Source organism: Schistocerca gregaria, chromosome 4, assembly GCF_023897955.1.
Source record: "Schistocerca gregaria isolate iqSchGreg1 chromosome 4, iqSchGreg1.2, whole genome shotgun sequence".
Classification (NCBI taxonomy): domain Eukaryota; kingdom Metazoa; phylum Arthropoda; class Insecta; order Orthoptera; family Acrididae; genus Schistocerca; species Schistocerca gregaria.
In genome coordinates, this window is record NC_064923.1 from 131457976 (window position 1) to 131602154 (window position 144179).

A 144179-nucleotide genomic window follows, 5' to 3' on the forward strand; every position below is an offset into this window, starting at 1 on the left:
TACTTCGTCCACTTGTGATAAAAAGTTTAACCATCAAGAGGTCGGTAGTCCAATTTAAAATAGGACAGAATGCAGGGAACATCATCCCGACACGGGGAATCTAAGGTGTAGCATTGTCGTGACAAAATGTGGTCAGCAGCGACCGCCATGGAACAAATATGTATCTCTGTAGATATGGCTCCGACGCCACGAAACTAGTTGGACCATAGATAAAGATTTATCGTACAGCTCAAGCGGTCTTATTCATCACGGTACAATTCTACAGCTGTGAATGCCCACAATACAAAATTTGCTGCCAGGAACAGAGGTAATACACACAGGGCCAATTCTATTAAATTAGATTTGCCTACAGTATTAAAATAAATCGAGTTCTTCGTTGAAGCTACTGATTTCTTTTTCCAGTTGCATATTTAAGTGCACATGTGTGGCCGATTTGGAGTGAAACAGAATGAATGTTGCGTTAGAAATGACTGGTCACGAGCAGGTACATTAGAAAGTGAAGGAGGGAAGAACACTGCAGAACGTGGTGTCCTCACCTTTTTTTGTGTTTGTTATCGTCAAGGGACAAGATCTCAAAATTGCCTGTGATCGTGTCTAAGTGAAAATGCAATATATTACGTGTGTACCCGCTTTCTGGATCGCTTACCACCGAATTTCTCAGGAATTATCTTTTAAGACTGGATATGGGATAACGTCTCCCTAAGTATAATTCCTCCCACATTCCCGTTACGGCGGTCCTCCAGCACAAATCACTGGGCGATGTGTCCGTACGTTTCACCTGTTGGCTTCCACTGTCGATGTATTCAGAAGGTGAGAATGTGCACAAAGACTCCGTCATATGTTCCCATGCCGCGCTGCGTGATGCATTATGGATGTCAGGATTTTGTGGCGTAGGAGCGTGGAGAACCGTATTGGCGTTACCATGAATATTCCCTTTGATTCGGATCGTTCCATCTAAATGAGAGAGAACGCGTCCGCATATGTACAGCGCTGCTGACGAATTCACTTATGCAGCGAGTGTCTTTCGGTGATTTTTGTAATATGTGTAAATACACCAATAACTGAAACTTTGATAGTACGCCCCACCGCTTATGGCGTCAGACTAATTACGAACATACGTGATTCCTCTTTAACGAATGTGTCTAACGATGAAATAGGAAATTGTTTATTTTGATAGTTTCTGGGCACTAATCAGCCAAAAGCATTCTCAGTTGTGGGGACGTATGTTACTCGCAACGTATCGTATCACCGTCGGTCAAATCGATACACGGTTCTATTCATCCGCCTGGAGCAGATGTGCAGTAGCCGAGAAGTACCAAGACCGGATGACGGAGTTTTGGAACGGAGAAGCCACTAGCTTTCCACGAGCAGAGAAGAGCACACAGCAGGAGAGGAAATCACGACTAAGGACAGGTCTTTTATTAATCGAGTGGGTGCTGATAACTTCGAAGTTGAGCCGCCTAAAACCGAAAACAACAACAGTTTAGCGAGTATCAGAGTACCATTACATTCAGTTTATTTAGGTCCTCTTTTACTCTGCGGCTACAGCCTTAAATTAAAGAGAAAAAATAGCTTTCGGTTTGGACGACAAGTAGAGAAGATGATCGTCGAGGGCGGTCACACGTGGCGGTCCACCGCGGGTTCGGTGCTCAAGTACAACGTGCGCCTGCTGTCCCTGTGCGGGCTGTGGCCCCTGGGCCAGAGCCGGCTCTACGTAGTCGTCACGATGGGGGTGCTGGCCGCCGCCACGCTCCACGCCGCAGGTGCCTTCGTCGGTCTCAGCTCGGAGCCAGGGGGTCTCCAGGAGGTGACACTGTCGCTCGCCAACCTCTTCGTCGTGTGCTCCGCCATCGTTAAGTCGTGCTTCTTCCTGGCGGACCGCACCAGGTTCTGCACACTGGTCACCACCCTCGATCGGCTGGTGGTAGGGAAGGGCCAGCCCAATACACTCCAAACCAATACGATCAAAAAAACAAATATGTTATTTTACTTCTTGGGTACGAGAGTGGTTTGATGAAGTCTGCTAAAAAAGCAAGAAAAAATGTTCGTTTCATAAACAACTCATCTTACCTCTCGACATAGTCTCCTCTGAGGGATATACAGGGTGAAAAGTATTTAAACCGACAAATTCTGGGAGGTTCTCCCTAATGTCATTTTTTCCTATGAGGAGTATTTAAACCGGTAGAGGAAGATTGCTCTGGCGACAAATTAATTAAACCAACAAATAAGTCCAGAGGGGACATATATGGGGATCGACCAGGCCGTGGTACAGGACCACCTCTGCCAATCTACGTTTCTGGGAACCGTCGGTCCAGGAATCAACGCACGCGACGACTGAAATGTGCCTGCGCTACGTCACGTTGGAACCACATGCGCTGTCTTGCAGGGAGCGGGACGTTTTCCAGCAATTCTGGCAATCCTCTGGCGAGAAAATTGTAATAGTTCCTGCCATTTATTGGCCTAGGTAGCAGATACGGCCCAATTAAACAGTCCCCAACAACACCGACCCACACATTAACGAAGAACCGCACTTGATGAGCGCTAGTAACTGTGGCATGTGGGTTATCCTCACTCCAAACATGCGAATTGTGCATGTTGAAGACTCCTTCACGCCCGAACGTTGTTTCATCGGTAAACAACACACAGGATGGAAATATAGGATGGATTTCACAGTGTCCCATGAACCACTGCGAAAACTGTGCTCTGGGAGGATAATCAACTGGTTTCAGGAAGTGGACACGCTGTAAGTGAAATGGACGTAACAATTGCTCTCGAAGGACTGTTCTTACATTCGTCTGATTCGTCCCCATGTTACGTGCAGTTGCACGAGTGCTGATTGAAGGATCCCGCTCCACATGCTGCAAGACAGCTTCCTCAAATTGCAACGTTCTTACCGTGCGACGGCGTCCCTGTCCGGGTAATCTGCTAAATGATCCGATCTCACGCAGACGTTGGTACGCCAGCAGCAAAGGTCGCATGATGCGGGATACGGCGATTAGGATAAACCCGCTGTGCAGATCGACCGTTGTGGTGCGCTACGTCGTACGCACCAAGCATGTCAGTGTACTCACTCCAGGTGTATCGCTCCATTAGTAAACGGAGACAATGCACTCTACACTGGTGGACAGTAGTTGTCTACAACTGAAGAGCGTAATACGCCCTCTAACAACTGAAGATCGTAATACGGCCTCTAACAACTGAAGAGTTTAATACGGCCTCCACCGGTTCAAATAATCCTCATAGGAAAAAAATGACATTATGGAAAAATATTTGTTTTGATGTCCCCTACAACCTCCCAGAGTTTGTCGATTTAAATACTTTTCTCCCTGTATACTGAAGAGCCAAAGCAACTGGTACACCTGCCTAATATCGTGTAGGGTCCCCCGAAGCACGCAGAACTGCCGCAACACGACGTGGCATGGACTCGACTAATGTCTGAAGGAGTGCTGGAGGGAACTGACACCATGAATCCTGCAGGGCTGTCCATAAATCCGTAAGACTTCGATGGGATTGAGATCCCCTTTGAACAGTACCTTCCAAGGCATCCCAGATATTGGTCAATAATTTTCGTGTCTGGGTCAATAATTTTCGTGTCTGGGGAGTCTGGTGGCCAGCGGAAGTGTTTAAGCTCATAAGAGTGTTCCTGGAGCCACTCTGTAGCAATTGTTGACGTGTAGGATGTCACATTGTCCTGCCGGAATTTCCCAAGTTCATCGAAATGCAAAAAAATGGCTCTGAGCACTATGGGACTTAAGGGGGTAGGACATCAAACGGGCTGACTTGGAGCAGGAGAGGAAGCACAGGGCATTTTAATTTCTACGGTCTATACTTTTAAAAATAAATTCATTAAACTTCGTCAGCATGACTAAGAAGGATTGAGGACTCACACTCGTAGCAATGCAAGTTCAAAAACGTAGCAAAATACCTTTTTCTTACATGTGAAATTTCATCATTTTTTCACTTACTACTGGCTGCATTTGTTTTTGTAGGTACACGTTTCTTCCTAAGTAAGAGAGATTCTTCGATGAATTTTGCACAGCATACAAGCAGTACTTACAGGTGTATGAAACTCTAGAATTTCCTAATCTATTAAAAACTGTGGTAAAATTGAGATAATTTACTATAAAATTATAGTTTGTTCTAAACAAGAAGTTTAAAATATAACTGTTCATTCATTTTTTCATAAATTAAATAAACTCTAGAGTTTCATACACATGTAACTATAGTTTGTATGCTGTGCAAAATTCATCGAAGAATCTCTCTTTCTTAGGAAGAAAAGTGTATCTATAACAACAAATGCAGCCATTAGTAAGTGAAAAATGATGAAATTTCGCATGTAAAAAAATTATTTTGTTACGTTTTTGAGCTTCCATTGCTATGAGTATGAATCCTGAATCCTTCCTGATCATGCTTTCAAAGTTTTATGAATTTATTTGTAAAAGTATAGACAGTGGAAATTAAATTGTCCTGTGGTGCCTCTCCTGCTCCAAGTCGGCCCGTTTGACGTCCTACCCCCTTAACTTCTAGCCATCAGTCCCCTAGGACTTAGAACTACTTAAACCTAACTAACCTAAGGACATCACACACATCCATGCCCGAGGCAGGATTCCACCTCGGCCGGCGTCGAATGCACAATGGCCATGAATGGATGCAGGTGATCAGACAGAATGCTTACGCTCGTGTCGCCTGTCAGAGTTGTATCTAGACGTAGAAGTGGTCGGTCCCATATTACTACACACACTCCACACTATTACACCATTACAGAGCCCCCACTAGCTTGAACAGCTTCCTGGTGACATGCAGGAACCATGGAATTCATCCGCTCGATACAATTTGAAACGAGACTCGTCCGTCTACGCAATATGTTTCCAGTCATCAACAGTCTAGTATCGGTGTTGACGGGCCCAGGCGAGGCGTAAAGCTTTGTGTCGTGTAGCCATCAAGGGTATACGAGTGGGCCTTTGACTCCGAAAGCCCATATCGATGTTGTTTCGTTGAATGGTTCGTACGCTGACACTTGTTGATGCCCCACCACTGAAATCTACAACAATCTGCGGAGAGGCTACACTTCTGTCACGTCGAACGATTCTCTCCAGTCGTCGTTGGTCCCGTTCTTGCAGGATCTTTTTCCGGTCGCATAACCTGCCGTTGTAGTAACAGTGACCGATCTAACAACTGCGCCAGTCATTTGTTATTTTAAGTTTCCTTTAATTTACGTCTATGGTCACAAACTGTTTGATAACAGATTACCGGTTTCGGTCTTTAATGACCATCATCAGATCTGTTTCATAAAAACAAAGTCCTAACGTACTGCAGCCATAGTACAGTACATTAGGACTTTGTTTTTATGAAACGGATCTGACGATGGTCATTAAAGACCTAAACTGGTAATCTGTTATCAAACAGTTTGTGACCATAGACGTAAATTAAAGGAAACTTGTTACATATACGGGTCACTGTTTTTTACCGACGATGTCGCAGCTTGTGATTTGTTGTTGTATACAGGCGTTGCCGGCAGCAACGCCGTATTCATATGTCTGTATTTGGATACGCATGCCTATATAAGTTTCTTTGCTGCTTCACTGTATATGCTGACCAAAAAAAAAAAAAATATCGCGACTAAAAAAAATTTATGTAGAGTAATGAAATTTCTAGAATGGTTAATGAAAACACGAGATAAGTCATCACAAATATCAAATGCTGGTACATTAATAATCAGTGTAAGCACCAGAAAGTCGAATGCAAAAAAAAATGGCTCTGAGCACTATGGGACTTAAATTCTGAGGTCATCAGTCCCCTAGAACTTAGAACTACTTAAACCTAACTAAGCTAAGAACATCACACACATCCATATCCGAGGCAGGATTCGAGCCTGAGACCGTAGCGGTCACAAAAGTCGAATGCAAGAATGCATAACTGCATGCATTGTGTTGTACAGGTGCCGGATGTCAGTTTTTGGGATGGAGTTCCATGTCTGTCGCACCTAATCGGTCAATATAGGGGATGTTAATGCTGGTTGTGGATGACGCTGGAGCTGCCGTCCAATGTTGTCCTATATGAGCGCGATTGGAGATAGATCTGTTGAGGACGACGGTTCAATCCCGAGTCCGGCCATCCTGATTTAGGTTTTCCGTGATTTCCCTAAATCGGTCCAGGCAAATGCCGGGATGGTTCCTTTAAAAGGGCACGGCCGACTTCCTTCCCCATCCTTCCCTAATCTGATGAGACCGGTGACCTCGCTGTCTGGTCTCCTTCCCCAAACAACCCAACCCCATAGATCTGTTGATCGAGGAGTCCGACGCATTTCCACACACTGTACAGCAGTAGGAGTACAATAGCGGTAGGGAGGCGATTGTTATCCTGCTGACAAACACCGCTTGAAATGCGGTCCGTGAATGGCAGCACAACAGGTCGAATTACTGGATTGACCGACAAATTTGCAGTCAGTGTGCGTGAGACAATCACGGGAATGCTCCTGCTGTCACATGAAATCGCATCCGAGACCAAAACTCCAGGTGTGTATGCAGTGTATCTAGCACACAGACACGTTGGTTGCAGGCCCCCAACCGGGCTCCTTCTAACCAACACACGGCCATCAATGGCATTAAGGCAGAACCAGCTTTCATCAGAAAACTCGACATAGCTCCACCCTGCCCTCCAATGAGCTCTCATTTGACACCACTGAAGTCGCAAATGGTGGTGGTTTGCGTCAGTGGAGTGCATGCTACAGCGAGACAGTCTCAGGACTGTCCATGACATAATCGATTTGTAACACGTTTTGTGACTCTGGTGCCAACTGCTCCCAAAATTGTTGCTGTAGATGCAGTACGATGAGCCACAGCCATACTCCAAACGCGATGGTTTTCTCTCTCGGCAATGCCATGTGGCCGTCCGGAGTCTGGTCTTATTGTGACCATATATTCTCGTGACCACCACTACCAGCAATCATGTACAGTGATTACATTCATGCCAACCCTTTCTGCGTTATCACAAAAGGAACATAGAGCTTCTCGTAGCCCTATTTCAAGACCTTGTTCAGACTCAGTGGGGTACAGTGGCGTTTTTATCGCCTTCAATGCATTCTTGACCAACATCAACTCAGCACGTCCAATCTCAAAGGTAACCAACGCTCAAGAGCGTTACAGAATGTTTTTAAAACAAAGCTGATTTTGGCCTTCGTAGTGAGCCTCAAGTTCGACTATTATGCGACTGGAGCGAAATTTTAATAGAGATGATCTTTCAGCTGGGGAGACACGTCTCCCAACTTTCGTTTATGTTGCACAACTTCTTTTTGGGTACTTGGTCCATGAGAACCTCCTGCTTTTTGATCCCATCTGAAATATAGGTTCTTTCAAAATCCGCAAAATAATTGTTTACTGCTACTATCTCTTACACATTTGATCAAAATTTCTTCCCACAAAGCCAAAGTTTCAAGTCACACAACAGGAAGAAGTCACTTGGGGCTAAGTCTAGCGAATAGGATAGATAAGGACTAAATCAAAGCCCAACTGGTGCACTTTCGTCATTGTTATCATTGATGTGTGTGTTGGTGGTTTAACCTGGTGAAAGAGTACTTTCTTGAATGGAAACCTGTTTTTTTTTTTTTTTTTCAGCCAGCGGAAGGTTCAAACTGTCTAACGATGAAGTATAACAGGATCTTGTTGTGGTTCTCCCAATTTCCAAGTTAACTGATGGGGATTATTCCCTGGGAATCCCAAAACACAGTGGCCATCACTTTACCAGCTCACAAACTTGTCTATGCTTTGTTCAGAGCACTTTCAGCAGCCTTAATTAGAATTTTATATTAATACCTTCAGCTGCTGACGGGCGTTAAGAAAATGTGTGCCCCTACCGGCGTTCGAACCTGGGATGTCCTGCTTACATGGCAGTCGCTCTATTCATCTGAGCCACCGAGGGCACAGAACACAGTGCGACCTCAGGGACTATCTCTCACACGCCTCCCGCGAGACCGACATTCTCTTCTTATATGACCACACACTTTTGGAGATGTCCGAAAGAACAGACACCATATCCATATAAGTATACAGGGTACGGCCAAACTTTCAGGAAACATTCCTCACACACAAATAAAGAAAAGATGTTATGTGGACATGTGTCCGGAAACGCTTAATTTCCATGTTAGAGCTGATTTTAGTTTCGTCAGTATGTACTGTACTTCCTCGATTCACCGCCAGTTGGCCCAATTGAAGGAAGGTAATGTTGACTTCTGTGCTTGTGTTGACATGCGACTCATTGCCCTACAGTACTAGCATCAAGCACATCAGTACGTAGCATCAACAGGTTAGTGTTCATCACGAACGTGGTTTTGCAGTCAGTGCAATGTTTACAAATGCGGAGTTGGCAGATGCCCACTTGATGTGTGGATTAGCACGGGGCAATAGCCGTGGCGCGGTACGTTTGTATCGAGACAGATTTCTAGAACGAAGGTGTCCCGACAGGAAGACGTTCGAAGCAATTGATCGGCGTCTTAGGGAGCACGGAACATTCCAGCCTATGACTCGCGACTGGGGAAGACCTAGAACGACGAGGACACCTGCAATGGACGAGGCAATTCTTCGTGCAGTTGACGATAACCCTAATGTCAGCGTCAGAGAAGTTGCTGCTGTCCAAGGTAACGTTGACCACGTCACTGTATGGAGAGTGCTACTGGAGAACCAGTTGTTTCCGTACCATGTACAGCGTGTGCAGGCACTATCAGCAGCTGATCGGCCTCCACGGGTACACTTCTGCAAATGGTTCATCCAACAATTTGTCAATCCTCATTTCAGTGCAAATGTTCTCTTTACGGATGAGGCTTCATTCCAACGTGATCAAATTGTAAATTCTCATAATCAACATGTGTGGGCTGACGAGAATCCACACGCAATTGCGCAATCACGTCGTCAAGACAGATTTTCTGTGAACGTTTGGGCAGGCATTGTTGGTGATGTCTTGATTAGGCCCCATGTTCTTCCACCTATGCTCAATGGAGCACGTTATCATGATTTCATACGGGATACTCTACCTGTGCTGCTAGAACATGTGCCAGATTCAGTGACCGAGTGACCGATGGATTGGTAGAGGCGGACCAATTCCATGGCCTCCACGCTCTCCTGACCTCAACCCTCTTGACTTTCATTTATGGGGGCATTTTAAAGCTCTTGTCTACGCAACCCCGGTATCAAATGTACAGACTCTTCGTGCTCGTATTGTGAACGGCTGTGATACAATACGCCATTCTCCAGGGCTGCATCAGCGCATCAGGGATTCCATGTGACGGAGGGTGGATGCATGTATCCTCGCTAACGGAGGACATTTTGAACATTTCCTTTAACAAAGTGTTTGAAATCACGCTGGTACGTTCCGTTGCTGTGTGTTTCCATTCCATGATTAATGTGATTTGAAGAGAAGTAATAAAATGAGCTCTAACATGGAAAGTAAGCGTTTCCGGACCCATGTTCACATAACATATTTTCTTTCTTTGTGTGTGAGGAATGTTTCCTGAAAGTTTGGCCGTACCTTTTTTGTAACACCCTGTATAGTTCTGGCAATACCAGCCATGACCTTCTTCTTCTGTGCGGATGTACACATATTACCCGAACTCTTACGGGACTTGGTAGGAATGTCTTCCACGAGTAGTGCGTGTGTTGGGAGGGACACTACGAATGTAGTGTATAGTCATATAAGGTGAGAATGTGGGTCCCTGCAGTCGCACTGTCCTCTGTGCCCTCGGTGGCTCTGGTGGACAGAACTTCTGCCATGTAAGCAGGAGATCCCGGGTTCGAGCCCCGGTCGGGGCACACATTTTCACCTGTCCCCGTTGATAGATTCAATGCCCGTCAACACCTAAGTATTCAGCAGCCTTTCTCCATTTGTTTGACTGCTTTTTAACTCTGTTGCGTAGCCAAAACTAGGTTTAATCAACAGTCACAAAAGGGCGCAAAAAGTCTTGCGGATTACAATTAAATATCATCTGACATTAAGTTGGAGTATTGTGCCGGATGCGTTTTGGGTCGATTGTGAGCAATCATGGCACACATCTCGCACACACCTCCATTCTCTCCATTCTCCACTCAGGATATTATGCGCTCGCTAGGTTGAAGTACCTGCAGTCTCAGCACTCTCACTAATTTTTATTCGGTGGTCTTGCATTACCATATCATGGATTTTGTCAATAGATTCTTTGGTGGTGACGTCAACTGGACGGCCAGAATATTGTTCATATCCGCTGCTTGCCTGACCGCATCTCAATCCAATAATCCAAAAACAGTGGTGGTGCAGAGCCTGTGCGGACTTTCTCCAGTTCTGTTTTGGTATGTGCGGCAGTCCAGTCCTCCAAACGAAAATGTTCATTAACGGCACAAAAATCATTCTTATCCATTTTCATTCGCAGTCGACACACTGACCAATTCAGACGACTCTCAGCAATGAACTGTACTATGTACATTGTTGAAATTCTTTATACTATCCTGAACTTACCAAACATGAAAGCGCAATAAAAATGCTCCTTTCTTTCGCTGAAATTTACCAGACTTATCATACCATCCTCATATATGTATTATAACAGTAAGAGTACATGATTAAATGAGTAGGTGATTTGGAGTATAAATGGTACGAAATTTAGTACATGCAGCTGCCACCTCTGGCAGGACCCATCTGAGCACTGAGTCTACCTGAGCTTGGATGAAAGATCTCTATCATTACGTCCTGTTCAACTCTATGCTAGAGTTTATCAGTCGTAATGGCTGTCTAATGTTTTCGGTGCTGGTAGATCTGGAGAGTGTGATTACTTGGTACCAATATTTTGTCAAGCGAACATTGCCAACTGAGGAACATATTAACCCGCTTCAGTTGCCAGTAGTTTCTGACACGTTTCGAACCTAAAGCTTCATCTTCAGATGCTACCAAATAGCTATGGAAATATAAATGTCTGGCGGTCGGGCCAGGGGAGGGGGGGGGGGGGGGGAGGGAGGGTTACATTCACGTCAAACAAACGCATGGCATCATATGTTTGTTTAACATGGGCATGACCACCATGACTGACTGGCCCGACTGTTGGGGCAACAGTCGAACACACTCTGTATCGAGGTAAGCCAGAACAGCATATTCAACGTGCAGTCCTGCATTATCGAGTTCAAAGATAAGATCACACGGATGTCAAAGAGCCGACTTCCTTTCCTGTCCTTCCCGAAACCGATGAGACCGATGACCTAGCTGTTTGGTCTCTTCCCGCAAACAACCCAACCCTCTGTGCGGACTTCCTCCAGTTCTGTTTTGGTATGTGCGGCAATCCAATCCTCCAAACGAAAATGTCCATTAACGGCACGAAACTCATTCTGGCCGCGACACTTCATGAACGTAATGGCTCCTGTTCAAACTATTGACTATGCGAACCAGAGGATATGGTTTGCATACCCAATAGCACACTGTACTATCCCGCCTAGTGCTGGGTCTGTATGGCAATGAGGAAATAAATATTGTTACTTTCGTTCTCCTTGGAGTCTTCATACACGGATTCGTTCATCGTGATACTGAATGCAGAACCGCGACTCCCCTGAAAGTACGAGATGGTTCTATGCCTGTGTTTGCGCGTCTCTGTCTGTTACCGCGTCGAGAGAAGCCACAGTCAGGTGGCTTCAGATATCACACTGTTAGTGTGCATAATCGTACACCTTCACAAGAGTTAGGAAAACACATGTATGAACGCCCAGTATGTTAAATCTTATTTGATACAGGCAGTACCTATGGTCTTATTGCATGTTTGAGATCTTTGTTTCCAACGTAGGCAATAAGTAAAATCTTTTGGCTGTGTTATGCCTTACAGTGCCAGGTGATCCCTCAGAAAGAAGTGAGTACTGGTGTCCCAGTGTTTTCAAGTGAGGGACACAGATAGCGATATGTAAACATTGTACTCAACCAGCACATGCAATGCCACATCTTAATGCAGTGCAAGTTGCAAGGGCAATCTGTTTGATCCAGAAGTATGGAATTTCGGTTGTGTTGCTGCAAATGCCAATACCACCCCACGTGTCATCCGTAGGTTGTGGACACGGTACGAGAAGACAGGTCAATACACAAGGTGGGTTGGACAAGGTCGCCGACGAATTGCAATACCACGAGAAGCTCGATATCCGGCCATCTATGCGATGCGGCGTCCAACGAATACCCCCAGAGCACTGCAAGATCTCAGAAGAGCCGCTGGAGCCGCTACGTCCGATCAGACAGTAATGAATAGCTTATAAGAAAGGGCCTTATGATCCAGACGTCCCGTTTGAGTAACCCGCTTGGCACGACATCTTTCAGCTCGCCTTCAGTTCTGCCATTCCCATGTCACTGGCAACTTCGTCACTGGCAAAACTCGTTTTCCACAGATGAGTCCAGATATCTTCTCACGTAATGTGATGGCCATGATCGTGTGCGGAGAGCGCTGGTGAGCGGTACCTGTCAACGTCGTCCAGAAAATCGCCAGATTTCCAAGTTTCTGTGATGTTGTGGAGAGGCTTCAGTGTTGACAGCCATACAGTTCTTGTTGTAGTGCGTGGTCTCTTTACCGCAGGCAGGGCACTGAACAGATCCTGTTGGACCACATGGCGGTCGCTGCAAATGGTGGTGACCCTGGATGACTTCTTATGTCAGTCAGTAAGCCAGTTGCTGCCGGCTAAGATAAAGTAGCAACAGAGAAGTAGCCGATTTTGTGACATTTATCAGGTTCTTGACCAGGAGCGAATAATGTAGTTTCGTCTGTGTGCTTTGATAGCTTAGTTTTTGGGGTTCTGCGTGTTAATTTAATGTTTACTAGACACAACTCTAGTAGGAACTGTGATTGCTGTGTGCAGATGCGTGCCGAGTTGGTGAGACTTCGCCCTCAGCTCCAGGCCCTGTTGGCTTCAGTCACTCAGCTTGAGGCTGCAGTGGTTGGGCATTACTGTTGTGGACTGGCTGTGGGGATTCAGTGGACATACAGCACGACCCTCGAGTCCTCTGATCTGTCCACACCGGTAGCCAGCCCAGTTACTGCTCTCATTAAGGATGAACCCTCACTCTTTGGGCGGAGAGGTCGCCTTGGGGCGTAGCAGGTGGTTAAAGAGTTCTGGTTCTGAGGGTGCCAAACGTAAGGCCTCCACAGTTAGTCTGACAAACAATTTCCAGATGATGTCTATGGCTGACACTGCCCCTTAGCCACATGCAGTCGCTTGTCCTGTTTAGAAGGAAACCTCTCAGCCTGCAAGATCCAGGCAGTGCCAGAGGGTGGGATTGCTGCTAGTTGGGAGCTCCTACGTTAGGCGCGTTTGGGGCACGTTCGAGTCTTCACTACTGAGGAGCGTAATAAACCCAGTGTGCACTCCGTGTGCAAACCGGGTGGAATCATTCCAGATGTGGAACGGGTCCTTCCGAATGCCGCGAAGAGCACAGCATGCAGCCAACTGCTCGTGGTGGCTTACGTTGGAATCAAGATGGCTCACGTTGGTATCAACGAAGAGCGCCGCTTTGGATCGCAAGAGATTCTCTCTAGTTTCAAGCGGCTGTCAAAAGTGGTAAAGGTACCAGTCCTGCTTGTGAGATGAAAGCGGAGCTCACCATCTGCAGCGTAGTTGACAGGACCGATAGCGGATCTCTGATACAGAGCTGACTGGAGCCCACTCGAATAGTAAACGGTTGTGAAAACGCCTTTGGTCTCTTAGCAATAAATAATTCTGAGCTAGTAACTAGCATCTAAACGGATACCTTCATTAGTGGACACGGGGTTGTCGTAGCGAGACTGAATACCATAACTCCCAAATCCTCCAAAAATAAACGAAAAATAAACGAAAAATATATCTATTCGAAAAAGCAGATTAAAATTCGCTTGCCTTCTTCCTGGAAGATAATCTTCACTCTTTGCAAATTAACAATGTAGATGTGAACCAGATGTGGCTTGAATTGAAAGAAATAGTATCGACAGCAACTGAGAGATTTATACATAATAAATTAACAAACAACCGAGATGATCGTCCATAATGCACAAACTAGGTCAGAAACAATTTCAGAAACAACGAAAAAACCATGCCAAATTTAAACGAAAGCAAAATCATCAATATTGACGATCCTTTACAGAAGCTCGAAATTTAGCCTGGACTTCAATGAGAGATACTTATAATATCTAGTTTCCACAACGAAACCTTGTCTCAGAACCTGGCAGAAAATCCAAAGAGATTCTGGTTGTATGTAAAGTATGCTAGCGGAAAGACACAAGATTGGCGATCCTTTACAGAAGCTCGAAATTTAGCCTGGACTTCAATGAGAGATACTTATAATATCTAGTTTCCACAACGAAACCTTGTCTCAAAACCTGGCACAAAATTCAAAGAGATTCTGGTCGTATGTAAATTATGCTAGCGAAAGACACAATTAATGCCTTCTCTGCGCGACAGCAATTGAAATACTATCGATGACAGTGCTAATAAAGCAGATTTACTAAACACAGTCTCCCGAAATTGTTTCACCAAAAAAGGTGAAATAAATATTCTAAAATTCGAATCAAGAACAGCTGCCAGGATGAGTAACATAGAAGTAGGTGGTGTCCTCGGAGTAGTGAAACAACTTAAATCACTTAATAAAATTAAGTCTCCCAGTTAAAACTGTATACCAATTAGGTTCCTTTCACAGTATGCTGATTCAATAGCTCCATACTGAACAATCATATACAACCGCTCGCTCGACTAAAGAGCCTCATCCAAGTACTGGAAAGTTTGCACAGGTCACACCAATATTCAAGAAATGAAATTAGATCCAACAACTCCTCATTAGTTATTCTATCTGTCCATCTAGTCTTCAACATTCTTCTGTTGCACCACATTTCAAAATGTTCTACTCGCGTCTTGTCTGAACTATTTATCGTTCACGTTTCACTTTAGTACAAGCTTACACTCGGCAAATAACTTCAGAAGACGCATCGTAATACTTTAATGTGTATCACCTATAAGCAAATTTTTCTTTTTCGGATATGCTTTTCTTGTTATTGCCAGTCTAAATTCTCTCTACTTCGACCGTCATCAGTTCTTTTGTTACCCAAATAACTAACAAAATCAAAACCCCTCTACCACTTTTAGTACCTCATTTAGTAATCTAATTTCTCAGCATCGCCTGATTTATATCAACTACATCCTGTAACTTTTTTTTGGTCATCTTACAATCACTTTTCAAGGCACTCTTCCATCCCGTTCAACTGTTCTTCCAAGTCCTTTGCCATTGCTGACGGAATTATAATGTCGTCGGAAAATATCAATGTTTTCCTTTCTTATGCTTGATTTTTAATTCCCTTTCCAAATTTCTCCTCGGTTTTTCTTTACTGAATGATCAACGTACTGTTAGAACAGCGTTGGGCTACAACAGTGTCGTTGTCTTCTCAACTACCTCTTCCCTTTCATGTTCTTCGACTCTTACAACTGCGGTCTGGATTCTGTAGAAGTTGTCAACAATCTTCTCATTTGTATGTTATCCCTGCTACCTTCACAATTTCGAAGATTGTATTCCAGTCAACACTGTCGAAACCTTCCCCTAAATCTATACGTACTGCAAATGCGAATTGTCTAGCTCTAGTCTATCCTCTAAATAAGCAGCAGGGTTAGTATTGCCTCTCTAAATATCTCCAGAACGCAAACTGATCTCCCTCGTTGTCAACTTCTACCAGTTCTTCAATTCTATTCGAAATAATTCATGTGAGTATGTTGCAACCATGCTACGGTAACATTCACACTTGTTAGCATCTACCTTCTTTGGAACAAGATTAATTACATTTTTCTTGAATTGTGAGGATAATTTGTCAGTCTCATACACCTTACACACCAGATGGAATAGTTTTGTCATGCCTGGACTTCCCAACGACCTCAGCAATCCTGGTGGATTGTCGTCTGCTCCAGGGAGCTTTGTTTCATCTTTGATCCTACACTGGTCTGTGAAATTCTTCTCGAAATATTTTTTCCTCCACTTCATTTCGTCTAAAAATTACTTCCTCTTCCCTTTCTGCGATATTACCTCCACGTTAATTTATCTTCTATGGTCTTTCTATATGTCTGATCCACCTTTACGGTTTCCCTTCTTTGCTTAGTTTCGGCTTGCTGTTTGAGCACTTCATATTAATACAACACATTTTCTTTTGTCCAAAGATCTCTTTAATTTTTATATGGGCGGTATCAGTCTTTCCAGGACCGGCTATAGCTTGCAAAACCTCGAACGTGCTCAAGAAATTTAAAGGATTAGATGAAGAAAAGAATTACGCCGATAGACAGACAATTTGTAGGGGAAGTGCGAATATTAAATTTTCTGAAGTCACAATCATTAAAAGCAGCACCGGTTGCAACAGTTTTGATGGGACTGAAGTATGGAGACGTGATACGTACTTCTGCGAAGTACGTCATTTAAGTCGAGCAGACTCCGAGGACCGATTTTTCGATTTAAAACCGACTCCTGATGAATTTATGAAGGAAACACGAATGCAGGAACCAAAATAAACAGACCCTGAGTGGTTTGTACACATCGCATTTTAAGTGGGCTTAACTGCACGCTGCAGTGTGAGAAGCAATTTATTTATGATAGGAAGGGGAAAGTGGGTACATTTAAAGAGAAAACAGCATTGTTGAAGGAACAACTTCTGATAAAGAATGCCGACCATTTCCGTAAGTTCACTAACGTTAAAGATAATGCGAATTTTGAAGAATTCATTGTGACGCTGAAAGAATTACAGGAACAGTTTTGTGAACGTTTTCAGGACACTGCCAGCCTCCCAAGTGTTTTTGAGCTATTTCCTAGAAAGTTTCAGTTGATGCCGTCCCTGTGCATGTACAGATGGAACTGATCGATTTACAGTGTAATTCCCGTTTAAAAAAAAAAAAATGGTTCAAATGGCTCTGAGCGCTATGGGACTCAACTGCTGTGGTCATTAGTCCCCTAGAACTTAGAACTACTTAAACCTAACTAACCTAAGGACATCACACACATCCATGCCCGAGGCAGGATTCGAACCTGCGACCGTAGCAGTCGCACAGTTCCGGACTGCGCGCCTAGAACCGCGAGACCATCGCGGCCAGCCCCGTTTATAAGACACATAATTATACATTACAGTCGAGGAGTTCCACGAAATTTTCTTCGAAAAGAGTTCCCACGTCTCCAGGATGAAGTTGCAAGTGCTATATCAATGTTCCGTTCGACGTATGTGTGAAAGGCATTTTCTGGTTATGAAACTAAATACGAGGGCTTGCTGAAAAGTAATGCAACCGAATTTTTTATGTCAACACTCTTAAGGCTTTTTAAATAAAACAAAGTATTAACGCTCTAAATCTTTATTCTTGATGTCTACAGATTTAGTTCTCAACACAGACACCTTGGTGACGCGCACATATCTACCAACAAGAGACAACTTTGTTTAGAACATCACTGTGGAATGTTTGAATTTGTTGACAGAGCCACAACCTCACCTTTGGTTGCAACCGTTCATCACTATGAAAGTGAAATCCTCGGAGGTGTTCCTTAAGGTTCTGAAACAGGCGGAAATCGGATGGAGCCAAGTTGGGACTGTATGGAGGATGATCGATGACAATGTTAACCCAAGGCGTCCGACGGTGGCGGATGTCGCAGCGATCGTGTGTTGTCTGACATTGTCGTGCTGAAGAAGGAGATGCTCTCTGTGTGGACCAACCCGTCGAATTCGAAGCTGGATTACAGCATGCTGTTTCATACGTACCGACACAGTTATGTTACACACCACAATCTGGTGCTCCCTAACTGCAGAGGGCTACAAATCTGTAGACATGAAGAAGAACGATGTAGCATATTAATAATATTTGTTTTATTTAAAGAGCTTTAACATCGTTTTTCACATAAAAAATTCAGAGGCATTACTTTCCAGCACGCTGTCGTAAGTCGCGAATACGTGACCATCGTGAGTGACGAATATTTGCAAAACTCTCTGCCTCTTTCCTTATGTCCACACTGTGCCAGATGTAAATTTAATATGCCTTCAGCGAGCCAAAAATAATTAAATACTGAAAATTTGTTTTATTTGTGATCTAAGTTGTTGAGAAATATGAAACCAAGCCGCATGCAAGTCATTCAGTGCTTCTTGAGCGACGACATTGTATCTAATGCTGCGCTTTCACAGTTTCCCCTTAGTCCCGCTCAGATAACGTGGCATTGTAGGAGAGAAGTGTGTAGTCAGGAGAGAGAAATTCGCATGTTTGCGAGAGCTCCGCGGGCATGCAGAGTTCTTGGCTGTCCCTGTTCTAGGCCCTTGCATTTATGCTCTAACGATTCCTTTTCAGCCATTTTCCAGTTTACGTCAGTCTCATTTTTCAGACGCCTTGTGCCCGATCTTCCCGCATTTCTATGTTTTCTCCTTTCGTCAGTTAAATATGGTGTTACTTGTGTTACGCAAGGATTTCTGCTGGGCCTTGTCTTGTTGTCTATTTGATTCTCTGCTGCATTCGCTATTTCACCCCCGTAGGTAGCCATTCGTCTTCTGCTACATTCATTTCCCCTGTATCTTACTGGCTGATTAACACTAAGTGCAGGACCAAGACTGGAACTCAGGAGCTTTGCTTTTCGTGATCAAGTGCTCTACCGAATGAGCTTCCCAAGCACGACTCAGGACACGTCTTCACAGCTTTACCTTCCAAACTTCACAGAATTTCTCCTGCGAAACTTGCAGGACTAGCACTCCTGGAGGAACGGATATTGAGACCACACTCACACTGCTCTCTCTCTCTCTCTCTCTCTCTCTCTCTCCCTCTTCCCCGTTTATCTTCTGCAAGTAGAGGCCCCCACCCTGATCATTTTTTTATCAATTTTACCAAAAGCTAGGTAACAGCAATAAAACATTCAACAGGAAAGAGATTCTACATATCATTCAACTCCTTGACGATTACATACGAGACACAGCGTATTCGTAAAAAGCTCACGATAGCATGGCATTCTATTCCAGGTCCAAAGGGCCGTAACCATATACTGGTAAAAGGCACAAGGGTCCAGGTCATACCGGCTCCTCATCACATAATGAACACAATGGCCGACAAGCCACATAATTGTGCTGTTCTTCGTTCTGGGAAAGAGTGTTGACTCGGGACGCAGGAGAATCTCAGCGGAGACTGCTGTTTCCGTCATCGGGGCAACCGATGATATAATGTACCCGTTACATGACAACGATTGTATCGGTCTGTCTCACTAAGGCCAATGCGGAAACGTCGAACTTTGTTGGCGACAAGTTAATGAACGACTTGGTATCATGAGAACGCCACTTCCACCGGAAAATAGATAGACTGAAATTGGATCATGGATCAAACAATCTTCCAATCTGTCTCTGCCAACAGGGACTCCATAGAGGAGAAGAGAGATCTGGAACGTCCTGCAACATAACAGAATTTTTACAGAGAAATGCGACTGGGAGCTGAATGAGCTACCCAATCACGACTCACGACTCGTCCTCACAGCTTTACTTCCGCCAGTATTCCATCTCCTACACTCCAAACTTCACAGTTCTCCTGCGAATCTTGCAAGGCTAGCACTCCTGGAAGAAAGAATACTATAGATAAATGACTTAGTCACAGCTCAGGGGGTGTTTCCAGAACGAATTTTTCAGTCTACAGTAGAGCGCGCGCTAACAAACATATGAATGGTGGGCTCCATGTGGTTCCCAAGTCGTGCAGCGACCGTAAACCATAAAATTACCAAATATGCAGCAACCAGTAATCTACTCATGGCACATATTGGTTGAAAGCACCGATGATGGCTGTTAATCAGTTGAAATCGATTTGCAAAAGTGAATAAATAAAACATTATTTTGCGAATGGCTGTTGCATATTTGGTACTTTTAAAATCAAAACACTAGAAAACAACAGTCATCAACCAGAAATAACATACACAAGTGAAACCATCTTCAGAGCAACTAACACTGCACAAATAGACAAAAAATAGAGTGAAGAATCATCAGAACGTGCATCAACAAACCGTACCAGAAAGATGGACACTGGAGAGGAGCCACAAATGAAACAGTCTACAGGGAAATAGAACCGATAGTGAGTACAGTCAGGAAGAAACGCATTTCTTTTTCGGACATCTAATCAGAGCACCAGGGAACAGGATCATCAGGAGAATAATAGAAAAATTGTGGAATATAAGTGCAACATTAAGTGGACTACAGAAATCAAGGAAGATGTGGATGAACTACAGATTACACAGGAAGAGTCGGCCTGTGTGGACGTGCGGTTCTAGGCGCTTCAGTATGGAACCGCGTGACCGCTACGGTCGCAGGTTCGAATCCTGCCTCGGGCGTGGATGTGTGTGATGTCCTTAGGTTAGTTAGATTTAAGTAGTTATGAGTTCTAGGGGACTGATGACCACAGATGTTAAGTTCCGTAGTGTTCAGAGCCATTTGAACCATTTGAACACTGGAAGACCTAAGAAACAAAACTGACAAAATCAGAAAACTCACAGACAAACAAACCATACAGCAAACAAGAATCAACAAACAGACAACAGGAAGGGTGATTTCCGATGAAGAAAGAAGGATAAGATCCGAGAGAATGAAGAAGTACTGGGCTGACAGGAAACTGAAAAATTATTTGGCTAGAGTTGTCCAATGCAGGCCATAAAATGTAAATAATAAGAATAATAAAGAGTGTCTTCTGATACGGAACTTCCTGTCAGATTAAAACTGTGTGCCGGAGTGAAAGGCAAAGGTCCCGAATTCGAGTCTCGGTGTGGCACTCAACGTTAATGTGCCAGGTGGTTTCACATAGGCTCACAGTCCGTTGCAAAGTGAAAAATTCCTTATGGCTTCATTTTCTCTGTTTCAGTCAGTCGTTGCACAGTAGTTCCTTTGAATGGCTGAACAACCAGTGGCTCTTTGAAGTTTATCCAACTCCTCTTGTGAAGCACTCGTGACGGTACGACGACTATAATTCCCACAGATGCCGCTACCCTCAAATACTAAACAGCGGGTTCCTGAATACAACACCTGCCACAAAAAAAGATATGCAAGGAATAACAAACACTGTGGCTTTCCGTAAATAATGTCTGCGCTCACTGTCTCTAGCATAATTGGAGGCAACTTGCTTACGTCTCGTCTTGTAAAGATTCAGCTGTCGTCCCAAACAGTTTCTTCTCAGTTGGCCGCAGGCTCTGCAAGGCATGCAGTAAACAGTGCGTAACGAAGTTACAAATGGAAATGAATTCGGTGCTATTAAAATTGAAATGAGGGAGTATTGGGATGCTACTAGATTTTATTTCAACTTATAGAAGCAAAAAAATCAAGAAAAAGGTTCTGAGAGCCAGTCTGTCATTATTCCTGGGAAAGATTCCGGATGATAATGATTTCTAGAACACCACAAAAGACACAATACAAATCTCCACAGAAGATTAACACGAGCTGACACAAGAACGTCATACGAGGCAATTTTTCAACAGGCTACTCCATCTTCACATGAGATAAGGTTTTATACACGGATTCATGTATTACCTCCTCGGTAACCGGTCATAGACTAACAGTGAACTATCTTAGCAGAGTGGCGCCTGCCCTCTCAGGATGCACTTGTGACTGGTCCATCCCCTCCATCATTAAGCACTGACCATATTTGAAATTTTAAATTATTATTTTCTGACGAAGTGTGTGATATTGAAATTATTATTAAAAATTTCTGTGTGCAAGTAAGATAACTAGCACGGTTGAAGCTGCATATTAAAATTTAAACAGTAAGTATAAATAATAAAAGATTCGCTTATTAGTGCCCAGCGCTGTAGGTGGAATCCCTATTGTCTCTCCCTGTTCCACTACGATACGGCTCCCGCTTGCCCTGCCGTTCTCATGTTACGTGACCATCTGGCGCATAGCTCGATGAGTCTGCCTTGTGACCCTACCTACTCGCTAGCCTCCAGTAAAAAAATCTTCCGACACTGTGCACTATAGCTTAGCAAAAAGAAATTATGTACACTACTGGTCATTAAAATTGCTACACCACGAAGATGACGTGCTACAGACTCGAAATTTAATCGACAGGAAGCAGATGCTGTTATATGCAAATGATTAGCTTTTCAGAGCATTCACACAAGGTTGGCGCCGGTGTCGACACGTACAACGTGCTGACATGAGGAAAGTTTCTAACCGATTTCTCATACACAAACAGCAGTTGACCGGCGTTGCCTGGTGAAATGTTGTTGTGATGCCTCGTGTAAGGAGGAGAAATGCGTACCATCACGCTTCCGACTTTGATAAAGGTCGGATTGTAGCCTATCGCGATTGCGGTTTATCGTATCGCGACATTGCTGCTCGCGTTGGTCGAGATCCGATGACTGTTAGCAGAATATGGAATCGGTGGGTTCAGGAGGGTAATACGGATCGCCGTGCTGGATCCCAACGACCTCGTATCACTAGCAGTCGAGATGACAGGCATCTTATCCGCATGGCTGTAACGGATCGTGCAGCCAAGTCTCGATCCCTGAGTCAACAGATGGGGACGTTTGCAAGACAACAACCATCTGCACGAACAGTTAGACGACGTTTGCAGCAGCATGGACTATCAGCTCGGAAAGCATGGCTGCGGTTACCCTTGACGCTGCATCACAGACAGGAGCGCCTGCGATGGTGTACCCAACGACGAACCTAGGTGCACGAATTGTAAAACGTCATTTTTTTGGATGAATCCAGATTCTGTTTACAGCATCGTGATGGTCGCATCCGTGTTTGGCGACACCGGGTGAACGCACATTGGAAACGTGTATTCGTCATCGCCTTACTGGCGTATCACCCGGCGTGATGGTATGGGGTGCCATTGGTTACACGACTCGGCCACCTCTTGTTCGTATTGACGGCACTTTGAACAGTGGACGTTACATTTCAGATGAGTTACGACCAGTGGCTCTACCCTTCATTCGATCTGTGCAAAACCCTACATTTCGGAAGGGTAACGCACAACCGCATGTTGGAGGTCCTGTACGGGCCTTTCCGGATACAGAAAATATTCGACCGGTGCCCTGGCCAGCACATTCTCCGGATCTCTCACCGACTGAAAACGTCTTGTCAATAGTGGCCCGGCTACTGGCTCGTCACTATACGCCAGTCACTACTCTTGATGAACTGATGAACTGTGGTATCGTGTTGAAGCTGCATGGGCAGCTGGACCTGTACACGCCATCCAAGCTCTGTTTGACTCAATGCCCAGCCGTATCAAGGCCTTTATTACGGCCAGAGGCGGTTGTTCTGGGTATTGATTTCACAGGATCTATGCACCCAAATTTCGTGAAAATGTAATCACATGTCAGTTCTAGCATAATATATATGTCCAATGAATATATGTCCATCTTGATTTCTTCTTGGTGCAGCAATTTTAATGGGCAGTAGTGTAATAAACGTGAGTAGGGATGTGGCATAAGCGCCCTGAATTTCCCACCTTTCTGCACTCTCTTCAGTGTTACTTTAATAGTTGGGTAAAGTACCTCCCGCCCACAGCTGGAGAGCAGCCATCGCGGCCCGGTGGACGCCGCCCTGCGTCCGCGGCTGGCGGCGTCGCGGCGGCGCTCCGTGCGCCTGACGCTGGCCTTCCACCTGTACGTGCTGTCCGCGCTGGTGGCCTGGAGCCTGATGCCCGCCATCAAGCGCCAGCGCCGGCTGCCCTACCAGCAGCTGCGCTGGCTCGACACCTCCTCCGCGGCCGTCTACGGCGCCTCGTACGCTCTCCAGTGCACCGCCACTTTCTTCTGCTCCTTCATCAACACCCACCTGGACGTCTTCTTCATGGCCGTCATGATCCACGTGGCGGACCAGTTCAGGATCCTCGCGGCGCGATTCGCCGCCCTGCGGTTGGACGCGGACTGTAAGCCAGAGAGCCGCGTGCTGCAGGACGGGTCGTCGAGGCTGGGCGAGGAACTGTACCGGGAGCTGAGTCTCTGCATCCAGAACCATCAGGACCTCGTGAGGTGAGTGCAGGCGACTTTGCTGCTCGCCCGAGCCAGCGACATATCGCGCGATAGAAATCCGACTGAAAGAACTCAACAGAAAATGCAAGTAGATCTGATGCGATACCTCTATGATTCAAAATACAGTGTGTCCCACTCAAACCTCCCTGATTTCAAAGACCCAGAAAAAAAGGCACAGTAGATACGACAATTAAAAATGCACCACATTGTAGAGCATCTCAAAGAATTTATTTATTTATCATCAGTACACCACCCAGTTGGCCGTGTGGTCTAACGCACGGCTTTCTGGGCGGGAAGGAACACCTGGTCCCCCGCACGAATCCGCCCGGCGGATTTGTGTCGAGGTCCGGTAAACCGGCCAGTCTGTGAATGGTTTTTAGGCCGTTTTCCATCTGCCTCGGCGAATGTGGGCTGGTTCCCCTTATTTCGCCTCAGTTACACTATGTCGGCGATTGCTGCGCAAACAAGTTCTCCACGTACGTGTACACCACCATTACTCTACCACGCAAACATAGGGGTTACACTCGTCTGGTGTGAGACGTTCCCTGGGCGGTCCACCGAGGGCCGAACTGCACAATAACCCTGTGTTCGGTATGGGGCGGCGGAGGGGTGAAGTGGACTGCGGTAGTCGTCGTGGGGTTGTGGACTACTGCGGCTGCGGTGGGGATGGAGTCTCTCTGTCGTTTCTAGGTCCCCGGTTAACATACAATACACTACAACACACATCTACATGTGAACCATTTGCAGCACGAAGAATATCGAGTCTATATTCAATTTCTTGCCAAGTTCTTTGTAATCCTCCGTTAATTCTGCAATCGCATTAGTGATACGATGTAGCAACGTAGAAATATCGCCCACTTTGGTCGCACACAAGCGGTCCTTCACGAATCCCAACGTGAAGAAATCAAGCGACGTAATGTCGGGTGAACGTGGTGGCCAGGCAATGGGTTATCCACGTCCGATCCAACGGTTGGGAAATTTCCTATCCAGGAACTTGCGAACAGCCATTGAACAGTGCGGCGGAACTCCATCTTGTTGAAAAATGATGTTGGGTTGCAAGTCTTGTATCTGAGGGTACACAAACTGCTCCAACATGTGCAGGTACACAAACCCATTCACTGTTTGTTTCGCAAAGAAAAGCGGCCCAATAAACCTCTCGTGCATTAGCCCACACGAGACGTTTACTTTAGGGCTATCACGAACATGTTCAATGACAATGTGCGGATTTTGCGAATCCCAGATTCGAACATTATGCCTATTAACCCTTCCTGATAGATGAAAGATTGCGTCATCTTTCCAGGAAGCTGGCATCCAAATCAATACGCTGCAGCATATGCGTAGCACATTGTTGTCGGCGTGGTTTGTCGTTCGGCGCCAGATGTTGCAGAATTTGTACTTTGTAAGCAAAAATACGAAGACGCTGGTGAATCACACGATGCAATCTTGATCGAGGTATATCAAGTTGCCTAGATGCTTGACGAATCGAAATACGTGGGCTTCTGAGAAACGTTTGTCTGATGTTCTCCACTGTCTCTTCTGAAACTCCGTAATGTGCACCGACAGAATGTTTCAGATCATTTCCTGTTGCCGGAAACTTCCTATACCATTCCTTAATTGTTTCCACATCAGGTGGACCACATTCATACACTCGACTATAATTTCTTTGCACAGTAACCGGCGATTGTGTTTCTGCAAACCACACTACTGCTTGCATGCGCTGCTGTCGAGTCACCATTTTCACTTCGTGCGACCATACTGCACTCTGGCGACAATACTTGGCACTTCTGACGCGGGAATATAAATTATTTGAGATGCTCTACAATACGGTGCATTTTTCATTGTCGTATCTACTGAGGTTTTTCTCTCCTGGGTTCTTGAAATCAGGGAGGTTTGAGTGGGACACCCTGTTTTGTGGTTGGCATGAGAGCCAACACCGTGTTACTAGAGGAGGCCGAAAGGCACGCGATTTAGCTCACGCTCATGATGAACGTCGCTCTTGACGGTACATAGTTCACAATATCAATAGTAACTGATAATGGCGCCTTGCTAGGTCGTAGCAAATAACGTAGCTGAAGGCTATGCTAACTATCGTCTCGGCAAATGAGAGAGTATTTAGTCAGTGAACCATCGCTAGCAAAGTCGGCTGTACAACTGGGGCGAGTGCTAGGAAGTCTCTCTAGACCTGCCGTGTGGCGGCGCTCAGTCTGGAATCACTGATAGTGGCGACACGCGGGTCCGACGTATACTACCGGACCGCGGCCGATTCAAAGGATATCACCTAGCAAGTGTGATGTCTGGCGGTGACACCACACCCTGCGTATATGTGAAAGAATTCGTTCCTCTTCTAGCACCTGTCTATCACAGTTCGATGGAAAAATGATAGAAAAAATATGCAGGTTATTCTCGTTTTCTAAGAAGCGTCAGGAAGGAACAAGGATGGAATTATGATAGTCGGGAGGTTGTGAGAGGTATTGAAGTCTTCATATGAGGGAAAGGCATGGGGAATAGGGATATAGCTGATAGAATAGGTATATGTTAGGACGGTTTTCTGCGCAAGGATCAGGGAGCCTGTCGATATTTCCTTGGGACAGGATAGGAAGGGGGCGGAGGAAGGGAGGAATGTAATGGTACAGTATTGTAGAGAATTGGGGGGGGGGGGGGTCAAATGGTTTTGAACTTTGAGTTTGCAGGGTGTATAAGAGTCACTGAATGATCAATGCCTTTCTGGGCAAGGGGACAAGAGGTGTGGTGGTGTAAAGTCCCTGATCGCCAGTCTTTCCGACAATGTCCTGGATTCAGATCCAAGCCTCTCCAGTGTGTTACTTCAAGTGAAGGTATGCGACACTTGATGGCGATCTGTCCGTTGGATGGGGACGTTAAGCTTGGCACCCCCGTTGGTGCTCTTCCACGGGAGTAGGCTACATGCTGGCTCCAAGTTACACCCAGTCCTATTTCCCGTCATCTCCCACATGAGAACGACGCTCAAGTACAAGTGCACAGATTGCAGTTGCCTATACTTAACAGGGACACTTACATGCACTTCGCGAAGGAAAGGAACCTTTGGGCATAAAGGACAGGGCAAACCTTTCCGATTAGTCTGCTGAACCTGTCCTTTGGGCTCTCCCAGCTATTTGTGCAATACGTCTTTACTTTCTTTAATGTTCAAAGTTTGTATCACTAGGAACTGTACGCATATATTCAAGGGATGAAGCAAGATTGACTTGACTGACGTTTTGAGGTAATGGTTGGTTTTTATTGTGGAGAAGACAAAGTGTGTTGAAGGATTTATACCGATTAAGTGGCGGAATGGTTTCCAATTGATTGTTGAGCTTTGGAAAATCTGGTGCTGAGTTTAGTATATCTCTGCCGCAAACTACCGTGGCTTCTGTGCCTGCAGAAGATTCCGCAGAGTTACTATAGTTTCCAGTGACGTATTAGTGTGCCGGTTGCGAACGTAGCAGGCGGAGGTAGGGAATGGGGGGAGGGGCGGGGGGGGGGGGGGGGAGCATGAGCTGGTTGGTTAAATCGTGCAGTTTGGTATATGTGATAAAATATCATGACTAGACGATGCGGTGACTGGTATATCAATGGGATTCCACAATGTAATTGGACAACTTTTGATCTGTGTACGGGTGGAATACCAGGAGACGTTTCAGCTGGCTTGAGAAACAGTCACATTTATACAGGGTGGTCCATTGATCGTGACTGGGCCAAATATCTCACGAAATAAGCGTCAAACGAAACAACTACAAAGAACGAAAATCGTCTAGCTTGAAGGGAGAAACCAGATGGCGCTATGGTTGCCCCGCTAGATGGCGCTGCCATAGGTCAAACGGATATCAACTGCTTCTTTTTAAATAGGAACCCACATTTTTTTATTACATATTCGTGTAATACGTAAAGAAATATGAATGTTTTAGTTGGACCACTTTTTTCGCTTTGTGATAGTCACAAACATATGGCTCACTTTTTTAGACGAACAGCTGGTAACAGGTAACAGGTAGGTTTTTTTTAAATTAAAATACAGAAGGTAGGTACGTTTGAACATTTTATTTCGGTTGTTCCAATGTGATAGATGGACCTTTGTGAACTTATCATTTCTGAGAACGCATGCTCTTACAGCGTGATCACCTGTAAATACCACATTAATGCAATAAATGCTCAAAATGACGTCCGTCAACCTCAATGCACTTGGCAATACGTGTAACGACATTCCTCTCAGCAGCGAGTAGTTCGCGTTCCGTAATGTTCGCACATCCATTGACAATGTGCTTACGCATGTTGTCAGGCGTTGTCAATGGATCACGATAGCAAATATCCTTCAACTTTACCCACAGAAATAAATTCGCCGACGGCAGATCCTGTGAACGTGCTTCGACGACCAATCCACCTGTCACGAAATATGCTATTCAATACCGCTTCAACCGCACGCGACCTATGTGCCGGGCATCTATCATGTTGGAAGTACATCGCCATTCTGTCCTGCAGTGAAACATCTTGTAGTAACATCGGCAGAACATTACGTAGGAAATCAGCATACATTGCACCATTTAGATTGCCATCGATAAAATGGGGGCCAATTATCTATCCTTCCTCCCATAATGCTGCACCATACATTAACCCGCCAAGATCGCTGATGTTCCACTTGTCGCAGCCATCGTGGATTTTCCGTTGCCCAATAGTGCATATTATGCCGGTTTACGTTACCGTTGTAAGTGAATGACGCTTCGTCGCTAAATATAATGCGTGCAAAAAATCTGTCATCGTCCCGTAATTTCTCTTGTGTCCAGTGGCAGAACTGTACACGAAGTTCAAAGTCGTCGCCATGCAGTTCCTGGTGCATAGAAATATGCTATGGGTGCAATCGATGTTGATGTGACATTCTCAACACCAACGTTTTTGAGATTCCCGATTCTCGCGCAATTTGTCTGCTACTGATGTGCAGATTATCCGCGACAGCAGCTAAAACACCTACTTGGGCATCATCATTTGTTACAGGTTGTGGTTGACGTTTCACATGTGGCTGAACACTTCCTGTTTCCTTAAATAACGTAACTATCCAGCGAACGGTCCGGACACTTGGATGATGCCGTCCAGGATACCGAACAGCATACATAGCACAGGCCCGTTGTGCATTTTGATCACAATAGCCATACATCAACACCATATCGACCTTTTCTGCAATTGGTAACCGGTCAATTTTAACACGGATTGTGTATCACAAAGCAAATACCTCCCGCACTGGCGGAATGTTACGTGATATCACGTACTTATACGTTTGTGACTATTACAGCGCCATCTATCACAAAGCGAAAAAAGTGGTCCAAATAAACATTCATATTTCTTTACGTACTACACGAATACGTAATAAAAAATGGGGCTTTCTATTTTAAAAAACGCAGTTGATATCCGTTTGACCAATGACAGCGCCATCTAGCGGGGCAACCATAGCGCCATCTTGTTTCCCCCTTCAAGCTAGACGAGTTTCGTTCTTTGTAGTTTCTTCGTTTGATGCTTATTTCGTGAGATATTTGGCCCGGTCACTATCAACGGAGCACCCTGTATAGGTCGTACATAATTAAATTACAGGTTCAAAGCGGTGTAGAAAGAGAACCACTGCTGAGAATGGCGTTAAATTTGAACAGTATATTAATGACAAAGGAGGAAATGTCATGGAATAAAAAACATTAACGAAAATTTGACCAATCGATTGCGCTGAAAAGCGTCAGAATACGCACACTAACAGACTCACGGCACACGGCTGTTTCTCAGTTTGCGTCCGAAATCCCAACATCTACTGTCTGCATGAAGGATCGCGCGCCTTTTACAAGAACGGTGCCCGTGCGCTAGGAGCCCTGCAGAAGTTCCGGACGTTCAAGTGTATGAAGACAGGCATTGGTCCGATGTCTGCTAAGGGTGTGGAGAAACTGATTACAAAATTCAGGAAGATAGGTTCTTTTGATGTGCAGAGTGGAAGAGGGAGAAAAGCAGTTGAGCCGACGTCTATCGAAGATGTGGCCACAGCATTGCAGGAGGGGTCGAACGGTGTACAAATTTGCAGAGCACAAGGAACTGCCGGAACGATGGGCATGCCTGCTAAATGGTACAAGTGTCTCTGAGCACTATGGGACTCAACATCTTAGGTTATAAGTCCCCTAGAACTTAGAACTACTTAAACCTAACTAACCTAAGGACATCACACACACCCATGCCCGAGGCAGGATTCGAGCCTGCGACTGTAGCAGCCCGCGGTTCCGAACTGCAGCGCCAGAACCGCATGGCCACCGCTGCATGCCTGCTAACACGGTGCATAAAATCCTACGAAATACCTGAATTGCTATCCATGCTAAATCACCCACATGTAATAATTCCTTCCTGTTGGCCTGGCAGCTCGACAAACATTCGATTTGGAATTTCTTGTTTGCATGCAAGTGGACAATCAACGGCTGTGGACATACGAAGCTCATATCCATCTCCAGTGACATGTCAAAATGCAGAACTGCAGAAAATGGGCAACGGAAAATCCGCACACACAACAGTCGGCACCACTTCATTCTGCGAAGGTGACTGTGTGATGTGAGTTGACAACTTCGTATATTGTAGGGCGGTATTTTTTCGTGGGAATTAATATTGCGGGTCCTGTTACCTATATTGTCACTGGTAAATGCTATGAGAGTCTTTTGAGCACATTCGTCATTCCAGCCCTTCAACAGCGTGGATGTGTGGCTAGTATCATTTTTATGCAAGATGGCGCCTGTCCACACACTGCGCAGCCGGTGTAGCTGGTGCTGCGGAGGCATTTAGGAAATGCTACACTACTGGCATTTAAAATTCCTACACCAAGAAGAAATGCAGATGATAAAAGGGGATTCATTGGACAAATATATTATACTAGAACCGACATGTGATTACATTTTCACGAAATTTGGGTGCATAGATCCTGAGAAATCAGTACCGAGAACAACCACCTCTCGCCGTAATAACGGCCTTGATACGCCTGGACATTGAGTCAAACACAGCTTGGATGGCGTGTACAGGTGCAGCTGTCCATGCAGCTTCAACACGATACCACAGTTCATCAAGAGTAGTGACTGGTGTATTGTGACGAGTCAGTTGCTCGGCCACCATTGACCAGACGTTTTCAATTGGTGAGAAATCTGGAGAATGTGCTGGCCAGGGCAGCAGTCGAACATTTTCTGTATATAGAAAGACCCGTACGGGACCTGCAACATGCGATCGTGCATTATCCTGCTGAAATGTAGGGTTTCGCAGGGATCGAATGAAGGGTAGAGCCACGTGTCGTACCACATCTGAAATGTAACGTCCACTGTTCAAAGTGCCGTCAATGCGAACAAGAGGTGACCAAGAAGTATAACCAATGGCACCCCATACCATCACGCCGGTGATACGCCAGTATGGCGATGACGAATACAAATGGTTCTGAGCACTATGGGACTTAACAGCTGAGGTCATCAGTCTCCTAGAACTTAGAACTACTTAAACCTAACTAACCTAAGGACATCACACACATCCATGCCAGAGGCAGGATTCGAACCTGTGACCGTGGCGGTCGCGCGGTTCCAGACTGTAGCGCCTAGAACCGCTCTGCCACAACGACCGGCGATGACGAATACACTCTTCCAATGTGCGTTTACCGCAATGTCGCCAAACACGGATGCGACCATCATGATGCTGTAAACAGAACCTGGATTCATCCGAAAAAGTGACGTTTTGCCATTCGTGCACCCAGGTTCGTCGTTGAGTACACCATCGCATGCGCTCCAGTCTGTGATGCATTATCAAGGGGAACCGCAGCCATGGTCTCCGAGCTGATAGTCCATGCTGCTGCAAACGTCGGCGGCCGGTGTGGCCGAGCGGTTCTAGACGCTTCAATCTGTATCCGCGCGACCGCTACGGTCGCAGGTTCGAATCCTGCATCGTGCATGGATGTGTGTGATGTTAGTTAGGTTTAAGTAGTTCTAAGTTCTAGGAGACTGATGACCTCAGCTGTTAAGCCCCATAGTGCTCAGAGCCATTTTTTTTGCAAACGTCGTCGAACTGTTCGTGTATATGGTTGTTGTGTTGCAAACGTCCCCATCTGTCGACTCAGGGATCGAGACGTGGCTGCACGATCCGTTACAGCCATGTATATAAGATGCCTGTCATCTCGACTGCTAGTGATACGAGGCCGTTGCGATCCAGCACGTCGTTCCGTATTACCCTCCTGAACTCACCGATTCCACATTCTGCTAACAGTCATTGGATCTCGACCAACGCGAGCAGCAATGTCGTGGTACGATAAACCGCAATCGCGTTAGGCTACAATCCGACCTTTATCAAAGTCGGAAACGTGATGGTACGCATTTCTCCTCCTTACACGAGGCATCACAACAACGTTTCACCAGGCAACGCCGGTCAACAGCTGTTTGCGTGTGAGAAGTCGTTTGGAAACTTTCGTCATGTCAGCATGTTGCAGGTGTCGCCACCGGCTCCGACCTTGTGTGAATGCTCTGAAAAGCTAATCATTTGCATATCACAGCATCTTCTTCCTGTCGGTTAAATTTCGCGCCTGTGGCACGTCATCTTCGTGTTGTAGCAATTTTAATGGCCAGTAGTGTAGAATTGTGAGCCGTCATTTCTCTACAGCCTGGTCGTCCAGGTCACCTGATCTTAATCTGTGTGACTTCTGACTGTGGGGTTAACTGAAAGCTGTTGTGTTCAGTGATCCAATTACGAACGTGGCGTTTTGAACGTGAGCCCCGAGACGCTCTGATCTGTTGGGGAACATGCTGTATATCGATTGCAACTTGTGGAAGAGAGCGGTGGACATAACATTGAACATGTCTTCCGCCAGTCTCACGAGAATTAGAAATCGATGGCGTTTTGCTTTTTATGCGGTTTCCAGCCTCAGGACAATTAAAAACAGATTTTTCTCGTTCGAAGCGGTATCACATCGCCTTGGTGGAACGGCTCACCTGACTTACAGTGCCACTACTGTTGGCTGCAGAACTTGTGGGGTCATTCGTATTGAACAGTACAGTATAATGTGCAGCTCTATTCATAGCCGTCGTATTGTGATTCATCTCTCAATTTTCAGCAGACTCCATGTACGTTAAGACGCTTACAGTGACATCTAATGGTAAAAATTTCGTTAATTTTTTCCACGGCGATTCTCCCTGCGTCAATAATATTCTGTTCAGATCTGATATCCTTCTGAGCAGTGATTCTCTATCTACAACGTTTGGAAACCATAACTTTAATAATGGCCACCATGTACACTATGTTATCAAAAGTATCCGGACATCCTCAAAAACACACGCTGTTCATATTAGGCGCATTGTGCTGCCACCTAATGCCAACTGCTCCATATCAGCGACCTCAGTAATCATTAGACATCGTGAGAGAGCAGAATGGGGCGCTCCGCAGGACTCACGGACTTCGAACGTGGTCAGGTGACTGGGTGTCACTTCTGTCATACTCCTAAACATCCCTAGGTCCACTGTTTTTGGCGCGATAGTGAAGTGGAATCACGGTACACAGTGTGGCGAACCGATGACAGGGTGTGGGTATGGCGAATGCCCGGTAAACGTCATCTGCCACCATGTGCAGTGCCAATAGTAAAATTCGGAGTCGGTGGTGTTATGATGTGGTCGAGTTTTTCATGGAGGGGGCTTAAACCTCTTGTTGTTTTGCGTGGCACTATCACACCGCAGGCCTACATTGATGTTTTAAGCACCTTCGTGCTTCGCACTGTTTAAGAGCAATTCGGGGACGGCGATTGCATCTTTCAACACGATCGAGCACCTGTTCATAATGCACGGCCTGTTGCGGAGTGGTTCAAGACAATAACATCCCTGTAATGGACTGGTCTGCACAGCGTCCTGACCTGAACCCTACAGAATACCTTTGGGATGTTTTGGAACGCCGACTTTGTGCCAAGCCTCACCCACCGACATCGATGCCTCTCCTTAGTACAGAACTCCGTGAAGAATGGGCTGCCATTCCCCAAGAAACCTAGCACATGACTGAAGGTATGCCTGGGAGAGTGAAAGCTGTCATCAAGGCTAAGGGTGGGCCAACACCATACTGCATTCCAGAATTACCGATGGAGGGCGCCACGAACTTGTAAGTCATTTTCAGCTAGGTTTCCGTATACTTTTAATCACATAGAGTATATTGGTGGCATGGGGATGGAGGATATTACTCTTGGGCTTTTTTATTTTCGGATACGGGGAAATATGAGGAGGATGGGGATATGACCACCTCATATTGGATTGAAGGCGCATGCAGTGTTGCACCCAAGGAGCTTGGCTGATGGGAAGATTACAACGGTGGTGGGGTAGTTTTGTAGTGTGTAAGTAAGCGCCACAGCGTAAGTTCGGCAGGAGACCATCTATGTGTACTGATCAGCCAGAATATTATGAACACCTTCCTAACAGCCAGTATGGCATGGATAACGGCAGCAACGTGTCGTGGCATGGAAGTAATGAGGCCTTGGTAGGTCGCTGGAGGCAGCTGACACCACATCTGCACACACGAGTCACCTAATTTCCATAAATTATGGGGAGAGGGACGATGAATCAGTCGCCATGTTCAATCACATCCCAGCTAATGTGTTCGATCGAGATCAGACCTCCCGAGTTGAAGGGCCAGCACATCAATTGCAACTCCCTACTGTGTTCCTCAAATCACTCCATCATACTCCTCGTCTTGAGGTATGGCGCAACACGTTGTTGAAAAATGCCACTGTAACCAGTGTACGATACTCCTTGGCCGTCATGGTGCCTTGCACGAGCTCCACTGAACATATGGATGCTCAAGCGAATTTCCCCAGAACATAATGGAGTTGCAGCCAGCTTATCTTCGTCTAGTAGTACATGTGCCAAAGAGCTGTTCCTCTGGAAGATGACGGATTCGCGCCCTCCCATCGGCTTGATGAAGAAGGTATCGGGATTCATCAGATCATGCAACGCTCTGCCACTGCGCCAATACCCAGTGCCTGTGGTCACGTGCCCATTTTAGTCGTAGGTGTCCATGTCATGATGTTAACATTGGCAGATGCATGGGTCGTCAGCTGCGGAAACTCATCGTTAGGAGTTTTCGGTGCGCTGTGTGTTCAGACACACTTGTATTCTGCCCGGCATTAAAGTCGTTGTTAGTTCCGCCACAGTTCGCCGCCTGTCCAGTTTCACCAGTCTGCCCAGTGTACGAGGTCCAACATCTGCAACGGGATGTGGCCTCCCAACCCTACGAAGTCTGGACATGGTTTCACCTTGGTTTCGCCAAGTGTTGACGACACTCACCAGAGCACTCCTCAACCATCCGACAAGTCTTGGAGTTTCCAAAATGCTCGTACAGAGCCTTCAGGCCATCACAATCCTGCCCTCGGTGAAACTCAGATAGATCGCGCGCCTTCCCCATTTGACACATGGACAGCCCGCTCACTGACACCATATACACCGTGCGTGTGTCTGACTAGCAGTTATTCCTGGCCAGGTGACGCTGCTAACGCTTGGATGGGTTGATATCGATAGTAGGTCGCTGGTCATAATGTTCTCCCTGATCATTGTGTATTAATGTATGCTGCAGTAACATAGGTGGGCAAAGTCTGGTCAGTACATGCGAGTGAGTTTTGCTAGCACTGTGCCTGTGTTTATTTGATGCGACGACTTCCTGGACATTCCCAAGGCGCTTGCTTACTGTGTGTGCTCTAGCATGCCGCCCTTGACACGCTGAGTTGATATACATGCCAGGAAACCATAAGGATTGATGTTACTAGAATGAGGTTAACACACATAAAAACAAATCGCACGCCGGAGTGGCCGAGCTGTTGTAGGCGCTATAGTCTGGAACCGCGCGACCGCTACTGTCGCAGGTTCGAATCCTGCCTCGGGCATGGATGTGTGTGATGTCCTTAGGTTAGTTAGGTTTAAGTAGTTCTAAGTTGTAGGGGACTGATGACCTCAGAAGTTAAGTCCTATAGTGCTCAGAGCCATTTTTGAAAAACAAGTCACAAGTTACTATGACAAACAGTTTACGAAAGGCAAGTGCTCAGTTGAATAGGAAGAAGAAAATCGTTGAGGGGAAAGGTTGGGTACACGTAATTTTAAGGCAAAATACTGGATGAAAGGAACAGAAGTAGAATAAATCGAAAATTTGAAAAAATCGTTAAAGAAGTGTGCAGATACAGAAAATGAACCTGAAGATGAAAAGAATGTCTTAGCCTTTAGAGCTGTTGACTGATAAACTTCGATGTATTGTATAGAATAATCCAGAGGAAGAATCTGAAGAAAAGGAACCACCCACAAAACTCATTCCGCAACCCTAAAAAGCATCGAACAACTACTGTTACGTCCAGTCAGTATCACTTCTCTCCATTTTCGCCTCTGGCTATTGTATTAATTAGTCGAGATCTGAAAGTAACAGTTTAAGTATTCGACAACATAAAGATAAAAATAGAAGGAAATACAAATAACCTACTGTTGTAGGCAAAGCAGACGCAACAAGTTAAGTATTACTATTTAGGTTAAATCAAAACAAGCAAAGCTACAAGGACCGCATACAGATCGCCTAACTCCGCCGTACTGTAGGATGTCGTACTCTCTCGAAGCTGCCTGTCGTTGTGGGGTCGTCTCATGCCGGCAGTTAAGACCTCGTCTGACTCAGACATTCTCCAGCTCTCCACATGGAAAAGAGACCAACGGAGTTGTCATCGTTGTATGAGGTTTCCAAAGATGATCTCTGGTCTGGATCTTCCTCATTCCGCTGTGAGATAACTCCAAGTATTCCAATGTCGTTTTTTGGTGCAGATTCTCTCTTGATAACGCATTGTTTAGATTCTTGTTTGGTCTCAGGAATATAGTAATCTATCCATGTTTCTTCCACAGTGACGGAACGACGCTTAAAGTCCGCGGATTCTTCCTGAACAGCTGCAAACCATCCTTGCAACACTTCACGCGATTCCGTTTTTGGTCAAGTCTGAGCAATCGCGGAACCCATCTTGCGGATAGCTTTCTCATTTCCAAATGTTTAACCAAACATTATGTACTCGGTCACTCGAGATGCCCCACAGCACTAGCAATGTCACACACCTGAACTCTTCCGTCATCCATCACCATATCATGGATTTTATCAATGATTTCTGGAGTTGTAACCTCCACAGGGCGCCCATAATGTCCAGCATCACTTGTGCCCATATGGCTACTCCCAAAATTTTGAAACCACTTATAAACTGTTCTAATGGAAGGTCCAGAGTCACCGTAATGTTTATCAAGCTTCTCTTTAATCTCCTCAGGCGTTTTGCCTATCATAAAGTAATGTTTAATCAAATGGTTCAAATGTCCCTGAGCACTATGGGACTTAACATCTGAGGTCATCAGTCCCCTAGAACTTAGTAACTACTTAAACCTAACTAACCTAAGGACATCACACACATCCATGACCGAGGCAGGATTCGAACCTGCGACCGTAGCGGTAGCGCGGTTCCAGACTGAAGCGCCTAGAACCACTCGGCCACACCGGCCGGCAATGTTTAATCACGACATGAAATTCTTCTTCGTGCAATTTTTGACAATCGCTCGACTTCCTTGATTCACATGAATGCCAAACACAAAGAAATAGTTGAATTTTATCCATAATGGATGCAGATGAACTACGTGACTGTTCCTTTCAGGGTGTTGAATGAAAACCGCTACCAGTCACAATTGAAGGTATTTATTTACAGCACGACCGGTTTCAGGCTTTTGCCCATCTTCAGGTGCTTACATTCAGAAACGTCACATGTTTCTGAATGTAAGCACCTGAAGATGGGCAAAAGCCTGAAACCGGTCGTGCTGTAAATAAATACCTTCAATTGTGACTGGTAGCGGTTTTCATTCAACACCCACAAAGAAATAGACCAATATGGTTGAAACTTGGTGTGGGTTCTTTTCAAAGATACTACTACCTGAACATAACCTCGATTCGCGCTGGTGGTGCAATCTCTCGGACTTTGCAAGGACTTTTCAAACGCCCCTCGTAGGTGGAGAAATGTATGTGCAAATGAGAACTTGAAGACATCTAGAAGTGAAGATAAAAAGTACCAGTGCACTTTATTTTCGCTGTTTGGTGAATGCTTTGATCGTCTTTTCTTGTAGATTACCGTGGTTTATACGTTGCTTGTACAACAAAATTAACAGCGCAAACAAAAGCTTTCTCGCTCAGAAGATGGGGATCACTTCTATGAAATTCTATCATCCTGCGTTTCTTGGCTGGTTCCCTGTAATTGGAGGCGCTATTGTAGTAACAGTTTACAATCGCGTATGTGCTATTTGTTCTTGTGACTTAACTTTTGATGACGGACGATTTCATGGAAATCATGTTTTCCTAAAATAATATTCGCTTCTGCTTTGTAGTTGTGCCTGGTGGAAGAGCTAGACGGCGTACTGTAAGGCTCTCAATGTTGCAGGCTGGTCCATCTGCTTGACGATGTGATGAGCCCCATAGCTATGACGCAGTTTGTGGTGGGCGCCGTCAACGCCTGTATGGTGCTCTTCCCGGCTACATACGTGAGTAAGGCGCACTTTTCAGGAAAATATAAATCTGTTCTGTGCCATCGTTCAATCGTAGTCACAGTACTAAGCCTATTCGTTATATTATGGTCCGTTCGGTCGCGAAATGAAAACCACAGTGAAAATCAAAAATGTTTTATTTGCAACAGTTAGCTCTACACCTTCCAGTTGCTTCCCTACAAAGTCGCCGCTCCGACATAGACACCGCAGCGTAGTACCAACTTTACAATACCCTCGTTGCGAAAGATAGCCGCCTCCGATTTTCGCCAATCCTCTACACTGGTCTACAGCTCGTTGTCTATCCCAAAACGTTTATGTGAGCTGACATGAAACTCAGAGGGAGCCAAATCCATGCTGTATGATCAAACAGTTGCCATCGAAAACGCTGCAGGAGCGTCTTCAGTGCCCTTGCAGTGTGCGGCCAAGAATTGTCACGAAGAAACAAATGCATTACAATTACGTTGTGTGGACTGCATGAAATCAGGTGAAATCTCTCAGCAGGCACTCATACTTGGCGGGAGGGAATATTTTCAGGGCACCTTTACGTGTACACCGTGCATTCAGAAATGAAAAGAGCGACGTGACGTGATCGACGGCATACTCCAGACACTGTCGAAAACATCTGTGGAAAGCTTCATCGGATTTTCAGTGTGGTTTCCACTTGGCGACCAACTGAACCTTAATAAACGAATAGCCCAGGTCAATAATAACTCGCACTGTGTTACATGTACATTTGTTGAAAATTCACCAAGGAAGCAAAAATCTGCACTGAGCATTTGCTGCTCGTTCGAAAGATGGCAAACATAAGTTCACCAGATAAAAAATTATTGACACCTCAAAAAACCACAGTGATCTTCCTGAAGTGCTTGAGATAGTATGGAACTGGTGCCAAGCGGTCATGTAACACTCCAGTGATGATGCAAGACGTGGTACTCAGGTGGTGCTTATTCGACATTTGGTGACTGGTTTTTGTTATTTATTGGTTATATAACTATATTTACACTGACGTGACGCGAGGCTAATATCGTGTCGGATCTCGTTTTGCCCAACATGGTGCGGAAACTGTACGTGGCACGGGCTCAAGAAGTTGTTGGAAGTCCTCTGCAGAAATACTGAGCCAAGCTGCCTCTACTGCGTCCATGACTGCGAAATGTTAGCGGTGCAGGATTCTGTGCTCGAACTGACCCCTCGATTATGTCCCACAAATGTTCGATGGGATTCATGTCGGCCGTTCTGGGTGGCGATGTTGTGCTGTTAGCAAAGGCACTCGCGTCGGTCGTCTGCTGCCGTAGCCAATGAACGCCAGAATTTGCCGCACTGTCCTAAGGGATACGTTCGTCGTACGTCCTACAAAGATTTCTGCTGTTATTTCACGTAGCGTTGCTTGTCTTAGCACTGACAAGCAAACGGGGTTGCTTTCGGTCGATAAAAATGGTTCAAATGGCTCTGAGCACTATATGACTTAACTTCTGAGGTCATCAGTCCCCTAGAACTACTTAAAACTAACTAACCTAAGGACATCACACACATCCAAGCCCGAGGCAGGATTCGAGCCTGCGACCGTAGCGGTCGCGCGGTTCCAGACTGTAGCGCCTAGAACCGCTCGGCCACCCCGGCCGGCTTTCGGTCTATAAGTGAAGGCTGCCGGCTACTGCGTTGACCGTGGTGAGAGGTGCCTGAAATTTGGTATTCTCGGCACAATCTTGACACTGTATATCTCGGAGTAGTGAATTCCCTGGCGATTTCCGAAATCAAATCTCCCATGCGTCTAACTCCATCTGCCATTACGCGTTCATAGTCTGTTAATTCCTGACGTGCTGTCATAATCACGTTGGACACCTTTTTACACGAATCGCCTTAGTACAAATGACAGCCCCCCAAATAGCTCAAATGGTTCAAATGGCTCTGAGCTCTATGGGACTTAACATCTGAGGTCATCAGTCCCCTAGAACTACTTAAACCTAACTAACTTAAGGACATCACACACATCCATGCCCGAGGCAGGATTCGAACCTGCGACCGTAGCGGTCGCGCGGTTCCAGACTGGAGCGCCTAGAACCGCTCGGCCACGCGCCCCAATGCACTGCCCATTTTATATCTTGTGTACACAATACTACCGTCACCCGTATATGCACATACCGCTGTCACATTACTTTTGTAACCTCAGGTATAGCAGCCGGAATCAGCGCATTACAACGGGCAGACATGAAGACGGTACGAAATGTCAGAAAGAAGGTATTGTGTTTCGATGTGAACAAAGTAGACCGATTTGTAGTTGTATCAACGCTGTCTTTCTAGTGGGTCTATAACAACTGGTGCATCGTATTCAGCCATGAAACACGGAACAAGAACAGTGTTTGTAAAAAGATCCTAATCGAGAGGGGCCGCAGATGAGTGTCACACATTGTCAGTGGCGATCCGGTTTCAAAACTGACAGGAACTGTTGCTGTCAGTAAATGCAATCCTTTCTCAACCCATTTCCGATCGAACGCTGTGAAGGGAGCTACATACACTGGACGTTTGGAGTGAGGTGCAAGGGTTCTCTCAGCCGGAACAGCTTTCGGGCACCGGAGATTTAAAATAGCACACATGTATGAAATTGGAACGTAACTATAATTTGCTTCTGCTCTGGCACCAGTGAATGTGGCAATCGGTGATCAACATGATGTCATGGGCGGGGTCGTGATCGACGTACTCGTGTGTGTGTGTGTGTGTGTGTGTGTGTGTGTGTGTGTGTGTGTGTGTACAGTACACCCATTGCTACTTTATCGTTCTGATTACAAGAAATTGTACTTTAAAAATTCTGGATTTCACAACATTATGTTGTAAAAAAAACGATTCGTTTTTTGTTGATGAGTTGGGGGAGGGGCGGATTTGTATGGTTTGTGCGTTTTTAGAAATTAAGCACTGGCGAGGGAGCCGGCCGCTGTTGCTGGGAGGTTCTAGGCGCTTCAGTACGGAGCCGCGCGACCGCTACGGTCGCAGGTTCGAATCCTGCCCCGGGCTGGGTGTGTGTGATGTCCTTAGGTTAGTTAGGTTTAAGTAGTTCTAAGTTCTAGGGGACTGACGATGTTAAGTCCCATAGTTCTCCGAGCCATTTGAACTGCGAAGTGCCTCGCGACAAATCATTGCTGACAGCGGCAGATAAAACTACAGTAAATGTCTTCAGTGGGTCAAACAAACATAAACTTGATAGTATCTAATTGGAGGTGTGTAGCTCGTCCGTCGAGTCGCGATTTTCCTCCTTTTTAAATGATACAAGATGCTGATTGCGCCGAATCCCGAAGGATATCTTTAACCTATAGTGTGTGGACGGTGTATTTCAGGCTTGGGAATGTTTCTTTGGTGTTTTGGGGGTACTTTTTGTACCATTTCTTTGTAGCCATTCATTCAGATTACCCTGAACATTCTCGATGACTAAGTGCTGTCCTTCCTACTACATCTTAATGATGAGTATGTTGTTGACGCTCTCTTCCTCCAAAATGTCAACAGCAGTGCTCATAGGGCTGTAAGCATACGTCCCTGGTTTGATGAACATCTAAAAACACCCAAAAACACTATCCCACCTCGATTGACACCTTGAAACAAAGGTACCCAGATTTTTGTTACTGCTTATTACTTGACATTTTTAGAAATTTGGGAGTACCATTACACTTGACTTTTTAGAAATGTGGGTGTACCACTATAGCTTGTTTACTTTTTAATGAACCCTGAGGTGAGGCTGAGAGGTTTCCGTTACTATGCAATTCTAAAACTAGTCTGTTGTAATGCATTTATCTAGTTAGTATTAGTTTTAATAAAATATGCTATCCATTCGGATTATTTTTCACGGAACGCAGATTTCGTTTGAAAAACGTCAGTAGATTTACCAGCATCTCAGAGAGCTTAGAACCTTGATGACGAAGAAGGTTTTATGCTTCGATTTGGAAGCGTTTCTTTGTGTACAACGCTTTTGGTTATCATTGGCTTCTGCACCGACCTTTACCGTAAAGCCAAATTGTTAGTAGCTTTCATCATACTTGCTTTAAGCCGTTAAAATATCATTTATTGCGATTGCAGTTTCAGCACATGGTCATTTTCAAGCATTCTGAAAGCAATCAGTCACCAAATAAAATATGCGTACTTACAAAATTGACATATGTTGAAAAATGAAATTTTCAAAGCTGCTTGTAACCTTCTTATTGTCAGTAACATAAAGCTGTGACATGCTGGGATACAGTTCCCAGCAGTGTAAAAGCAAATGCATGTGGCGGTATGAGTTTATTCGCTGTTCCATACACCGCGTGAGTACACGTTAGAAAGCTGGTGAAATAACGGCAGATATGATAAAAACTTTAAGTCAAAATCTCATGTAGCAGGTGCCGTAGACGGACCACAGTAGCACACACTTTACAAACTACATGATATCGATTCTAAATATTACCATCTTTGGACTCTGTTCTTTGCATGTTTGCATCGTTTTATCGTATCCGCTGTTGTTATTCCGCCAACTTTCTAATGTGCGCACGCATGATGTATGGAACAGCGTATACATCTACACCACCACATTCATTTTCTTTTACACTGCTGGGAACAATATTCCTGCATGTCACAGCTTTATGTTATTGGGTGGAATACAATATTCCGTGTAAGTAGCTTTGAAATTTGTATGTATCGACGTTTGTCAGTTCTGTGATTCATATATTTTATTTGGTAAGTGATTGCTTCCAGAATGTTTGGAAATGGCAATGCGTTGACATTGAAATCGCAGTAAATAATATTTTAACAGCCTAAAACGAAATGACCTCATTTAAAAATTTCACGAAGACTGTGGACCCAGTCCTCATCAAAATTCTACTGTGCAGCAAGAGCTGTAGAGTTTCGATGCTTGGTACAGCGACTGGCAGTTGATCCTCAACATACACCATACAGGAATATAACGTACTGCGCATAAAAAGGCAGAAAGATCAGTAATTGTGTGATTACATGATTGCACAAGAATCACTGCAAGCAGTCACATCCACAAAATATCGAATAGTATGCGCACGGAATGATTTAAAGTGGGACGAACACGTAAATCTAATTCTAGGCAAGGCAAATGCCAGACAGATTCACTGGAAAAATCCTAAGAAAGTGTAGCCCTCCACAAAGGAGGTAGCCTACGAAACCCTCATTCGACCAGTGCTTGAATATTGCTATTCAGTCGGGGATCTGTACCAGATGGTATTTATTGAGGAATTAGAGAAGACTCAAAGAAGAGCTGCACGTTTCGCTACAGGTTCATTTAGCAAATGCGAAAGCGTCAGGAAGACAATCAACCAACTCAGATGCAAATGCTGCAAGATAGGCGTTCTGTATCATGCTGTAATTTACAGTTAAAGTTCCGAGAGCGAACGTTCTAGAAGAATCTGCGAATATATTGCTCCCTTCTAAGGATCTCTCGGAAATATCATGAAATTAAAACTGAAGACATTCGAGCACACACGAAAGCTTACCAACAACCGTTCATCCCACAGACCGTTCATAACTGGAACAGTGAAGGGTGGGGAAGGGGAGTGACAGTCTACAACGACTCTTTAAATAGGAACAGTATTATCAGGCTTATTCTCATATAGGGGAGAGGTGACCGGTAATATCGGAAATAATTAATAGCATAGAAAAAGTTTTAATTAACATTATCGATATATAATCTCTCATCAGAATAATGCCCGCAGCAAGGTAGAGCTTCAGGGGAATCAAAGAGGTTTTAACGCGGTTACTTTTGTTTCTAAATTCTACTGTATAAACGATAGCGGGGATTGTTAGTTCTCTTGCCTTGTTTTCTGCGCTCTGAATAAGTATATGTAGCTGCGACGTGCGATATATCTGGCATTTCCATGTGCGCAAGAGCAAGTAGCGCTCAGTATTAACTCTATTACATGCCGAATAACCATAACAGGATCTGTGGGCTATACGCAGGGACGTTAAATTGAACATAAGAACGGTATTGGACACTTAGCTTTGCGAAAGTAAAAGCATACGTAGTTTGAATGACTGTATCGAAGTATAGCAACGGATCATAGTCCTTGCTATAACATCTTTGAGTGACGAACTATAAAAATCACGGACATTTTAATAGCCGTAATTGCTGAGAGTAATTGTAGGATCAACCCACCTTTTCCCTATATACAAAAGGCCATCATTCATGATCGTTTGATTATTATTAAAAGTTGTTAATAAAAAACTAAAGTGATAGCCACAATAGCGTGTGTATTAGCTAACGATAATCATAAACAAGCTGCAAACTGTATCTCTGGATGAGGGAAGTTCCGATTATGATATATTACAAAGCGTAAATTGTGACTTAAAAGCTAATTAACATTTCATTTCCAGTCGGACAGAGATAATACAAAATCAGAAACAGTGCGGATAAGTAGTAACGTCGGAAAGAGGAAGTTGAAATAATAACTAACATCCAAAGACGTTATTAACTATCTTGTCTTCGGTAACGCAGCAACAAATGAAGGGTGATCGACTGTGCAAAAAGTCAACATAAATTACACTCCTGGAAATTGAAATAAGAACACCGTGAATTCATTGTCCCAGGAAGGGGAAACTTTATTGACACATTCCTGGGGTCAGATACATCACATGATCACACTGACAGAACCACAGGCACATAGACACAGGCAACAGAGCATGCACAATGTCGCCACTAGTACAGTGTATATCCACCTTTCGCAGCAATGCAGGCTGCTATTCTCCCATGGAGACGATCGTAGAGATGCTGGATGTAGTCCTGTGGAACGGCTTGCCATGCCATTTCCACCTGGCGCCTCAGTTGGACCAGCGTTCGTGCTGGACGTGCAGACCGCGTGAGACGACGCTTCATCCAGTCCCAAACATGCTCAATGGGGGACAAATCCGGAGATCTTGCTGGCCAGGGTAGTTGACTTACACCTTCTAGAGCACGTTGGGTGGCACGGGATACATGCGGACGTGTATTGTCCTGTTGGAACAGCAAGTTGCCTTCCCGGTCTAGGAATGGTAGAACGATGGGTTCGATGACGGTTTGGATGTACTGTGCACTATTCAGTGTCCCCTCAACGATCACCAGAGGTGTACGGCCAGTGTAGGAGGTCGCTCCCCACACCATGATGCCGGGTGTTGGCCCTGTGTGCCTCGGTCGTATGCAGTCCTGATTGTGGCGCTCACCTGCACGGCGCCAAACACGCATACGACCATCATTGGCACCAAGACAGAAGCGACTCTCATCGCTGAAGACGACACGTCTCCATTCGTCCCTCCATTCACGCTTGTCGCGACACCACTGGAGGCGGGCTGCACGATGTTGAGGCGTGAGCGGAAGACGGCCTAACGGTGTGCGGGACTGTAGCCCAGCTTCATGGAGACGGTTGCGAATGGTCCTCGCCGATACCCCAGGAGCAACAGTGTCCCTAATTTGCTGGGAAGTGGCGGTGCGGTCCCCTACGGCACTGCGTAGGATCCTACGGTCTTGGCGTGCATCCGTGCGTCGCTGCGGTCCGGTCCCAGGTCGACGGGCACGTGCACCTTCTGCCGACCACTGGCGACAACATCGATGTACTGTGGAGACCTCACGCCCCACGTGTTGAGCAATTCGGCGGTACGTCCACCCGGCCTCCCGCATGCCCACTATACGCCCTCGCTCAAAGTCCGTCAACTGCACATACGGTTCACGTCCACGCTGTCGCGGCATGCTACCAGTGTTAAAGACTGCGATGGAGCTCCGTATGCCAAGGCGAACTGGCTGGCACTGACGGCGGCGGTGCACAAATGCTGCGCAGCTAGCGCCATTCGACTGCCAACACCGCGGTTCCTGGTGTGTCCGCTGTGCCGTGCGTGTGATCATTGCTTGTACAGCCCTCTCGCAGTGTCCGGAGCAAGTATGGTGGGTCTGACACACCGGTGTCAATGCGTTCTTTTTTCCATTTCCAGGAGTGTATTTTTATGTAAAACCGAAATTTAATCGCCGTTATACAGAAGATGTTTGTGGCTGCTCCATCTGATATGTGGATATAACGAAAAGTCGGACATATACAGTAGATAACAACATCAGTAGCTTACGTTAGAGGAGTCGGCGGCAGCATATCGACTGAGGGCGTCTACAAGTAGCACACAAAGTACCCTCCGCTACACACTGTTAGGGGCTTGCGGATTTTCAGTGTAGATGGGGATATAGCAGGTAATTATATGAAATCTAATCATCAATAAATGGTTTCAGGTGGATGTGGTTTACCCGAAGAAACTTGCGGAGTCTGTCCGTCGCCGAAGTCATATGCCAGACAGGATACGATATTAAGATATTGCATTGCCCGTGTTGGCAAAAGTACAATGCAACATTCCTTCGGACATGTGTGATATAGAAAGTAATTTTTTTTAACTGGACAAGAGGAAGTATAGGAACTGAAATAAAAGAAAAAATGAGGCATGTGAGTAATAAACGCCTAACGAGCAAAATACGAGTGTGCGGAATATCAGGCCAGCTCTGTGACTAGACTGGAAAATTTCTTGAAAATAGAACACAGCATTTCATTCTCAACAGAGAGAAATCTTCAGACGTAAAACTGTCGTGTAACTGTGTCTGGTCATTCAGTACTAAGCTTTGGCAAATTGAGTTATGTTTATTAATTTCCATTACTTCAAGGTAGTTCTTCTTCCTTACCTTATGGATGAGATGTAATACTTCATGTAGCTTCTTGTAACTACGACTTTTTTTTCAATAAGGTGCTCTGCAGAAGCAGAATCGCTTTTCCAACTTCTATGGTATTTCTTCAAGCGGGTGCATGTTGCCCTGTGAGACTGACCCGATATAAATTGCCACAATTACAGGTGTTTTGTATATTCATCTGTTCTCCATAGCTGAAGTCCTGTCTTTACCATAGGGCAAGAAGTGTCCAATAGTGTTGTGTACTTAAAATGAGGTTTTAAGGCTCCTGCATTTAAAGTTTCCGGCTACGTTCAGCGAAACTTTTCTTAAATATGGAATTGTGCACCATTTATTGCGTACTCGAGGTGGTGGGTGCAGAATACGATAAAGAAGAGAGCACACTTTCTACTTTTTTTGTACATTATGGAGTCCACTGACGTAGGAGAGTGTCCATTAATTGATGTTATTTGTTAATTCAATTTGGAAGTTGTCTTCACTCGAGTAGCTGAATATTAGGCCACGTATCATTGAACGAAAGGCAGCATTATTATGAGTCACCTTGTGTTGAGAATCGTCAGGTATTACAGTACCGTTGTGGTAGGTTTCCTATAAACCTTGAAAGTATGAATATGATCACTGATGTCTATGATAAAGGGCGAAAACCAGTTTGTGAAATCAATAATAAATATTATAGAATATTACACTAGTGTTGTGTGTGTTTTCATCCATAATTTACAAAATATTCTGCCAAGAACCGGCGGAACAATCAACCAATGAACCTATTTTTTTGTCCGGTGTGCTCATAACTAATCGTGTGTTCGAGATTCTTTTCGTGTTGTTATAATATTTAATCTCTGGAAAGGGTTTCTACAGACTTCTGACGTATTGTGACCAGAATCTCTTTCCTTCCATAATACCGAAAAGCCATCTGCCAAATTTTTCTGAGAAATGGGACGAAGCGTCATACGGTTCTCTCGCAACACTGGAGACAGAAGTTAGGTCGTACGTGAAACGCCATCTACACTCATGTTCATAAATTAAGGATAATTGTAGAATGTGGTGCCACGCGACGTGGCACTACACAAAACTGATGCTAATAGCATAGGCACACAGGGAACGCACACGACGCAGATCTGTAAGTCCACGGTATTGGTGATAAGTTGAGAAAACCGTCCCGAAACTCATGCGATACAAAAGGCCACTGTTTCCCGCCCATGTACCCCAACATCAATATGAGATATGATCACCTTGCGCACGTACACAGGCCGCACAATGGGTTTGCATACTCTGGATCAGGAGGTCGAGCAGGTTCTGGGTGTAGCCTCCCATTCTTGCACCAGTGACTGTCGGAGCTCCTGAAGTGGTTTGAAGACGTGCAGCGATACGTCGACCGAGAGCATCCCAGACGTCTCGATGGGGTTTAGGTCTGGAGAACAGGCAGACCACTCCATTCGCCTGGTGTCTTCTGTTTCAAGGTACTCCTCCATAATGGCAGCTCGGCGGAGCCGTGCGTTATCATCCATCAGGAGGAATGTGGGACCATTGCACCCCTGAAAAGGCGGACATACTGGTGCAAAATGACGTCCCGATACACCTGACCTGTTACAGTTCCTCTGTCAAAGACATGCAGGGGTGTACGTGCACCAATCATAATCCCATCCCACACCATCAAACCACGACCTCCATACAGGTCCCTTTCAAGGATATTAAGTGGTTGGTATCTGGTTCCTGGTTCACGCCATATGAAAACCCGGCGAGAATCACTGTTCAGACTATACCTGGACTTGTCCGTGAACATAACCTGGGACCACTGCTCCAATGAGCATGTACTGCGTTCTTGACACCAGGCTTTACGGGCTCTCCTGTGACCAGGGGTCAGTGGAATGCGCCTTGCAGGTCTCCGGGCGAATAAACCACATCTGTTCAGTCGTCTGCAGAGTGTGTGTCTGGAGACAACTGTTTCAGTGGCTGTAGTAAGAACCCGAGCAAGGCTGCCTGCAGTACTCCGTGGCCGTCTGCGTTCACTGATGGTGACATATCGGTCTTGTGTACACTGTGGACGTCCCGTACTGTAGTGCCTGGACACGTTACCTGTCTGCTGGAATCGTTGCATAATCTTGAGATCACACTTTGTGGCACACTGAGGGCCCGTGCTACGACCTGCTGTGTTTGACCAGACTCCAGTCACCCTACTATTCTACCCCACATAACGACATCAATATGTGTTCTTTGAGCCACTATCAATACACAGTCACCATTAGCTTGTCTGAAAACGTCTGCACACTTACTTGATGCACCGTACTCTGACATGCACCAACACACCTCTGCGTATGTGGACTGCTGCGAGCGCCACCGTGCGACGACCGCAGGTCAAATGCACCACATGGTCATACGCTGAGGTGATTTAAACCCGCAAGCAGCCCACCAGACTTTCTTTCACCATGTATCAGCATTATCCTTAATTTATGAACATGAGTGTAGTTATAAACTTCCAGTTCCGACCAGGGTTTCTGAATTGTTTGCCTTGTTCATCAGGAGAATGCTGAAACTAAGAGTCTCTCCCAAACATTCCTAGCTGACAGTCGCTATGCCCTGTTCTCAGTGTTGCTGTGTTTGCAGAGCACTGACGTGGGAGCCGTCCTCAAGTGCTGGGCTGCCCTGCCTATGGTGGGCATCCAGATCTTCCTGTACTGCTCGGGAGCCCACGACATCATGGAGCAGGTAAGACAGCCTCTAGACAGCAACCTACTGCTAGTGCTACTAGTAAACCCACGTGGAGACTTGTACCATGCGCAGGACACCTGCAAACTTCATCGAACAGAGTGAGACAGAGATCAAGGACGTGACAATCCTTGAATGAACAAAGTAAGAGCAGATGGACTATCAGACCAATTGTGTGAGGAGTTCCTAGATAACAGAACGCAGCATGTCACTCTCAATGGAGAGAAGTCTTCCGAAGTAAGAGTGATTTCAGGTGCGCCACAGGGGAGTGTCATAGGACGGTTGCTATTCACAATGTACATAAATGACCTGGTGGATGACATCGGAAGTTCACTGAGGATTTTTGCAGATGATGCTGTGGTGTATCGAGAGGTTGTAACAATGGAAAATTGTACTGAAATGCAGGAGGACCTGCAGCGAATTGACACATGGTGCAGGGAATGGTAATTGAATCTCAATGTAGACAAGTGTAATGTGCTGCGAATACATAGAAAGAAAGATCCCTTATCATTTAGCTACAAAATAGCAGGTCAGCAACTGGAAGCAGTTAATTCCATAAATTATCTGGGAGTACGCATTAGGAGTGATTTAAAATGGAATGATCATATAAAGTTGATCGTCGGTAAAGCAGATGCCAGACTGAGATTCATTGAAAGAATCCTAAGGAAATGCAATCCGAAAACAAAGGAAGTAGGTTACAGTACGCTTGTTCGCCCACTGCTTGAATACTGCTCAGCAGTGTGGGATCCGTAACAGATAGGGTTGATAGAAGCGATAGAGAAGATCCAACGGAGAGCAGCGCTCTTCGTTACAGGATCATTTAGTAATCGCGAAAGCTTTACGGAGATGATAGATAAACTCCAGTGGAAGATTCTGCAGGAGAGACGCTCAGTAGCTCGGTACGGGCTTTTGTTAAAGTTTCGAGAACATACCTTCACCGAAGAGTCAAGCATAATATTGCTCCCTCCTACTTATATGTCGCGAAGAGACCATGAGGATAAAATCAGAGAGATGAGAGCCCACACAGAAGCATACCGACAATCCTTCTTTCAACGAACAATACGAGACTGAAATAGAAGGGAGAAACGATAGAGGTCAGGTGGCTTGCGGAGTATGGATGTAGATGTAGATGTAGATCCTGTGCGTAGAAGTTAAGGATAGTGAAAAAATGAAAACACATTTTCTCAACATTGTCGTTGAATTGATGCAAGACTAGGGAACAACTTCTGTTGTTTCCTAAGCCTCAGATATCGGTTAAAAGGCGTCGTGGTTCAGCTGCGAACATCTTTTTTGAATGAAATGTTTTATTCCTCACTTAGACTACGTGGTAATATAGGTGCTGGCTGTTATGAGCCAAAGGGTCCACTGTTCTCCTTATGTAAACCAACTGGCACTTACCCTAGTATCATTATGTAAACAAACCGCTCACTTGTGATCTTAGTTTTGTTTATTTACCACCTAATTAATGGCCAACAGTCATAATTTTAATTAGCTCAATTTATGATCCAAGATGGGCACTGATTAGTAAAGCTGTGCTCTTCTTTAGCCTAATGTTAATTATCATAATTTATAATTCATGTTACGTTTTACCTTAGTGGCCATAATTTATGATCCAAAAATGTCTGTTTTCCTTTCCCCTTTCAGTTAGTGCATTCCTATTAATCCCGCACCACCACCCTGCCCATCACCGCCTCTCTTCTGGCACCCAGCATCATGAGACACAACTTAGCATTCGTGCTCTCTTCCTCGATCAAACAGCAGCAGCAGCAAATTCAGGTGATATTCACAACTTCGTTTTTCACTATTTCTAGCAGAGTTCCAAGCCCAATAGTATTTTCTGCAAGCACATGTACATATGAGGCTGCTTACAGTTCTAGGGCTGTTTGTTACAATTCTGCCCATTTTCTCCCACTTTTTAAGAAAACACAACTTCCAAAGTGCACTTATATCCCAAATTAAACAATTTCTGGAATAGATTATTCAACAACAAATACGTTTCTGCTACATATTACCTGCAAGCACTAACCTCTTTCGATTTCTGCTTACAGTTTTGGGAAAATTCGTTACAGTTTTGTCTATTCCATCAGAGTAATACAAATACACATGAGAATTTTAAATCATTAACAGGTACCACCAATATCTCATGTTAAACAATTTCCGCAATGCGTTATCTAACAACAAACATGCTCTTGCTACGCACCAGGTCTACGTTTCACTGTAAGGAAACTACCCTTGCATTATTAGTGACTTAAAAAACAATGATGTCACTATCAGTTCGCCTAAGAGGAGTCATCATTATAAGATTAAACGGAATTGGTAAATAAAGATAGGAACGTTTCTACAGTAACAGCGTACATCGGTAAATTACACTAAGATCGCATACTTGTGCCTTTACCACTGAGATAAGATGGGGGAACCAATAACACCTTTATGTAAAAACACATAAAATGCTGGATGTGTTCCCCACTGCCCGTGTAAAGCCCGCCACTGCACAGCACCCAACCGAGCTCGTCCCGTCTCTGAGCAGCATTGCGTCACTAACCACTGTCGCCGCTCCAAAGAGTGCCACCGCGAAGTTTTCCTTGTAACCTCTGCTACATGTCTGTCGGTCCATCGCAACGCTCCTGCTACCTACTACAGTGTATGCTTGTTGATATCACTACGTCTTCTAAATGCGAAGAAAAGGAGATAAATAATATGGATATGCCTCAGCCGATGTCTGAAATAAGTAATAGAAACCTCCGCTCCGCCGGACAAACACATGCAAGTGGTGGCTAGAACAATGATCCTTTGTGCTCTATAAACGCCTTCCCCATCCATCCATCCTCCACAGACTTGTTCCTGGAGGTCAGCTCGGGCCCTAGCGGGGAGCAGACACATCGCCGACCGCCAGTTCAAATGGTTCAAATGGCTCTGAGCACTATGGGACTCAACTGCTGTGGTCATTAGTTCCCTAGAACCCAGAACTACTTAAGCCTAACTAACCTAAGGACATCACACACACATCCATGCCCAAGGCAGGGTTCGAACCTGCGACCGTAGCAGTCGCAAGGTTCCGGACTGCGCGCCTAGAACCGCGAGACCACCGCGGCCGGCGCCGACCGCCAGTGTAGTTATAAAAAATTACTATATAATTCGCTTCCATTTTAATGCCGTCCAATCTGATCAAAAGTATCCGGACACCTAGTAGCAAATATTAATACACTCCTGGAAATGGAAAAAAGAACACATTGACACCGGTGTGTCAGACCCACCATACTTGCTCCGGACACTGCGAGAGGGCTGTACAAGCAATGATCACACGCACGGCACAGCGGACACACCAGGAACCGCGGTGTTCGCCGTCGAATGGCGCTAGCTGCGCAGCATTTGTGCACCGCCGCCGTCAGTGTCAGCCAGTTTGCCGTGGCATACGGAGCTCCATCGCAGTCTTTAACACTGGTAGCATGCCGCGACAGCGTGGACGTGAACCGTATGTGCAGTTGACGGACTTTGAGCGAGGGCGTATAGTGGGCATGCGGGAGGCCGGGTGGACGTACCGCCGAATTGCTCAACACGTGGGGCGTGAGGTCTCCACAGTACATCGATGTTGTCGCCAGTGGTCGGCGGAAGGTGCACGTGCCCGTCGACCTGGGACCGGACCGCAGCGACGCACGGATGCACGCCAAGACCGTAGGATCCTACGCAGTGCCGTAGGGGACCGCACCGCCACTTCCCAGCAAATTAGGGACACTGTTGCTCCTGGGGTATCGGCGAGGACCATTCGCAACCGTCTCCATGAAGCTGGGCTACGGTCCCGCACACCGTTAGGCCGTCTTCCGCTCACGCCCCAACATCGTGCAGCCCGCCTCCAGTGGTGTCGCGACAGGCGTGAATGGAGGGACGAATGGAGACGTGTCGTCTTCAGCGATGAGAGTCGCTTCTGCCTTGGTGCCAATGATGGTCGTATGCGTGTTTGGCGCCGTGCAGGTGAGCGCCACAATCAGGACTGCATACGACCGAGGCACACAGGGCCAACACCCGGCATCATGGTGTGGGGAGCGATCTCCTACACTGGCCGTACACCTCTGGTGATCGTCGAGGGGACACTGAATAGTGCACGGTACATCCAAACCGTCATCGAACCCATCGATTTACCATTCCTAGACCGGCAAGGGAGCTTGCTGTTCCAACAGGACAATGCACGTCCGCATGTATCCCGTGCCACCCAACGTGCTCTAGAAGGTGTAAGTCAACTACCCTGGCTAGCAAGATCTCCGGATATGTCCCCCATTGAGCATGTTTGGGACTGGATGAAGCGTCGTCTCACGCGGTCTGCACGTCCAGCACGAATGCTGGTCCAACTGAGGCGCCAGGTGGAAATGGCATGGCAAGCCGTTCCACAGGACTACATCCAGCATCTCTACGATCGTCTCCATGGGAGAATAGCAGCCTGCATTGCTGCGAAAGGTACTGTACTAGTGCCTACATTGTGCATTGTTGCCTGTGTCTATGTGCCTGTGGTTCTGTCAGTGTGATCATGTGATGTATCTGACCCCAGGAATGTGTCAATAAAGTTTCCCCTTCCTGGGACAATGAATTCACGATGTTCTTATTTCAATTTCCAGGAGTGTATGAGACACCTCTATCGGTCGATTCGCACGGTGCACTTAAAAATCGTGACAGACAAGTCTGAGACTACAGTGGGATTGCCCGCCATGTTAGCCGAGCGTCTAACACACGGCTTTCCGGAGTGGGAAGGAGCGCCCGGTCCCCGGCACCAAACCGCCAGGTGGACTTGTGTCGAGGTTGGGTGAGCCGGCCAGTCTGTGGATGGTTTTTAGGCGGTTTTCCATCTGTCTCGGCGAATGCGGGCTGGTTCCCCTTATTCCGCCTCAGCTACACTCTGTCGGCGATTGCTGCTCAAACAAGTTCTCCACGAATGCGTGCACCATCATTACTCTACCACACAAACGTAGGGGTTACACTCGTCTGGTGTGAGACGTTCCCTGGGGGGTCCACCGAGGGCCGAACCGTACAATAACCCCGGGTTCGGTGTGGGGCGGCGGAGGGGTGAAGTGGACTGCGGTAGTCGTCGCGGGGTTGTGGACCACTATGGCTGCGGCGGGGATGGAGCCTCTCTGTCGTTTCTAGGTCCCCAGTTAACATACAACGGTGGGATTTGTGATGTGCTGTAAGTGCTTCGTTTTTTCGAGGTATTGTAGAATAATACCCTCTAAGAATCAACAGTAATATTTCCACATTGTTTCACGTGTTTCGGATTATAAGTACACAGATACGGAGATGAAATAATGTGATTACAGTCTCGTTTACGTCGCGTGGAAGGGTGAGGTGAAGACTGCTTTTTTTTCTCACAACATTACAAAGAAACGGCAAATCCATACAAAAAAGAGAGCTTGGCATGCACCACTCTTGTTCACCCTTCCTGTAGACTATGCCGTGCAGTACAGGATCAGTACCAGGAAGGAATGACGAACGACAAAAAAGTTCAAAGGATGACTCATTTTCGCATTGTCACGAAATGGACGGAAGAGTGATAGGATGAGAGTCTTTCCCTAGGTAGACCTGCACACCATTCAGAGAACGACCGTCTTCATTGCATACACCGATTAATTGAGGTGAATGCGGAAATAAGACCCTTTGGTCAGATTTGCGAATGGATTTAGCAACTTCCTAGTAACTGGAACTTCAATATACGGACGAAATCGACGCATGCACTCGTAATGCTATCTAATCAAAACTATCCGAACACCTATTAGTGGATATTAACATAGATTACAACATATGCATTCCTAACTATCGTCATGGTAGCGACGCAAGTCTGGGAAACCCAAATAAGCTTTGCTGGTAAATCACTGTCGTAATAGAACTGTAATGGATCTACCCGTCTATTGATATGTATTCATTTACATTTATTTACGTTAAGAATCATCAAAAACAGACGGACTGACTCTCAAGCCGCAAGGAATGTTTTTGAGCCCTATTCTGCTTGACATGTTGGTGTCTGAGGGGAATCGTGAACCGAAACGATATTTCATTGCCCGTCCAGTGTGGTTCATAACATGAACAGTGAGGCGGGTGGGTATGCAAGAGTTAAGAACAGGAGATCTGGCACCATCACTGTGCAAACAAGTCATCAATATCTAATTTCAGGAAAGATACAAAGGCATTAATACCAAAAGACTGCGACGAGTCCAAGTGTTAATTAAAATAGTTGCAACGGCAGTTGCCAAGGTGACTGCCAGTTTCGAATTCTACAACTAGAAAACTAGAAATCTACTTTTCGCCAACTGCTAGATCTAATGTAATGAGCCACGGCCATAAGAACTTGTGACTGACGTCATATACAGGGTGTTTCAAAAATGACCGGTATATTTGAAACGGCAATACAAACTAAACGAGCAGCGATAGAAATACACCGTTTGTTGCAATATGCTTGGGACAACAGTACATTTTCAGGCAGACAAACTTTCGAAATTACAGTAGTTACAATTGTCAACAACAGATGGCGCTGCGGTCTGGGAAACTCTACAGTACGATATTTTCCACGTATCCACCATGCGTAGCAATAATATGGCGTAGTCTCTGAATGAAATTACCCGAAACCTTTGACAACGTGTCTGGGGGAATGGCTTCACATGCAGATGAGATGTACTGCTTCAGCTGTTCAATTATTTCTGGATTCTGGCGGTACACCTGGTCTTTCAAGTGTCCCCACAGAAAGAAGTCACAGGGGTTCATGTCTGGCGAATAGAGAAGCCAATCCACGCCGCCTCCTGTATGTTTCGGATAGCCCAAAGCAATCACACAATCATCGAAATATTTATTCAGGAAATTAAAGATGTCGGCCGTGCGATGTGGCCGGGCACCATCTTGCATAAACCACGAGGTGTTCGCAGTGTCGTCTAAGGCAGTTTGTACCGCCACAAATTCACGAAGAATGTCCAGATAGCGTGATGCAGTAATCGTTTCGGATCTGAAAAATGGGCCAATGATTCCTTTGGAAGAAATGGCGGCCCAGACCAGTACTTTTTGAGGATACAGGGACGATGGGACTGCAACATGGGGCTTTTCGGTTCCCCATATGCGCCAGTTCTGTTTATTGACGAAGCCGTCCAGGTAAAAATAAGCTTCGTCAGTAAACCAAATGCTGCCCACATGCATATCGCCGTCATCAATCCTGTGCACTATATCGTTAGCGAATGTCTCTCGTGCAGCAATGGTAGCGGCACTGAGTGGTTGCCGCGTTTGAATTTTGTATGGATAGAGGTGTAAACTCTGGTGCATGAGACGTTACGTGGACCTTGGCGTCATTTGGACGGCAGCTGCAACACGGCGCACGGAAACCCGACGCCGCTGTTGGATCACCTGCTGCACTGGCTGCGCGTTGCCCTCTGTGGTTGCCGTACGCGGTCGCCCTACCTTTCCAGCAAGTTCATCCGTCACGTTCCCAGTCCGTTGAAATTTTTCAAACAGATCCTTTATTGTATCGCTTTTCGGTCCTTTGGTTACATTAAACCTCCGTTGAAAACTTCGTCTTGTTGCAACAACACTGTGTTCTAGGCGGTGGAATTCCAACACCAGAAAAATCCTCTGTTCTAAGGAATAAACAATGTTGTCCACAGCACACTTGCACGTTGTGAACAGCAACACGCTTACAGCAGAAAGACGACGTACAGAATGGCGCACCCACAGACTGCGTTGTCTTCTATATCTTTCACATCACTTGCAGCGCCATCTGTTGTTGAAAATTGTAACTACTGTAATTTCGAAAGTTTGTCCGCCTGAAAATGTACTGTTGTCCCAAGCATATTGCAACAAACGGTGTATTTCTATCGCTGCTCGTTTAGTTTTTATTGCCGTTTCAAATATACCGGTCATTTCTGAAACACCCTGTAGATACTAGTATTGCCTTTTTTTCCGGCAGACATTAGCGTTGCGAACCGACGGCAGCATTCGCATGCGAAATTTCTCACTCTCTCCTACACACACACACACACACACACACACACACACACGAAATAAGCGGATATTTCACAGCTGAAGCACTCTATACGAAAATTGTACTGTCAATTTGTATTAATTCCTGTCCTGTTCAATATTGCAGCAGTATAGCTCCCGGTCCTTTGTTACTAGGATTTTTCAGCTACCTTCCGTGACCTCGCTGACCACGTACGCTACCGACAGGACATGTGACCAAGTACTGGATTCACCTTCATTGCTTGCTACCGAACTATGAGATGGAATGGAAACTGCACTGTCTCTCCAGTAACCACAGATGAAGCTGCTGTTCTCTGTTTTGATCAGTACGTATTATGTCACAATGGCATTTCTTAGTCGCCCTCAAAGTAAAATTAAGCAAGAATGGAGCCATGATAATAGAATTTGTTGCGCAGAAGAATGGTCGAGTAAAAATCAAAACGCATCTCGTCGTAGCGTATACAATTGGTGTTAGTTTCTTACATAGCATACCGACTAAAGGATCCCTTCAAAAAACAATCTGCTCTTCTATTAATTCTACCTCGACAGTGTCTCAATTGACGAGCAAATACTCGTAAAAATGTTTGGCCTAAAAAGTGTCTTGTAACCCAATTTTTTCTTGGATGAATTTCGTTTCCACTTGCTGTCATTCTGCGTAAGCTCGGGCTGGATGGTTACTCCTAGATCCTGTATGGTTGTTGCTGTTTCCACCAATAACGTAGTCGAACAGTAACGGACCTTTTCGTGATTCTTCATGTTTTCGCGGTGCAGTGACTGCTCCATTAAATTTCCGGGGTGCAGCTGCATAAATTCCACTTCTTCTTCAATATTCCGCCGTATAGCGTTCAGCCATCTTCAGAGTGAGTCAACAGACTGGCACTAAAGTACTCGCTCCGCCCTTTGGAACTCGCGGACATTGAGCGTGCAGCCACAGATACGCAGCCGCCAGAGATGGTGATCGGTGATAAAGTGGTACGCAGATGCATAGATAAGATCTGTGGCTACTCCGGTCGAGTCATGCTGGGAAATCGATGTATCGCCGCGAGCTGCACTGTGGCGATGTCTTTGCAGGTTTATTAAAAGAAGCTCCAAATTCCGCGACTTACCAAAGCTAAAACTTCTATCTCTATTAATTAAATTCGTCGCAAAGCGAATCTGAACTGCTTATTTCATCACTGAGTACCAAAAATATGGAAGTTGACGCTAGGATTTCGACGTATTCGTACAACACAAAGTGATCTGTGTCAATATTGCGCTGCGCCACAATCTATTTATTCGGCTGTAAGAGCCGGGTGTAGCGACAGTGTTCCGTGTGTCTGTCATGGACGGTAAAAGTAGTCAGTTCAGTGTGTGGAAGGCCATGCTCGCAGGAGATCTTGTAAACCCCAGCCTTCCAGAGCATCAAATCATCCTTAACGAAACCTAAGAGTGCTGCTATCTTCGGTGCAGGGAGAAGAATAACTTTTACTTTGAGCTTGCTGAGGATCCATACTATTTTCGACGGTAGAGTACCCACAAAGGTCAAGAAATCCATGAATTTAAATCTTTATGTATATTCTTCTACACTGCTTATCTCCACCTTTGCTTTGATTCGGAGCGCCTTAGGCATCTGCTGTGGAGAGAACTCGTTGGCTTCAAAGACTCCCTTTAAGTATAGAAGCTCGCCCTGTAGATTTCTGTCGTCAACAATGATGTGTGCTCTGTGAACCAAAGTTCTGACAACACTCATAATCCGGGAAGGATGTTGCTAGCTATTTGTATGTAAATATAACTCAGTAGGTGTCGGTTTCCAATGTATTACAAGTCCTAAAATGCCATTATCTTTGCGCAGAACCAAAACATTCAAAAATGGAAAGCATCCCGTCTTGTCGAATACCATTGTAAAGTGAATTTGTACACAGATAGAATTCAGATGGCTTAAAAGGTCTTTTTGAAGATAAAGTACTTGAATTAATTAATTAATTAACATTTGCTTAAGCCCATCGCACCTCTTTGGTATAAACGCTTTTGTATCATTCCTGGAATTAGATTCTGATGACTTCTTTGACCACTGACGATCCCGACACTCCTGTACTTAACTCTTGAACATGTATCCACCTTAGGCTTTAGCTGACTAACTTCGTTGCAAGGGCAATGAAGTAGTATTTCGGCTCACAGCCGTCCTCAAAGCTAGGTAGGACTCAAAATCTCTTTTTTTTCTCACTGCTTAAGAGTAAATGCATACAGTTCGCGCTGACAGGGGAACAGTCAACAGCCGTCAATATCGGTGCCATTGATGCACAAACTCGGACTGTACGAGAGTAAGGGGAGGCATCGAACTTGAAGAACGATACTGTTGTATGTCGAAAGGTTGGAACCCCAGAGGACTGAAGTGAAATGCAGGAAGGCCTGCAAGCGACCGACGATTAATGCAGGCACTGGCAGTTGAGTGAACATAAACAAATGCAACTTATTGCATATCAATAGGTGGACAGTCCGCCCCGGTAGCTGAGTGGTCAGCGCGACAGACTGTCAATCCAAAGGGCCCGGGTTCGATTCCCGGCTGGGTCGGAGATTTTCTCCACTCTGGGACAGGGTGTTGTGTTGTCCTAATCATCATCATTTCATCCCCATCGACGCGCAAGTCACCGAAGTGGCGTCAAAACAAAAAGACTTGCACCAGGCGAACGGTCTACCCGACGGGAGGCCCTCGTCACACGACATTTCATTTTGTGGACAGATCCATGTATGTTCGATTACGATTCTGATGTTACAGCAAAGCTAATCTGGTCATCCCACACTTGCCTGGCTACCATGACGAATGTTAGGAATACATATTTTGTATTGCATATTTGAATTGCCATCCACTAACATTTGATCAAATAGTGTTACGGGAGCATGCGCCGATTTCGTCCGCGTTTTGGAAAAGTACCAGGAAGCAGTTGAATCCATCCTGCAAAACTGAACACTAAAACGAATCAGTACAGTCAAGCCAATCGACCGGTGAATGGTGTGTGGGGCTACGTTGCGGAAGATCTGCAAACCCTGGTGCCTTATCATTTCGCGACAATGCAAAACTGATTCACGCTTCCTTGATCTTCATTTGGTCATCCGTCAATCCTCACTGGTAATGTCCCTGCAATAGTCGATACGAGTGGTGAACAAGAGTTGCTTACAGCACTTTCTTAAAAAAAAAAATGGATTTTGAGAATGTGCGTAAAACGCAGTCTTCGTCTCGCCCTCCACGTGATGCAAATCCTGCTGTAATCACATAAGTTCGTCTCCGTTTCTGTGTATTTAGAAGACGAAACACGTTAATCAATGTCGGATTGTTGATTCCTAGAGTGTATTGCGCTACAGTATCTCGAAAAAACGAACATTTACAGCGCATCGCAAATTCGGCGCTTGTCTCAAATTTGTCGGTCACGATTTTTCTTTTAAACAGAGAATGTGATCCGACCAGTACACGGTGTGCTGTCAAGCTGAAAACGCACATTTTTTTGTATCATCTTTACTTTTGAGTTATCAGTCGGACTTAGATGTAAAATCCAAAGAAATGTGAAAAACAATGCATGTAAAAGTTTTATAATATGTGTATTTCAATTCTATTGTAGATTGATAAAGTCGCAATGAAGTAAGTGCGTTTGTGAAGGTTGCCGTGCGCTACAACCTGTCACCACGCAATCCCCAGATGTTGCAGCTACTGCTCTTGATATACATTAATGACTTACCATTCCATATTGATGAAGATGCAAAGTTAGTTCTTTTTGCTGATGATACAAGTATAGTAATAACAGCCAAACACCAAGAACTAAGTGATGTAATTGTAAATGACGTTTTTCACAAAATTATTAAGTGGTTCTCAGCAAACGGACTCTCTTTAAATTTTGATAAAACACAGTATATACAGTTCCGTACAGTAAATGGCACAACTCCAGTAATAAATATAGACTTTGAACAGAAGTCTGTAGCTAAGGTAGAATTTTCAAAAATTTTAGGTGTGTCCATTGATGAGAGGTTAAACTGGAAGCAACACATTGATGGTCTGCTGAAACGTCTGAGTTCGGTTACGTATGCTATTAGGGTTATTGCAAATTTTGGTGATAAGAATCTCAGTAAATTAGCTTACTATGCCTACTTTCATTCACTGCTTTCGTATGGTATCATATTCTGGGGTAATTCATCGTTGAGTAGAAAAGTATTCATTGCTCAAAAACGTGTAATCAGAATAATTGCTGGAGCCCACCCACGGTCATCTTGCAGACATCTATTTAAGGATCTAGGGATCCTTACAGTAACCTCACTGTATATATATATTCACTTATGAAATTTGTTGTTAATAATCCAGCCCAGTTCAAAAGTAATAGCAGCGTGCATAGCTATAACACCAGGAGAAAGGATGATCTTCACTATGCAGGGTTAAATCTGACTTTGGCACAGAAGGGGGTAAATTATGCTGCCACAAAAGTCTTTGGTCACCTACCAAACAGCATCAAAAGCCTGACAGATAGTCAACCAACATTTAAAAATAAATTAAAAGAATTTCTAGATGACAATTCCTTCTACTCATTGGCTGAATTTTTAGATATAAATTAAGGGAGGGAAAGAATCTAACTTAAGCATTAGTGTCATGCAATATTTTGTGTAATGGAATATATTGTACAGACATCTTTCATTAACCTGACACGTTCCACATCATTACGAAGTGTCGTATTCATGATCTATGGAACAAGTATTAATCTAATCTAATCTAATCTAATCTTGTCGGAACTGGCCGCTGATAATGCAGCAGACGGCTTTCATCAACTTAATTGAAATTGGTGGAGTTCCAGAATGCTGGATCAACTGCAGTCTAACAACTCATGTTCGATATAGAAACAGCCAAAGTTGCAAGTTTTACTTCTTTATTTAATTGATGACTAGTTTCGGGTTAAATAAACGCTTTTCAAATTATCCTATGAGATGGAAAGCTAAAATTACAGTTTATCCACAAAACTGTTACAAAAGTCGTTGAGTGCAGACAACAAGATATAGAACGTACCGTACCAGGATATACATACCAGACAGACAAAACACTATTTTCCAGAATAGCATAGAAACTATTTCAAGATCATTTGTATACGTATAACAAAGTTAAGTTTAGCTATGAACGGTAACAGCACAATATAACTGAATAGTCTACTATCTCTGCCGCCACAAGGAAACCTCAGGTACGGGGCGCCCTGTCAGGATGTAGGGACTGTCTTTATCACAACTTCCAGTCGTCATGGATATTTAAATTGTTAAAAGGAATAGTGAGGTTGCACATTTATAAGAATGAATGGCTCCAATCTGTTTTAACATGTGTTAAATATGCTGTACCGTTTCAACCAAAAGAGGAATCAGTGCAAGTCCTGACGTCTTGTGTAAGAAAGTTGTTGGGTGCGATCTACTGACTGTGGTAAGCCGTAATTGGAAGAGACTATAAATAGGAATGCATTGCAAAAGTGAGGGAGGGGAGAGCGAAATTTTTGGACCATAAATTATGGTCATTAAGGTTAAACATACCTTGGGTCATAAATTATGATCATTAAGCTTAAGCTAAAACCATTCGGACACCTGTGTAAACAAGAGTGCAGATGTACTGCTCGGCAGCCATCTTCGATAGTAAAATATGGTCAGTAAAATGCCATAATTAGATCCTAAATAAACTAAACTAAATGTCTAAGTTAGCGATTTGTTTACCTGAGGACCCTACAGCAAGCGCCAGTTTGTTTATAAGGAAAACCGTGGACCCTTTAGCTCAGAACTGCCCCCCACCCCCCATATGACATGTGCATATGATCATAAACATCCTAACAGCAGGTTGTACATGCAGTAATAAATAAAGAAAGAATGCCAATGAATGCCAAAATCCATCACCGACTCAATTGATTATAAATTGCTATTTTTCTTCTTTTTAGTCATCACTCTCTTGACTTGTTTGATGAATCTCGCCATGAATTCATCTTCTGTACCAGCGTCCTCATCTCAGAGTAGCACCGACACCAAAATCCCTCAACTGTTGTATTGCAGCGAGTAGTAATGGGTCTTAACAATCAGATTTATATTCAGTCGAGTCGATGACGCACTGGTGCATAGCCCGTCATTTTTTCTATTTATGACTGCATGTATGATCTGATATTGGCATATACAGGGTGAGTTATCTAACATTACCGCTGGATATATTTCGTAAACCACATCAAATACTGACGAATCGATTCCACAGACCGAACGTGAGGAGAGGGGGTAGAGTAATTGGTTAATACAAACCATAAAAAAATGCACGGAAGTATGTTTTTTAACACAAACCTACGTTTTTAAAATGGAACCCTGTTAGTGTTGTTAGCACATCTGAACATATAAACAATCAGTGCCGTTTGTTGCATTGTAAAATGTTAATTACATCCGTTGATATTGTAACCTAAAGTTGACGCTTGAGTACCACTCCTCCGCTGTTCGATCGTGTGTATCGGAGAGCACCGAATTACGTAGGGATCCAAAGGGAACGGTAATGGACCTTAGGTACACAAGAGACTGGTACAGCACATTACGTCCACATGCTAACACCTTTTTATTGGTCTTTTTCACTGACGCATATGTACATTACCATGAGGGGTGAGATACACGTACACACGTGGTTTCCGTTTTCAATTAGGGAGTGGAATAGTGTGTGTCCCGACATGTCAGGCCAATAGATGTTCAACGTGGTGGCCATCATTTGCTGCATACAATTGCAATCTCTGGCATAATGAATGTCGTACACGCCGCAGTACATCTGGTGTAATGTCGGAGCAGGCTGCCACAGTACATTGTTTCATATCCTCTGGGGTTGTAGGCACATCACGGTACACATTCTCCTTTAACGTACCCCACTGAAAGAAGTCCAGAGCTGTAAGATCAGGAGAACGGGCTGGCCAATTTATGCGTCCTCCACGTCCTATGAAACGCCCGTCGAACATTCTGTCAAGGGTCAGCCTAGTGTTAATTGCGGAATGTGCATGTGCACCATCATGCTGATACCACATACGTCGACGCGTTTCCAGTGGGGCATTCTCGAACAGCGTTGACAGATCATTCTGTAGAAACGCGATGTATGTTGCAGCTGTTAGGGCCCCTGCAATGAAGTGAGGACCAATGAGATGGCCGCCAATGATTCCGCACCATACATTTACAGTCCACGGTCGCTGTCGCTCTACTTGTCTGAGCCAGCGAGGATTGTCCACGGACCAGTGATGCATGTTCCGTAGATTCACTGCCCCGTGGTTTGTGAAACCCACTTCATCGGTAAACAAGTAGAACAGCAACGCATTCTCTGTTAATGCCCATTGACAGAATTGCACTCGATGATTAAAGTCATCACCATGTAATTGCTGATGTAGCGACACATGAAACTGGTGAAAGCGGTGACGATGCAGTATGCGCATGACACTACTTTGACTCAGTCCACCGGCTCTCGCAATGTCCCGTGTACTCATGTGTGGGTTCATGGCAACAGCAGCTAACACACCAACTGCACCCGCTTCTCCTGTGACGGGCCTGTTACGGACCCGTTTGCGTGCTACGACCATACCTGTTGCATACAGTTGGCGGCAGATGTTTTCCAATGTGCGGCACGTTGGGTGCTCTCTGTCCGGGGACCGTTCTGCATACATCCTGCAGGCTGCAGCTGCATTTCGTCGACACTCGCCATAGATGAGTATCAACTCCGCCTTTTCAGGGTTCGAATACACCATGGTCACAGTTCTTACAACACTACACTATCACAGACGTCTGGTAACACAGTGTACTACAGTTGGTCTGCGAGCGGAGATGAATGCATAATAACAATAGCAGCAAGCGCTACATGCGGACACCTCGACAGCTAGACCAAACCAGAACAGTGCACTACAGCCACATTCGTAAACACGGTCGTCATCGTAAAGATGTCCCTGCAGATGCTGCTCGCCGACCGTGGCCCCTGTTTGTTACAACACGCAACTGAACGTCGGAGGTTTCAAGCGTCAACTTTAGGTTACAATATCTCCGGGTGTAATTAATATTTTACAGTGCAACAAACGGCACAGATTACATATTTGTTTATATGTTCAGATGTGCTAAGAAAACTAACGTGGTTCCATTTTTTTTAAAAAACGTAGGTTTCTGTTAAAAAACATTCTTCCGTGCATTTTTGTATGGTTTGTATTAAACAATTACACTAGCCCCTCTCCTCACGTTCGATCTGTGGAATCGGTTCGTCAGTATTTGATGTGGTTTACGAAATATATCCAGCGGTAACGTTAGGTGACTCACCCTGTATATGACCAGATGTACATGACACTTCATAGTGACCATCTTATTGAAGTTAGCCTCTAATGAAGAACAGAATATTTCATTCAAAGCCGCAGCATAACCACAAAGACTTTTAAAAGAATGTCAGTAAAATATTCTATTGAGTCTTTGCTTGTATATAGTTATACATACTCATATACATCTATGTAATAGAGAAACTATTGTGGTCACAAGCAAAAGTTATTTTTTTCTTCTTTTATAAGGGTTCATTGTTGTACAAATGTAATTATTCTTTGTGTTATTTATTGATCATTGGGAAGTTTCATTCAAGCTCATGCTCCCACTTTTTCTTGCATTATATACAAATTTCGTTAGACTAAATGTTCTTACCAGCGGTAATTGCACTAAATTGTGAACATTTTGGAATTAGAAATTTATTTAGTATCGACATAATTCTTAATAGCAGCTGCAGTTATAATTTTTTTTAAATGTGTTTTATATGAATGTTGGACATAAATAATAAAACGACCCAGAGAACGCCAGGTTTTTTTTCCTAATGACAGCATCCGCAAGATTAGTCCCCACCAGTAGACCAGAAAGGTGAACTATTTTATCTCCAGTATATATTGCCAAGGAAAATGTTATCAACATTCAGTCATGGAGTAAAGCTGTATATCCTTGAGAAACAGATTGTCTCTAGTTTTCCTAGCTCTCAGCCATGCCGAAACTTAGCAAGGCTATATTGGATAGGGTCACAAGGTACCATCGATCAATTATCCAAGTTGAGTTACTTGCAGTTACTGACAAGACTGCTAGTCCTCTTCAGGAACCATGTGTTAGCCTCTCCTTTCCACATTTACCCTCAAATGTTGCTTCCACTTACGTCTCAGCTGCCTATATCTTTGAGGCATGCAAACAAACCTATCATGCTGAGTTTCAAGCTGAGAACTAACACCCATTACGGAATACCTACTTCATACAAACGTAAGTAAAAATATGACGTAATTAATCTTACAGTTAGCCATAATTCATAAACATTACAATAAAATTTCTTTAATCTATCACACTATTTTTAAACATATATGCGCAAATTCCCAACACTAAAAACAGTATTTATTACTTATAATCTTGATTCTTGTCACCACTCTTCATTATCTCCTGTCAACAGGAGGACAGCTTCCTCAAGCAATTGATGAAAGAAAAACAGCAGACTTAGCCTCAGATTGAAACGGAAGAACATATCAGTAATTGCGTTGATTTAAAAATTAACATTTCTTTGAATCATTCTGATACCTTGTTTCGAAATATTCTTTGATCTTGTAAGAACGCGAGAGGCAATACTGACAGTACGACTTATCTTAGGAGCTAGGTTAAGGAAAGGCAAACCTACGTTTACAACATTTGTACACTTAGAGAAAACTTTTGACCATGTGTACTATAATACTTTGCTTCAAATTGTAATGATGCCAGGGGTAAAATAAGGGAGCGAAAGGCTGTTTACAATTTGCACAAAAATCAGAAGGCAGTTATAAGAGTCGAGAGGCACGAAAGGGGAGCAGTGGTTAAGAAGGAAGTGAGACAGCGTTGTAGCCTATCCCTATCCCTGATGTTATTCGATCTGTACATAGAACAAGTGTTAAAGGAAACCAAAGAAAAATCTGAAGTAGGAATTAAAATCCAGGGAGAAGAAATATAAACTATGAGGTTTACCAATAACATAGGAATTCTTTCAGAGACAGAAGAACAATTGCACGGAATGGCCTGTGTCTTGAAAGGAGGGTGTAAGCTGTACACGAACAAAAGCAAAACGAGGATCTTGAAATTAAATCAGGTAATTCTGAGGGAATAAGATAAGAAAATGCGACACTAAAAGTAGTACATGGGTTTTGCTATTTGGGCACCAGAATAAGGGATGATGGTGGAAACAGGGAGGATATAAAATGTACACTGGCGATGGCAAGGAAAGCGTTTCTGAAGAAGAGAGATTTGTTAACATCAAATATAGATTTAAATGTCAGAAAGTCTTTTCTGGAAGTATTTGTGTGGAATGTATCCATGTATGGACGCGAAACATGGACAGTTTAGACAAGAAGAGAACAGAGGCTTTTGAAATGTGGTGCTACAGAAGAATGCTTAAAATTAGATGGGTAGTGTACGTAATTAATGAGGAGGTACTGATTAGAATTGGGAAGACGGGGAATTTGTGGCACAACTTGTCTAGAAGAAGGGATCGGTTGGTAGGACACGCTCTGAGGCATCAAGATATCACCAACTTAGTACTGGAGGGAAGCGTGGAGGGTAAAAATCGTAGAGGGAGACCAAGAGATCAGTACACTAAGCAGATTCAGAAGGATGTAGGTTGCAGTAGTTACTCGGAGATGAAGAGGCTTGCACAGGGTAGAGTAGCGTGGAGAGCTGCATCAGATCAGTCTTCGGACTAAAGACCACAACAACAACAATCATTTTCTACAGTTTTATTGCTATTTGTAAGTTTTCATGTAAAATGTAACTAACAATTATAGGCATATGTTCACTTAAATTTGACTGAATCCCGTTTATATGATAATCATTCTTATCTTTTGTATTATACATGCACATTTACTTTTTATATAGGTGATTTTTTCAAATGTATGCCGGATATTTCGTTATCATATGATAACCTAATGTCAGCAGATTCCTTTGAACGATTGTATAAGGAAACCCACTTACTTACAACACACAACTAAAGTGATTTTTGAGGTCTCTAGACACCTTGGAAGGTGGTTAACAGGAAAGTGTCATACAGTGATTAATTTGAAATTGCCTATAGTAAAATAATGAAACTGGCATACGATAAAATGTCCACAAGATATATTACCACACTGCGTGACATTGTGCTTCATGCATGAAGAAGAAGCAGTTTGTACTCTGAAATTTCTTAGAATTTTGTCTGACACAAAGAAAGCGTATTTGACATGTTGAGAAGCAGCTACGAAAAACAACAAAACAGGTCTTCTTCAAAGTAAGTGTTACTCTTTACAGTTTTATGGCTTTTGGACATCACCCACACAGCCAACTGCAGGATGATTTTTTAACATAAAATTTTTTACACCTTAAATCCGTTAAAGGGAAACAGTCAATACAAGTACTATTGTAAATGAAATTATCGATTACGTTCATGTAACCTGAAACTGAGTCCATGATTTAACAGAATTAATTCATTAATATAAAATGATGGTTGATAACGCAAAGCATACTTGTTCGGTTTCTATTACAATGCAATAAAATCGGTTTTCCTACATCCTTATTTCTTCTGCTATAAAATGATCCTACAGAACTTGTGCACTTTTAGATCTTCTGTCACTAAAACAATATAAATGTTCGTTAGTAATGCACAGTCAGAGAACATCTACACGCTGTGATTAACATCTTCCGTACTGCCAATTGCACATGAAGAAGACTGGATTATGCTGAGGCGTTAGAAATATTGATGGAATGTTCCGCGATTAAACTTGCAATTTTCTTACCAAAGACATGATAGGGCGTTAGGTATCACTGTAGCATAGTGTCACCCTTTAACTTCACAGTTAATACAGAAGTCACTTTTTTTTTGGTGGGAAGCGAAAAGATATAGGTCTGGGGATTTGGTAACCCACACTACGGTCTTTCATGTCGTGTGAGCTAATGGCTCGAGTATAACAGCAAAACAGTCTTTGTAGTGAGGGAACAGTTACTATATTTAGTTGTCTGAATAGTTTTTTGCGCGGCTGACTTGAGAGCAAAGATTTAAAGCTCCTAATAATGCGCAGTGAACGAGGAAGTGCTCAAAAAGATGGCATTTTTAAAGCTGTGTATTTCCAAATTCTCAGTTTTAAAGCATTCTCCGTTATACAAGGTCACTCCAAAATAAACACACTTTTTTTTCAAAAATCCAACTTTTCTGCTGCATCTGTGTTATTTACAGAGGTAACAGAAACATTCTTGCCGCTTGTATTCAAATTTAATGCAACCATTTTTTACAAGGTACACTATTGTAGCACTTAGTCAAGATGGCTGCTGCACCTTTAAGTTCATCTAAAAGTCGTTCTCGATCTTCTTTTCTTTAAGTCCCTTTCACGAGGAAGACTAATATCACACCCCCAAGACTATTTTCTTCACAAATATAGACTTTTGTACTTGTCGAAGAGTAGTTTTAGTGTTGCAAGATGATGGCAGAAGTGAGGTTTTTGTCTCCATTGAGATATCGGCCTATTTGTGTCCTCTAACAGTGAACTGGAGAAGGGAATATACCCATCAAGTCACTTTCGGTCCGTTTGCCGCAGCTTTCTTTGCGAAAGCCTTCACTTTTCCGCTTCAAGAGAGTACAGTTGAAGTGAAGTATTAAGAATATTTAGTTTCTCAAAAATGCCAGTAAGGTGAGCCATTTTCAATGGAAAACCTCCGTTGCTGCAACAGTCTGCCAGAAAGTGACATCATTCCGTTAAGAAACACAATACCTCCTTCCACAGTTCAAACATTCTTTCTAGTACTTTACCCGTAGAAAGCCATGGAGCATTTCTAAAAAGGAGCAGCTGAGTGTGTTTAGCTCCCATCTCCTCACATAGCACTTTAAAAAGCTCTGAATTTATAGATTTTGCCTTAATAATATTGACTCTTTCTACAATCATTTGCAGCGCTGCATGAAGGGGTGGGCTAAGTTCTTTAGCGGCCAGAGCCTCCCAACGTATCATGGAGTGAGTTAATATTGCATCAGGAGTTACACCTTAACTTCCGCTCCCAACCCACCATGAATTCCAGACAATGAGCGAGAATCTCTGTTTGTGTGTGAATTCCTAAGGGACCAAACTGCTCAGGTCATCGCTCCCTAGACTTACACACGACTTAAACTAACTTATTATGCTAAGGACAACACACATATCCATGCCCGAGGTAGGACTCGAACCTCCAGCGGGAGGGGCGCGCAATCCGTGACATGGCGCCTCAAACTGCGCGGCCATCTAGAATGTTAAACTCATCAACGAAACGAAGCAGTCAAATGAACATCTTTATGAATGTTAGTCACTTCTTATAGTTGAAGTACGAAACATTTGTTTCGCAATTTATCGAGCAGCTGCTCGAGTAAATCGTAAGAAATGTCCAAAGTTCTTCTACGGACTGTCATTGGAGACAGGAATACTTTTCAACTATTGAGAAAATGTGTCACTAAATACTGTTGATAATATTTAATAGCACTTGTAAACCCAGAGTTTCTGCAAACGTATGTGGTCTCTTGCATTTAACAACTCTATGTGAAATCTGAGTAGACAATAAAACATTTAGTTCCCTGACATGCAATTCTTTTAGCTTCCCTGTTAATTCAGGATGTTTGGTTACAAGACATCGCTTTAAGTTGTTGGTCTTCACGCTATCAGCAGCTGAAATTGTCAAACAAATAACGCACTGCGAATGTTCTTCATCATTGATTGTAGTTTTCGTGTAGCGTAGCATAAAAAAGTTTTCGTCACACCTTCTCGTTTTCGCCTTTGGAGTATCTCCCTCCCCTGCGCCAGTTGATGAACCACTACTATCTTCATGTCCGTCACTAAACAGGAACCGCCTCATGCTGCACTCACAAATTCCGGAAGACTGCAAGGAGGCTTCGAGATCAGGAAGCGAAGCTTGCACTGCAAGCGATAGTTAAGGATACACAGCACAGCCGACAACGGGCGATTCTACCGACCGCTGACGTCACCCAGCTCGCCCGAACGTTCCAAACAATGCTAAAAATACGACCGCGGTTTCACTGTCGTTGCCGGCGTTTCGCGTCGACGTCGGGTGAAATTCAGTCCAGGTCAATGGCGTCTCCTTGGACCGAAGTAAAATATAAACGTAATTGTTTGTTACTAAAGATTTTTTAATTTAGTTTTTTTTCATTTTTAATTCTTTAAATGTTCCTCTTCCCTCCCTTCACGACAGTCGCATCGCCACCCCGCCCCCTCCCCCACAATTTCGAACGACATGCCTGAAGCAATGTGCTGTTATAGACTTCCTCTGTTGTGAGAAACAAATTAAATAACTGTATGGCATTATTGGCCAGGAAAACACGACAGGGGTTATTCGGCTGCCTAATGCAAGTCTCTTTATTGACGCCACTTTGGCGACTTGCGCGTCGATAATGATGATGAAGCTGACACAATACCCAATCAGCGAGCGGTAAAATCGCTGACCCGGTCGGGAATCGAACCCCACCTCCCTTGAAAATAGTGACCAGTGACGGTTCAGTACTGTTCCTGATTGGAGGAAGCTCAGGACGACATTTCTTTACCTGTATCGTGCCTCATTGGCCAGCGTTAAGTATGCATTGTAGTAAGTTGTTTAGTAGCTCCAAATATCGATTGTGTGCGACATTACTTGTAGATCAGAATATGAAGTAGCCACTCTATCGTAGGTCTTGTACCATTCCATACTACGTAAACGCTGAGGCAGTAAGTCGATTCTGTGGCGATAGTTTAACAGTTATACACTTCTGGCCATTAAAATTGCTACACCAAGAAGAAAGGCAGATGATAAACGGGTATTCATTGGACAAATATATTATACTAGAACTGACATGTGATTACATTTTCACGCAATTTGGGTGCATAGATCCAGAGACATCAGAACCCAGAACAACCACCTCTGGACGTAATAAAGGCCTCATACGCCTGTTCATTGAGTCAAACAGAGCTTGGATGACGTGTACAGGTACAGATGCCCATGCATCTTCAGCACGATACCATAGTTCATGAAGAGTAGTGACTAGCGTATTGTGACGAGCTACTTGCTCGGCCACCATTGACCAGACGTTTTCAGTTTGTGAGAGATTTGGAGAATGTGCTGGCCAGGACAGCAGTAGAACATTTTCTGTATCTAGAAAGGCCCGTATAGGACCTGCAACATGCGGTTGTGCATTATCCTGCTGAAATTTAGGGTTTCGCAGGGTTCGAATAAAGGGTAGAGCCACGGGTCGTAACACATCTGATATTTAACGTCCACTGTTCAAAGTGCCGTCAATGCGAACACGAGGTGACGGAGACGTGTAACCAATGGCACCCCATACCATCACGCCGGGTGATACGCCAGTATGGCGATGACGAATACACGTTTCCAATGTGCGTTCACCGCGATGTCGCCAAACACGGATGCAACCGTCATGATGCTGTAAACAGAATCTGGATTCATCCGAAAAATGAAGTTTTGCCATTCGTGCACCCAGGTTCGTCGTTGAGTACACCATCGCAGGCGCTCCTGTCTGTGATGCAGCGTCGAGGGTAACCGCAGCCATGGTCTCCGACCTGATAGCCCATGCTGCTGCAAACGTCGTCGAACTGTTCGTGCAGATGGTTGTTGTCTTACAAACGTCCCCATCAGTTGACTCAGAGATCGAGACGTGGCTGCATGATCCTTTACAGCCATGCGGATAAGATGGCTGTCATCTCGACTGCTACTGATACGAGGCCGTTAGGATCCAGCACGATGTTCCGTGTTACCCTCCTCAACCCACTGATTCCATATTCTGCTAGCAGTCATTGGATCTTGACCAACGCGAGCAGCAATGTCGCGATACGATAAAGCGCAATCGCGATAGGCTACAATCCGACCCTTATCAAAGTCGGAAACGTGATGGTACGCATTTCTCCTCCTTACACGAGGCATCACAACAACGTTTCACCAGGCAACGCCGGTCAACTGCTGTTTGTGTGTGAGAAATCGGTTGGAAACTTTCCTCATGTCAGCACGTTGTAGGTGTCGCCACCGGCGCCAACCTTATGTGAATGCTCTGGAAAGCTAATCATTTGCATATCACAGCAACAATTTCCTGTCGGTTAAATTTCACGTTGTAGCACGTCAACTTCGTGGTGTAGGAATTTTAATGGCCAGTAGTGTATATTCACAACAGCTTATGTATGCTAAATGTTGACTTAAGGTGGTTTACTGATTACAGTCTAACGCGCATAATTATGAGCTACAATCAGTGATTTTGCTATTGCTGTCTGTAAAAAGTAATCCTGTTTCAGCAGATAAAGGTTAGGAGGACAATGGTGGTTGACTGGTAAAAGGAATCATAAAGCCACCTTATGGAAATCTACAAATAATTACTTGCTGTATAAAATAAATATTTTGTCGTGTAATATGGCATTAGTAATGTTCAAACACTATTATCTATCGTCAAAGAATTTGTTGGTGTTGCAATGTAATAAAAAACCGTCACTTATGTATTCTTATTGCTAAACAATCTTCGTTCTGTAATGTTAGTAGTACACATATAGTTAAAATCGTTTCTAATTTTCTGCATACTTTATTGCGTCAATGTTGCAAAATGGTGGTTACTGTTCCACGTTTCGACCTTTCTTGGTGTCTGCACGGACATAGTGAAAAAAACTGATGAATTTGTCACTCCTATTCCTACCAACACGCCAGATCATTACGACCACTTGCGTAATTTGCGTGTAGGTCCACTTTTGCAACGTAACAGAGCAGCGGTACTGTAGTGATGATGCGCGGTGGCTAGTGGTCACAATGAACCGGCTCAGCAGACGTTTTCATGTAACAGAGAAGCGCGTCGTAATCTTTACGTTTTAGTGATTCGATATCAAAATACAGTAAAACCTTTTGTGAAGTCGTCAATACAACAAAAAGGTATTAGAGCCACAATGATACATCAACAATTTATTGATTAGTATATTTAATGATGCATATCGAAGTAGGATACATTTACATCGCTTCAGTGTGTCTGAAGTGGAGCAAACAGCACATTCCTTCAACACCGTTTTCGTTACTTGGAAAATATCTAATTATGTGTGCAACACCTGCCGCTTTGGCCGAGTGGTTCTAGGCGCTTCAGTCTGGAACCGCTCAACCGCTACGGTCACAGGTTGGAATCCTGCCTCAGGCATGGATGTGTATGATGTCCTAAGGTTAGTTAGGTTTACGTAGTTCTAAGTTCTAGGGGACTGATGACGTCAGATACGAAGTCCCATAGTGCTCAGAGCCATTTGAACCACTTGTGTGCAACTTTTCAATAATTCCGCCGTCCGACGGACATATTCAATGCTTTGCGGCAGACTGTTTCAATTACTCCCTCATTAAAACAGTCGGGGCCATAACACTAGAATGAAATTTTCACTCTACAGCAGAGTGTGCGCTGATATGAAACTTTCTGGCAGATTAAAACTGTGTGCCAGACCAAGACTCGAAATCGGGACCTTTGCCTTTCGCGGGCAAGTGCTCTACCAACTGAGCTGCCCAAGCACGACTCACGCCCCGTCCTCACAGCTTTAATTCCGCCAGTGCCTCGTCTCCTACATTCCAAACTTCACAGAAGCTCTCCTGCAAATCTTGCAGAACTAGCACTCCTGGAAGAAAGGATACTGCGGAGACATGGTTTAAGCCACAGGCTGAGGGATGTTTCTAGAATGAAAGTTTCACTCTACAGCGGAGTGTGCGCTGATATGAAACTTCCTGGCAGATTAAAACTGTGCCAGACCGAGACTCGAACTCGGGACCTTTGCCTTTCGCTGGCAAGTGCTCTACCTACTGAGATATCCAAGCGCGACTCACAGCCCGTCCTCACAGCTTGGTACAGCACTTTCCCGCGAAAGGCAAAGGTCCCGAGTTCGAGTCTCGGTCCGGCACAGTTTTAATCTGCCAGAAAGTTTCAGCCCCATAACACATCACGCTAAAACGCGGTCCAGTTACATTGATGTAAGTAACCACCGCTTATGTTCGACGAAAGCGCGCAATAACCATTCACGTACGGCAGATGGCAACACAAGCAATGGAAAGAATATAAAGTGTGTGGAAGGGGGGGGGGGGGGGGGGGGGAGGGGCGCGGGATACAGTGCAGTCGTTGTCGTAATACGGAAACCGAGCAATTTAGCGTCCAAAGGAGGTGATCATTGCTTTCCGTCCAATGGTGGGACCATTTCCGAAACGATTAAGTTTAAAAACTGTTCCCGTGCCGCCGTGGTTAAAATATACCTTGCATGGCAATATGGCGCTATCTAAAACTGCCGCCGAGGCAACTGTGTTTCACCACGGGCCATAAATGACTGGGGTGAACGACGGCTGCGGAGATGTGTACAGGCGAATAGACGTGTAACTTTTGAGCAACTGACCACACAGATGAACCAAAAAGCTACCAACAGCGTCTCCTCAAAGACTGTTCAACGAACGTTGCTGTGTACACGCCTCTGCAACAGGTGACTGGTTCATGCATACCTTCTGATTGCTGTTCATAGGTGACGAGGGCTAGAATTTTCACGCTAGAGCCACAACTGGTCGTCATCTGAGTCGACAGAATGCTAGGTTCCAGACCGGATCGTTATGGCCTGGGGAATGTTTCCATAGCGGTCCCTGGGTGATCTCGTTATTCTGGTAACCAAAATGGATGAACACAAGTATGCATCGGTCTTTGGGGACCATGTTCACTCCTACACGCAGTTCTTTTTTTCTCTAAATGATGGCATCTACCAGCAGGACAATGCAACGTGTCACACAATTCGCAGCGTACGTGCGTGGTTCGAGCAGCACCAAAATAAGTTTATATGGAAAATGCTGTGAAATTACAGAAACGAAGAGCTGAAATGGGCTCATCGTGTACTTACTACGAAAAACACTGTGAAAAATACATGTGTAGACGATGTTGAAAGTGTCTCACGAAACATCAATACACGGCTTTACATGTCTAAGCATATTCAGATACACCCGGCGTAAAGCTCTGATATCGAGGGCGACAACTTCACGGCTGATGACTTTCATTTCCTGTATCGTGTGTGAATTTGTCTCATAGACCTGCTCTTCAAATGTTCTCATACGAAAAAAATCATGTGTTGTTACATCCGGCGAACGTGGTGGCCACAAATGTTTGCTGATAATTCGTTCCTCGGTGAAGACATCATGACCTCGTTCCAGGGACATCTTAGAAGTGCGGCATGTTGCCCCATCTTGCTGGAACAAGCAGTATTCTCTTTCACATTCACTGAGTTGAGCACAAAATGTATCAAAAAATTTTCATTTACGCAACTGTGTTTGGTAATGTCAAAAAATATCGGGCTAATGACGCGCGTTCCTGTTACACCGCACCAAACGCCAATCATTTCGTCCTAGAGTGGTTGCTGACACACGATGCTAGGGTTTCCCATTGCCCAGTAGATTCACATGACCAGTGAGATGAAATCATGGCTCAAATTGCTCTGAGCACTATGGGACTTAACATCTGAGGTCATCAGTCCCCTAGACGTTATAACTACTTAAACCTATCTATCCTAAGGACATCAGAAACATCCATGCCCGAGGCAGGATTCGAACCTGCGACCGTAGCGTTCGCCCGGTTCCAGACTGTAGCGCCTAGAATCGCTCGGCCACCTCGGCCGGCATGAAACCGTGCTTCATCACTCACGGTGTAATGGAAAGGATCGATGATGTTATTCAGAAGCCATGTGCAGTAATCCACTCGCTTCTGGCTGTCATCCTCCTGTAACTGCTGCACAACCGTCACACAATATGGCTACAAAATTAAGACTTTTCAATATCCGCTGCCAACTCTTCCTACTTACACGCGCCTGGTGGGCCGATCTGTGTGTAGACTTCTTTGAGCTCTGAATAATTCTTCGGCGAATGTCTCCAATAACTGAAAGAATTCTCTGTCCTTTTGCACTTTTCACAGATTCATAGGTGCGCCAATTATTATACACACTCTACATTGCGGTCTTTGCTTATAGGCCTCCATCCGGATACTTCACCCTGGCCGGCCGCTATGGTCGAGCGGTTCTAGGTGCTTCAGTCCGGAACTACGCGGCTGCTACGGTCACAGGTTCGAATCCTGCCTCGGGCATGGATGTATGTGATGTACTTAGGTTAGTTAGGTTTACGTAGTCCTAAGTCTAGGGGACTGATGACATCAGATGTTAAGCCCCGTAGTGCTTAGAGCCATTTGCACCATTTCTGAACTTGACCCCGAAAATTTCGCGAGTTTCCTTAATCGAAACTGTTTTCGCATACGCTTCCACAATTTCAATTCTTTCTTCTATCGAGAAAGTCATTTAACAGACCGCAAAGAGACATTTAATTTCATTGATGAAATAAACTGAAATGCTGATATAAGAATATTAATAATCGATTATTGCATAAAACTGCCCAGTGTTCTAGCTGTTTACTCTGTTTCAGGAGTCGAAAAAATGCATTCGCATTCAAAGTGGAGGCGGGCTACTTTTAACTGCTCCTTGCTGTATAACTTAACGTGGTGTCACCGTCAGACACCACACTTGCTAGGTGGTAGCCTTTAAATCCGCCGCGGTCCGTTAGTATACGTCGGACCCGCGTGTCGCCACTATTAGTGATTGCAGACCGAGCGCCCCCACACGGCAGGTCTAGAGAGACTCCCTAGCACTCGCCCCAGTTGTACAGCCGACTTGGCTAGCGTTGGTTCACTGTCTACATGCGCTCTCATTTGCAGAGACGACAGTTTAGCAAAGCCTTCAGCTACGCCATTTGCTACAACCTAGCAAGGCGCCATATTCAGTTACTATTCTGAACAGATAATATTGTGACTCATGTACCGTCAAGAACGACGTTCATCATTAATGGATTAAAATTAAGTATCAAACTAATTACGTCCGCTTTCTGAATTCTAATTCCTTGTCATGTTCCAAATCTCACGTCAGTATAGTTCTTCCCTCCTCACGAAAGGCTGCGTGAGCTAAAACGTGTGCATTTCGGCCCCCACACGTAATACGGTGTTGGCTCTTCTGCCAACACAAAACTTAACATGAATCGATACTGCCAAACGTGTGAAACATTAACAGTGTAGAACAAGTTGTACAAGTGGCCCTCCTAAGGTATATAATCTAGCCTAAATTAATTTAACCAAGCGGAATCACAAGAAAGCGGGACTGTTGAGCGTCCCCAGAGGAACTTTCGGGACAGTGGGGTATTTTGGAAAAAAAAAAAAAAAAAAAAAAAAAACGGGACTGTCCCGGTGAGAATGGGACGGACGGACACCCTGTCTTGAGTGTTCCCTTGTGCACAGGCGGAGACGGTGTCCAGTGCGGCGTACGAGTGCTGCTGGTTGGGGGCGGACCGGAAGCGGCGACGCGCCCTGCTGCTGGTCATGTGCCGAGCCCAGAGGCCGCTGCAGCTCACAGCAGGCAAGCTCTACCCTATCAACAGGCCCACATTCCTCTCGGTAAGTGCTGCCACTACCACACACCCCGACAAGAGCTCTTCCTGCTCCAAAAAAATAGACTGGGTGACTAACTCGTGGATATTTCACAGTTTGACGCGGTGTCAGGCAACCACACTGGTACGAGGCGTGTTTGTTAAGTACCGTGTTGAAATTAAAAACAGACATGCTAAAATAGCTCAATAATTTTATTTTTAAATAAAAGCCTGTACCTTAATCTACTTTTCTACATAATTTTCGTCAATATTGAGGCACTTGTAATAACGTTGTACCAGTTTTTGAATACCCTCCTGTGGCGTGCGCACTGTAAGACCTTTATACACACACTATCAGATTATTTGACTTGTCACTCTGACGATGTAGGTGAGTGTCAGCAACATGTCTCGTGGTCTTATCGTGGCGTGTTTGGTGTATCTTCTGCCGTTAGGTCAGACGATAGAAATGCCACTTGCACACTTAGAGTAGCAGATTGACAGTGACCAACTTTAAACACAACTTGATTAGTATTCACACACATTTATTAAAATAATAACAAGCATAAAAATTACTTAACTTGGTTCTGCATGCTATTTACAATTGACAATCTGAAGTTCCTTTGGTATTGGTACGCTAATCTTATACTCACATATATCTCTGATACTTGACAAAAGTGTCTATACATTTATCTTCATGGCTATCTACAAGAATATGGTAATCTTATTAGGTCCAGACTGATACTTGACTGTAGACTGGTACAGACAAATGCAGACTGGTGCAGACAAATGCAGACTGATTAATCAGAGGTCTGTACGTACACTCGTTACAATACCTCGCACGTTCATGTATCACTACACTAGTGTGGTCTGCGAAGAGAAAAAGTTCTACGTTAGCAGCAATCTCATTGGCTGCGTTATATATTAATACGCGAATCGGCGGTAGAAGAATTTGGTCCGTCTCTAAGACAACGCCATCTCGTAGTGCAGAGACGGACGAGCGCTGCGCCTGCGCTGTTGTGCTTAGTGGGGCGCTCTAGTGGGAAAGTTGTGTACGCGTTGACTACTCGGAACTATGTACACAACACCTCCTCATAGAAGTGTGCCGCCTGACTTGTTCACCACTGTTTTGACTTCGTCATCGTCTTGAAGACGCTGACCGCCCAGGTGTTTCTTCAAGTGCACGAACAGATGGTAGTCACTGGGCGCAGATCGGGGCTGTACGGAGGATGATCTAGAATTTCCCATCGAAAAGATGTGATGAGATATTTGCTCTGATTCGCCACATGCGGACGGGCATTGCCTTGAAGCAAAACGACGCCCTTGCTCAACTTCCATGGACTGTTGATTTGATTCTGGTGTGACGTGGGCCACCCAAGTTTCATCGCCCGTAACAGTTTGGCTTAAGATATCATCACCGTCGTTGTGGTACCGCTCAAGGAAAGTCAATGCACTGTCTAAACGTTTGGTTTTGCGCACATCCGTCAACATTTTCGGTACCCAACGCGCGCACAGTTTTCGGTAATTAAAGTGCTCGGTCACAGTGCCATACAAACATTAGGAAAGTCATCCTGCAACGAGGAAATCGTAAAGTGTCTGTTTTCTCTCACCTTATTGTCCACTTCCAGCACCAAACTTTCATTAACGACCGAAGGACGCCCACTCCGTTGTTCATCATGCACATTTGTGCGGCCACTTTTAAATGCTCTCGCCCACCTTCTTACCATTCCATCACTCATAATGTTTTCTCCGTAAACTGCACAGATCTCACGATGAATATCGATCGCTTTTAGCCCTTTAGCACTAAGGAATCTCATAACAGTCGGCGGGACTCACGGTTATCGAAGGCATCTTAAACATTCACTACACAACGTAAACAAGGAAGAATCAGACTGTAATGCCGTCAGTGCGTAGATTGAGGTACAGGCGTTCATGTAAAAATAAAATGATTGAGATATCTTAGCATGTCTTTTTTTAATTTCAAAACGGTACTTACTTAAAAAACACGCCTTGTATAAGTCTACACCATTAATCTCACATAAGTACTTACACAAGGGGCGTTCACTTTCTATTCCCGGAAAGTTTCGGCTGAAAAAATGCGGAATTTGTTGTGGGACATCGAACAATGTCCCCCCCCCCCCCCCCCCCCCGCTTTAGCCCCTATTCTTTCACGAAGTTCCGACAGGTACTTAGCCTTCAAAATGGCGTCTGTAACGGAACAGCAGAGAGCTGTCATTGAGTTTCTTTTGGCGGAAAGCCAGAGCATCTCAGATATTCATAGGCTCTTGCAGACTGGCAGTGAAAAAGAGCGCAGTGTGTGTCGTCGGGCGAGACATCTGTCATCGTCGCACAAGGTCGCGCAGACCTGTCCGAACTCCTACATGCCGGCCGGCCGCCCAATGCTATGACTCCTACACTGTGGGAACGTCTGGACACTCTCGTTCGAGGTGACCGACAGTTCACAATCAAACACCTCGCTGCTCAACTGAAGGTCTCTGTTGGTAGCGCTGACACCCTCGACCACCAGTTTGGGTACTCAAAGCTGTGTGCCCGCTAGGTTGCTTCCCGCCTAACAGAAAAGCACAAAGATCAACGAAGGACCATTTGTGCGGCATTGCTTGTGCGTCACGAGGCTGGTCGTTACAATTTTTTGTCAAACATCGTCACAGGCGATGAAACATGCACCTCGTACCGGAAACAAAACGGCGATCCATGGCGTAGCGCCACAACACCTCGCCTTACAAGAAAAAATTCAAATCTGCTCCCTCAGCCAGTAAAGTCATGACGATTGTTTTCCAAAACTCTGAAAGAGTTATTCTGTTTGATGTTCTCCCTCATGGTGTAACGATCAACTCTGAAGTGCACTGTGCTGCCTTCAGGAAATTGAAGAAACGACTTCAGCGCGTTCGTCGCTAGAAAATGCAAATGAACTTCTGCTACTCTATGACATCGCAAAGCCTCGCGGAAGTCTGTGCACCCGAGAGGAGCTCACAAAGCTTCATTGCACTGTCCTTCCTCACTTCTACACCGTACAACCCGGATCTCTCACCTTCAAGCTAGACAAGTTTCGTTCTTTGGAGTTTCTTCGTTTGACGCTTATTTCGTGAGATATTTGGCCCGGTCACGACCAATGGACCACCCGATATATATATAGCAATTTTAATGGCCATATATATATATATATATATATATATATATATATATATATATATATATATATATATATATATATATATATATATATGGCCATTAAAATTGCTACACCAAGAAGAAATGCAGATGATAAACGGGTATTCATTGGACAAATATATTATACTAGAACCGACATGTGATTACATTTTCACGCAATTTCGGTGCATAGATCCTGAGAAATCAATACCCAGAACAACCATCTCTGGCCGTAATAACGGCCTTGATACGCCTGGACATTGAGTCAAACAGAGCTTGGATGGCGTGTACAGGCACAGCTGTCCATGCAGCTTCAACACGATACCCCAGTTCATCAAGAGTAGTGACTGGCGTATTGTGACTGCCAGTTGCTCGGCCACCATGACCAGACGTTTTCAGTTGGTAAGAGGTATGGAGAATGTGCTGGCCAGGGCTGCAGTCGAACATTTTCTGTATCCAGAAAGGCCCGTACAGGACCTGCAATATGCGGTCGTACATTATCTGCTGCAGTGTAGAGTTTCGCAGGGATCGAATGAAGGGTAGAACCACGGGTCATAACACATCTGAAATATAACGTCCACTGTTCAAAGTGCCGTCACTGCGAACAAGAGGTGACCGAGACGTGTAACCAATGGCACCCCATACCATCACACCGGGTGATACGCCAGTATCGTGCGTTCACGGCGATGTCGCCAAACACGGATGCGACCATCGTGATGCTGTAAACAGAACCTGGATTCATCCGAAAAAATGACGTTTTGCATTCGTGCACCCAGGTTTGTCGTTGAGTACACCATCGCAGGCGCTCCTTTCTGTGATGCAGCGTCAAGGGTAACCGCAGCCACGGTCTCCGAGCTGACAGTCCATGCTGCTGCAAACGTCGTGCAGATGGTTGTTGTCTTACAAACGTCCCCATCTCTTGACTCAGGGATCGAGATATGGCTGCACGATCCGTTACAGCCATGCCTATAAGACGCCTGTCATCTCGACTGCTAGTGACACGACGCCGTTGGGATCCAGCAGGGCGTTCCGTATTACCCTCCTGAACCCACCGATTCCATATTCTGCTAACAGTCATTGGATCTCGGCCAACACGAACAGCAATGTCGCGATACAATAAACCGCAATCGCGATAGGCTACAATCCGACCTTTATCAAAGTCCGAAATGTGATGGTACGCATTTCTCCTTCTTACACGAGGTATCACAACAACATTTCACCAGGCAACGCCGGTCAAGTGCTGTTTGTGTACGAGAAATCGGTTGGAAACTTTCCTCATGTCAGCACGTTGCAGGTGTCGCCACCGGCGCCAAACTTGTTTGAATGCTCTGAAAAGCTAATCATTTGCATATCACAGCATCTTCTTCCTGTCGGTTAAATTTCGCGTGTGTAGCCCGCCATCTTCATGGTGTAGTAATTTTAACGGCCAGTAGTGTAAATGTTTTTGGACCAATAAGGAAGCAGTACGTGGATGATGGGGACGTTGTTGAAGCAATAACAAGCTGGCTCCAATGTCGACGAGCAGTAGAGTGGTACCTCGTGGGCATACAGACCCTCCCAGTAAGGTGGCGTACGGCCGACGCTTTGAATGGAGGTTATGTTGAAAAATTAGGATTTTGTAACCAAAAGAGTGTAGAATACTATGGAGTACTGGAACACTAAATAAACCCAACCTGCTTTCAGAAAATAAATATATTGCACTACTTATTGAGCGCATCGCTTATTCCTCCACAGCGGTCGACCTGCACCTCTGCAACAGCATCATCTATTGTGACCGCCATGTGCTCTCTATCTATTGTTGAAAGCAAGCAAGCTGCTGGCAGTTAAAACTATAATGCTATGGAGATTGCATGCAATAACCTTTAAACTGACGTGAAGTTTACTATAGGGTGAACACAAAGCCTTGCCCTGATTATAACTATTTATTACAGAATAACCGTTTGACATAATAATTTATATTTTATGCCGATACATAGGTTAGTGTTACTAGTTTTTTTTTAAGACCACTTACGTTAGTAAACCTCAACGTGTGCTTCCTTGGTAGCTCGGAGAATGTCTAGGTGGTATTCCAGTTCCCGCCAGGTGTTTCGTGACGTGTTCTGTCACAGAACCCACAGAAGCTTGTATCCTAGCCTTCAGTTCGTAGACGTCAGCAACTGGTGTGACGAAGACTCTGTCCTTGATATAGCCCCAGAAAAAAGAGGTCAAGGGGTGTAATGTCTGAAGAGGGGAGTGATGTCCGGATCGGTGGATTGGAAGGAGCTGTCCAACACCCTGGCCACCCCGCTCTCCACACGTTACGCCCCTCATTTTTTTTTCTGGGGCTATATCAAGGACAGAGGCTTCGTAACACCAGTTGCTGACGTCGATGAACTGAAGACTAGGATACAAGCTGGTGTGGGTACTGTGACAGAACACACGTTACGAAACATCTGGCGGGAACTGGAATACCGCCTCGACATTCTCCGAACTACCAAAGGAGAGCACACGTTGAGGTTTACTAACGTAAGTGGTCTTTAAAAAAAAAACTGGTAACTCTAACCTATGTAACGGCATCTAATGTAACTTATGATTTCAAACGGTTATTCTGTTATAAATTTTTACAATCAGGGCAAGACTTTGTGCTCACCCTGTATATATTTCATCATGTGAATGGTTTGTAAATCCAGCACGATCTCACAGAGTAGGAATATAAGGATAAATTATGCAACGGTTTTCTCATTCAGAAATCGTATTTTTTTTCGCTGTATGTTTGTGAGACGATAGTGTTATCCCCCGTTTCTACCAGAGTGTAAGAATTCGTCAGCGGCAGAATAGTGTCCTATCGAAGCTGTGGTTAATCGTCCCGTGATATTGCTGCTGGTCTTGATTGGAATCCCATGTCTCTCTTACGAGTATGGAATCTATGGGTTCAGGGGAGCCATTCTCAACCCTATGACAGAGCTCTAATGCCCCACGCGACTAGCGCCAGAAAGGACGCACATGCCACTGACTGGGCTGTACAGGATTGTGTAACCATGTCACACACCTTTAGTCAGGAAATGGGCTTGTGCGCAGCAAGACAAGTGTTCACACAGCGAAATCAGGCGACATCTGAAGCATCAGAGACAGACAGCCCGGCGACCATTGCTGTGGTGATCCTTGCCGCCAACGCAGATAGAGGTGTGTTGGCAGTCGTGCACCCAACGACAACACTAGACACAGGCGTGGCACTGCGGTGTCTTTTTAGACTGGTCCTGGTTTTCTGTACAGCATCACCATGGACGTCTCCATAGCGTGCGACTGGTTACACACCATTATCATCTCTCATTCGCGTATCCGCTGATTTGGACACCAGCCGTCATACTCCTGGCTTTCGTTTGTACCTTCCGTGATGTTATCTTTCAAGATGATAACAGAAGACCAGATGTTGCTCGTGCTGTCCTGATATACACTGATGCCGGAGTCTTTGTCCTGGGCAGTATCGACATCCTGACGCATCCATCTGTGGAAGCTCTGAAAAGAATGATCATTACTAGGCGCGATATCCCCCCCCCCCCCCATCTACAGGTTGCCTCCGACGAATAAATTAACGAATAAGGACTTTCATTTTTCATAGTTGTTCTTGTGACTGTGTGTCGCCACGCGCCTTTGTATAGATGGGATTCAGACGAACACGTAATAATCTTCATGTAAGTCAAATCTTCATTTATAGCAGATTTATTTGTTAGTATGAAATTCTTAATAATTAAAATTAGTCTTGACAATGCCACCCGCTGCCACATCGTCAGAACAGCACTGAAACATCATGAACAATTTTGAAGTAGAGTATTGAACTGTGTTCGTAGGAAAATTTTTCAATACTGTGAAACAAAGGAAGACTCCATACATCGATGATCCAATAGCACGATAGTCTCTGGTGTCAGTGTCCTCTTTCATGCACTTTTGTAACAATGTATTTCTCTATACGCCTTTTTCTGAGTATGTAAGCGTTTAAATAACTTCCTTCAAACGATACCATTAACTGCACGTCGTCAATAAATATCAATGATCACGACAGCTATGAATCGCAGTCAATGATAACACTTTTGCTGATAATCGAAATAATATGTGTTCAATTATCACTCCGATATCAATTGTACCCGGAGTGGAAGGCAATAGCAGTCTACCAATAGTCACAGTTATATAAGTTATATACACTATGTGATCAAAAGTAATCGGAAACGTGGCTGAAAATGACTTACAAGCTCGTGGCGCCCTCCAACCGTAATGCTGGAATTCATTATGGTGTTGGCCCGGCCTTAGCCTTGATGACAGATTCCACTCTCGCAGTCATGAATTCAATCAGGTGCTGGAAGATTTCTTGGGGAATGGCAGCCCATTCTTCACTGAGTGCTGCACTGAGGAGAGGTATCGATGTCGGTTGGTGAGGCCTGGCACGAAGTCAGCTTTCCATGACATACGGAAGTTATTCTATAGGGTTCAGGTCAGGACTCTGTGCAGGCCAGTACATTAAGGGATATTATTGTCGTGTAACCACTCCACCACAGGCTGTGCATTATGAAAAGGTGCTCAATCATGTTGAAAGATGCAATCCCGACCCCGAATTGCTCTTCAACAGGGGGAAGCAAGAAGGAGCTTAAAACATCAGTGTGGGCCTGTGCTGTGATAGTGCCACGCAAAACAAGGGGTGCAAGACCCGTCCATGAAAAACACGACCACACCATAACACCACCGCCTCCAATTTTTACTGTTGGCACTACACACGCTGGCAGATGACGTTCACCGGGCATTCGCCATACCAACACCCTGCCATCGGATCGCCACATTGTGTACCGTGATTCGTCACTCCACACAGAGTTTTTCCATTGTTCAATCGTCCAATTTTTACGTTCCTTACACAAAGCGAGGCATCCTTTGGTATTTTCCGGCTTGATGTGTGGCTTATGAGCAGCCGCTCGACCAGAAAATCCAAGATTTTGCAGTGGATCCTGATGCAGTTTGGAATTCCTCTATGATGGTCTGGATAGATGTCTGTCGGGCATCTCTGGCAGTCAACAGACGAGGTCGGCCTGTACGCTTTTGTGCAGTACGTGTCCCTTCACGTTTCCACTTCACTATCACATCGTAAACAGTGGATCTAGGGATGTTTAGGGGTGTGGAAATCTCGCGTACAGACGTATGACACAAGAGACACCCAACCACCTGACCACGTTCGAAGCCCGTGAGTTCCACGGAGCGCCCCATTCTGCTCTCTTACGATCTGTAATGACTACTGAGGTCGCTGATACGGAGTACCTGGTCGAAGGTGGCAGCACAGTGCACCTAATATGAAAAACATTTGTTTTGGGGGGTGTCTGGATACTTTTGATCACATAGTGTAGTATAAGTTCTTCAACAACGCCTTAGTGCCTTTAACATGATGGGTTCACTCGGCGTAACTCACCTACACTGAATTCACAATCGTATTAGTATCGTTCATTGATTTTCCCCTAACCATCGTATCACTATTAAAACGGTTAAACAAGCATTAATAGTTCTTAAAAATTCGTAAAATTTCAGTACGCGTTGAATATGGAAGTGCAAAATAAGCAGTCTAAATCTTCGCAGCATTAACTGTCAGATATATTGCTACATTTCCGATCTCATTCTGTGCGCAAGAATACTTCTCGTCATTGAACTGACAGTTCAAGTTTCTAATAACTTGCACTGCGCTGTACGAATCGAATGAATAAGAATGGGACTGCCGTTGTGGCCGAGCGGTTCTAGGCGCTTCAGTCCGGAACCGCGTGACTGCTACGGTCGCAGGTTCGAATCCTTCCTCGTGCATGGATGTGTGTGATGTCCTTAGGTTAGTTAGGTTTAAGTAGTTCTAAGTCTAGGGGACGGATGACCTCAGATGGTAAGTCCCATAGTGCTCAGAGCCGTTTGAACCATTTTTAAATGTTGTTGTTGTGGTCTTCAGTTCTGAGACTGGTTTGATGCAGCTCTCAATGCTACTCTATCCTGTGCAAGCTTCTTCATCTCCCAGTACTAACTGCAACCCACATCCTTCTGAATCTGCTTAGTGTAGTCATCTCTTGGTCTCCCTCTACGATTTTTACTCTCCACGCTGCCCTCCAATGCTAAATTTGTGATCCCTTGATGCCTCAGAACATGTCCTACTAACCGGTCCCTTCTTTTTGTCAAGTTGTGCCACATACTCCTCTTCTCCCCAATTCTATCCAATACTTCATGATTAGTTATGTGATCTACCCATCTAATCTTCAGCATTCTTCTGTAGCACCACATTTCGAAAGCTTCTATTCTTTTCTTGTACAAACTAGTTATCGTCCATGTTTCACTTCCATACATGGCTACACTCCATACAAATACTTTCAGAAACGACTTCCTGACACTTAAATCTATACTCGATGTTAACAAATTTCTCTTCTTCAGAAACGCTTTCCTTGCCATTGCCAATCTACATTTTATATCCTCTCTACTTCGACCATCATCAGTTATTTTGCTCCCCAAATAGCAAAGCTCATTTACTACGTTAAGTGTCTCATTTCCTAATCTAATTCCCTCAGTATCACCCGACTTAATTCGACTACATTCCATTTTCCTCATTTTGCTTTTGTTGATGTTTATCTTATATCCTCCTTACAAGACACTGTCCATTTTGTTCAACTGCTCTTCAAGTCCTTTGCTGTCTCTGACAGAATTACAATGTCATCGGCGAACCTCAAAGTCTTTATGTCTTCTCCATGGATTTTAATACCTACTCCTAATTTTTCTTTTGTTTCCTTTACTGCTTGCTCAATATACAGATTGAATAACATCGGGGAGAGGCTACAACCCTGTCTCACTCCCTTCCCAACCGCTGCCTCCCTTTCATGCCCCTCGACTATTATAACTGCCATCTGGTTTCTGTACAAATTGTAAATAGCCTTTCGCCCCCTGTATTTTTAAATAAGAATGGCTAACCTTCATGCAATCAGAAAGTATCAAAATTAAAGACTGTGATATCAACCAATTCTCTCAATTGATCTATCTTAATAAGTCTTCTCTGAATTTTTTACGGACAATTAATCACCAACACATACGGATCTGATATATCACAACTTTTTAATGTTAGTAGTTGTACATCAGACACAGAAGTGAATACAATTGTATGGTCATTTATTAGTAAGAAATTCTTAATAGTTAAAATTAGTCTTGACAATGCTGCCGGCTGGCAGTCGATTGAAACCCGATAGAGCCCGGACACCCGCTGCCGCATCGTCAGAGCAGCACTGAAACATCTGAAATTCTTAATAGTTAAAATTAGTCTTGACAATGCCGCCGGCTGGCAGTCGATTGAAACCCGATAGAGCCCGGACACCCGCTGCCGCACCGTCAGAGCAGCACTGAGACATCTTGCCGAACCCGACAGTAGGTCATGAAACAAATACAAAACAAGCATTTTCAGTACATTAACGCATATAAAACATATAATACAAAATTACAACATATATTCCAACTTGCCTGACGTCGCTCAGCGTAATCTATCAGTGTATATCGCAAACACTACAAAGGTTGCATTCGTCATTGTAACACAGGCCCCATACTCGGCGGAACGGTACAGTGTGCGATTGGTTTCATAACACTGTCACCTCTCATTCGCATATCCGATAATCTGGATAGTAGCTGTTACACTTCTGATCTTTTTGAGGCCTATGGCTGTGCACCTACCTTTGAAACTTCCTTGATGTTATCCTTCAATAAGATAGCTTAAGACCAGTTGTTGCTCTTGCTATCCTGACGTACGTCTTTGTCGTGGGCAGCACGTTCTCCAGATCTCTCATACAATCGAAATTACTGGCCAAGGTTTGCCGAGAGACTGGCTCGCTACTGTTCACCAGCTACTGCCATTGATGAACTCCAACATAGAGTTGAAGCAGCATGGAAACACGTACCAATATCTGTCATACATATGTGCCTACATCTACATCTAGACGATTACTCTGTAATTCACACTTATGTGCTTTCAGACTAAATCTCGGTGGTTCCACTCGCAAATAGCACGTGTTCTGATTTCTCTTGTTTTGTTGCTAAGATCTTTCTTCCTATGTAGGTGCGAATCAACCAAATATTTTGGCATTCGGAGAAGAAAGTTGGTGACACATTTCCTGAAAAGATCACGCCGCAAAGAGAAATGTTTTTGTTTTACTGATGGCTACCCCACCTCACATATCATATCCATGACACTTTCTCCCCTATTTCCCGATAATACAAAACAAACTGCCCTTCTTTGAACTTTTTCAGTGTCCTCCGCCAATCCTATCTGGTAAGCATCTCATATCGTGCAGCAGAATTCCAGAGAGGACGGACCAGCGCAGTGCAGGCAGACTCTTCAGTGGATTTGTTGCATCTTGTAAACGTTCTGCCAATAAAATGCAGCCTTTGGTTCACGTTCCCCAAAACATTTTCTACGTGACGGTTCCAACTTATCGTAACGGCAATGTCTAGCCATTAAATTGAATGGTCAACCTTTAAATTTGTGTGAGTTATCGTGTGACCAAAAATTTACCGAATTTTCTTTAGTACTCATGTGGAGAACCTCACTCTTCTTATTGTTTAGGGTCAACGATCACTTTTCGTACCTTAGAGATATCTTACTTAAGTCATTTTCAAATTCGTTCTGATTTTTTGTAGACTTTTCTAGACTGTAAGCGACAGCATCATCTGCACCTGCTGCTCAGATTGTCTCTTAAATCGTTACACAGATTAGGAACAGAAGAGTGCTATGAACTAGGCATAATATATGTCCAGGATTAGCCTAGATAGACCTGGCTTTGCAGTGCTCTCTAGGGTAATGTCCGGGGTTGCAAAAATGTCCCGGGTTGATAATTTTATGACCGGAGAGGATTTTTCTGTAATTTGAGACCTACACGTCAGACATTGCTTTTTTAAAAATTGTCTTATGGCCGTGGCTCTAGACGTTGGAGCGAGAGCTATCGCCGATTGGCAGGCGTGGCTAACCACTTCTCCACAGTTTTTCTCATACTGTTTGTTTCCGTGCGTAAATAACTCGTTCACTCAATTTTTTAATCATTTTATATATCTACTCGTATTTTGCCTCATCGTTTAGCAATGAACAAAACAAAGTGTACGTTTATTGTTAACCTCGGACACGAATACAAATTTATGAAATTGTGTAACGACAATAACAATGAATGTGTTTGTTGCTATAAGCTGGAGAATTTTCTGTTGCGTATAAAGGAAATGGTAATATTAAAGACCACATGAAAACAGTTAAACATAGGAGTGCTATTAATGCACTGTCCCATCGAACATAACATTCTTTTTAAGGCAAAGATAGGTATTGTGAACTGGAACGTGCTGCTAAAGAGGCTACGTTTTCAAAACACACTGGTGCACAAGAAATCAGTTTGAAAATCTCAGACTGCACATCTAAACTAATTTAAAAAATACTGTGACCCAGTACTTTCAATAAACACTAACAGGGACGAAGGAGCTCAAACAAAACTTGTTTTTATTGGTGTGAGATATTTCAGTGTGCAATAGGGACTTCCAACATAAACTTTTAATTTTGATGAAGTTTCAGGTGACATCGCTCAAATTGTGACCCAGTATTTCTGGCAGGGAGTGAAAAAACACAAACTTGAAGAAAATTGGTTTGCTATAATGCTGATAATACTAACCGTTATTTTGGCCGCGTAAAAAGAAAGGGGGATAAAAATGTGTGAAAAAAAGTTCAAAGTCATTTAGATAGACCTATTTTAGGAACTGGTTGTTCGTCGTACATTGTACAGAAACCATTTATGAACAAAATTAAGTCTTATGAAAAACATAACTGACCGTAAACTGTTATGACTCTTAAATAATTTCAAAAATATGTCCTAAGTTGGACCCAAAAAATATGGTAAGCATACCTTCGACTGGATGCCAAGCTGGGTTAGTGTCGTTTTTCTGTCAGAGACAGTAGCCCAGTGTACTAAATTTTGCGCCCTGTACACCAACAAATCACGCACGATTTTACTTTTGTACTTTTCGTATTATACGATATACGAACATTAATTAACATTTTGTTATTTGGTATCCTTCCTGGTGCTACAGTTTGAATGGCCACCAGTGTTATTTCAAATACAGGTAAGGTCAGCTGGGGTATCTGGGCCCACGGGATAACTGGGCCATGTGTTTCTTTGCCATAAAATTTGTGAGATTAATTTCACATAAAGTTGTTGGCAGCGGTTAAGAGCAATTGCTTCTTCCTCCAACAATAAGTTTCATGTTTCCAAGTGCTGCGGCTTTCGTGTGAAAACTTTTTCAATTTTTTATTGCTAGATTTCCATAACAATGTGGTGCCATCTCGGTTTGACAAACTATCTGCTGGTGCACTGTAAGTATTATCAATGTTACAAGTAATTTAGCATGAAGTAGAACGTAATGAATACTTGAAATATTAGTAGCAGCACATATTCTTCAGGCTATAAGCTTGTGGGGATGGACCAATTACGCCCAAAAACTTTAAGAAATGGGCTATATGAGACAGGTGTTTGAGGTATCTGGGTCCGCCCCAAACCGATTTACCTCAAGCACAAGTGGTTGGATACTGTGTTGTAAAAATCTACGAAAAATAAAATTTCAGGCTGCACACAGCAAAAGTGACAGATCTGTCTAATGCTGGGCATGAAGTGATGTTTTTCAAACGTAATTTCCAAACAATGAAGTTTATGGAAATAGAAGAGTCCTACGTTGCCTAGTAAGGAAGCCGTCAAGGCTCCTTAAAAACAGCTCTACTAGATTCAAAGATATAATCAGCTCCACTAATGATTTGAGTGACTTATCGAACATTTGTTAACATTTTGTTAACTACATATCTAGTATTATACTTAAATACTAGTTCCTGCAGTCGGATTTCTCTTTACTTGTAATTTTAACTCTTGTTTCTTAATAAAATTTCTGATATGCTAAAATTTGAGTTTCACACCCAGTGATTGTGTAGGAGTTTTCTTAAATTGTCGATAACTCCACATCAGTGTCACTGAAGCGTCTTTTTTTAATTTTTTTTCATGGGGTTCACATATTTTCCAACAGTCCCAAATACCGCGATTCAAATAACAATAATTTGTATGAATCTAAGACCCTCATGGCCCAGTTGCCTCAATTTCTATGTGTACCCGCTATACCACATTTAAAGACTGAATGTTGTATTATAAAAAATGATATTTTAAATATGAGTTTTACATATTAGTGCTTCTCAAGCTATCAAAAAGTTAAAAACTACACACTCAGGTTGTAAAATCATAGCCCAGATACCCCGCATGACCTTAAATTTAAAACGGAAGATCGACAGTTCCACTGCTTTCGCAGATACTGCTTGCTGCATGCGTGGTTGGCCAAGAATATAGCCTACCAGTTTACCCACAGGCTGCACTGATGATACCGTAAAATTCCTCTTCTGGACACGTGGCATAGGGATATATTGTGTGGATTACGCACTTTCTTGTACTCACTGCTGAGCTGACAACGGTCTGGTCGTTGTAACTTAGCAAAACCCTCTTAAAAATAAAAATAAAATCGCAATTAATACCGTATGGGATTATTTGTAACCGGGAAACAAGAACACTTCAGAAAATCTGGGCTCTTTATTGCCTATTAGATAATAACTTGCTCTTCTGTGTGACATAAAATTAAATGTCGGATACCTAAAACCAGTAAGGACAAGAGACAGGCAAGACAGTAGACATTTCTTCAATCCTTAGGTCCTAGCGGTTGTTCTCTCTAATCTTTTTTCTCTCTAATCAGCTTCTGTAAGTGAACTGTGTTTTCTTATATGGCGCATATCCTTTGCGATTTAAGCTTTGTTTTCGTTTTTTCTCTCGTTCATGTTTTGAGGGTGCAGTATTATTATGCAGTAGCGGGATACAGTAAAAAACTTTGTCAGAGTATGGGTTATTACCAGTCAAAATTAAGAAAATTTAACTGAAAACTAAAACAATGAAAAATTCCTGTAATTCTAAAAAATTCCCGGGTTTTCCCCGGTTTTCTCCCGGTTGTCCCGGGTCGTATGCGCCGTGTGTGATTCTAACCTTTTATGAAAGCCCGAAGCTATTCCATCTGGACTACAAACATAACATATTACTCATTTATTTTTTTAATACACTTTGAAACAAGACTCCTTGCACATTGCGACTTTGCACTCGCTGCAGTGGTATGTACTGTACATTCTTGCAATGTTTCATGGTTCAAGAAATAAACAAACATCAGAAAAGAACGGAACGATTCAGCGAACTTTTACGAAATCAAAACGAGAAATACTCACTTGAAGTTAGGCACAATTCTTCTTGCACAAAGTCAGAATCATCAACTGAATCGCCGATATCGTCATCTTTACTGCCACTGTCAACAAAATCTTGCTCCAGTCCTCACTAAATTTCATCATCCTTAAGACATCGTGTAGCCACGACTTTAGTTTCTTTACGTACTGAACGAACAGGACAGCTGCCACCGTCCAGTAGCTTGACTTCATACATTAAACGGCTGGTTTAGGTACTGCATGTCCCTCGTAAAACATTGAAGTCGATCGAGCCCGTCAATATACACGATTTCGTATTTAAATGCAGGAGAATTTGTATCCCGTCCCATGTCGGGATGGGCAGACTACCAAAACTTTTGCGTCCCGTCAGATGGCGCGATGGGCGGTCAAAATGTTAATAACAATAACTGTAATTATATTTACATGCATTGTGCAATACGAGACACGATCGCAAAAATTTCCTAAATGTTTTGAATGTCATTTTTCTTCTACTCATTGCACTGAAAACTGCCTTCATTTAATTTCATATTCTTTGATGCAAGTACATTGCCGGAAAAAAAACATAGTACAATCTTTTAGGGGTTTCCAATGTTGAATGTTGCAACAGTGTATATGGATTACATAAAATGAGTACATTTACGGATCAACAGCACAAATGGTTCTGAGGTACCAGGTATCAAACCCTACTAAAACACCCATATTACTTCGTGGTGTAGCCTCTATGGGCGGCAATGCAGGAGCTGACTCTGGCATCTAGTCTATCGTACATTTGGAGAATACTGTCCTGGGATAAGTTATGCCACGCTTGCTACACCTGTTCACATACACTACTGGCCAATAAAATTTCTACACCACATAGATGACGTGCTACAGACGCGATATTTAACCGACAGGAAGAAGATGCTGCGATATGCAAATGATTAGCTTTTCAGAGCATTCGCATAAGGTTGGCGCCAGTGGCGACACCTACAACGTGCTGACATGAGGAAAGTTTCCAACCGATTTCTCATACGCAAACAGCAGTTGACCGGCGTTGCCTGGTGAAATGTTGTAGTGATGCCTCGTTTAAGGAGGAGAAATGCATGCCGTCCGACTTAGATAAAGGTCGGATTGTAGCCTATCGCGATTGTGGTTTATCGTATCGCGACATTGCTGCTCTCGTTGGTCGAGATCCAAAGACGGTTACCAGAATGTGGAATCGATGGGTTCAGGAGGGTAATACGGAACGCCGTGCTGGATCCCAACGGCCTCGTATCAGTAGCAGTCGAGATGACAGGCATCTTATCCGCATGGTTGTAACGTATCGTTCAGCCACGTCTCGATCCCTGAGTCAACAGATGGGGACGTTTGCAAGACAACTATCTGCACGAACAGTTCGACGACGTTTGCAGCAGCACGGAATATCAGCTCGGAGACCATGGCTGCGGTTACCCGTGTTGCTGCATCACAGACATGAGCACCTGCGATAGTGTACTCAACGACGAACCTGGGTGCACAAATGGCAAAAAGTCATTTTTTCGGATGTTGCTGTTTACAGCAACATGATGGTCGCATCCGTGTTTGGCAACATCGCGGTGAACACACATTGGAAGCGTGTATTCGTCATACTGGCGTATCACCCGGCGTGATGGTACTGGGTGCCATTGGTTACATGTCTCGGTCACCTCTTGCTCGCATTGACGGCACTTTGAACAGTGGACGTTACATTTCAGATGTGTTACGACCCGTGGCTCTACCCTTCATTCGATCCCTGCGAAACCCTACATTTCAGCAAGATAATGAACGACCGCATATTACAGGTTCTGTACGTGCCTTTCTGGATACAGAAAATGTTCGACTGGTGCCCTGGCCAGCACATTCTCCAGATCTCTCACCAATTGAAAACGTCTGGTCAATGGTGGCCGAGCAACTGGTTCGTCACAATACGCCATAACTGTGTTATCATGTTGAAGCTACATGGGCAGCTGTACCTGTACACGCCATTCAAGCTCTATTTGACTCAATGCCCAGGCGTATCAAGGCCGCTATTACGGCCAGAGGTGGTTGTTCTGGGTTCTGATTTCTCAGGATCTATGCACCCAAATTGCATGAAAATGTAATCAAATGTCAGTTCTAGTATAATATATTTGCCCAATGAATACCCGTTTATTATCTGCATGTTTCTTGGTGTAGCAATTTTAATGGCCAGTAGTGTATTTCTGTATGAGTGGTTGGTTGATGTTTCACAAGAGTCACTTCTCATCCCATCATATCCCATACGTACGCGATAGGAGGTAAAACCGGAAATCGTGCTCGCCAGGGAAATTGCTGCACCTCTTGCACAGTACGTTGAGTTTCACGGGCAATGTGTGGGCGAGCATTATCCTGTTGGAACAACGCATCACCTTCCTGTTGCAAGAACTGCATAATTACGAGTCTAACAGCTTTCTCCGCTGAGAGTTGTAGCTTATCGCATCTCAGATCATAAAAGACCTGGAGTGTGTCTAGTACGAATGCATTCTACGAGACAGTGCTCACCAGGTCTACGTCATAAGCACCAACGACCATCACTTGTGTGCCCGAAGAATCAGCTTTCATCGCTGAAGACTGCGGTGCGCCATTCCATCTTCCATAAGATCCTCTAAGAGTACCAGTCAAACCGTGCAAGTCGATGCTGTGGCGTGAGTGGAAGATGGGCTACAGATGTGCATGCCCTTAGACCCACTGATAATAACTGGTTCGTAAGAGTTCATGTTGAGACGTTTGGGCTCAAAAGCCCTCTCATCTGTGCTTTGCTAGCTGTAGATCTGCTACTGGTGCCCTTAGACACGACGATCCTGTCCGGCGTCTGCGCTGCATGGACGTCCAGAAACTCTACAGTTGTGAGAATGTTCATGAGACCACTAGTAGCAACATCGTTGCACAACTGACGCAATTGTGTGGCAATTCTCCGAAAGGAGCATACCGCCACTCGGAAGGCCAGACTGTGACTCCTTTCAGACTCAATGAGTTGCCTGAAAGAAGTACAAGTTCGTCTCGTCTCTGTGGCCCGGTTGCCTGCTTGCTTTACTCGTTTGCACCACACTGAGTCTTCTGACTGAGAGCATTACCTATTAAAGGGTAGATACAAATGGCGCTCTGGTGACTATGCCACTATGCTACCCTATGTAATCAAAAGTGTCCGGACACCTGGCCGAAAATGACTTACAAGTTCGTGGCGCCCTCCATCAGTATTGCTGGAATTCAATATGGTGTTGTCCCACCATTAGCCTTGATGGCAGCTTCCACTCTCGCAGACATACGTTCAATGAAAGGTTTCTTGGGGAATGGCGCCTCCCCTTCTGCACTGAGGAGAGGTATCGATGTCGGTCAGTGAGGCCTGGAATGAAGTCGGCGTTCCAAAACATCCAAAAGAGTGTTCTATAGGATTCAGGTCAGGACTCAGTGCAAGCCAGTCCATTACAGGGATGTTGTTGTCATGTAACCAATCCTCCACAGACCGTGTATTATGAACAGGTGCTCGATCGTGTCAAAAGATGCAGTGCTCATCCCCGAATTGCTCTTAAACACTGGGAAGCAAGAAGGTGCTTAAAACATCAATGCCGCATGGGATTAGCCGAGCGCTGCAGTCATGAACAGTGCGGCTCATCCCGGCAAAGGTTCGAGCCCTTCCTCGGGCATGGGTGTGTGTGTTTGTCCTGAGGATAATTTAGGTTAAGTAGCGTGTAAGCTTAGGGGCTGATGACTTAAGCAGTTGAGTCCCATAAGATTTCACACACATGAATTTTAAAAAAATCAGTGTAGGCCTGTGCTGTGATAGTGCCGCGCAAAACAACAAGGTCTGCTAGCCCCCTCCATGAAAAACACGACCACACCATAACACCACCGCCTCCAAATTTTACTGTTGGCACTATACAAGCTGGTAGATGACATTCACCAGGCATTCGCCATACCCACACCCTGTCATCAGATAGCCACATTGTGTACCGTTATTAGTCACTCCACACAACGTTTTTCCACTGTTCAGTCGTCCAATGCTTACACTCCTTACACTAAGCGAGGCGTCGTTTGGCATTTACCGGCGTGTTGTGTGGCTTATGAGCAGCCGCTCGACCATGAAATGCAAGTTTTCTCATCTCCCTCCTAACTGTCATTGGATCCTGATGCAGTTTGGATTAAATACACAGGTGTGAGTTAGTAATTCCTGCCCACGACCTAGTTGCAGCGTTGTGCACCCCTTTCTGTGCTAAAGAAAACCTTAATGTAGTGTCATGAATGTCTCTTTCCTTTTGTTATTGTGATTATATACATCATTGTTCCTTTTGAAGTGCAACGGATTATTTACGACAAACTTCATTAAAGAATAAACATACAGTGGAGCCATAGTCAGAATGCCTAACAGATGTGTATAAAAAATCGCGGGAGATCTCCACATCTTACAAAATGTTTTTGAGCAATGGAGACTTTCTTTCTTAAAGATGAGTTACCCGGGAACTTCTTCCACATCACATTACTGAAGGAAAAAATGTAAAATATATCAGCTTACTGATTTGTCTTTCCCAAGATTTACGATGATTCTAAGTGTAAATGTGGCTAAACTAAGTTGTTTCAGGAGTTACAAGATCCGCTTTTTCCAGTTTGAATTCTCATTCATATAACACAATAGAATTTTGAAGTTTCCACTCCATTAATAACGATACAAGATGGGGCGCGGTAAATTGCTGATTTTGGAATAAAATAAAAAAATGAGCACTTAGAAACTTGCATTTTTATTTTTCTCGTATTGAACAACATGGAATATTTCTAACCATGTGGTTTAAACAGTATATCTGTCAAATGTGTACCTTCACAGCCTGCACACTGCCGCAGCCGTTTTCTGAAATTCTCTTGTCCTCTTTCAAGCAAGTCTTCTTGTATTCTTGAAGTTTCAGCCTCAATACTGTTCTGTAGGTCTCCCAGGGTGTTGGGATGGTTGCAATACACCTTTGACTTCAGGTAAACCCAAAGAAGAAAATCGTATGGGGCCAAGTCCGCTGATCGTGCGGGCCAGTTGAGATCCCCCATCCGAGAAAAAAGCCTTCCAGGAAACGTTTGCGCCGTCCGAAGTGGCAGTGCGGTTCTAGGCGCTGCAGTCTGGAACCGCGAGACCGCTACGGTCGCAGGTTCGAATCCTGCCTCGGGCATGGATGTGTGTGTTGTCCTTGGGTTAGTTAGGTTTGACTAGTTCTAAGTTCTAGGGGACTAATGACCTCAGAAGTTGAGTCCAATAGGGCTCAGAGCCATTTGAACCATTATTTTTTTTTAAAACGTTTTCCTCAAAAAATTTGTGGTAATGCCCGCTTTGTGTGCTGGGGCAACGTCTTTTCGAAACCATCTATCTTGTTATTGCATTGCCTCGAAAGCCAGTTGGAAAAACGCTGGCAGCATAGTTAAGTAACGATCCGAATTCGCAGTTACAGCACGACGATTTTCCTGGAAAAAGTAAGGGTCAATGATGTTTACTCGAGATATGGCGCGCCACAGTGTCGCGGTCTAAGTGCAGGGGTCTCTGATGAATTTGCCTGGAGTTCCCGTCGTTCCGGTACCGCATATTCTGTTTGTTTACACACCCATTGAGGTGGAAATGTGCCTGATCAGAAAAGAACACATTTGCGTCATGGAATGTGGTTGCAAGCATGTCTTCAGAAGATATTCTTCGTGTTGAATAATCACGTACTGACAATTGCTGAACCACATACATATTATGGGGGGGGGGGGGGGGGGTTCAGGGTTCATTATGAAGAATCCGGTGGAGCGAGCGTCTTGAAATGCTTCTTGAAATGCCAAGAGCAAGTGCATGTTTCCGAGCTGAGCGTTTTGGAGATTGCAGTACTGCTGCTCTTACTCGTTCGACATTTTGTGCTGTTGTAACGCTTCTCTCAGGTCCTCTTCGTACAGATGACACATCTCCTGTTGTTCTGAATGCATTTACCTAATTTAAAATTACTGCCATCCAGGAACACACCAGCGTGAGGGTACTGGGCATCTCAAACAAATGCACGCTGCATTGTAATGGTCAGGTGGAATTCGAGAAATACACTTCAACACAAAATAAGCGCCCCTCACGTGTCCATTGCATTATCGCAACTGAACAACAATTGAATACAAACCTCCCGTCAGTCACTATAAACCACACCAACTCTCTCCTCTATTCGACCAACAGTGCCGCCACAACGTGAATTCTAAAAAATCCAGTTTACTGTGCTCCACCCTGTATATACAGTAGACGTAGGTGTTCAGTGTGAACGAGGACAGATTGGAATTTGATAAGCGAAGTTGAGTGCATGTAGAAAATAACGTAGATTTGGAGGTAGTAATAGATTTGTGGTGGCTACGATGTCCACATGACAAACGGGAGAGTGTAGGCTGGATCAAGATTTGCATTTATGGAAGATGTTAAAGAAAGGCCATCCCCACATTCGGGTGTCTTCCTGTTTGAAGGCTTGAAGCTGCAGTTCCGATTTTATTTATGGTCGAAGGATAGTCTGACGAATTTTAGTGTATTGGTTAAGTAATGGCTGAGCAGAAGTCGAGAAGGATAACAAATCTGCAACAGAAGCACTTCAGAATAAGGGAAAAGTAAATGCGACGCCACCAGTCTAGGTGAAATCTGACGTGTTGGAACTGCGGTGGAAAACAAGAGCAGAGCGCAGAGTGTTGGTGAGCCACGCTTGGCGTCCCTGCGCCTGCACAGTAGGCGGGTGTGTGCTTTCCCACGCTCCACAGAAGAGCGATCGATTCTGTGGCGTTTCAGCCCAGTCCACAGGAGTTCATTTATAATTAAACTATAAGTAAAGCGCCAGGACCTGCCATCGCAGACCTGTGGTAAAAGCCGTCCTCTTTTTAATTGCACAGACTGTCAGAAACTCTTATAGTGAGATGTAAGCTATTCTGGTAGCTCGTTACTTCCTTTAGCAGCTGTACAGAAGGCGCTGCGTAACAGTTGGAATGTTCTCAAGTTATCTTAGCATTGCGATTGTGGGACTCTGCACCTTGCTAATAGAATAATGTCTGTGTGACATTACCGGGACGGAATCGGAGTGCAATATATCGTTGCATCGTTTTCTGTGGCGAGTGGAGCGAGGGGGCTGAGAGTTGACAAAAGAAAGCAGTGATCATCAACTCACAGACGGGAATGGCAGCGGACCCCTATATCGAGTTAGCTTCATTGGGAATTGAAGGTCATTGTTGTAACAGCAATTACAGTGTGTCGATGTTAATTTGCATTTTGTACGAAGTTGTACTTCTTCTTGTACGAAGTTAATTGTGTGGCGTTAATAATACTCTGTTCACAAATGATTGTAATAATGACTACAATAAAGCAGTTTATGTTAAAAGGTAAAGAATATTTCTTGCTCATTCGAAAGTGATTTATGTGATGTGGACGGCGAATATTTCTACAAGACACAGAAAATGATACTTGATGCACCCTAACGAATCTGCAGTACATCGAGAAGAACATTATTCCGTGATTATTTCTGTGAATTTCCAACACAACCAGTTACATATCCACGTTCAATTTGTGTACTGCATTGTACTTCTGCAGGCTCCGAAAGTTATATGAATACAATTAAAGAATCACATTAGTTTTTAGGCGACCGAGGAACATTTAAGTTTTGTAGCTGAACGTCGAAATCTTCGAGGCCTTTGACTATTTTTAGTTTTAATTAACAATTTTTAGGATGGGCGATACCGAATACACGTCATCAACGAAGCCAAACCAAACTGATGCAAAATAAAAATGGAATCTAAATAAAACCAAAAACTAATAATCAGAATTATGATGATGTAAATAAAATAGAAAGAAACTTCCACATGGGAAAAATATATTAAAAACAAAGATTCCAAGACTTACCAAGCGAGAAAGCGCCGGCAGACAGGCACATGAACAAAACACACAAACACACACACAGAATTACGAGCTTTCGCAACTGGCAGTTGCTTCGTCAGGAAAGAGGGAAGGAGAGGGAAAAATGAAAGGATGTGGGTTTTAAGGGAGAGGGTAAGGAGTCATTCCAATCCCGGGAGCGGAAAGACTTCCCTTAGGGGAAAAAAAGGACAGGTGTACACTCGCACACACACACACACACACATATCCATCCGTGTCTGTGTATGTGCGGATGTGTGTGTGTGTTTGTGTGTTTTGTTCATGTGCCTGTCTGCCGGCGCTTTCCCGCTTGGTAAGTCTTGGAATCTTTGTTTTTAATATAAACTTTAAACCTGCGTATTGTGGACTCGTTTCATAGAGTGCTGTTATGTGGCTGCTGATGTACAATTTTTCTTTATTTTTGATATTTTACTGACCAGTAAAATACCAGAAATAAAGAAAAATTGTACATCAAATCGGAACAAATGTTGGGTTGCAGTCTTTTAACAGGTAATATGGCTTTTAGAATGTACATGTTTACTACAGTTAGTAAACCAGTGTTTGGAAACAAGCCATGGCGTGATTCCTTATATATTGCTCTATATATGGTGCTCGTAGCCGTTATCTGAAGTAGCAATAGATTATTTAGATTTGCTTTGGTTGTTGCTCCCCATATTTTATTTCATAATTCAGGTGACAGGAAATTGGAGCATGGTATGAAGTCTTCTTTCTACCAGTCCTTCCCTGAAATCATCAAATAAATGTGCCTATCTTAATTACTCATGGCATATTACATATGCTCTAGTGTCTTGTGCTATCTTTAGTTTAGCTGTATTCAGTAACTGCTCATTACTCTAATTTCCAAGCCTAGCAGCTGTATCCAATTTATCAAAAAATACAAAGACATCTTCTCTGGATTTCCAGGGAAATGGAGTGTCCAATCAAGTGGTGTCAGTATTAAGGGTAGGTGCACTAGGATGTGACCATCCCCTACATTCCTCCCTTGGTCAGCCTGCTTCTGTCTGCAACTGAACTATTTCATCTATCAGATACTGAATCAGAAGTTGAGCCAAAAGTTGTTTATTCTTATTGTCTATTTACTACCAATATAGGTATACATTACACCAAAATAAAATGAAATGGAGGAGGAAAGGATAGGGAAACAACCATACAGGCCCAAAAAGCTGTAAAATCGGCACTTATTTGTACCACTGCATCAGGCATCTCTACTGCAGAACCATGGAATTGGCTGCTGTCTTCTGGCTGTCCATCTTCATCTTCCACAGTTCTGACACCAGCTGTAATGGGTGTAAAAGAATGAGACACACTTCTGATGTCAATTATAACTGGATGCATTACAAGCGACTCTCCTGTTGTCAGTTATAATGGGATGTCTGAGGAAGTTTGGGTATCGGTGACAGTTCTCTGCTGAAGATGGATGCAGCTGTAGCAACAGAAGACAGTTTGTAGATACCAGTATTCCTTTATTACTGTTTGTTTACATTTATTAGACTTGGAAGTGCTGGCGTCAGTGGCGCGTGAAGTGAATATGCCATTTAGCATCTCCCAATGTGCTGAATCCCAGCCCAGTGTGTAGGTAGTAACACTGACTGTGCACTCATGATGTGGCTACTGCAATGAGGAAGGCTAATGTTACTCATCCATGGCATGTGTGGCCCAGCCGGTTGGTTGGGTTGGGTTGATTTGGGGAGGAGACCAAACTGTGAGGTCATCGGATTAGGAAAGGATGGGGAAGGAAGTCGGCTGCGCCCTTTCAAAGAAACCTAAATCAGGATGGCCACAGCCTGTTGGCCACTCTACCCCAGTGACCCAGGGTGATCCTCTGCTGGTGCCTCAGTAGACACAGTGCTGACAGTACCCTACTGTCACAGTCCCAAGAATGTGACAGGGTGTTGTGTTACCCAGGTGCATGGGTGGTCAGATGGAGGGGAGAGGTTCGAGGACCGGTAATGGTAGAGGCGGCAGTGACATCAGCACAGCATTGAATGACATAGACTGAACTTCAAATAACTGCCCAGCTGTTTGACAATGATAGGCTGGCTAAAGGCGGGTTTAAATGCGGCTGCTCTAGGTTGATGTTGCCCAAGTGTAACACTTCTGTGTCACTGCAGAATTGCTCTGGAACAGAGGCAATGACATTAGCAGCTGTTGGCACATAGCAGTCAGTCAAAAGGCAGATGTTCCTGTAGGCTGTATCAGGTACAAGCTGTTGACATGCAGAAGCCTCACAACATGGGAGCAGTGATTTCTGCTGAGGTGCACAATGGTGGTGGTGGACAATGCCCAGGACCTGCAGCACTGCCATCAGTTCTAAGCTCTGCTGTGGTTTATCCTGTTACACCGAAATGTTGAAACATAATTCTGAATTATGTAAGACCAAAATGAATATGAAAGACGGTATACCAGTTACAACCAGACTAATGATCATCTTCAGTTTTGGCTATTGGTTGTTCACACAAAAGTTTGATGTACCTGTTCAAAGTGTAGGCCCACATTTCATGAACAGACCGCTTGATATCAGGCATCTGTGCTGCTTTGATGGAAGGACACAAGGAATTCTTCAATATTAAGGTCAATATTTTATTGTGGATCAAGAGTACATAAATGTACTACATTTATGACGAGAGTTGTGGTACATGAAAAGTTATATAAACAAAGGACATTTGGCAAGTTGCTGCCAATGAACATGAAAAAAAGTTATGATATTTCAAAAAGGTTTAGAATGTATGTAGAATGAAATTATTGCTGACTACAGCAGCTCTTCTACCACACAGCAGCAGTGAAAATGCCCTTTTTCAGATTTCAGTCTTTGTACATATTACATTATATGTTCCAGAGCTCAGGTTGTAAATGTATGCATTACATTTGTGGAACTCGTGGTGGTCTCCTTTGCCCACTTTTACTTATTGCCCACTTCTACTTATGTACTTATGCTATCTTTTGAAATGAAGCAAAATGATATTGTTTCACTGCTTAGACTACTGGACTAGGCACTGCAGCACTGTCATCATGAGGAAGAAGAAGCAAAGCTGAGAGTGAGAGGGAGGGTTTTATAGACCAGGACATATTGCTTGGATTTAGAAATATTTTCCACATTTGGTGAACAAAATCAGCAACTAACTGTAATAAGCTGATCCACTGCCAATATTTCTCAGCCATACTGAAGTATTGTTATATATTACAGCCACATTCCATTAATGTTGACAGCAACATTATTTCAGTCACTCATTCATTCATGCAGAAAGCCAAACTACTTGGAATAAGGGGTGTCACAGGTAACTGGCTGCAATATTATCTCCAGGAAAGAAAACAGAAAGTAATTTTAAACAGCTCAGATGAGTCAAGGGATACCTCCGCTCAGTCTGAATGGACTTCTATTAGTTGTGGTGTGCCTGAAGGCTCAATTCTGGGGCCACTGTTGTTTTTTATGTTTATAAATGATTTACCATTGTATGCAAGCCTGCCTTGCAAATTTACTCTTTTTGCTGATGATACCACTATCTTCATGAGTGGAAAATAAGATGTTAACTTCGAGGAGTCCATTAACAACTTACTGTCTGAAGTGATTAACTGGTTCAGCGTTAATGGTCTCTCTCTAAACTCAAGTAAGACAAATTTTATCCAGTTCTATACAAAAACAAAAAAGTGAGAGAAATAAATGTAACATGTGGAAATCAACCAATAGAAAGAATGGATGTGTCTAAATTTCTTGGAGTACATATTGATAGCAAAATGAACTGGTCCTTCCATATACAACAGACCCTAAAAAAATTGAGCTCGGCTATGTATGCTATCAGAATGATGACTTCCATTGGAGCTTCACATCATAATGGATTGTAAAAGTAAGATATTGTATAGTGTTCTGGAATCCTGATCATTAGTGTTTTGTTGTGTATCTAATTTGTGATATAAAGCTTATTTTGATCAGGTGTATCCTTCTTAGTGATAAAGTTTTCACAAATTTTAGTATATGTGAAATTACTAACAGACAAACTAAAATTGTATGAGCATCCTATTCATGGCTGTAAGATCATCTAAAATCTTGGAAGAACTGTGAATGACTCTTCCATGGCCACAGGAGGAGTTCATTTTAAAACTATTTTCAGTTTCTTGGCATAACAATGTAGATAGCACTGATGAGAATATTTATACATTTACAAACAATTTATTTACTTTTATTGCTATTTTATATTATGAAGGTAGATTAGTATATTTTTAAATAGGTGTTACACTTATAACAAGGACAAAAAAGATTTGTATCTTTTTGTCTTTTTTAACTACATTATTTTTTGAAATATGTTATTATTCATGCAAATGTTAAGCCGATCTAGATTTTAATTTTTACACCAATATGGCAGCTTTTGCAGGTGACCTACTCTTACTACACATTGCTTCAGAACCTGAACAGTCGATAAGAAGAAAACTTCATATTAGAGGAGCACTATGGATATAAAAGAATGGACTTTCACCAGCTCCTTTCCTTAGAAGGATTTCTGGAAAATCTGTATCACATCCACACCAGCAACCAACACTGTCATTCTTGCTACAGCTAGAGATAAATTAATGAGGCGGATTGCTTTTCTGCACAGACTAGAACAACATGTTAATCATGGATTGTACAACTTTCTATTTAATTTGGGATACTGGTAATTGATTATTTTTATAATATGGTGTTTAGTAATAAACAGTATTATGACATAAATTTTAAAGTTACATTTTTAGTACTAAAATAATGTGTATGAATTCTATAATTACCATTTCAAAGATATGGAAAGTATATTCAAGGGTAATGTCTACATACATTCATTATTAACACTTGTTTTGAACAAAAACAAAGTGTGTGTGTACTTTCACTGAAATAAAACTGTATTCACCCAGATTTAAAAACAAATTGTGTATATATTTTGAAACTTTATTTCCTCAAATCTGTCACTGAAATAAGCATCTTCCCATCATCTGTTGATCAATATAAGAAAAGTATTCACACACTAAGATTTAAATTATTTAACAAAGAGCAATATTTCCAGCAGGTTGTTGAGACTCCTCTGTACTCCACTATTGCCACTCTTGATAGAACACAGTGAAGTGGATAAAGACAGTCACATAGGAGCGGGTAATATCTGAGACAACACTAGCCTTTATTTAGTGGTTGTCTAAACTGGAATTTAGATTATTGACAATTTTATGATAAAGATGTACTGCCAAACTCTGAAGCATGACAGGTAAAACACAGGAGAGAAGAGAAAGGAAAGGATAGACACTGAGTAATGTAACAAAGGAAAACAACACTGGGCTGTAGGATAGAAGAAAAGCTGCTAGGCAAAAACAAACAATGGAAAATACAGGAGGGAATAACGACAGTAGTATGAAAAGGGTAGACTGGTACTCACTATACAGAGGAAACATTGAATCACAGCCTGGCACAACAAACAGACTGGTATACATTGCTGCTTTCAATCAAAAGGCCTTCTTCTAAAGTAGAAAACACACACACATACTCACAAAGGCACAGTTCTCACTCACATGACCACAGTCTCTGGCTGCTGAGGCCAAACTCTAGAATGGGACAGACAAAACTCGTGAGAGAAGATAAGGAAAGAACAGACACTGAGTAATGCAATGTGTTACATAATAGTAACAAAGGAAGATAACAGAGGGTTGCTGGATAGAAGAAAAGCTGTTAGGCAAAATCAAACAATGGAAAACCCAGGGTGGAATAGCGACAGTATTATGAAAACGGTAGACTGGTACTCACCACATAGAGGAGACATTGAGTACAGACAGGCACGACAAAACAACTGTTACACATTTGACTTTTTGGCCAAAAGGCCCTCTTCTAAAGTAGAAAACACACACATTTTTCTGCTTTAGAAGAAGACCTTTTGGCCAAAAGCTCAAATGTCCAGCAGTCTGTTCATTGTGCCTATCCATGACTCAACATCTCCTCTAAATGGAGAGTAGTAATCTACTCTTTTCATAATACTGTCATTATTCCATCCTTGGTTTTCCATTGTCTGGAATTTAGATCATTTTCAATGAGTACGACTAGTATGAGGGACCAGTATGAAGGGAACTGAATGTACAGTGTGGTAACAGAACCATTCAGATGGGAAGATTGTCAAGCAGTTTGTACAACAGACCACAACAAAGTTGCCAAGAGACTATCATTTATTTTTTATTTATTGTATTTTTTTTTTTTTTTTTTTTTTATGGGGGCACCAATATATATATATATATATATATAACAGAAAGAAACTTCCACATGGGAAAAATATATTAAAAACAAAGATTCCAAGACTTACCAAGCGGGAAAGCGCCGGCAGACAGGCACATGAACAAAACACACAAACACACACACAGAATTACGAGCTTTCGCAACTGGCAGTTGCTTCGTCAGGAAAGAGGGAAGGAGAGGGAAAAATGAAAGGATGTGGGTTTTAAGGGAGAGGGTAAGGAGTCATTCCAATCCCGGGAGCGGAAAGACTTCCCTTAGGGGAAAAAAAAGGACAGGTGTACACTCGCACACACACACACACATATCCATCCGTACATACACTGTGTACATCCTTTCATTTTTCCCTCTCCTTCCCTCTTTCCTGACGAAGCAACTGCCAGTTGTGAAAGCTCGTAATTCTGTGTGTGTGTTTGTGTGTTTTGTTCATGTGCCTGTCTGCCGGCGCTTTCCCGCTTGGTAAGTCTTGGAATCTTTATATATATATATATATATATATATATATATATATATATATATATATATATATATATATATATATATATATATATATATATACAATAATTTATTTTAGTTTAATATAAACACTTGTCAATCAAGAAATATTTCAGTTTCACTTTGAATGAGTTCCCTTTGTGGCATCTTATAGAGCTTGATAATCTCTTGTACCATATTTGACCACTAATGCATGGACTGTGGTCTGTTGTTTTTAATTTTGTTCTTTGTCTGTAGTAGCAGTCTTTATTTCTTGTATTATAGGCATGCATATCAGAGCACTTTGTTGCTTTGTTTTGATGTGTCACAAAAAATATAATTAATTTGTAAAGATACAGTGAGTAGACTGTGAGGTATTTATGATGAACAAAGATTTCCCTGCTTGAATCTCTATACCCTAATCCATGGATAATTCTGATTGCTCTTTTCTGTAGGGTTAATGTCCTGTTCATATGTATGTCAGCAGCACAACCCCATATCTCTATCCCGTAATTAATCTGTGCAAAAATGGTTCCATAATAAATTGTTTTTAATGTCTGATGTGGAACTACTTTTGATAACTGGCTGATTAGATGTAATGAACTGCTGATTTTATTGCATAAAAATTTGATATGGTTTACCCATCTTAGATTTTCATCTAGATGAATACCTAGAAATCTGCAGCCTTCTGTGTCCACTACTTCAATTCCACCTATGTTACTGATAGAGGTTTGGTGTGAGTTTGTAAGTTTAAATGGCAATAACTGAGATTTACTGATATTAACTTTCAGACCTTGACCTTGGAAATAAGTAGTTATTTGGCGTAGTCCCTCAGTTGCTACCAACATTAACTCTTCATTTTGTTTACCAAGAAATAACAGTGAGGTATCGTCTGTGTAGGTTACCAATTGGGAGTTGATAGGTTGCTGTATATCATTTATGTACACTAGGAAAAGGAAAGGGCCCAAAATTGAGCCCTGGGGTACACCTTGTGTGACTGTCTCATATTTAGACTGGAAATTAATGATCTGATTATTGATTTTGTAAGTCAGCTTTGTACAATGCCTGTGGTTAAATAAATATGTAGCCAGCAATTGCATGGATGCAGCATTTACATTGTATGACTCAAGTTTACTTAAAAGTAACTGATGGTTTACCGAGTCAAAGGCTTTAGTAAGGTCTAGAAATATGCCAGCTGATTGCATTCCTTGATCAAGGGCACCATATGTTTTGTGAAGAAATTCCGTAATTGCTGTGATAGTACTATGATCTTTTCGGAATCCATGTTGTGCCTCTGTTAGGAACTTATTTTTCAAAAAATAGTCACTACGTTGTGTCAGCAGCACAACTTCAAATACTTTGCTGAAGACAGGTATTAATGATATGGGCCTGAAATTTGAAACCTCTTCATTGGATACTTTTTTATGCACTGGTTTAACTGTGCTCCATTTCAATACATTTGGAAATGTATGTTCTCTGCTACTGCAGTTAACCAGGTGGAAGATTATTTTAACTAATTCCTTATTACATTTTTTAATCACAATACTACTCAAACCATCCCATCCAGATGAGAACTTACTCTTTAGGTTATTTATTATCCCGCCTATTTCTTTTTCACTTACTTGTTTGAATTCAAAAGGTGTCTCTTCAAAGGGGCAGAGCTTTACCTCACTACTCATAATTGTGTTATTAACTGGACTAACAGCTGCAGATATAAAGTATTTATTGAAAACATTGCAGACTTTATTAGGGTCTTTAATTGTGTTTCCTTCATGTCTTATATTTACAATTTCAGTTTCTGGCTTCGGTGTGGCATTGCAAAATGGATTTACAATTCTCCATGAGGTCTTGGCTATATTGTCTGATTGAGCTATTTCACTGCTGTATATCTGTTTTCTTAGATTTGAAAGCTCTTCCTTAAAGATTTTCTTGGCTTCATTGTACTTTGCCTTAAAAACCTGCAGGTTTGTTGACTTGTGTAACACATCCAGGTCCTGGATGTTTTGCCTGAGTTTTATCATATTTGCTGGAAGTATCAGTCTGTTGGTTTTTGCACTTTGGTTATGGGTGAACACTCTTTGTATTTTCTTAACAGGGCAGCATCTGTGAAAGTGTCTTAGCATAGTATCATAGAATTTGGCCCATTTGTTTTCAGATCCTTCAGTCTGGTAAACCAGATCCCAGTCCTCTATAGCTAATTTATTTCTTAGGGCAAGGATGTTACCCTCTTTTAGGATTTATTTATTTTCGATAACTTTTGTCATTTTTGGGATGCTTGTGTTCACATACTCTACAAGCTGGCATTTGTGGTCAGAGTAGTGAAAATCCACATTCCAGCACCTAACACAGTCTTTCACATGTTTACATAGTATAACGTAATCAATTCTGCTAGATGTGGACTTTGTTACCCTGGTATCACTATTTACTACATTTATGAGATTATATGAGTTAAGATTATCTATTAACCTCATATGACACAAACTGGAAGATTTTGCCTCAATATTCAGATCACCAAGTATAGTTAGGTCACTGGGACCACAACGTCCCACTACTCTACTAAATATGTCTATGAAGCTAACTACATGAGCCTTTGGTGGATGATAAATCCCAATAACTTTATGTTTTCTCATAACCTCTCTACACTTTTTGTTGTGGACTTCAATGCCTGTCACTTCAATCAAGCCTTCTTTGTAGTACTGGTCTAGATAGTTTCTTTTCTTGTACTCGAGATTCTCACTAATGTAAACTGCCACACCACCACCCTTATGTTGCTGTCTACAATAACTATTTGCTAAGGAGTAACCCTCTAGTTTATGGTAAATAATTTCATCAGATTTTAATCCACGCTCAGTTAGCACTACTATATGAGATGGCTGTTCATTTACAAAAACCTGTAATATATTAAGCTTATTTCTAAGGCACTGTATGTTTAGGTGCATGAGCCTTAGTGGTATTTTTAACTGGTCACTCTGATTATCTTCCTTTAACATGCATTGAGTTGATTCACTTACATAAGTTCTGGATCCAGGCATTAAAAGTGTTCCTGTTCTTTGGCGATCTTGCATTTCTCGATCTACTACCCAACCTGGCTTCTATCTGTCTAGTTGTCAAGGTAGCTGTTGAGGTGCCTTCTTGCTCCATACAGTCTGAGGAGTTGCCGAACTGCCTGGTGTTGCAGTAACTGGAGTTGTATACTCCACATCATTTGATTGAGTAAGTGATGCTGAAGAGTCTGCAGTTGATGCCACAGCTTCTGTTATTTTAACTAGCTGGCTTGGCAAGTTGTTTTTACCCAGTCCTGGGAATTTGTTAGTTACTTTACTTTCCCACAAAAACATGTCACTTTGAAATCTGGCTTTTTATTAGTCTTGAGGATCTTCTAGGAGCACAATGTGTTTCTGGACTTTTGAATATCCTGTTGCTGCAAACTGATCTTCCTACTCCATTGTTCATTTCTGTCCTCTTGACAACATTGTGGTTGATTTCTGTTACTGTAATTTTATGTAATGTATCCCTTATGGAGGCATATAAGGTAATCTTGCAAAGTGTGCATAATTCCCATGGGGCAGTCTTCCATTCTGCGTGATTTTGTTACTATAAAATTTGTCAATTCAATTTTGTAAAATGATTCCATTGAAACACTTGATATTTCTACATCTCTTAGTCTAATATTGCAACTTCATAATGGCAGTGGGTAACTGAAGAAGCGGGCATGGAAATAAGTATAACAAAAAGTGACATAATAAAAATCAGAAGGGAAAATGAAAAAAAGTGAAGAATGTAAGTTGTAATGGAAAAATGATTAAGGAAGTAGATGATTTCAAATGTCTAGAAAGTAAGCTAATCAGGAAAGGAAACATCAAGGAAGAAATTTAGCAGTGGATAGAAAATTGCTCACAGTTTTGTTATTGTGCATCAAACACAGTTAGAAATTGGAAAATACCTGCCAAAACAAACATCACAATATGCAGATTATATTATCTATCAGTTTTGACCTGTGGCTCAGAATGTTGAACCTGGACAAAGAAACATTTGAAGAGAGTACAAGTTGCAGAGATGCACTTTCTATAAGGGCTCCTGGGTAAGATGAGGAGGGCAGGATAAGAAATGAGACAACATGAAATATGCTTCAGATCAATTCCCTAAGAGGAATTATTGAGAGAAAGGTTTGGTCATGTTAAAACAATGGGACAGAAAGACTACCAAGAAAAGCTTTGAAATGGACAGAATGTGGAACAAGCTCAACAGGAAAACCGTGAACAAGATAGAGAGACCAGATGAAAGATGACATGAATCAAAGAGGGCTGCAATAGGAGAAAATGCCGAAGAAAATAAAAGTTCAGAAGAGGGTTTGTGAACAACCTGCATAAAGAGAAATGTTTCAGAAAGAAGAAAAAGAGAATTGGAAGAAGGAGGATCATTGTTATTATACTGTTGAAAATCAATAAAGCAGTTTCATGTAATTCTAAGATTTGTCATTACAAAATATGCTCACTGGACACTTTGTATTTGATATGGTTTAAGTCATAGCATTGGTGTATTTAATATATAGCTAACATATGGAAATTTTTTTAAACCCAAAAGGGAAACTACATGTCCTTCGATTCAAATATGGGTGGGGTTTACTGGTACTATGGAGAGAACAGAAGAGAACTTGTGATGTTCACGTGCTTTATTTCTTCTTTGATAATCCTTGGTGTTGATGTATTGTGTTGTTATACTGGCTGAAAAATGGGGGGGGGGGGGGGGTGGAAGTTCAACACTGACTAGTATAAATGATGTAGCCAACAGTTGCACAGTTGTGTTTCATGATAAGTCTCATAAATAGTTTGCAGGCAAATATTAGCGTACTGCTGTAATAGTTTACTGTTGCATATCTATGAGTAGTAAAAACCTAATAACACAGTTCTTGCAGAATAATATGGTAAGTATTGAACAGACACTGTCATTGTTTTAACACACGGCCTATTTCTGTTACATTTATTTCGTGGTTAAGTTGATGCGTTGCTGTTGTTCTAACCATCACAGATTCTTCATCTGAAAATCGGCAGTGGACTGACTGTCTCAGGACCAAAAATCAGGTCTTTATATATCATCACAATAATAAGTACTGAAACTATACATTGTTTGATGTTTAATTTACAGAAATTATAATTGAAACATAAGTCATTCAATTAACTGAATATATCGAAAAATTCCTTCTTTTTACCAGTTTCTTCTACTACGAAGTTTAAGCCAAATTATTTGCTTAAATTATTAAATTAACAGATATAGATATACTTTTGAGGTACCTGGTAATTACTTGGGAATTAATGAAGGGCTGGCTCTGTTGTGTGGAGCTCTGCCTTTTGTTCACAGAGTTCTATGCCAAGCAACTCTCTGGCACCAGCCCAGCCCTTACATGTGATGCCAGGAGATGCTGATCCTTTTGTCATCAGCCCTGTCACAGCTGTTGTTGTGGTTTTCAAATAGAGCCACATAGATACTTTAAGAATACTATTACTACTTATTCCAAATGTTTATAATTAGTAGAGAATTTATATTTGTTTACAAGTTAACAATAGAATCTAAGTCATGAAACAATTACTGATTTCACCTTATAATGAAATATATTAACTAGAAATAGTCAGAATAAATTAGGAAATTAATGACATACACAAAACTATATTTGGTGTTATATTCTTAATACTGTGGGACAAACATTCTCTTTTATGGAAGTGCAGGTTATACTCATGTATGTTAATGGTAATTACTTAAAATGAAAAAATGAGTATGAGGAGGCAGATGGCAAAACAAGAGAGGAAGTAACAAGATCCCAGCTTGCTTCAACACAAACTGAAACACTTGAGATGTGAAGCAACAGAAAAATGTTGAAAATCAAGTGCACTAATAAGATAAGGAATGAGGAGGTTCTCCACAGAATTGGCAAATAAAGGAACATTTGGGAAACACTGACAAGAAGAAGGGATAGGATGATAGGACATGTGTTAAAACATCAGGGAATAACCTCCATGGTACTAGTGTGAGCTGTAGAGGGTAAAAACTGTAGCAAAATGCAGAGATTTGAATACATCCAATATATAACCAAGGATGCAGGGTGTATGAAGATGAATTCATAGCAGTCCAGACAGATGTCTGATTTTTCAATTTGGAACATTGGAGTCAGACAATCCTATTCTTCAAAAAATTGTACATTATTACTGATATCTTGATGAAACAATTATTTTAAAACATGGCAAAAAAAGACTTCATTGATTCAAATAATTTGTCCAACCACTTCCACCAAACATTAAATTTACATGGTGGCAACTACAGTTTTCTGGAGCTCACAATAACAATGAAAGATAACTAGCATAAATTTAGAACTTTCTAGAAACCAAAAGCTATTCATACTGTCTTAACCAACACATATTTTCATCCAGAGAACCACAAAATGGCAGCATTCCATTACTTGATCAATACAGTTCACCAGCTGTCATTAACACTTTAGAGACCAGCTACTTAGAAGAATATCAGACCTAGGACACCAGCCATTAACGCTGTTATTTAGAGTGTTACTGGAAAGTATGTAACTGCTGTATCTACACGAGTAATACATACTAAAAGGGACGCAGCTCCAAGACTTATTTTTTGTATTTACTTTAGTTCTTTGATAGATTACAAATTTCAAAATAATGATGACAGATAGTATAATCATTCTCCCAATAAAAATGTGTGACGTGAATTATTGGGCTTCCAAAACTTTTTGTTAACTCAACAAATTGCATGACAAATGAGATGTTGCAGCAGAATTACAGCAAACAATGAAACCTAATCAGTAAATGCATGAAATTGTGTCAGTGTGATGCACACTGGCTAAGCCAGTCACAATAGCTGCCGTTATGTTTGCTAATCTTTATTTTGAAATAATTCTAGAAACTGACAACAGAAGGCATCAACAGTCAAGTGACAGGTAGCAAGATGTCCATACATTGTTCTCATACAAAATTAGTCCAGTTTTTAAGTGATAGGTGGCTCTTGTTGTGAAAAATCATTGCTTGACCTCTGCTCAGATGCAGTCTTTTTAATATAAATTGTGGCCAGATCTATGCTCAGGATTGGTCTCCAAAGAGTTAACATCCATTGAGTATGAGTAAGAAATTGCCATAATCAGCAAATTGCTCATCAAAGTAGCTATGATACTGCTGACATCAAAGCAGACAAATCATAAAAACCTACTCAATAAAAGGAAAGGATTTCACATACCCTCATTCATTGGCAGAAAAAGTCACCAACCAGGAAATCTCAGACAATAGTAACATATTAACATATCATTTACAATTGACTATAAATTTGGATTAAAGTTTCACACATCTACACACAACCCAAAGCAGAAAAGCAAGCAGGTGCCTACAGAACTGCATGGACTGCAGTTCCCTCGAATTGGGGGAGATCTGTAAATCCATTGACATCAGCTAAAAAGAGCAGACTGCTGCCCTGAAAAATAATAAACTACACATTTCAGTTATCGTCTCTCTCGTATATGACATATATCCCCCAAAGAGAACAATGATAGTATAAATAAAAAAGTAGGAAATGAAACACTCTTGCAATAGTACAAATGCAATAACAGACACCTAGACATCCTTTAAATGACAATGTTGACATAAAATATTGCATCATTAAATCTGATTTCAACAACAATTTACATTGTCCAGAGAGTAATTTTTCAAATCCTTCCCATTATATTGTTTTATTTTCTAGCAGTGATTTCTGTGTGTGAGGATGGATGGGGTATGGGAGGGGGGGGGGGGGGGAGGACACAAACCATAGATTCAAGAGTGGCTGGCAGTCAGTCTGGAGCCTGGAGCCTGGAACTGAAATGGTCATCAAGGGTTGAGCAGTGGCACAAATATCTGTCAGTGAAAAAAATACAGGCACTGCGTCAAATGTACACATGACTGCATAGACACAAATAGCTGCCTGCAGTTGTAATGCTGAATACAACATCCTGCACACCATGTATTAGTGTGGCTGTATCCCCGGACACCGTGGCAGATGCAGAAGGCTTGGCCATAAGCAGCAACACTTCTGTTGAGAACTTGCATGTGCCCCAAATATACAAGGGCCAGCCTGCATATACTACACTCCCCCCTCTCCTCCATTGAGGGAGGTGGTGTAAAGGCCTCAAAGAAGTGCAGCATCGTGGGGAATAGGCACCATGTAGCCATCAGAGCAGCTGGAACAAGCCAAGACAATCAGGTAATGAACACAAGAATCAATCCTGATGAAAGAAGCATGCTGTGTCCACACAGTGGAATGACGATTGGTCACTGTAGGTGGCAACTGGGAAGGTTTGGGTTGTACCAGTTGGCAGGATGCAAGGATACCCACAGAGGAGACAGCAGAGGGTGTGTTGGCAGTGACAGCAGGGACCTACAGGCTGAGAGGTAGCAGTGACAAGGCCAGTGAAAACTGTGGAGGTGGGCACATGGTCAGCCGCAGAGGTGGCCACAACAACAGCAATGGTGGCGGCGATGGCCAGGGATGGCATCACAAGAGCGAGTGGTGACCTGGCCAGTGAGTGACCAGATGTCAGCATCAACATACCTGGTGTGGACAGGAAGGCCAGTTATGTTAGGGATGGCAATGGCAGGAGGATAAGCTGTGACATGGCTGATGACAAAAAGATCAGCACCTCCTGGAATCACGTGTAAGGGCTGGGCTGGTACAAGAAGGATGCTTGACATAGAACTCTGTGAACAAAAGGCAGAGCTCCACACAGCATAACTTGTCAGACACAAAAACATTTGGATGCCATGTCCAAACAGTGCAGAAAAAACTGGAGGTCCCGAGTGAGCTGAATGGTACTCTCCAGAAGACTCTCACCTGCCCGACTCCTGAATTGGTGGGCTGGAGCCAATGAGAGCTCCAATGACTTAATACAATGTAAGTGAACTACAGTGTGAATGTACACAGAAACATAGGCAGATCAGCAACAATGGGTAAGAGAATGCACAATGGAACAACACATAACACATGAATGGACTGCCCACTATGCAGAAGTCAGAACATTGCCAAGAATGTGCATCTGCCAAGAAATTTGACGATGAATGCCTACCAAAACTGAGACAAGCAAATAAGTGAACACAGGTACAGAATCTGAGAACTGAACAATCCATGTCTCGTACATTGGGTACACATTCTCACTGTAGGAAGGCATGAACAGTCTTGTTAACAGTAGACAGTTGGTCACATTTTTAGGACTTCCATGTAAACTGGCACAACACAAGGTCATGAGTACACTCCCCTGTCAATATGACTAGTACACAAGCAAGATCAGTATGTTTGAAAACCATATAAACAATTGAGAAGGACGAAATCTGGCTCCAGTAAAATGAATGAAGGGACTTCACAAAACAGTGTAACACACATGAAGATGCAGCCTCATCATACTTATCCTTTCCAGGCACCACCACTAGAAGAGGGCAGACCATGGCTGTATCATCTGGGAGAAATGCAAAATGGCTTGGCAGCGTCAGGCTAAAAAAAGTGGAGGTGTAGCAGCTGGTTGATGGACAAGACCAGGAGCTGGAACTGCAGCCAGCAGACTGTGAGCAGGTGTTGGAGTAGGTAAATCTTGAGAAGCACTGTACTCAGAATCCACATGAACTATGAATGTTACATGTATCATAAAAGCATTATCCTTGTCGCCAACTATAATTTATGGCAGATAAAGGAAGAGTACTTTGACACAAAACAAATTCTCCTTGTGCCAACTGTAACAACCTTTGGCTGATTGGTCTGCCAAGGGTCTGATTGATTTGCATGTGTTAGAGTAGCTGCTGTTGTTTATTCACCATGATCCAACTCAGTACAGCTTTAGAGGATGAAGTTCCACATATAAATACACCTGGAATGACCTGTAATGATGCATGCCAGGACACTATGACAAAGCCCATGATCATCAGCAGGTGATCATCAGTGGCGACGATCTGAGGGAGTGGGCATTCCAGAGTAGCTGTTGGATGGCAACAGCTGTGTTCCTGGGAAAAGCCACAGGTCCTGAGTAGCAGGACCTTCTGGAGCAGTGGTTGGATGGCAGCAGCTGTGATCCTGGCAAAGGTCCATAGTAACAGGGCCTTCTGGAGTGAATGACATATGGGCAGCTGCTGTGATCCTGGTGAAAGGGTGGGATGGCACAGCTGATGGGTAGCAGCAGTGGCAGGCATTTTGGCCCAAATTATAGACTCGAGGGCCGCTGATGGTCAGTCTGGAGCCCGTAGTTGAACTGTCCATCAAGGGCTGAGTGGCAACCTAAGTATCCATCAGCAATGTCATGTGGACACATGACCGCATGGACACAAATGGGAGCCTGTAACTGCAGCACTGATTATCATGCACTGCATGCCATATATTGTGTGGCTTGTGCCACCAGATACTATGGCAGCTGCAGGAGGTTTGGCAGTAAACAGCCTAGTGACTTATGTTGACAAACAACTCACAGGGGATACACCTGGCCCAGAGGGAATATCACAAATGTGGTAGCTGAATATGCAGGGGCTCAGCCCTGCATGTACTACACTTATTACTGGAGTTTTGTTGCAGCTCAGGATATCACTGGAGCAGTGACTTCTGTTCGTATTAGAGTAGCGTTACAGGAAGTAGACATGTATGTCACCAAGTCATCAGTGTAGCTACAACCAGCAGCAACAAAATAGTCACAAAGATATTGTTTATAAGTGTCCATCTAGCCATCAAGTCATGCTGACTACACTATTATTAAAGTAGTAGTAGTAGTAGTAGTAGTTTTATTCATCCGTAGATCTCTTTTTACAAGGATATAGGACATGTCAAAGTATTTACAAGCTTAGATCAATTTACAATAAGCTAATTCGTATACACATATATTTACAGACTTCTAGTTAGAGACAATCATTAGATTTTACTCCTGGTATACAATAATTTATTTACAAATAACTCATTAAATAATGTAATGCCACACTATTCACTCATATTTCACTATCAGTCACTGCACACACTATACACACATTGTTTCATAACACTTCACTCACTACATACACACACACACACACACACACACACACACACACACACACACAGGTGATCCTTGGGCCATTTTCTGTACTGCAAGTTCCCATTTGATATCCTGAAAAACTGAGTCAGCATCCCTTCATAATGAGTGAGATGTTGAGCTCAGAAAGAGGAAGAGGTGTTAGTATTGTGCTATGCATAACTTGAGGGGAGAGTGTCTCTAGAAAGGAAAAAAGAAGAAAAATAATAAAGTGAAGGTGTTATGTGGAATATTGGATGTTTTATAATCATCATTATTATTATTATTTGTTTGTATAACATCTTTTTATCAAACCCCTACTCTGCTTTATCTAAGTAATCCTTCAATGTAAATGCTCCTGAACTGAAGTGTTCTAAAATGCAACTGATGCATCTCTCTGTTTTTTTCAATCAGTAAATAATAAATTCTTGGAAATCCAGCTGTATTGCTTAAATCAAATCAAGAACATACATATGGTGTACATTGCAGAACACTGACTTCAAGTTAATGAACTTATAGTAACTCAGGTACCTAGTTCTGTGAGATTAAAAAAAAAAAGACCAAAATGTTCAGAAACACTTTGAGCATTGTGTTCTTGAGATTAGGCAACAAAAACAAATGAGAGTACCAGATGACATAGTGTAAGTATTTGTCTATACTACCTGACAGCTGATAAAAATAAAATATAAATGATTACACTGTAAGTCAAAATTAAAATAATCTTTGGAAAATCTTATGAAGATGCAGATCCATAAATGTAATGAAGTGAATAATTAAAGATTGACCATTCAACATCTCACTAGGTTTCAACATCAGATGGACATCCAACCATTACACCACACTACAGTTGTGAGTCCTTCACGAAACAGAGAGAGAATATATATTAATAATAAGTGAATCAGGTCAACAAAATAATAAGAATGATCATTAATTTATGTAACTCATCCACCAAGATTATTAATTTATTTGATAGTACTCATTACAATATGGCACATCTAGGCACCAATCATGTATACATCAACCCCCTCTAGCTCTCAAAGATAAAATGAAAGCTTTTTCTCATATGAATTTACTTTTATATTTTTCAGAATGGAGTGAGGGGTAAAAGGAAGGCTGACAAAGATTCAAAGATTACATGCAGAACGTCTTGGTTTACTACAAATGATATAGCAGTGATCATTAGTACTGTAATTTTTTGAGACACAATTCAAATGACATTACATAGCCCCCAATGAAGTAGACATATTTTACTAAATATACACGTTTGCCACCATTCTAGTTTCTCCCACTTCATTATTAATTTTTATCTTTACTGAACTTGATACCTTCCCTCTACCACCTGTACTGTGGGTCTACTTACACACACCTCCATGGTCCATGCCTTGCCCATGACTTCATCTGGACATATCACATAACCCAAAAGGCTCAGTTACACCTCAGGCTCTCTTCCGGCAATTTTTCTCCCTTCTCAGCGAATTTCAGGGCTCAGAAATAGTCTACACTCATGATGTACATACTGAACAGAACTCCTAGCTGGATGGCTGCAGTGTTTTCACTGCAGGGTTGGTAGCCATCCATTGGACTCTTGACCATATCCACCCCTGCAGCCGAGTCCTTTGTCATCTGTAGTGACTTCTTAAGCAGCCTACAAGCTCTCGACCAGGGCTTCCTTCACCATCCTTTGGTAATGACTATCCAGGAGTCTCTTTATGCTCTCGGCAACAGTGGACATTCAGTGACCTTCATTTGGACCCCAGGAGATGTTAGGATACTACACTATAAACTTGCTGACAGACTGGCCAAACAGGCTACCAATTCAGATTGGTCTGCCAGTGACTGATCTTCAATCGGCCTTCCGCCACAAAGTTTTCATGATCTGGGTCTTGCACCCCATAATTTTCTCTCCTTTTGGAGTACTGTGCAGTCTGGTGAGCAGGGGGAATGGTGCTTGACACAGCTGACACAAGTGGGGGAGGTGCACACGTAGAATTTGGATACAGTGGATGTCCACAGCCTTGACATGTGGCACTTGAATTGCAGCAGGAAGACTTGTGCCCAAATTTCCAGCACTTAAAACACTGCAGAGGGGGAGGGATGTATGGTTTTACATCACACTGGTAAACCATTACCTTGCCCTTTTCAGGCAATGAATTAAAGGCCAAGACGAAGGCACTGCTAGCAACTCTATTGTCTTTGGGTTGCCTATAGACATGCCAGATGAAGTGAACACCCCATTGTTCTAAATTGGCATGGAGCTTACCACCAGACTGCAAGAGATGGTCATGATGTAAAACAATCCCCTGTACCATGTTGAGGCTCTTATGCGGATTGATGGAAACAGGGATATTACCCAGCTTCTCACAGGAGAGCAATGCCTGGGACTGGGCCGGTGATGCTGACTGAATTAAGACTGACCCATTTCTCATTTTGGACATCACTGTCACTTCCTCAAACTTATCCTTCAACAAAAAATAGAGGCTTCGTAGTTAGAAAGGAATCCCCATCTGTTCTGCTGCAGACTAAATACCAAGACAAATATGGCTCTCTTTTTTCTGTAGATCAAAGTTCCTCTCATGGTGTGGCAGGGAACTGAACAATTTAGGGCCATACCTGTCAGCATTGTATTCTATCTTTCCCTTCTTAGAGACTGCTGATGCCTTTTGGGCACCAGCAAGAGACGACTTGCTTCGCTTCACTATGGGTCATTCACTCTGATGCCACCCATCTAATCAGGGGCTCTCCCCATGGGTGCCACCCAGCCACAGCAAAGGCCACCTGGCACTGGTACAATGGCCATTGCAGGAGTCCTGATGCTGCAAGAAGATGGGCATCTACACCTTGGCATATGTGGGGAGTTTGCAGCTCAGGCATTAGCAGTGCAATCCTGTGTTGTCAGAGGGCTACTACCAAATGGGTACATGACAGTCCCACCACAATGGACTGGCTACTGTGCTGGATATTGAGTGCAGAGAAATCCAATATTGTCATGGGGGCAAAAGAGGACAGCAGAAAACAGAAGAAGGTGATGTAGTCTGGTAGGCGTCCTCAGCCAAATAGCTGAACTGTGGGTGGAGCCACAGAGCCTTGACAATAAGAGGCACAGAAGATCTAAAGGCATGACAAATGTCTGATCCACTACATAAGGTGTCATTCCTCAGATGGCCTGCACTTCTGTAGAATTTTGAAAGTGTGAGGTCAAACTCTTAAAGAGGCATATAGGCAGTCATTTTTCCCTTGTTCTGCTTGGGAGTGGAACAGGGAGAGCAGATGCTAGTTGTGGTACGAGGTACCCTCCACCACGCACCATATGGTGGATTGCGGAGTATGTATGTAGATGTAGATGTGGGACCAGTACTTATTAGACTGAAAAGTGGGAGACTCCTTTTAGCAGAATCTTACGACTGGCAGGAATACCTTGGGCCTATTCTAACCCCTGAAATCGCAGGGGGTGGAACTTTCTAGATAGAATAACTAGCTAACTAACGTGTCTCTGTTAGCAGAGTGTGGTTTCTGGGGTAAATATAAATAACAGTTACATTGTTCATATTTTGTGTATTCACAGAATTGCATACATAGACAAAAGTAACAACAGGTCAAAGATAGTCCATACCTCATAGGCAGCAATGACAAAGAAGATTGTACCAACATAACACCACTATCACTTGATCTGGTGACAGTTTGAAATTACCCTAAGATATATGTGTTGCTCATTAGCAAGTGTTTTACTTAATACATTAGCAGGCATTTCCTTCAACTGTAATCATTTAACAACAATCTCACTTCCTTTTCCACACTGTCTAATGAAATTTCCTTTAGCAAAAACATATTTCAATACAGAATGCAACACAGGATTTTGTGTCAGTCTAATAGAATTCTGGCTGTCACAAAAAATGATTACAGGATTTTTGTCCTTATTATTTAAGAATTCTCCTGTCAGCCATCTCAAATATTCTACTTCTTTGAGAGCAGAAATTAAAGCTGCAACTTCAGCTTCAGCAGTTGATGTTGCAATATGCTTCAGTTTCTTGCTTTCCCAGGAAATCATATTTTCCCCCAAAAAAGAGCACATCCACATTGTGACAGCCCCATGGTTAAATCTTCTACAGAATTTGAGTCAATAAAACCAGTAATATTCAGAGCTTTAAAATCAAACAATGGGAACTCCAGGCTGGAATATCAACAATATAAGAAATAGATAAATTGGTACTCACTGTAAAGATGACAAGTTGAGTTGCAGACAAGTGCAACAAAAAGTCACTTACACATTAACTTTCAGTCAAAACTTTCTTCAGAAAATAAAACACACACACATTCATTCACACAAACAAGCACACCCCACAGACATGATCACCATCTCCAGCAGCTCAGGCCAGAATGGAATGTTTTGCTATGTTATGTTTCCGTAAGGTGAGTTTCTTGCTATTGATGGAGTCTGATAGTGAATTGTAAGATGAGGAGAATATTTTGTGAGAAGAGGATTAATGAAAATGTGTTACTGCTTTATGATGATAATTATAATGATAATAATATTGATTATCACACATTATTGGACACAGAATGAGTACAATATTTTGTGAGGGAGCCACAGCCACCAAATCAAGCAACTGATTTCTTCCAAAAAAACAACGAGTTTATATACTGATGAGTTTCAGAAGTACAAACCAGAACAAGGATCACTCACAACGTGGTCACATGAATTTATATAATTGTTCAGTTACTTATATTCCTACCAGCATGACATACATAGTTTACTGCACAGTAACTGTCCAGGGCCCATATTCTGTTTGAGAGTGTGGTTTCTGATGTTAAATACAAATAACTTTTACTTTGACCATGATTTGTGTCTTCTCAGAAATATACATAAACAAAAGCAACAATTATAGTTCACACCTCATGTTGTTGTTGTTGTTGTCTTCAGTCCTGAGACTGGTTTGATGCAGCTCTCCATGCTACTCTATCCTGTGCAAGCTGCTTCATCTCCCAGTACCTACTGCAACCTACATCCTTCTGAATCTGCTTAGTGTACTCATCTCTCGGTCTCCCTCTACGATTTTTACCCTCCACGCTGCCCTCCAATGCTAAATTTGTGATCCCTTGATGCCTCAAAACATGTCCTACCAACCGATCCCTTCTTCTAGTCACGTTGTGCCACAAACTTCTCTTCTCTCCAATCCTATTCAATACCTCCTCATTAGTTATGTGATCTACCCATCTAATCTTCAGCATTCTTCTGTAGCACCACATTTCAAAAGCTTCTATTCTCTTCTTGTCAAAACTAGTTATCGTCCATGTTTCACTTCCATACATGGCTACACTCCAAACAAATACTTTCAGAAACGACTTCCTGATACATAAATCTATATTCGATGTTAACAAATTTCTCTTCTTCAGAAACGCTTTCCTTGCCATTGCCAGTCTACATTTTATATCCTCTCTACTTCGACCATCATCAGTTATTTTACTTCCTAAATAGCAAAACTCCTTCACTACTTTAAGTGTCTCATTTCCTAATCTAATTCCCTCAGCATCACCCGATTTAATTTGACTACATTCCATTATCCTAGTTTTGCTTTTGTTGATGTTCATCTTATATCCTCTTTTCAAGACACTGTCCATTCCGTTCAACTGCTCTTCCAAATCCTTTGCCGTCTCTGACAGAATTACAATATCATCGGTGAACCTCAAAGTTTTTACTTCTTCTCCATGAATTTTAATACCTCCTCCAAATTTTTCTTTTGTTTCCTTTACTGCTTGCTCAATATACAGATTGAATAACATCGGGGAGAGGCTACAACCCTGTCTCACTCCTTTCCCAACCACTGCTTCCCTTTCATGCCCCTCGACTTTAATAACTGCCATCTGGTTTCTGTACAAATTGTAAATAGCCTTTCGCTCCCTGTATTTTACCCCTGCCACCTTTAGAACTTGAAAAAGAGTATTCCAGTCAACATTGTCAAAAGCTTTCTCTAAGTCTACAAATGCTAGAAACGTAGGTTTGCCTTTTCTTAATCTTTCTTCTAAGATAAGTCGTAAGGTCAGTATTGCCTCATGTGTTCCAGCATTTCTATGGAATCGAAGCTGATCTTCCCCGCGGTCAGCTTCTACCAGTTTTTCCATTCGTCTGTAAAGAATTCGTGTTAGTATTTTGCAGCCGTGGCTTATTAAACTGATAGTTCGGTAATTTTCACATCTGTCAGCACCTGCTTTCTTTGGGATTGGAATTATTATATTCTTCTTGAAGTCTGAGGGTATTTCGCCTGTCTCATACATCTTGCTCACCAGATGGTAGAGTTTTGTCAGGACTGGTTCTCCCAAGGCCGTCAGTAGTTCCAATGGAATGTTGTCTACTCCGGGGGTCTTGTTTCGACTCAGGTCTTTCAGTGCTCTGTCAAACTCTTCACGCAGTATCGTATCTCCCATTTCGTCTTCATCTACATCTTCTTCCATTTCCATAATATTGTCCTCAAGTACATCGCCCTTGTATAAACCTTCTATATACTCCTTCCACCTTTCTGCCTTCCCCTCTTTGCTTAGAACTGGGCTGCCATCTGAGCTCTTGATATTCATACACATGGTTCTCTTCTCTCCAAAGGTCTCTTTAATTTTCCTGTAGGCAGTATCTATCTTACCCCTAGTGAGATAAGCTTCTACATCCTTACATTTGTCCTCTAGCCATCCCTGTTTAGCCGTTTTGCACTTCCTGTCGATCTCATTTTTGAGATGTTTGTATTCCTTTTTGCCTGCTTCATTTACTGCATTTTTATATTTTCTCCTTTCATGAATTAAATTCAATATTTCCTCTGTTACCCAAGGATTTCTAGCAGCCCTCGTCTTTGTACCTACTTTATCCTCTGCTGCCTTCACTACTTCATCCCTCAAAGCTACCCATTCTTCTTCTACTGTATTTCTTTCCCCTATTCCTGTCAATTGTTCCCTTATGCTCTCCATGAAACTCTGTGCAACCTCTGGTTCTTTCAGTTTATCCAGGTCCCATCTCCTTAATTTCCCACATTTTTGCAGTTTCTTCAGTTTTAATCTACAGGTCATAACCAATAGATTGTGGTCAGAGTCCACATTTGCCCCTGGAAATGTCTTACACCTCATAGAAAGGAATAACAAAGATGAAAGAAGGAGCCAGACTACCAACATAACAACAGTTTCACTTTTTGCAATATGTCATAGTTAAAAATGTAACATTCTCGAACACAAGAATTTTGATTATGAATAACTTTCAAAATTAGGTGTTTTTTTAATAAAAAGAAAGAAAGAAAGAAAAAGATAACTTTATTACCAAAATGAGGAACTCAATGGCTTTCAGATGTATATTGCTACATTCAGAGTTACTTATTAGCTCACTCCAAATTTTATCTTAATATGTTTATACCAATCCTCAAATTAAGAATGTTTACCCATACAAATTATTATTAGATGGCTCAGTTAGGTTATCAGCATCAGTATCTGGAACCTATGTTGTGAAAAATCAGACTTCAAACCCCTGTTTGCATAAAAACATACATCATTTGTATAACAGTTGTAAATAGTTTATTCACACAATTAGGTCAAAAAAAAGAACAATATACTACTGTTAGGAGTGTACAACAACAAATGGACAGTTTCAACTTGCTCTGTTACAGCTTGTTCTCCACAAATCCCACTTATGCTAAAATAAACTGGAATCACAAAGATTCAGGGAAAAAGCAGTCTGCAGCATACAGTGGTTTCTATAGTTTGTGTTCTACATGTAGTTTGTTGTCTATCATATTATGACTCTCAGCACTAACTGCAGTTAGCAGCAGTTCAAAATCATTCATAACACCCACAAGTGAATTCATAGAACATCCTTGTATCATGTTAATCACAGTAACTACACTTGAATATTTACCAAGCAGAGTTGTCCATTATATCCCATTCAATAGTAAGGCCAAGAATATAGTCTGGCAAATTACATCTAAGGCAGGTGCACATAGTAGGGTTAGATAGTTCCAGTGTTTATGTGTGGAATGTGTAAGCATGCTCTCCATGACACACTGAAATTCATGCTCATGAATAATCTGACACTCTTCAGATGCGAACAGAGACATCCACTCACACAAAAACAAACACACACACACACTTCACTTATTCAACACTTAACTGTTTATATTGACAGTTCATGAATCCAAATTGATTATACTTATATTGAATCATCACAAAACAACATTTTAGACTGCTACCTTAGATTGGATCAGACATAATCAGTCCACACTTATGACTAGGTAATGTTAATATATCAAATATTACTTAATAACCTATCATTTAAATCTTAACTAATAAATCACACCTTTGCTTTTTAAACATGATTTTGTTGACACACCCTTGCTTGGCAGTTATACAAATATATCTTCTGTGTACAGACCATAGGCAATAACAGAGTATCCATATAACATTACTTATTCCCAATGTGTGCTATCAATACTTGCACCAAGGCTCAGCAAAATTGCTAATGACTCCATAACTAACTAAGACAGTAAAGTTATCAACATCAGATACAAACTATTCACATACCTTATATTAATCTACTCAAGTTAAAACTGTTCAAAGACCAGCCAAACTCTAGCTTTTCTTTTCTACAGCATCATAATCATCTCATATGAATGCAGTGCCTGTTGTTACAATTGGGGAATGGGTATATACTAGACATGCCCTACACCTTACTATGAGAGGGAAAGATAGGCTGGCTGAGCTTCTTGCAGAAAATATATGGGAGGCCACCATCAAGCAAAGCAAGGTCCCTGTGGTTACTGGTGTCAGAGAGGTAAGTACTTTCTTTTAGGTTAGAATTAGGTTTCAGGCAAACTGTTCTGAAAGGAGTCAAAATGACAGAAGAGCCCCACAAAATGCTTAAGAATGCACAAAACAGTAAGGTTAGCTTATTTCGTCAAAATATTCAAGGGTTGAGTAATAATGTAGAAGAGTTTCTTGTCTGTTTCAAAAATTTATAGTGCCATGAAAAAATAGACATCCTTTGCCTATCTGAACACTATATAATCATATTGTTACATAAGTTACATACAAAAGATCTGGCATCTTACTCATGGAAAATAATATGGGACAAGGAGTAGTTACATACATTATGAAAGAGCACATGTTCAAGTGGATTTTATAGTTATCAGCACACAGAAGTGTGTGCTAGTGCATTAATACTGAAAAATAATGTAGTTTACTTTTAACTGTATATAGATCCCCACTGGGAAATTTTGAGCTGTTTATGAGGAATCTGGATTCCTTGCTGTGATATCTGCCAGACAGCAGTAAGCAGTTAACAGTCTGTAATGACATCAATGTAGATTTTATAAAGGATTCTGACAGGAAAAATTATCTGGAAACCTTATTTGGATCCTACAATTTGAGCTCAGTTATTAACTTTCCAACATGGATGGATAAAGACAATAGGACCCTAATTGATAATTTCCTTCAGTGAAGCTCAAAGCAAGAAAATAACTGTTCACCCAGTAACATTGCTTTCTCTGATCATGATGCACACCTGGTAAGGATAAATAGCATAGTGCCTTGCAGTATGTATACTCCTTGGTGAAAATCACTTAAAATAATTAATGACTCCAGGACAGATGTTTTTAAAATCAGTTTACAAGAGATAACATGGGATGAAATTTATACTGAACCACATGTTAACATAAAATTTAATCCAATCCATGACAAATTCAGATAATTATTTGAAAATAGCTTTCCACACAAGCTAATTAGAATTAATTTGTGTATGTATGTATCTATGTATGGACATTAAACAGCCACATGAAATACCACTGAACACTAGAAGGATTAGAGCATCCTGTGAAAGGAAAAGGAAAATATACCTGTTGGCAAGAATAAGTAGAGATCTCTCAGTAGTTGGACACTACAAAAACTACCAAAAAGTACTAAGATAAGCTATTCAAATGCACTAAGATAAGTTATTAAAAATTCAACACCTAACTTAAGGCTATGTGGAATGTAGGGAAACAAGAGACAGCACAACATGACACAGAACAGAATAAAATCGCTGTTGAACTGAATGGAGGGGCTATAAAGGATGATTCACAAAAAGTAAATAAATTTAATGATCATTTCTTAAATACAGTGGAAAGTATAAGGACAAACAGGTCAAGAGAAAAATTGCTTCCCATATGATAAGACCATGTTTACGTGAGGTGTGTAATGCATCACTAACTCAAAGGATTTTTCCAGAGAGACTGAAATATGCTTTTATAAAACCTTTGCTTAAGAAAGGTCACAGGAGAGGTGGCCATAGCTACCAACCTGTTTCACTGGTGACATCATTTTCCAAAATTTGTGAGAAACTGATGTATTCTAGATAACTAACTCACCCAAGCTGCAATAATATGCCCAGCAAATCAAAATTTGAATGTCAGAAGAGTTCTTCTACTGAGAATGCCATTTACATGTTTACCCGCCAAATTTTACAAGCTTTAAATAATAAAATAGCACTATCTTCTGTGACCTATCTGAGGCATTTTACAGTGTGAATCACAGTATTCCCCAGAAACATTATAATCAGAAACACAGGTAACAAGAGAAGAATCAACGCCGATAACGGAAAATGCAACATCAACACTAGCAGAAGTAATAGGAGCCACTCAGCCCCTTAACAAGACAAGAATTTCACCACCTTGGAACCTGAAGGAGTAGTCAACATTGGAAAACTCATCAAATGGTCTTATACTGAGGAGCAAGAAAGCAGCAGTTCCATCCCATCACAATGATTTTTTGCTGTAGGGCTACAGGAAAACCGCACTAAGATAAGTACAAGTGTAATGTTCTTACATATTAATGTGCAGTCTCTTAAGAACAAACATAATGAACTTCAGTATTAGCTGGAAAACTTAAACTGCACTGTGATTTCAATAAATGAACACTGCCTTAACAATGAGGAACTAAAATTAAGTGTACCATTTGGATATGAACTGGCAACCAGCTACTGTAGAACAAGTATTAAACATGGTGGTGTATCTGCACACGTTAAAAATAGTGCGAAGCTAATCTGTAAAGTTATAGATGTAAGTGGACTGTGCTTAGAAGCAAACTTTGAAGCTGCAGCCATAATGTTGCCAAAACAGGAAATTACAATAGCTTCAGTATACTGCTCCCCAAAACACAATGAAGACCTGTTTGTGGACCTTCTTGAGAAACTGATACTCTTGATACTTAAATATAAACATTACAGAATACTAATAGTTAGTGATATCAATATAGACATTAGGTTTAAGAATAGAAATGTTGATCACTTGCTAAATACATTAAAATCCCTGATCTTCAGTTCCATAAATGACAAACCCACAAGACAGGAAGCATGTCTAGATAATATAATATGTAATTTTCATCTAAACAAAACAGGATTCGACACAATCAAGCTAGGTATTTCAGATCATGAGGGACTACAGCTCATACAAACTCTTATTTAACAGTAAAGCAACTGAAACTACCGCAGACTGCAGAAAAATTAGAAGACCAACTAACAGATCAAAGCTAAACAAGTTGATAAGTAAATAATAATCACTGCAAGTGCAAATGAAGCTATGAACAAATTTTTAGAACTGTTAACTGAAAGTTTTGAAGCATGTTGTCCTAAAAAATGCAAGAAAATATTGAAGCAAAATTGTTACACCAAGCCACAAAATCTAAAAAGCCAGTACACCCCACATCTAAGTAGAATAAGAATCATAATGCTACTCTATCATGATAGGTCAAAGTACAATAATGCTGACAAGGAAATGTATACGAAAGTGAAAAAGATTTACAGGTCTGAAATCAAGGCAGCTACATTCAAAGAAAATGATACATATATACTGAACTCAGTGAATAAATGCAAAGCTGCATGGGAAATTATTAAAACAGAAATAAGCTGTGGTGATAAAGTATACCAGACACCAATTCCAGCTGATATTCTAAATGCGCATTTTGGCAGTCCTAAGTCAGATAACAGCATAATGCAGGATGTGAGTAAGGCAGAGGCACTACTGCCAGAAATGAACAGTAAGCAGACAGACAGCTTCCACTGGATCATGTAACTGAGAAGATGGTCAGTGAATCAGTAGCTAAGCTCAGTAATTCTAGAGCAGAGAATTACTATGGTCTCTCAAATTATGTTATTAAATACATCAGAAATCAAATTGTAATGGCACTGACTAAAATAATCAACAAAACTTTAAATGAAGGTGATTATCTGGAATGTTTAAAAATATCTGCAATTAAACCAGTACATAAGAAATGAAAAATAGTGTCTCCAAATAACTATTGACCAATATCACTTATACATATAATATCAAAAATAATAGAACACTGCATGCCTAAACAGACGAGTCAATATTTTGCATGTAATGATATACCTACTTCTTCAGAGTATGGTTTCAGATCCAGCCTTTCTACAGTCAAAGCAGTTGAGAGTATGGTAGCAAAAATGTACAATTGTTTTGAAAATAAAGATATTATCTGTGCAACACTGTTTGTTCACAGGAAAGCTTTTGATATGGTCTCCCACAATATTCTCATAACAAAGCTCTACCACTATGCAGTGATAGAGAATGCTCTATGCCTAATGCAGTCTTACTTGGACAATGGAAAACAGTTACTTAAGATAAATAATTAAATGTCACAATGTCTCCCACTTGTAAAGGGTGTACCTCAAGGATCTGTTCTTGGATCCTTCCTTTTCCTTAGTTATATAAATGATTTACCTGCAGTTGTAACATGTAATGCATTGCTATATGCTGATGACACAACATTCATTAGACGTGATATCAACATTGAAAATGTACAACACAGCATGGCAGTGGCAATGGAAAGGTGTACTACTTGGTTTGAGGCAAATGTACTGCAGAAGAATGATAGTAAAACTGAAGTTATTGTATTCAGTCTGAATGCTCCCAGTCATGATAACGAAAGAGTAAAATTATTAGGATTTCTTATAGAGCAAAAGATCAGCTGGAAAACTAACATGGAGAAGTTATGTGGAAAATTGGCATGTGTCATCTGTTTGCTATACAAGCTCAGCAGCAGTGTCAGTAAATAACTTCTGTTACATGCATATTTTGCATTCTTCCATTCTCACCTGAGTTATGGAATACTATTATGGGGCAATTAGGTAGGCTCAAAATTAACGTTTAAATGGCAAAAGAAAGCCATAAGGCACTTAACAGGACTTAGACCATATCAATCACCTCAAGATTATTTTATGGAACTAAATATAATGACAGTGCCTGGCCTGTACATTTACAACTTCCTCATCTTCATTAAAGAGAATCTGAGTGAATTTGACTTAAGGAGAACAGTTTGTGACCACTACATAAGAGGTGGACATACAATTAATATGCCATATGCTAGGGTTGCAAAGACACATAACAGTTTCAAATATCTTGGTCCTTCAAGAAATCACCTGAAAATGCCTACACAGTGCCAGCAAATAAGTTTAACACTAGTCTTTCAAGGTGGATGAGAAGCAAAGTAATTTACTCTGTTCGAGAGGTCTTTGCGTATGTGACAAATGACCCACTTTCCTTATGAGAATTGACAATAAATTAACTGCAGACTATACATATGCCACACTGTCCAACTATTTCATTGCTGTTCCATGTACTTATTGTCAGTTATCTGTTTGATTATTTATTTTTCATTCACTGAACTATGTAGTTCATTTATCTTGTAAATGATCTGTTAGGATACTTTTTGTTGTTATTGAAATTTGCATAAATATGCATTGTATACCTTTTGGATTATTATATTGTCGTTAATGACATTTGTCCAAGTATATATTGTTATTATTACTGTGTTAATACTGACAACACCAAATGCATTTAAATATGCTCAAAGGTCGAACATGTTGTTGTTGTTGTGGTCTTCAGTCCTGAGACTGGTTTGATGCAGCTCTCCATGCTACTCTATCTTGTGCAAGCTTCTTCATCTCCCAGTACCTACTGCAACCTACATCCTTCTGAATCTGCTTAGTGTAGTCATCTCTTGATCTCCCTCTACAATTTTTACCCTCCACCCTGCCCTCTAATACGAAATTGGTGAACCCTTGATGCCTCAGAACATGTCCTACCAACCGATCCCTTCTTCTGGTCGAGTTGTGCCACAAAATTCTCTTCTCCCCAATCCTATTCAATACTTCCTCATTAGTTATGTCATCTACCCATCTAATCTTCAGCATTCTTCTGTAGCACCACATTTCGAAAGCTTCTATTCTCTTCTTGTCCAAACTAGTTATCGTCCATCTTTCACTTCCATACATGGATACACTCCATACAAATACTTTCAGAAATGACTTCCTGACACTGAAATCTATACTCGATGTTAACAAATTTCTCTTCTTCAGAAATGCTTTCCTTGCCATTGCCAGTCTACATTTTATATCCTCTCTACTTCGACCATCATCAGTTATTTTGCGCCCCAAATAGCAAAACACCTTTACCACTTTAAGTGTCTCATTTTCTAATCTAATTCCCTCAGCATCACCCAACTTTATTCGACTACATTCCATTACCCTCGTTTTGCTTTTGTTGATGTTCATCTTATATCCTCCTTTCAAGACACTATCCATTCCGTTCAACTGCTCTTCCAAGTCCTTTGCTGTCTCTGACAGAATTATGATGTCATCGGCGAACCTCAACATTTTTATTTCTTCTCCATGGATTTTAATACCTACTCTGAATTTTTTTTTGTTTCCTTCACTGCTTGCTCAATATACAGATTGAATAACATCGAGGAGAGACTACAACCCTGTCTCACTCCTTTCCCAACCATCACTTCCCTTTCATGTCCCTCGACTCTTATAACTGCCATCCGGTTTCTGTACAAATTGTAAATAAGCTTTCGCTCCCTGTATTTTATCCCTGCTACCTTCAGAATTTGAAAGAGAGAATTCCAATCAACATTGTCAAAAGCTTTCTCTAAGTCTACAAATGCTAGAAACGTAGGTTTGCCCTTCCTTAATCTAGCTTCTAAGATAAGTCGTAGGGACAGTATTGCCTCACGTGTTCCAACATTTCTACGGAATCCAAACTGATCTACCCTGAGGTCGGCTTCTACTAGTTTTTCCATTCGTCTATAAAGAATTCGCATTAGTATTTTGCAGCTGTGACTTATTAAACTGATAGTTCGGTAATTTTCACATCTATCAACACCTGCTTTCTTTGAGATTGGAATTATTATATTCTTCTTGAAGTCTGAGGGTATTTCGCCTGTCTCATACATCTTGCTCACCAGATGGTAGAGTTTTGTCAGGACTGGCTCTCCCAAGGCCGTCAGTAGTTCCAATGGAATGTTGTCTACTCTGGGGGCCTTGTTTCGACTCAGGTCTTTCAGTGCTCTGCCAAACTCTTCACGCAGTATCATATCTCCTATTTCATCTTCATCATCTTCCATTTCCAGAATATTGTCCTCAAGTACAACGCCCTTGTTTAGACCCTCTATATACTGCTTCCACCTTTCTGCTTTTCCTTCTTTGCTTAGAACTGGGTTGCCATCTGAGCTCTTGATGTTCATAAAAGTGGTTCTCTTATCTCCAAAGGTCTCTTTAATTTTCCTGTAGGCAGTATCTATCTTACCCCTAGTGAGATAAGCCTCTGCATACTTACATTTGTCCTCTAGCCATCCCTGCTTAGCCATTTTGCACTTCCTGTCGATCTCATTTTTGACACGTCTGTATTCCTTTTTGCCTGCTTCATTTACTGCATTTTTATATTTTCTCCTTTCATCAATTAAATTCAATATTTCTTCTGTTACCCAAGGATTTCTACTAGCCTTTGTCTTTTTTCCTACTTGATCCTCTGCTGCCTTCACTACTTCATCCCTCAAAGCTACCCGTTCTTCTTCTACCGTATTTCTTTCCCCATTCCTGTCCATTGCTCCCTTATGCTCTCCCTGAAACTCTGTACAACCTCTGGTTCTTTTAGTTTATCTCCTTAAATTTCCACCTTTTTGCAGTTTCTTCAGTTTTAATCTACTGGTCATAATCAATAGATTGTGGTCAGAGTCCACATCTGCACCTGGAAATGTCTTACAATTTAAAACCTGGTTCCTAAATCTCTATCTTACCATTATAAAATCTATCTGAAACCTGTCAATATCTCCAGGCTTCTCTTCTATGTATAAATTTTTTTTATAGATATTCAGTATCTAGCTATATTTACAAATTAATTTGCAAATTGAATGTAAAATGACTTGTTCCACACCACACCACTAAGAGTTATTGTACAAAGTGATCCATGTAAAATGAAACTAACTAACTGACTAACACCTCCATTAATTTTACCAGGTTTTCCTTCAAAAACATGTAAATATCTTAACAAAATCCTTGTTAGATCAGATCTATGGTCTTGGCTACTTTATTCATAATGTGCCCCTTAATACGAAGAATGGCAATACTGTCTGGTTGATGTTTATACTGCCACTCTTTCTGTTTGTAAACTTTAATTTTATGACCTGTAAAAATTTACCAAGGTCAGCATCAGTTTCTTGCAAATTTATGGATATCTCAATACCGTCAAGTATAAAGTGGCATTTCCTGGAAGAAAGGTAAGTCTTTGTATTCCTTTCCTATAGGAATCAGAGCCTAATACACAATTGATCACTACACAACCAACGACTAAGAATGTAAATTCTATCGCATTTCCCAGCTTAATAGGCAGAGAGGCATGAATGTTTATGTTACAAGATCTGATGCCTAATTTCCCAGACCCTTGTCTTTATTGATACATTAAGTGAGCACTTTTGCAGCTTCATACTCTTTTGAAAGGATCATTGGAGTCACATTAACAGCAGAACCTATGTGTGAAATTATGATGATCAGAATATTGCCTACTTGTGCACACTAATTGCTGACTGTTGCACTGTGGAATGTTGATTGTCACACACATATATCATCATCATTATTATTATAGCGCAGTAGATGAACTTGTCTGTCGCAATCCCCTTGGTGTCTGCCAACTTAGGGTATAATGAGGTCATATCTAGTTAGTTAGATTTTTTTAAATTTTTTTTTTTCCTTAGAGGTGGATGGGCAACTTTTTTACATTGGCCCTCCACACTCCTCCCAGAAGTTCTTCCATGCCAGATTTGGTCTGTTTGGTGGTTCTATTGGTTAGCTTGTCACTGATTATTGTTATCACTCCTGTAACCAGAGCTGTACTGTATGATTCTGTCTATGCCTACAAGAAGAGTTGCTATGATTGTTGTTGTTGTGATGTTCATTTGGCACACTGGCTTGTTGTTTGTGTGACACTCTCAATAGTTCATGCCCAAACAGTAGGCTGAGCTATTTTAATTATTATCAGGCTTGTAGGTCACAGCTGTCAGCTGACTTATGTTATTTGTTCTGGCTTGTGCATCCTCATGAATTAAATGAACTAAATCAAGGACAGACATAAAGTCCTCTTAATTCGACTCAGGTATATTGACCAATTTTTCTCAGATATTGACCAGTAATTTTGCCTTGAGTACCTTCTGAATGTCCTGAAAGATATCAGATCATCTCAGTATCATGTCTAACAATGGAAAATCCAGGATGGAATGTAACAATATTATGAAAAGGAAGCTGTTATTCACCATATTGTGGAGATGCTGAGTCATACATAGGAACAACAAAGAGGCTGTCACAAAATGAGCTTGATGCTAACAAGGGCTTTGCCAAAAAAAGACAACAGACTCTCTCTCTCTCTCTCTCTCTCTCTCTCTCTCTCTCTCTCTCTCTCTCTCTCTCTCTCTATTGTAAATGCAACTCACACACACATGATGACAGTCTCTGGCAGCTGCCAGATGTGTGTGTGTGTGTGTGTGTGTGTGTGTGTGTGTGTGTGTGTATGTGTGTGTGTGTGTCTTGTTGATAAACTTCTCTGTAGCCCAGAGGGCAGCATTCCCTTGAATACAGCAACTTATGAAACCTACCATCTAAACATCAGACTGGAAGAATAGTAATACTTTGCCCCCAAGCTGCAAATTCGCCTGCAAGTTTTTGTCTCTGTATTTTGAACTGATCATGCATAATTCTTTCTTGCTCAACAGCTTTATTATTTACTTTCTCAAAAAGCTTATGAAAAGATTCAGTCAGCAGAGCTTGTGGTTGCTTCATAACTACAATCACATCAGTTAATTTGTGCACTGCTTCTGGTAGGCCAGCTTGAGCTAACTTTGGTTCAAAAATTTTGGGCAACAGTGTGTCCTGCTTCTCCAAAATTTCCTGAGAATAGCATTTTGTTTTGCCGAAATCTTAGCCTGTGTTGTGGATATAATTACTTGCATGGACAAAAATCTACATCACTATCATCAGAGGGATCTGTGTTTAACTGCTAAGCTATTTTTACCATAACATCAAAATCTGAACAGTTACATCACTATTATCACAGGGATCTGTGTTTAACTGCTAATTTTTAACTAGCCCAAAAGAGCAACTTGCTAGCAAGCAAGATAGCATAGGAATACATAAGATTTTTCTCATTTGTGTCAAGTTCCACCAATGGAAGTTTCCTCCTTTCGTCATACATATTTTCAATTTGATCAGTTTTTCTCTTGATTACAATTATCTTTCAGGTAGTTGTCCACCATTTGTAGCATCTTAATGGTTTTGAATGAAACAGAAAGAACAACATTTACAAATTATTTTAGATTCTTAGAATTATTGGTTTTATATTTCACTTTATTTTCTATAACTTACACTACCCCCTGTCACAGAGGAAGAACAAATATTTGTCAGTGCTACCTATCCACTGATTAATATGAAATATTAATGACAAATGTTGCAAGTTGAAATGAAATTAATCTTTGGAAAAATCTCATGAAGGTGTTGGTTTGAAAATATAACCAAGTGAATAATTAGTGACAGGATTCAACATCTCAATTGATTTTGTCATCAGGTAGACACAAGCTAACAGTTTCAAGTCCTTCACATATCAATTTTAATTGAATCAGCTCAGTAAAATAATAAGAATTATAATCACATTTTACTGCTAATGGGTCCTGAAGAGTGACTTACTGAGGTAATCACATTACACTGTGGCATATGTAGGTACCAATCAAATTTACATCTAGCCTGTTTAGTTCTCAGAGACAAAATTAATGGATTTTCTCAGATAAATTATTTAATCTGCATTTTTCACCGACTGGTGATAATATATTGTCAGGCATCACTGTACCACAGGAAACATACATACCTTCATTCCCAGCATCAGCAATGCCAATTTTCTGACCCAAGTAACTTAACTAGACAGTTTAAAATTCATAGGAGTCAAAAAATCATCTTATTTATGTATAGTTGATGGTATTCCAGATTATTAAAGCATATTTCTGTGGAGATTGTCAAACAACTATGTACTGTGATAAACACCAATAAGTGGAGAGTGGTTCCTAGACATACTAAGTAACTCAAAGCTAATTCCAAGCTTCAAGAAGGAGGACACTCATGATATACATAATTATCATTCTATTTCCATACTCCAGATGTAACCAAGGTAACTGAAATAATAGTATAAAATATAATAACAGCAATTCTCAATAAAATGGAATCATTGACCAAACACCACTTGGATTTAAAAAAGCATCTATCCAGAAATAATTCTCCCCACATAGAACCCTTAAAAATAAATTACAGATGTACAGAACAAGAAGGAGTGACAACATTCTTGAGAGTTTGAACTGACAATACATTTCAATTTTAACACCTCAGAGAGAAATTATTAAAAATACTGGGCAGTCACTGTTAAGTGTTCAGAATCCTCAGACAGCCACTGATATAAACATTCTGAAAACAATGTATCAAGGAAATGTACAATTCTTAATAGCATATGGCATCTACTTCTGGGAAGCTGCTCACACGAAAATTTTCCTTGTGCAAAAACAAATATTAAAAATAGTGAAGATAGTACCAGTGTGATCAATCATCAAACCTAGATGACAAACTTTCATTTGGTGAGCCATTGACTGAGCAGAAACCATGATGGTGCAAGAAACATAAGAAAAATTAATACCTTTGGGAATCATATAAACAAAATGATAAAGATTTTTTTTTTATTTTGTTGACAAGTACCTGAAAGGAAACTTGCATTAACTGCATTACCTTATTCTCTTCAACAAATAATTCAAATCTTGTGAAAAGTACAGTATCTATTGCAAATACTTTGTACATAGTGGTCAACTATGCATATATGTAGGGATATCAGAAAGTAAGTTACACATGCTAGTGTACACACCCACAATACAAGAAGGAAGAAAGCAGTACGGAGTATACCACACTGACTGGCAATGCTAGAAAAAGTACCCTCAGTACATTGGTATCAGACTACTAAGAAGTCTGCCTAAAAACCTGCAAGATAGTGTACTTGACAATGACTTTCCAAAGAAACTTAAAGACTATCTCATTGAAAAAGAGTTTTACAGTGTTGCAGAATATTTATGCCATTAAATTTGTATATATTGTTATTCATTGTCAATGATGTAAAAATGTAAGCTAAAGGGGTAGAAAAATAAGTGATAATGAGTGTTACTACTTTGACATGTCCTATATCAGATGAACATTTACTGTACACAATGTAATCTTACAGGATCAAATAAAATTCAATTCAATACTATCATCCAGCATATGACCAGTACAAAACAAGAGCGATGCATTCAGTGGTGAATTAAGCCTGTTGGAGGCCCAGTGCAGCAAAACTGAATGTGGACCCTGTGAAAGTAAATGAGGCCCCTGATCTGCTTAGAAATTGACATACCTGTAGTGTACACTTTCTAAAAAATGAATAATCTGGATACAATGGCTGACAAAAAAATACTCTACACTCTAGCAACTGTAATACACATACTTAAACTTATAGGCAAGAAACTTAGAACATGAATCAGCACTTAATACAGCAACCATCCAGTAGGCTGCTAAGAAATAATAAAGAATAGATAAGGAAATTAACTTGTATTTTATATGTATGGAAATAAAGTTTGTACAATAATAATATCAGTTACTTTGGTAACCTTAGTTCAAGTTAGCAGTAATTATTAATATCATTATGGTGTATGTTTCTATGCCTTTATTTCACTGAAATTCTCAATAACATCACTGAAGGCCAAAGCCTTTGAAACTTTTCCTTCAGTTGATAAAATGAATAGATTGGCTAGCAGTTCTTGCTTCATTGTGGAGCAAAAACAATTTTCTATTACTTTCAGTTTAGAAAAACTTCTCACACATGATGCTACTGAGACACAAATAGTCAAGTATTATTTGGTTGTAGGTGTTGTACAGGATAATGATTTGCTCAAGTTCCATTTAATTAAAAACTGAAGGATATCTTGGGCTGTCCAACTAGCAGCAACATTCATAGTGGTATTGGCTGCACACGTAGATGCCTATGATACCCTTTTATTTCTTGAAGCACCTGCTCCTTATCAGACTCATCAAAAATTCCTACCAGATTCTCCACCGCCACTGCCATAGCATCAATGGAAGCTTCTTTCAACAATTTGGAAAATTTTGGTGACAGCCTCCATGGCCATGTACCATTGCGACAATTTTTATAATCCACTGAACAGTGATCAATGAACTTCTTCTTGAACTGATAATACAGCATCATGAGCTAGTCCAACCAGTATTGTGCTTTTCCCCCTCTTCTTCCTTGTTGGTTAGCACTAATGTCTAGATCATAGTATTTATTGTACTTATTTCTGCCACTAAAATTCATTCAGGGTTTTTAATTTGGTGAGGCCTTTATCCAAAGTCATTTTTGTAGGCTGTAGTTGTTGTTGGACTAAATTTTCTGCCTCCAGTATCACGTGCCAAAAGCTAATGTAGGTCAAAAAGGTAAAACCACATGCAGCCGGAAGGAGCAACTTGCTGCAAGTCTAGTATGAATGTTTATCTTGAATGGATCTTACACATCTTCCAAAGTGCTCACAATTGTTTCCATGTTTTCTTTTGTGACTTTAACTGAATTGTAATGAGTACTGCAATGAGTATCAGATAATCATTCCAGACTCTTCCCCCAGCCGCAGTAATTCCTGTCTGTATCTAGAAGACAAGCAGAATGAGTCTAACTACTCTACATTTCTGAAACAGGTAACACTACAGGGAACACAAGAGAATTCATGAACTCCACAAAGATTTAAGGAATGATTAGCACAGAGACAGAACAGAGCTTTTGGACTAACTTCTCGCATTTTACGTTGTACTCCTCCATGTAGGTCTACACCCCACACTGACATGGCATTGTCATGACCTTGAGCCTTGCAAAACATAATATCCAGCCCATCTTTTTCCACCTTCTTTTGAATATCTTTTGACATATTCTTTGTGGTCTTTCCCAGAATAAAAAGCTAGTAAAGATTTTTGAATTTCCACAATGTTGTCTTCTATATGGACGCACCTAATTATGTGACTCATTTCATCAGTTCTCCTTTCATCGGGAGTACTGTCAAAAACTATTCCATAGTATTTATTAATTTTTTTATCCCACAGCAGCTACAATCTTCTCTTGGTCACCTAAGAAGCTACAAGTTACAACATAATTTTACTACAGTAAGGTTCAAACTGACTGCTCTTGTTGCTATTCTGTAATAGATGTGCTGTTCCTTTTATGAAAATAATCACAACATAATTTCTCTATTGTTCAGATCTACACTCCTGGAAATGGAAAAAAGAACACATTGACACCGGTGTGTCACACCCACCATACTTGCTCCGGACACTGCGAGAGGGCTGTACAAGCAATGATCACACGCACGGCACAGCGGACACACCAGGCACCGCGGTGTTGGCCGTCGAACGGCGCTAGCTGCGCAGCATTTGTGCACCGCCGCCGTCAGTATAAGTCAGTTTGCCGTGGCATACGGAGCTCCATCGCAGTCTTTAACACTGGTAGTATGCCGCGACAGCATGGACGTGAACCGTATGTGCAGTTGACGGACTTTGAGCGAGGGCGTATAGTGGGCATGCGGGAGGCCGGGTGGACGTACCGCCGAATTGCTCAACACGTGGGGCGTGAGGTCTCCACAACATCGATGTTGTCGCCAGTGGTCGGCGGAAGGTGCACGTGCCCGTCGACCTGGGACCGGACCGCAGCGACACACGGATGCACGCGAAGACCGTAGGATCCTACGCAGTGCCGTAGGGGACCGCACCGACACTTCTCAACAAATTAGGGACACTGTTGCTCCTGAGGTATCGGCGAGGACCATTCGCAACCGTCTCCATGAAGCTGGGCTACGGTCCCGCACACCGTTAGGCCGTCTTCCGCTCACGCCCCAACATCATGCAGCCCGCCTCCAGTGGTGTCGCGACAGGCGTGAATGGAGGGACGAATGGAGACATGTCGTCTTCAGCGATGACAGTCGCTTCTGCTTTGGTGCCAATGATGGTCGTATGCGTGTTTGGCGCCATGCAGGTGAGCGCCACAATCAGGACTGCATACGACCGAGGCACACAGGGCCAACACCTGGCATCATGGTGTGGGGAGCGATCTGCTACACTGGCCGTACACCTCTGGTGATCATCGAGGGGACACTGAATAGTGCACGGTACATCCAAACCGTCATCGAACCCATCGTTCTATCATTCCTAGACCGACAAGGGAACTTGCTGTTCCAACAGGACAATGCACGTCCGCATGTATCCGTGCCACCCAACGTGCTCTAGAAGGTGTAAGTCAACTACCCTGGCCAGCAAGATCTCCGGATCTGTCCCCCATTGAGCATGTTTGGGACTGGATGAAGCGTCGTCTCACGCGGTCTGCACGTCCAGCACGAACGCTGGTTCAACTGATGCGCCAGGTGGAAATGG

At 42.6% G+C, this 144179-nt stretch overlaps 1 protein-coding gene across 1 annotated transcript; it reads left to right on the forward strand.

Moving 5' to 3' along the window:
• Positions 1 to 23605: 23605 nt before the first annotated feature.
• LOC126267516 (odorant receptor 7a-like) lies at positions 23606 to 107246 on the forward strand. The gene is made up of 4 exons (XM_049972817.1): positions 23606 to 23940; positions 38387 to 38486; positions 79133 to 79288; positions 106976 to 107246. Exons 1-4 carry the CDS (start codon positions 23606 to 23608, stop codon positions 107030 to 107032), a joined length of 648 nt encoding a protein of 215 aa, XP_049828774.1. The 3' UTR covers positions 107033 to 107246.
• Positions 107247 to 144179: the final 36933 nt, after the last annotated feature.

Coding starts and splice junctions, on each gene's coding strand:
- LOC126267516 (XM_049972817.1), top strand. CDS start 23,606: ATGCCCGCCATCAAGCGCCAGCGCCGGCTGCCCTACCAGCAGCTGCGC. Junction 38,487..79,132: donor TGCTCTTCCCGGCTACATAC/GTGAGTAAGGCG, acceptor CCTTGTGCACAG/GCGGAGACGGTGTCCAGTGC. Junction 79,289..106,975: donor ACAGGCCCACATTCCTCTCG/GTAAGTGCTGCC, acceptor CCAATATGGCAG/CTTTTGCAGGTGACCTACTC.